General features: G+C 44.1%; 1 protein-coding gene, 3 long non-coding RNA genes and 1 other non-coding gene across 7 annotated transcripts; 3 read left to right on the forward strand and 2 right to left on the reverse strand.

Annotated features, from left to right (window-relative positions):
* Positions 1 to 4,893: 4,893 nt before the first annotated feature.
* On the reverse strand, positions 4,894 to 24,266 carry LOC147354956 (uncharacterized). Of its 3 annotated transcripts, XR_015144111.1 has the most exons (4): positions 24,064 to 24,156; positions 15,555 to 15,694; positions 15,253 to 15,353; positions 4,894 to 8,309 (listed from the first exon to the last, which is right to left on the reverse strand). It is a non-coding gene; the product is annotated as an uncharacterized LOC147354956 (long non-coding RNA). The 3 variants fall into 3 exon arrangements; XR_015144112.1 differs by lacking the exon at positions 15,253 to 15,353; XR_015144110.1 differs by lacking the exons at positions 4,894 to 8,309; positions 15,253 to 15,353; positions 15,555 to 15,694 and adding an exon at positions 19,466 to 19,745 and having other exon boundaries at positions 24,064 to 24,266.
* On the forward strand, positions 5,204 to 12,816 carry LOC147354957 (uncharacterized). Its single transcript, XR_015144113.1, has 3 exons — positions 5,204 to 5,339; positions 12,049 to 12,207; positions 12,688 to 12,816. It is a non-coding gene; the product is annotated as an uncharacterized LOC147354957 (long non-coding RNA).
* Positions 23,161 to 75,485, forward strand: TMEM154 (transmembrane protein 154). The gene is made up of 7 exons (XM_086346300.1): positions 23,161 to 23,306; positions 48,111 to 48,368; positions 48,457 to 48,495; positions 57,145 to 57,172; positions 58,348 to 58,433; positions 60,399 to 60,459; positions 72,930 to 75,485. The coding sequence occupies exons 1-7, from the start codon at positions 23,219 to 23,221 to the stop codon at positions 72,943 to 72,945; spliced, it is 576 nt and encodes a 191-aa protein (XP_086202426.1). The 5' UTR covers positions 23,161 to 23,218; the 3' UTR covers positions 72,946 to 75,485.
* Positions 75,486 to 115,315: 39,830 nt separating this feature from the next.
* Positions 115,316 to 116,308, reverse strand: LOC147354959 (uncharacterized). Its single transcript, XR_015144114.1, has 2 exons — positions 115,988 to 116,308; positions 115,316 to 115,411 (listed from the first exon to the last, which is right to left on the reverse strand). It is a non-coding gene; the product is annotated as an uncharacterized LOC147354959 (long non-coding RNA).
* A 16,040-nt stretch (positions 116,309 to 132,348) lies between these two features.
* On the forward strand, positions 132,349 to 132,420 carry TRNAY-GUA (transfer RNA tyrosine (anticodon GUA)). Its single transcript has one exon. It is a non-coding gene; the product is annotated as a tRNA-Tyr (tRNA).
* The last annotated feature ends 11,759 nt before the right edge of the window (positions 132,421 to 144,179 follow it).

The following is a 144,179-nucleotide window of genomic DNA, read 5'->3' on the forward strand; positions in this document are numbered from 1 at the left end:
AAAATAATTTTTAGAGAAGAATAGAATAGATGCTGGAAATGTCTGCTTCCTGCATCACTTCCAGCCTTTGGGCTGTGCTGCTCTGAGGCACTGTTCGGGCAGGAGGGTGGCCCCCTGCGCTGTGAGCAGACGCCTGTGCTGCTGTGCTCTGATCACCCAGGGGCCTGTTGTAAAGGCAGTCAGAAGCTGATGATTTCCATGGAGATGATGTTTCAAGTTAAATACCACTTCTATGGATCTAAGGCCTTTATGAAATTTTTTCTACTGCTAGTCTAGTTGGCTGGACAGCGTGAGTGTGGTTCCCAGACAGCGGCATCAGCTGTGCCTGGGAACTTGTTAGAAATGCAAATTCTGACTCACTGAATCAGAAACTGTGGCAGTGGGCCCAGTGACCTGTGTTTTAACAAGCCCTCCTGGGGATTCTGATGTGTGCTCAAAGCTGAGAACCGCTAGTGCAGCAGGAGGCCCGGAAACCAAGAACCTCTAGGTCTAGAATATACTCTACCTCCCAATTCACTTTGGGACCGGGGCAAGTCGCTTCCTTTCCTTAAACCTTCATTTTCCTCATCTGGAAAATGGGAAAATAACATCTCTTTGTGACCTCAAATGATTCTTTCATAGACTGAATGAACTTAGGCAGGTGAAAGATATACAAAAATGTATCATATACTGGGTTGGCCAAAAAGTTCATTCAGGTTTTGCCAGAAAACCCCAAACAAATTTTTTGGCCAACCCAGTACAAATGGAAGGTATTCTGATTAGGCAGGGTGATGTATAAAGCACCCCTATTTGATGACACACGGTCTTATTTTTATTGACCTTTCAAAGAAGAGTCTGTGACCTCCACGGGAAATCTCACTGGATGCTTTTACGACCCTCACAGCTTTTTCTCCTGTGTAACCTAAATCCCATGTGTGAGCTCCTTCAGCGTCTCAGAGATGTGCTGAGGACGTTATCAAGAAAGAAAAGTCATCGAGCAAAGTAAAAAGCCCCTACACGGGAGAGGTACCCTTATTTGTTTTCGTGTCTTGGTCCTTGGTGAAGCTGGAGAACGGCAGGTCACCCCGTGGGACAAACCCTTCATCTCCATGAAGGCTGCTATTAAGTTGCTCCTCGCTTCGCCTCTTTCCAGGCTGAAGAGGTCTGCTTTTTAGCCTCTGTTCAAAGGCTTCATCGTGCTCCCTTGGGTCATCTCTGCTTCTCTTCTCTAAGCCTTTGCCCTCTGCTACATATAGCAACAGCCTCTCAGGAAAGTGCTGTCCAGTCCCCTGAGTTCTGGAGCCTGGGATGTACACAGAACCCTGGTCCCCATTGGGGGGGATGCGGGGAGCATGGCCTCATGCCTCTAGTCACCTCCCTCCACGGACAGAGCACCACCCCAGTGCCTCCGAGGCAGCCTGCAGCTCCGGCAAGGCTCAGATGCGCTCCACTCTAACTTACCTAGTCATTCCTGTTTTCATTTTCATATTTCCTTGGTGTACCACCTTTTATTTGCACCCGATGGTCTTTTCTATTCTCCCAGTATCTTTAATTTCTCTAATAGAAAAATCAAGTTAATATTTATATATGCATAGAAATTTAGAATATATATGCACAGAAAGAAGGGGAGGAGAAATGCTAGAATCTTAATAAGTAGTTAACTCTAGGGAATGAGATTACACATGATTTCATTTGCTTTCTTTTGTTCCTCTGGATATTTAAATTTTTCTATGATTGACACATTAATTGCTTAATATTTTGAAAAACAAAAAGACAAAATTGGAAAATTAACTCCTGCATGGGTACAGAGCAAAAAGAAGACAGAATATGCTTGTGTTAAGGAAGGCTCTCTGCCCCACAGGAGTTTCCATTCCAGAAGGGTACAAAGCCATAGCATGGCCTATGGATCTGGCTTGTCCTAGACTGCCCTAGTTTTCACACTGAGACAAGCAAGCCAGGACAGCTGGTCACCTACCTCCAGCCCTCTTCTCTGCTGAACCACTGTGGCTGCCTGCCGGTGCCCACGAGGCATTTCTCTTACATGTCTCGCTTTGCCAGCACCGCGAGGTTCCGCAAAGCTGGCCTCAGAGACAAGAAGCCTCAGGATCATCAGCCGTGTGTTTGGTTCCAGGGAGACTTAGCAGTAGGGGTAGGTGTAAAGGGTTCCCTACTGAGGCTGGGGAGTGTGAGCAAAACCTTCGGGCCATGATGGAAGATGAAGGTTCAGTGGGGGCGTCCGCGTGGCTGTGGAGGCTGCTGACAGTGTCTCTGTGAGGCTTCTACAGAGGGTGAGGGCAGAGCAGGCCACTGGCCACAACTTCTTCCCCTGGACATGAATCACATGGGGACTTTTGTTAGCTGTGTTCCTCCCTTTGCTTTAAAGATGTTATATTTATCTTATCTAAAAATCTGAGTTTACAAAGGTTTCATTCTAAATCAATGGTTCTCAATCCTGGCTGCATAGGAAGATTACCTGAGAAACTTCTAGAATACTCAGATCTCACCCTAGACTGGTTAAATCAGAATCTCTAAAAAGGGAACTTAGGGAATTTATACATATATGTATAATATAAATATAATATAAATATATATACTATATAAAATAAGCATAATATCTAAAGGATTTTTTATATATTACCTTGAGTATAAGTGAATTTATATAGACTTTATATACACAATAATATATAATCATATGTAATTAATATCTCATTATTATATTATAATACTATATAAAATTCCTTTAGATATTATATATCATTATAATACATATATTGTGTCATTATAATATTATGAAATCATGTCATCATCATATTATAGTGACATAATATCAAAGGAATTTATATATAATTACATATACTATGTAATTATATATAATTAATATACCATATTATATCAATTATAATAGAACCTTATATAAAGCATTATATATAATTTCTTAGAAACTCATGTATATGTATGATTATACAACATATAAATGAAATTTATGTAACATTATAAACAATATAATACTAAATTATATATGATAGATAATATTTAATTATATATATGAATTCTTTAATATAAACTTACCTATTACCTGTCGTGACATTATACATAAATTCCTTTGTACATGCATTACATACATATTATATAGTATATATAGTTTTACTATGTATATAATAAATTCCTTACTTTTCCTTAGGCTCCTCCCTTCTTGGCTTCCCCTCTGCACTCACCATCACTACCACAAAGCACTATCAGTACGTATGTATACACGTAATCTTCTCAGGGGAGTCCAGCCGTGACCAAGAGTCACTGATTCAGACGTTTAGGATGTGTGATAAGGGGATCCTGCAGGTCAAGTTCGATGACTGAAGGACACGTGGGGGAAATGAGTCAGCAGATCCCAGGGCAGAGTGGGTAAGGCAGACAGGCAGGAAGGGGTGCAGGGAGATGAAATCTGTCTTGAAATTCAGGGAAATGACTCAGGAAAGGACCAGAGGCTGAGATTCTGGTCTAATGTTCAGGACTCCAGAAATCTTTCTCCAGGTGAACAGGAAGTGTCTTACCTCATAGGCACTGCTGATGAATGAGAGGTCAGTGGTGTGGGCCGTGGACCCTGGAGTCAGAGCTTAGGCTAAAGGATCAGGTGAGAGGGGATGAAAATGAAGGGGAAGGATAACTGGCTACCACACCTGCCCAGGACTGAGATAAAAGGGCGCCACGCTCTTGGAGGAAGAGTGAAGCGCCAGCTCAGCCTGCTCAGGGCACTCTTCCGGGGAGCGCTTGGATGAATTGCTAACCACTGTGGTTTGCTTTTATTTGCCACGCCCAGCCTCCGTCCAAAGCAGCTGCCCTGATCTGATGCTGCCTTGCTGGACGGTGCTGTGTTCCCCGCAGGTGTTTAGGAAACACAGAGGACAGCGAGGACTTCAGCTTTGGCCTGTGCTTTCCGCACTGGGCAGCCTGGGATTCAGATGGAGTTATCTGAGGGTCAGATGAGTGTTAGGGCAGGACGTGTAGACCTGCTAAAGAAATGAGCTGCACACGTGCTGGTTTTCTCTTTTCCTAAACGTTCTTAGCCAGGCTGTTGGGATACGAGCTGCAAAGGTGAGGCCATCGGTGCCATGGAGAGAAGGATGCCTCTCTGACCCTCAGCTATCAGCTCAGAGACTCTAAGCCAGTGGGTCAAAGCAATGGCATCAAGAGCATCACCTAAGGATTTCTTAAAAATATAGATGCCAGGGCCCCACCTCTAGGGATCCCGACTTAGTTGGTTTGAGTTGGGATCCAAAGTATAACTTTATTTAAATATTCTCCAAGTGATCCTAAAGCATAGTCAGGGTGAAAGCCACTGATTTTAGCTTTGGCTGGGCAACTAAATAGGTGATAATCAGGAAGGGATGTAAAAGGGGGGTTTCTAAAGAGGCTCAGAGGGCCGTTACCCTGGGACTGGTCCCGGTGCTGGTTTTTATCTTGCTCTTTTTGCCTGTTGATCTTTTCAGTTTTATAATTTTTTGGCTGTGTTGGGTCTTTGTTGTGTGGCATGTGGGCTTTCTCCAGTTATGGTGCTCGGGCTTAGCTGCATGGCATCTCGCTTCCCTGGTGGCTCAGTGGTAAAGAATCTGCCTGCCAATGCAAGAGACACGGGTTTGATCCCTGGGTTGGGAAGGTCCCCTGGAGAAGGAAATGGCAACCCACTCCAGTATTCTTGCCTGGAGAATCCCATGGAGGGAGGAGCCTGGCTGGGGTCACAAAAGAGTTGGACTTAGTGACTTAGGACAACTTAGTGACTAAACAGCAGTAGTGCTTCGTGAGCGCCTCTGAAGTCTCTTTTCAGCTTTATTGAGGTATAACTGACAAGTAAAATTGTAAGACACTTAAAGCATACAGAGTGATGATTTGATATACGTATACACTGTGAAAGGGTTCTCATCTAGTTAATTAACCATCTGTCATCTTCTATATTTATCTTGTGTGTGTGTGAGAGAGAGACAGGGAACATTTCATTTGGCAAATTTCAATTATATAATACAGCGTAATCAGGTGTGACTCCTGATTAGGTGAAACCAATAAAGGTAATTGCATTTCCCTTGCAAGCGACTGATATAAAAATGGCAATACCTGTGAAAGGAAGTCAGCTGGGTGGTCTCTGGGAAAGGTTCCCAGAACTCAGAACATTCTCTGTACCAGTCTTCAGACTGTCGTGTGAGGTTTGATCCTGGGAGGAGATCTATGAGGGAACAAGTCTCAGGATCAACATCAACACCTTGAAGGTGGCAGAGCCCAGAGATGGGAGGAACTCGGTCCCGAGACTTGTTGAGACTGACTGAACCAACCAGCCCTGGACCTGCCTTATCTCCAGATTCTGAGTGTGAGATGTGAGATTCTCTTTATTCAAGCCGTTTGAGCTAGGTCTTCTGCTTGTTGAAGTCAAAAGCGTCCTAAACGATACATGTTATTTTAGCCATCTTAAAATTACTGTATTTTATTTGTCTGCAGATATTTGTGTGTATATCTCATACATTCCTTGAGACAGAATCATGCTTTTTTCGTATTTTTTCAAACAGTTTCAGGTTCACAGCAAAATTAAGAAGGTACAAAGATTTCCTATACACTCCTGCCCTGACACGTGTATAGTCCCCACCCCTCTACGCCCCACCTCCATTAAAAGATCTCCCATCAGAGTGGTACATCTGTTACAGGTGGAACAGTGTACCAACTGTACAACAACAAATAGGGAATCTACATGGACACATTATCATCCCTCAAAGACCATAGTTTACATCAGGGTTCACTCTTGGTGCTGAACATTTTATGGGTGTGTGTGTGTTATTTGTTCAGTCATATCTGACTCCAACCCCATGGACTGTGGCCTGCCAGGCTCCTCTGTCCACGGAATTCTCCAAGCAAAAATACTGAATAGGATTGCCTTTCCTTTCTCTGTGTTCCCTGATGGCTCAGAGGATAAAGCATCTTCCTGCCACGTGGGAGACTTGGGTTCGATCCCTGGGTTGGGAAGATCCCCTGGAGAAGGAAATGGCAACCCACTGCAGTATTCTTGCCGGGAAAATCCCATGGACGGAGGAGCCTGGCGGGCTACAGTCCATGGGATCGCAAAGAGTCTGACGTGACTGAGTGAGTTCACTTCACTTCACTTCCTTTCTGCAGGGACATTTCATGGGTTTAGACAAATGTAAATGACATAAGTCCACCATGATATTTAATAGTATCCTACAAAGTAGTTTCACTGATTTAAAAATTTTCTGTGCTCTATGTATTCATCCCTCCCCCACTCAAACCTTGGCAACTACCAATCTTTTTACTGTCTCTATAGTTTTTTTTTTCCCAGAATGGCATAGAGTGGGAATCAAAGAGTATGTATAGCCTTTTCAGATTGGCTTCCTTTATTTAGTGATAAGCATTTAAGGTTCCTCCATGTCTCTTCATGGCTGAAGAGCTCATTTCCTTTTAGCACTCAATAATATTCCATTGTCTGGATATATCAGAGTTTATTTATCCATTCACCAGCTGAAGGACATCCTGATTGCTTCCAAGTTTGGGCAATTATGAATGAAGCTGCTAGAAACATCCATGTGCAGGTTGCTCTGTGCACTTAAATTGTTTAACTCTTCCAGGTAAATACCAAGAAGCATGATTGCTGAATCACGTGGTAAGAAGGGTTTGTTTCATTTTGCAAGAAACTGTCTTCCAGAGTAGCTGTACCATTCTGCTTTCCCACCAGCAATCCAGGAGCCTTCCTGTTGCTCCACATCCTTGCCAGCACATGGTGCTGTCACTGTTCTAGATTTTGGTCATTCTAATAGGTGTGTAGTGGAGTCTCATTGCTACTTTCATCAGCATTTCTCTAATGACATATGTAGAGCCTCATTCCATGCACTTATTTGCCATCTGTGTATCTTCTTTGGTGAAGTGTCAAGGTCTTTGGCCCCTTTTTTAATTGAGCTGTTTGTTTTCTTATTGTTGAGTTTCATGAGTTCTTTGTATATTTTGGATGACAGTCCTTTAGCAGATCCTTTATCTTTTGTAAGTATTTTCTTTCAGTCTGGGTCTCGTCTGCTAATTCTCTTGAGATTGTCTTCAGAGTCATGGCATTTTATGTGGGATTTTTCCAAAGTCTTGAATGCGATGTGTTTGAGAAAACAAATGAATTATTTATTTCCATAAACATTAAGACTTACTTTGTGTCAAGCTTATGCTAATCACTGTGAACACTAGAATGAAAACAAGCTTGGAGCATTTTTGATTGTTCAAAACAAAAACAAGGCATTTCATCCTCTTAAAGAGAAAGTTGGTGTCTTATAAGGATGCGAGCAGATGGACCACTCACAGCTCAGTTTGTCTTCTCCTTGCCTCCAGCTTATCTGACTCACGTGGTCTCCTGTTTGTGCCTCTCTTTCTCTGCTTGTGAATTCTCCTTTCACTACCCACTCACCAAGAGATCACACGTCATTTAGTCCAGATTTCAGAAGGAAGAATTTTGATTAGCTTATGATCACCTTTACAGGGTCAAAGCCTTCAAGCCCACTACCTTCTGGGTCACGGGACAGCATTAGATCGCGTGTCCATTCGAGTGACAATGACTGTCTCTAAACAATAAAATATTCTGATGTGTTTTCCTTGAAACTATAAGAGGAATTTAGGAGTGAAAGGCCCTGTGACCTGGATCTCTAAAAGGATGACTTAGAAATAACTCCAGGGACTTCTCTGATGGGCCAGCTGTGAAGACTTCACCTTCTTACGCAGGGGTATGGGTTCCACCCCTAGTCGGGAAGGTAAGATCCCACATGCCTCATGGCCAAAACACCAAAATATAAAAAACAGAAACAATACTGTAACAAGGTCAATAAAGACTTTAAAAAAGAAAGAAGGAAAATAAAGTTAGGCTCTCTGTCAGCAGTCTGATACCTTCCAGCAGCCCCTGTGTCTCTGCGTCCTGCAGCGCTGTGACTGAGTGAGGCCCACGACTGCCCACCACAGGTTTACTGCTGCTGCTAAGTCGCTTCAGTCGTGTCCGACTCTGTGCGACCCCATAGATGGCAGCCCACCAGGCTCCGCCATCCCTGGGATTCTCCAGGCAAGAACACTGGAGTGGGTTGCCATTTCCTTCTCCAATGCATGAAAGTGAAAAGTGAAAGGGAAGTCGCTCAGTCGTGTCTGACTCTTAGCGATCCCATGGACTGCAGCCCACCAGGCTCCTCCGTCCATGGGATTTTCCAGGCAAGAGTACTGGAGTGGGGTGCCATTGTCTTCTCCAAACACAGGTTTACAGCATGAAGTAAAATGGAATCAAAGTCTCTCTTTTAGAAAAATCAGCAACGATTCTTAACCTGTTTTGGGGAAAAGAAATAGAAACTGAATTATCAAAGCTGGAAGAAAAATGTGTTCCATAGGAACAAATCATCCACAGTGTTATCGTTTCTGAAGGACTAAAAATACTTGGAAATGTTAAATTAACTAGTTAAGATAAAAGCAATGTATGCGGCAATGTTGTCGTTTTTTTACAGTCAGATACTCCTGGACATGCAGTTATATTTCCAGAGAGGTGATCACATTGGCATGAACTTAACCAGGAAGAAGCAGAGTTAACCTGATGGATTCAGTGTACATAATCACTTAAATGGAAGATTTTAATTTTTAAACAGGAAAACACAAGTGTGATTTCAGAATTATTAGGAGAAAATTCTTGGAAGAAAAAGATAACTTACCCTTATTAATTTGAAAACGACTCTAGAAAGAAATAGGGAGCGACACTTTCTGCCTCTTACTTATCTGCATTTTCTATTGTTTCTACAGTCAGAATGTATCACCTGAGGAAAACTCAAGTGTGGTATTTTATATATGAATTGTAAGCAATTAAAAGGAAAAGACAGCAATTTATCTGGTGTAGCAGCCAGCATGGCGCCGTCAGTAAACAGAGGCTTTCCTTTCTAATGCCTTTGATGGTGACGATCTCCATTCCAGAGTTAGCACATGGAGATGACACAGACACCCTGGAAACACACTGGAGCCTATTTTGGTGCATTTGAATTTAGAATTGAAGTACTAAACCCATGTAGGTAGTGTCAGATGACGGTTGGTCATGTGAGCATTTTTGCGGTGACTTCACTATGTACTTAAATAGAAGATGGACAGCTGTGCAAGACACTATTTTCATCTGCCTCCAGTCTCGGGTAAGCGGTTTCATCTAGACTGTATCTAAGCACTCAGTCCCCAGTGAAAACCCACCAAAGTCAAATGTAGCCACTTAAAAAGCAACCCACTTTGTAATAGGAGCAGGGGGAATAAATGTGCTTTAAAAGACAGTGTTCTCTGAGGAGTGGGTTGACTGAATACCAGTCAGGCCATGTCACCGCTGCTCTTAACAATGTCCAGAGCTCCTCATCACTGACAGAATGCAGTTCTCTTCCCCACTCCATCTCCAGCCCTCGTCCCAACTTTTTCTCTAACCTTATCACCTCCCAACATCTCTTGATACACCCCACTTTCTGACCATCTGAGACTGCCCTTTCCTGAGCAAGCCTAGCATTTTCTGATCTCTGTATGTTAAAGTATTCGTCCTGTGAGTGTGACCAAGGACTGAGAGGGTAACAGGCAGGAAGGCCAGAGGTCTCCAAACGGAGGAAATAGGCTGCAAGTGTCAGACATTTTCATCTCTCTTAAGCGGCAGGAGGAAACAAACTAGCGATATATTTTTCCTTCTCTATACAAATTTAAAAGGAGGTTTCTCTTAAAACACTGTGTTGCCATAATGACACCTGGTTTCACCTGAAGTTAACTATTCTCAAACCTTGAGATAACCTATGCATTTTTTCTTATGGGAATGTTTGTCTTAAGCTATGTTAATGTACTATGCATTTACCCCAAACTCTGTCTTCAAGTTGGTTCTGCTTAATGGCTCAGAACCCACTTGACAAACCAGTATGCTATACTCAGATATTGTTCCCCTAATCTATGTAATATCTGTGTATAACATACTGGTTAGTCAAGTAGGCTCTGCCATTGTTCCCCTAATCTATGGAATGGAGAAGGAAATGGTAACCCACTCCAGAACTCTTGCCTAGAAAATTCCACGGATGGAGGAGCCTGGTGGGCTACAGTGTATGGAGTCATGAAGAGTCGGACACGACTGAGTGACTTCACGACTTCACGAATCTATATAAATGAAACTATTTGTATGGTAATCTGCCCTTCTACAAGATTCAAGTTAATCATGTTATGGCCCGGGATGAATCGTCTGGTGCCAAGACTATCCAAAAATGCATCTTATGGGTGAGGGGCCTGGTGCCATTCTGAGTTTTAAGACATTCCTTTTTTTCATTAACAGACTGTTAGTGACTCTATAACATCCAGCTGAAGACAAGCAGGGGGGTGCTCTTTCTGCCCCCTTCTGATGCCAATGTCAGAAGCTTTCTCTATCTCCTTTACACTTTAATAAAACTTTATTACACAAAAGCTCTGAGTGATCAAGCCTCATCTCTGGCCCCGGATTGAATTCTTCTCCTCCGGAGGCCAAGAATCCCAGCGTCTTTTCATTCAGCAACAACCTTTCAGGACCATGGTAAGGAGAAGACTCTGCAGTTATGTACTGACACTTGAATGATTTTCCATCAGTTTCCTCCAATCATTACTGCCAGGAATGGGGACCCTCCAGCCATGCCCTTCAATAGCAGCCCTGTTCCCTGAGGACAGCATGTGTTCACTGGACCATTTGGTTCCAGGAGGACTTGGGAGTGTCCCCCAGGTTCCACGAGAGTCAGATGAGCATGGAGGTAGAGCCCAGAGTCTGGATTCCAAGCCAAGGGACCTTGGGTTGGTCCCAGACTTCAGGTCCTGGACTTCTGCTTCTTTAGCTGACTCTGAGGAATCAGGATGCCTGCTCTGCTTCCCTCAGAGTTTGGGATGAAGAGTACATGGATGTGAAAACAGGCATTCACGTCTCGGTAAATCTCAGCTCTCACATTAGTTTAGCACAGGGGTTTTCAGCCTCAGGGCTGCTGACATCTCAGATGGCTGGACGATTCTTTGCGGGTGGGGCGCTGGCCTGCATGGATATGTGCTTACTAGATGCCAGCAGCACCACCCAAAGTGTACGCTGCCAAATGTCCCTGGGGAGAAAGTGCCCTGGGGAGAGCACTGGGTGTAGGATGAGCTTTCAGAGCTGGGTTCTGGTCACACTTCCATCTTTCTCCCCACGCTGCTCCCTCAGCCCCGTCTGCAGGCTTTTGTGGTCATCAAATGAACAGACCTTTAAAAAATTCCACATCCAATGCCTTCCCCCACTCTCAGTCAGCCTGTTATAAAGATGTTTTTGCAGTTATCCATGTGCAGACTTCGTAGCTTCTCTGGATTCTGTCCACAGAATCTCCCAGAAGAGAACATCATTTCCTGGGTGCTAAATTCAAAAACACTTCCTCTTTTCTAGTTCATCCTTCCGTCATTATTTACTAAACAATCCTACTTTTGACACACAATCTCCCTTAAAAATACACATTTTTTTTCCAACCTACCTGCAGACCTATTGTGGGTCTCTTTTTTTCCCCTCACACATCGTTTTTATTCTGTTTTTTAATATTAAGAAGGTAACACGTGTATTACATTTTTTCCCAATAGTACCGAGATGTATTAAAGGAGCTCTGTCCCCTTGGCTTCCCCTCCTCCTCCTTGCCCCTCCCGTCCAGCTTTCACCATCTCTCTCTAGTAAGGTGAAAAGTTGAAAGTGTTAGGCACTCAACTGTGTCCAACTCTGCGACTCTGTAAACTGTAGCCCACTAGGCTCTTCTGTTCATGGGATTCTCCAGGTAAGAATACTGGAGTGGGTTGTCATTCCCTTCTTCAGGGGATCTTCCTGACCCAGGAATTGAACCTGGGTCTCCCACATTGCAGGCAGACTCTTTGCCGTCTGAGCCATCAGGGAAGCCCCTTCTCTCTCCAGAGATAACTGTTAATTCCTGGTGGATCTTATCTTCTAGTGGCCTATCCAGAAGCATATTTTTTTTCTTCACTGTTTTTTCAACATGCTAATGTTTGTATATGAAGATGATAAGATTTCTCTTATTCTGTCCCTAGCCAGACTAATTCTCCATCGCCGAAGATGGTCAAAGAGGAGGCTTTACTAGTGCTCTGCAGGTGTTGAAAACAGATTTCCTTCCTGCAAAAGCCCCACGGGAGAAGCCACCGAGCTCTGGAAACACCGGTGGCCCAACATGGCCAGGAGAACCCCTGCAGGTATTCACACCCTAACCGACATGTTAAGACCTCCATTCTGTTCTGTTCCATTCTTTTTTTTTTTTTCCCAAAGAAGCAACACGTTTTGCAAAGGACCCTGATGAGAGAGTACGGACAGGTTTATGCAATAGCAAAAAATAGCTACACCAGAGGAGGAGAATTAGGCACGGTGTGACTGGAGCTCATTCCAGGGACTGTGCTGCTTTGAAAAGGCTCACGGATTAAATTCTTGGCTGGGAGACAGTAAGAATTATTTTGTTTCTGGTTCAGCAGCTTGTAACCATTTACAAACACAGGTGTCAGTGTGCAAAGGAAAGATTTTTTAAAATACCATTTGAATAAGGGCCATTTTTAGATTCTTTCTCTGATTCCTTTGTTTGTTCAGCACGTATCATCGGTTTTGGGCTGTCTTGGGGGGCAGAGTTTTGAGGAGGAGGAAGGCATCAAGTTGACTGAGTCATGGATACTGCTCTCTTTCAGGGAAGAAAGAGATTGTCTACATTATAAAATGCAAATATAATGTGAAAAAGGTCACGAGGGCGGCTAAGATGCTGCAGACGCTACCAATATACTTGTTTTCCAATGAAGACTGCCGTAAACAGTGTTTCTAGCACACCTAGATGTCCACAGACCAAGAAATCCAGAAAGGCCACGGGCGACAGCACAGCACAACTCAGCCGTGGACATCTGCCGGCTGCGGATGGAGCACGGGTCCCGCAGGTGGGGGTAGGAAGAGGAGACGGCGAGTTGAGTGTGGACAGCCCTGTCTTCACAGGCCTTATCCTTACTGTCTACAGGATGATGTGGCAGTCACATTTCTCCGCGCTTTCACGGTGCTGCCAGAAGCAGCTCTGATTTTCTTGTCTGACTTTTTCTGCTCAGGTCTGCCACTTGTGAATGAAGGATCTTAAGAGCTGTATTATTAGTCAGCTACTGCTGCACTGAAGCTCTGTGAAAGACAGCCCTGAATCTCTCTGCAGTTTACAATCCTAAACATTATGTCCTTGTTTGTGGTTCTCTCAGTCAGCTGAGATTTGGCTGATCCGGGCTGGGCCGGACAGGGTCCCAGGTTGCCGGTCTTGTTGCGGTCTGCTTCACATCACGGGGGTTATGATGTCAGATCACAGAAATGCAAGGTTCCAGGAACAAACATGAGCCGGCGAGCCGTACTGTGTGATGGTGCTCAGAGAATTCAGCCCACACTGTCTCTTCCACTCATGTTCTTTTTGGTCAGAGCAAGTCATACATGGCCTGGCTCAAGATCGGTAAGGCAGGGAGGTAAACAGTGCCTACGTGAGTGGGAGAGACTGCCAAGTCACAGGGCAAGGAGGAAATTCATGTCATTCAGAGACAGCGTCCAGAACTGGGAACAGTTATCTAATCAGCTATAAGGAGTTGCCATTTTCCTCAAAGAGCAAAACCTCACAGTGAGACCTAGAAGGAAGTAGCCTCTTTCCATGGACTGGAGTTGATGCCAGCCTGTGGTGCTGAAACCCGTGTCACTGCCCCTGTGTGGTTGGAGCTGAAATGGCCTTCACTGTAGAGACTTGATGAGTATGGTCCCTGGCTTCAGATAAATTTTGGGCCTGCTGCTTCACAGTCGGTGAAGGAAACGTGCCATCTTTCTTTGCGGAATTCTTGCCTGTTTATTTCCTTCCTCCTGCCCCAGACCCACAGTTGTCACGCTGCTCCAACCCGCTCGCTGATAGCTACTCCTGCTCGGCTGCCGGGCCGCTCTGGAGGCCCTCTGCCCTCCCCTCTCATCTGGCCCAGGGCTGTGATGCTGCCAATACTGGCTACAACTCTGGAGCTCAGTGATGGATGACAGGCTTGAGGGTGGGCTGGGGGGTTTGTTGCAGGGCCTGTCTTTAGACGTGGAGGCCTTTTTCTCCACTAAGAACCTTTATATGTGCCCACCCCCAAAAGAATCTCACAGACCCATAGGACACGAGTGTCGGGGTGATAGTGACTGTCTAGTCAGCCCACTGTTTCACAGATAAAGCCAATGAGACCAGAGAAGCGAGTTCCTGACAGAATGAAGACGGGGGCCTTGGACTTCGGCTTCTCAGTTTGGTGTACCCCTGGCGTCTCACCATGCCCATCCTTCCTCCATTTCATGCACACTGTGGCAGGATACTAGATGAAATTCCAAGAATAAGTGGTTGGGGAGCTCTGCACTCCATTTATACACCTCTCTAAAGACCCCACGACTAGCAAATTAGGCTACTATTTGGGCTAGGAAAAGGAGGACTCAGTTAAAATGCAAAGATAAAGGGTTAATTCTTCAATTTTGATCTTCTAAAGGCCTGAGGCAGAGAAGGCAATGGCACCCCACTCCAGTACTCTTGTGGAAAATCCGATGGATGGAGGAGCCTGGTGGGCTGCACTCCATGGTGTTACTAAGAGTTGGACACGACTGAGTGACTTCACTTTCACTTTTCACTTTCATGCATTGGAGAAGGAAATGGCAACCCACTCCAGTGTTCTTGCCTGGAGAATCCCAGGGACGGGGGAGCCTGGTGGGCTGCCGTCTATGGGGTCACAGAGTTGGACACGACTGAAGCGACTTAGCAGCAGCAGCAGCAAAGGTCTGAGGAAGGAGATAGTCCTCCCTACCAGCTCTGGCATTCCCAAGGCAATATCAGAGAAAACTGGAGGATGGATGGAGGGACCCGGAAACAACTGAACAGTGAAAGTTTCCATCGCTTAGTCATGTCCGACTCTTCGCAACCGCATGGATTGTAGCCTGCCAGGATCCTCTGTCCATGGAATTCTCCAAGCAAGAATAACGGAGTGGGTGGCCATTCTCTTCTCCAGGGGACTTTCCTGACCACAGGGACAGAATCTGGGTCTCCTGCATTATAGGCAGATTCTTTATCGTCTGAGCCACAGGGAAAACAACTGAAGCTAATCCTGAGTAACTGAGAAATCACTGAACCGCTGACAGGTTGCATTTATGACTGTATTCAGTTTACCACGACCAGAACGGAAAGTCAAAACTGATGCTCTAATAGAAAAATAGAGCAAACTACCATCTTTCCATACCTGAGTTTGTGTCTATAGTCTGTTGGCAGGATAGTGGCATGAATGGCTGGTACTACAGGTGGAAGGAGGGGTGAACTGCCAGCTAATATCTGGAAAAAGGTCTGGAAGGGTTTAAACATGGAACAATTTTGTTTTGCTTATATGCACTTAAAATTGTTTCACAATAAATGTATAATGTTTTTACTATAATTTAAAAATGTACTATTTCAATTTAAAAATAATTACCTCCCAGCCTCCCCTATTCTCTCCCACTGGATTCAAATACCCTCAATTTTTGCTTATTTTTGGCATGACCCACATACCCTGGAACTGGAGTTGTTCCTCCTGGTATCTTTCTTTATTCTGTTATAACTTGCCATCTTCCCCAAGCCTTTGTGCTTTTGCATTTTATAGTTTCGTGGGTGTTGGGACTTAGTTGGCCAGGACATCATCAACTGCAAATCTGGAAAGTCAAATTAAACAGGAAAACAAAAGAACCCACATTAAAGTCACTCATCTGTGTTTATCATGCTAAAGTGCAGTCTAATACAGATACTCTGTATTTGTTAATAATCTATGTCCTTCAAAAATACTTAAAGGGACTTAGAAAAAAAAGCTATCAGTATATGATCTGATCAAAGCTGAAACAACAGTGGGAGGAAGTTTGATTTCCTTTAACAGGCATGGAAGGCTGCAGATGAGTGAGATCAGGGCGGTCAGGTGGGGAGACCAACCAACCAGATCTTCTTAGTAGGTTCTGATGGGTATTGTGGGATGGAGGGGAGGCTGTTTGACCAGTGTGGGGGCGGGGGAGGCTTCTGAGAAGGCAGTCTGGTGGAGATGCTTCCTAGACTAAGTCCTGGAGGATGAATCAGGGTTAGCCAGGGAAAGGAATGTTCCTGGAAGTGGTGAGGAAACCTAGGCTAATGGAAGTTCCACCCCCAAGCTTTACTTCTAGTTCCAGGCTTTTGGGCCAACAAAGTGAAACCAGAAAATAAGTCATGCTATTTATTTCTTACCGTGTGAGAAAGGATACATAACTTTCAAGGAACAAAAATGAAACGCTATAATAGTGATTCTTTAGTTTTATCATGAATGAAAATGCCCCCAAACATCATTAAAATCGCAGAGTTCTGGACCTCAGCTCAGATTCAGTCATGCTGTTATGGGGTCCAAGACTACATATTTTAACAAATTCCCCAAATGATTCTGGGGTATGTACCCTTTACCCCCAGTCCACCTAAAAAATACTGCTGTAAAAGGAATTTTTTTATTCGCCTACTCATTCATTCATTTTTTCATTCAAAAACAAAACTATGAAGTACTGTCCTAAATGCAGGGGATAGACTACAGAACGAGGCAGAGAAGCTCCCTGCCCTAGGGGGATGTTGGCCACTGGGATGGGACTCCTGCCTCTTTGGGCCGGTCAGCCTCTTCTTCCTCGGGTGCTCCCCACAGGGCCATCCGGACTAGAGACCACAGGTCACTGCAGCTCCTAACTGCAATCCTTCTCAGTTTCCGTTGTGGTGACCAGACATCTGCTTAGGCCCTGGAGACTCTGTTGTGAAGGAGGTCCAGGCTGAGGCTGAGGATGGAAGCTGCTAGAATCCCCCCATCCTGCAACAGCTCCTCCGAGCAACCAGCTGAAGGGTAAGTGACCAGGGGCAGCAGCCAGGATGCAGGGGCAGAGCCACCAAGGGTTCTGAAAACAGATCAGTAGGAACCTGGCTGGGAGAACTCCCAGCTTCAATGGCACTGTGCTACAGACTGAATACTCGTGTCCCCCTCAAATTCAGATTTGAAGCCCTAACCTCCGATATCTATATTTTTGTCTCGGGGGGAAAGGTGATTAGGGTTAGTTAGGGCCATGAGGGTGGAGCCTTCCTAAAAGATCAGGGTCCTGTAAGAAGAGATGCCAGAGGGCTTGCTCTGTCTCAGTGCCATGTGAGAACACAGCTACAAACCAGAAAGAGGGTCTTCACCAGGACCCCACAGGCTGGCACCCCGATCCCAGCATTCCAGCCTCTGAACTCTCAGAAAATAGGTGTCTGTCGGTGGTATTTTGCAGGGCAGCTGGTGCTGACTATGACACAGAGGAAATGCAGTCAGCTGCTGTCCTGGCTGGAATTCCCGGCATGACCTGGGGTTCCACCCCAGCTCCAGCCCTAGTGCCTGCCCATTCATCTCTCTGGGTGCTTCTTTAGAACCTCCGACCTTAACCTGCACCACCCACTCAGTGGGCTTCAGAGTGATCTACAGGCCCCACCTGACGTGACTATTATTACATTGTGTGAGGGCCCGCTTCCTTTTTAAGCAGAGTGCACACCCTTAACTACCACCAGCTAGCACTGAGAGAAAGAGGGGCGCCCCAGAAAGTATGTGTAAGCATGTCAGTGTGTTTGTGTGTGTGTGAGCATGCATGTACACTTATGAGTATGTGAGTGTGTCTGTGGGTGGGTGTTGAGAGTATACAGACCATGGCTAGGGTATATACATATACATATATATATATATTTTACATGAAAACAGAACTCAGACCCTACCTGTAGCAGCAATCCAAGAAGCCGAGCACTAATCCCTGTAACACTGGGTCTAATTTTTCCTCTGCTTCTGATTTAGGAGAAGCCAGATATGCATCTCTATTGGAGAAGGAAATGGCAACCCACTCCAGTGTTCTTGCCTGGAGAATCCCAGGGACGGGGGATCCTGGTGGGCTGCCGTCTAAGGGGTTGCACAGAGTCGGACACGACTGAAGCAACTTACCAGCAGATATGCATCTCTAAGCAATGGCTGGAACCCATCAGTAGAACTGGCTTCTGGTACCCCATGCCAATGGCTCCCATCAGGGTACTGGAGCCTTTACGTTTTCCACTGTAGAGCTTTCCCCACTCCTCTACTAGACTTTGAGTCTCTGCCTACTGCAGGAGATGGTGGCTGACTCCCTGGCTGTCGCAAGCTCTCCATAAATGGCCTGTGCTTGTTTTCTGGTTGCTGCTGCTGCTGCTAAGTTGCTTCAGTCGTGTCCGACTCTGTGCGACCCCATAGACGGCCTCCCACCAGGCTCCCCTGTCCCTGGGATTCCCCAGGCAAGAACACTGGCGTGGGTTGCCATTTCCTTCTCCAATGCATGAAAGTGGAAAGTGAAAGTGGAGTCGCTCAGTCGTGTCCGACTCTTTGCAACCCCATGGACTGCAGCCTACCAGCCTCCTCCGTCCACAGGATTTTCCAGGTAAGAGCACCAGCGTGGGTTGTCGTTGCCTTCTCCGTGTTTTCTGGTTGGCCTTCCTGTATTTTCCACAGTGCGTGAGTGTGTTAAGCATGTGTATGAGGTGTGTCTGTGTGTTGGAGATGGTGAAGCTGGGGGATGGAGGGGAAAGTTGGGGTGGGGAGCCCTGCAGTCCCTGCAAGATAATCCCTTCTGGGATGTTCTTGAAAGGGGATGATCCCTTTCTGACTGGAGGGGTGGGGCAAGAGGGAGGGGAGGAGGAATTGGATGACAGTCACCTCAGAGAGTTGATTGTGAAAGCCAGACTCTTGCACAAAGTCATAAAGAGTGGCTCCAACCAGTAATGGTCTTCTCTTCCCGCCCTCCTGAGCATAAGGAAGAACAGGGCATCTTCCAGGTACACTACCTCCTTTCTCTCCTCCCTCCCCTTCCCTGAAGGCTGCCGGGAGGCACACTGACCCCACCCCTGCCTGCAGGCCTTGCTCTGAGGCTCCCCGCTGCCTCACACCTACCTGCGACTGGGACCCTGACTTCCTGCCAGGAGGTGTCAGGATTTAATCTGAGGCCAGGTGGCCACTGCCAAAATGAATGGTTGGTAAAAGTAGAACAAACGGAGGTAAATAGCCCTTTACCTCACACGCATCACCCTGGGATTTAACTGCAGTGAAGAGATCACTGAGGTGCTGCAATTTTCTGATCAATGATGGTAATTTTCTCTCCCTTAAGATCAGCTTAATCACTCTGAGGGTCTTAGAGAGCACAGGGGTCAAAAGAAAATTACAGAGTGGTGCAGGGCTTCTCTGCAGCTTATTTTGCACATCGTTCCGAGTGATGCAGTGCTGTCTGCTCAGAAGCAACACGGGGGACCCTCAGAGAAACTGTGAGACACTCATAGGCGGTGTACACGCTGCAGAACACGAGTCTGTGCTCTAGCTGCAGACAGACACCTGCCTCTGCAGACCTTCCTGCCAGACGAATCTTAAAATCAAAGAAACCAAGGCTTACACCTTGCCAACCACATGCCTCAAGCCTGAGATCCAAGATGGTTTTAATAGAGTGTAAATGGCAAAATGAACAGAACCTTCAGGCCCTGGGCCTTTTCTCTGGCACATACGCGGTGCAGCGGGAGAAACGCCTGCTCGCACAGGAATGATTGCCCTCAGACTCGGTGCTAGAGGAGCTCAGAGCCAGCAGTCAAGGTTTTGATTAATAGGTCCTTGCCTGTTGTTTCCAAGTTGATCATCCAGTTTTGAATTCTTTTCTTCTGCTGTTTGTTCTAAATTGTTACCTAAAGCACAAAAGCATACTTTATCAAGACTTGACTTAACTTCTGGTTTAAAATATTAAAATGCATACTGTCAATCCATTAACACTCTGATTATTACATGAACCATCAACCTGTTTCTGTGGATAAGAACTGAGATAAACAGTGACCGTGGATAGGGAAGCGCAGCAATGCACTAAACGAAAAATGGCCAAGTCCGGGGCTGAGGAAGCCAGTCATTTGTGCGCTCACACCGACCCGGCCACTGCAGGTGGTACGGACCGGAAGTTGATGCCTCACGGTAAGCTGCAGGCAAAGGTTTAGAGATGGGATGGGCGTCTGCAGCCTCGCTCTGTCTGCCTGTCTCTCTTGTACCACAGCAAACGTGATGATGAAATTCCATTCTTTTTCTGTTGTTCTATGAACTTATTTCTCAAAAACAGTCTTACGATATTTGTGGAATAAAATACCCAATATTTATGTGGAATTCCATTCTGCAGTGCTTAGACCCTAGACCTAAACCAAAGAAAGGCCTTCAATAGAACACAAAACACCTAGCCTACTCTAATGGCTCTCGACACTGGTATAAACTGTCGTGTCTTTCCTGCAGTTTTTCATGCGGGTAGGCTTCCCACACCCCCTTCCAATCCAACTCAGTCTACTTTGTTTTGTTAGGTAGTTAGAATAGGAAAAAGGAGTCCAAAATGGCAGTGGCTAAAAGACAAAGAAGGGGAAAAGCCCGTGAAAAGGGAACAAAGGAAAAACCCACCTCACACCTGGAGAGTGAGACCCTCAGGTGAAAAACTACGTCCCTTCTGGCTAGCCCTGCTTTGCACAGGGCAGGCTCAGGGCGTGGGAGGCAACGCATATAAAAAGAGGGAGCCAAGGTGGGTTGAGGCCTCTCCTCTGGGGTCAGCTGACCCTCACGCCTCAACATTCAGAAAACGAAGATCATGGCATCCAGTCCCATCACTTCATGGGTAATAGATGGGGAAACAGTGGAAACAGTATCAGACTTTATTTTTCTGGGCTCCAAAATCACTGCAGGTGGTGACTGCAGCCATGAGATTAAAAGACGCTTACTCCTTGGAAGGAAAGTTATGACCAACCTAAATAGCATATTCAAAAGCAGAGACGTTACTTTGCCAACAAAGGTTCGTCTAGTCAAGGCTATGGTTTTTCCTGTGGTCATGTATGGATGTGAGAGTTGGACTGTGAAGAAGGCTGAGCGCCGAAGAATTGATGCTTTTGAACTGTGGTGTTGGAGAAGACTCTTGAGAGTCCCTTGGACTGCAAGGAGATCCAACCAGTCCATTCTGAAGGAGATCAGCCCTGGGATTTCTTTGGAAGGAATGATGCTAAAGCTGAAACTCCAGTACTTTGGCCACCTGATGCGAAGAGTTGACTCATTGGAAAAGACTCTGATGCTGGGAGGGATTGGGGGCAGGAGGAGAAGGGGACGACAGAGGATGAGATGGCTGGATGGCATCACTGACTCGATGGACGTGAGTCTCAGTGAACTCCGGGACAGGGAGGCCTGGCGTGCTGCGATTCATGGGGTCGCAAAGAGTCGGACATGACTGAGCGACTGATCTGATCTGATCTGACCCTCACGCCTCAAGGGTGTACTATCCTTTGCTTGCCGAATAAAACTCAGCTGTAACACTAGTCCACCATTTCCAATCTTTACTGTGGCAAAGGAACCAAGGAAATTACACACTCTCCCAACCGTTTGTTGTTAACAACCTCTGAGAAAATTGTCATTCAAGTATGAAGAAAGGTAAAATACAGATTTTTCCCCTCCTGAGAGCATATTCTACTTTGGAAATGGGCCTTTTAAAAGACTGTTTCTCTTTGACTATCTATCTAGCAATCAAGCTGTTTGGTATTTTCCCAAAGGAGTTGAAAATTGATGTCCATGCAAACAGCTGCACATGGATGTTTCTGGCAGCCTTATGCCTAACTGCCAAAACTTGGAAGCAACCTCGATGTCCTTCAGTAGTGTGTGTGTGTGTGCCAAGTCACTTCAGTCGTGCCTGACTGTGCGACCCTGTGGACTATAGCCCGCCAGCCTCCTCTGTCCATGGGGTTCTCCAGGCAAGAATACTGGAGTGGGCTGCCATGCCCTCCTCCAGGTCCTTCTAGTAGATGAATGGATAAATAAAGTGCAGTACCTGCAGCCAATGGGATATTATTCCGCACTAAAAGGAAATGAGTTATCAGGTCATGAAGAGACAAGGAGGAAGCTTAAATGCGTGTTACTAAATGAAAGAAGCCAGTCTGCAAAGGCTATCTACTTTGTGAGTCCAACTATCTGTCATTTTGGAAAAGGCAAAACTATGCCAACAATAAAAAGATCAGTAGTTTTCAGGGGTTGGGAGGGATGAAGTCGAGCACAGAGGATTTTTAGGGCAGAGAAACTACCCAATATGATACTATAATGAGAATACATGTCATTATTATATATCTGTCCAAACCAATAGAATATATGGCACCAAAAGTGAACCCTAAAGTGAACAATGGGGCTTGGTGTGGTTGTGATGTGTCGATGTAAATTTATCAAGTGAAACAAATGTACCACTCTGCAGGGATATTGAGAGTGGAGGAGGCGCTGCAGGTGTGGGGACTCGGGGTTTAGGGATAATCTCTGCCCTTTCCTCTTAACTTTGCTGTGGGCTTAAAACTGCTCTAAGAAATAGTCTTCATAAACAAAAAGCGAAATATGAAAAGATGATTTCTCTCTGGAGCAGCAGAGCACGCCCTTCAGGCATATAGTATACCTTTTCCTTCTAATGAGCTGTGGGGGTGGGGCATGCAGGACCCAGGACCCAGGGAGAAGGGTGTGGGTGACCCAAGAGAAGGGTTGGCCTGTTCCTGGCTGGGCACAGTTCCTGATGGCACAGGTGTCCCTGCTGAATGGGGTCCAATGTGGTAGCCACCAGCCACAAAGAATTACTTAAATTTACATGAATGAAAACAAAAACTGACAATTCAGGGCTCGCCAGCCCTATTTCGAGTGCTTAGCAACCTACGTAGCTAATGGCTCCTGTACTGGATCACACAGATTCAGAACATTTCCATCATCTCAGAAGGTTCTACTGGAGAGCGCAGCTCTAGACTCTAGGCAGAACGGGACACTGACTCGGGGATGGAGTAAAATCACAAACCCAGAAGGCGAGTGGTCCACGCCCCCCAGCCCCAGATCCTGAGTGACATCTGAGAGCAGGACACTGCTCCTACTGGGGCGATATCAAAAGGCGGGGGCCCACGCGGGCCGGGGTGGGGAAAGGCCTTGCGAGGCGTGTTAACTGAATCAGTGCTTGAAGAGCAACTTCTCTTTTGCAACTCTTGCTGGTCTGACAGGCTCCTGCAGAATTACATCACTTCCTAAAAAACAGGCAAACACCTCTCCTTCAAGTTAGCACCGACCCAAACAAGCAGGAAACAGGAAATGTTCACGTTTCAGTGGGACTGAAACTGCGCGCAGCAGCATCACGATGCCGGGGCGCGCGCCCCCCGAGGCTCCGCGCGCCGCCCTTCTCCTCGCCGTGGTCCTCGCGGCCCTTGCCACCCGCCCGGCGCAGGGTAAGCACCCCTCGGCTTTCCACTCCCGGCGAGGAGGACGAGGAAGGCTTGTCTGGTACCCGAGGCTACAGAACTCTGCCGGGGAGCGTAACACTTAGAAAAACCTAAGCCTTACTGTGAAAAAAGTGGAGGAAAGTCTAGCTGTCTTTTTGTGGGGGGAGGAGGGAGGAGGGACTTGGCTTCGTTCTCTGCCGGCTGATCCAGCTGCAGTTCGCTCCTGGAATTTAAGCTCCCCGCAGTCTTTGTTTTCCAAGATGTAATTTACCGGTCCCAGTCATTTACCGGCTTTAATGGGCATATAAAGAAAATGACCAACTCTTTGGCAGTTCCTGGAAAAGACCGTTTCAATCAGCTGAAACAGAGAAATCATGAATTAACTTTTAGTAATGTGGGCTGAGAAATCTGCTGGTTCCAAAAAGTCCTGGAAAAACTGGGCTATGGAAATTTAGGACTGGAAAGTAGACTAAAGAAACACCATAAGTTAAAAAAAAAAAAAGTAAGCAGGAAATTGTCTGAGGAATCCCCAGGCATCCATTCCAACTTGTAAGGGCTTTCATCAGCTTTCCTTTGATCTTGTTACCTTGGGAGAGATTTTCTTTGTGTTGATTGTGACTAATGAAGCTTTGGTTTTAAAAAGTTATGTGATTGTAGTGAATCAAAGGTATCAGAAAAGACAAAGTATTAAATCTCATAGTGTTGAGCTAAGAGAAGCATTTGACAGTTGCTACAACCAGCACAGTCACTCCCTGCTTCTTACCCTTGTGTGGATTCGCTCTTGGGTAAACGAACTGGTTGCAGGTGCTTCCCGTCAGTGGACACCTCCTGCTGCTAGCTCGGAACAGCACTGGACCCACAAGGAAGGTTCTCAAGCTGAGGTTCTTTAAATAGGATGTGGGGAGGGGCAGCAGACACTACCTCACAGACAGATAACCTCCTGAAGATTAGAAGTCAGCACACAACCACCCCACCCTACCAATCTCCCTTTCCCTGGGTGTTCCCAGCGTGGTCTCTAGGGTTCCAGGTGGAGACTGGAAAGGCCAAGCATTCCAACTGGAGAGATATTTGGTTGAAATTGAGGGTCATGTTCAAAATGAGTTTGGTGGACACTGTGCTTTTTAATGCATAAAGTTTTGGAGCAGGTGTGCTGCGCGCTTAGTCTCTCAGTGCTGTCCGAGTCTTTGTGACCCCATGGACTTAGCCCACCAGGCTCCTCTGTCCATGAGGATTCTCCAGGCAGGAATACTGTAGTGGGTTGCCATGCCCTCCTCTGGGGGAATCTTCCCAACCCAGGGATCAAACCCAGGTCTCTCTCATCACAGGCAGATTCTTTACTGTCTGAGCCACTCCCTTCCCCATTTGGAGCAGGAAGGGAGCTTAAAGATGATGCTCAAACTGTACTGAGTGTTTAGCTGTGCTGGAGGTGCAGCTGTACTGGGGGTACAGATGAAGAAACTGAGAGGAGAAAGGTAAGACCCACCGCCAGTCAGCTTTTCTGACTTGGACTCCAGGGTCTTTCCTCTGCAGCCAGGGAATCCACCATGCCCTCTGCTAAAACCTCTGGACCACATTCCTTTCCCTGACAGGCATCCCTCAGCACCCATGGGAGCAGGGCCCAGCTATCCTTCTTCCCCACTTTTAACTCTCACTGCTACCACACTTGCCTCAAACAGGCTCCTGAGAGTGATATTTAACCTTAGCTGAGTACTTTTCTTGAGCGCCTGAAAATGATGGAATCAAAGTGTCTGCAGTCCAGGAGCTGCCAAAGGACTAGTGAAGAGACTCAGTGCAAGGTCTCCCTCTGGGCTCTGTATGTGATCGTGGCCCTTCTCTTCACAGAGGTGGCTCCTCACTCGTGGCCCCTGGCCTCTCCCTGCAATCTCCTTTCCACAGCATCTCCTTGAGTCTCTCCTGCTCCCCCGCCGCAGCCCCAGTCACATGAAATGGAGCGTGTGTTCCAGGCCTCTGTGGCTTTGGCTACAAGTGATGACAGGTTCCTTTTTTTTTTTTTTTTCTTACAAGTGGATGCCTATGTACTCTTAAAAGGCTCAGACGGAATGTAACCTCCTTGCTGGTGTCTGTCTCACTGCCCCTTCTGTGGCACCCTGCCTGTTGTGCCCCCATAGACCTGCTGCTGCTGCTGCTAACCACTTAGAATCATACCCAGGCCTCCCTCCAGGCTGTGAACACCTCCAGGGAAAAGAAAATTCCCTTTTGTTCATCTTTGATTTCCTCCAATCTTGTAAGGGGTCAGCATAAATTAGGAACCCGGTGGTTGTTGAGAAATACTGAAATCATCCTAGAGTGGGTGTGAGACTGATCACTAAAACTGATGAGCTCCTGAAGTCAGGTAATGTTAGGATGTCAGGAGAAGGACGAGGTGAAAAGTTGCATTTGAGGGGAGCACGGGGCTTGTCTGGGTCAGCCTACCCTCACTGGGCCCTGTCTCCATTCTCAGTGCCTGAAAATGCAAAAATGCCCACTTGCAAGCAGCTGGATAAACCAGAGCTTATTACTTTGAGATTAGCCGAGGGAAAGGCTGTTCTTAATTAAGGACTGAATGAATATACATTGTAAAATTAAGTAAGATATATATCCTTTTGAGGGGCTTCCCTGTGGCTCAGCAGTAAAGACTGCCTGCCAGTACAGGAGACGTGGGTTCAATTCCTGGGTTGGGAGGATCCCCTGGAGAAGGAAATGGCAGCCCCCTCCAGTATTCTTGCCTGGAGAATTCCATGGACAGAGGAGCCTGGTGGCTACAGTCTATGGGGTTGCAAAGAATCAGGCACAACTTAGTGACTAAACAGCAACAACATATCCTTTTGGGCTAACGGTGTCTGAGTGTCACATGCGTGCATGCTAAGTCGCTTCAGTTTTGTCCAGGTGATCTTCCCGACCCAAGGATCAAACGGGCTTCTCTTGTGCTTCCTGCATTGCAGACAGGTTCTTTACTGCTAGTACCGCCTGGGAAGCCAAGTGTCATAGTTACATCTAAGTATTTCCTTGAATTCTTCAAAAACTATCACGGAGGTGTTTGGTAGAAGAATGCAGTCTACCAAACAGGCTGATTCCTCTTTGCAAGCATAATCCAGGTTTATCTCACATCAAAGGTGCGACATTATCTAATATCTGCCGTTACCTGAGACCAGCACCATTGCTGCTGAGTCAGCATCTTTGAATCTTTTGCTTTATATAGCTATAGAGCCTGGTACAGAATGGATTACTGTCTCAAGAGAAGTCATCCACTTAGAAGTCACCAGGGGAGAAATGAGAAAATAGCTTTTCTGGGATTTTGACCAAACAGATGAGAACAGTTACAGAATAGCTCTGGGCCTAGGGATCTTGGCCAGTGTCAGATGCTAAGAAAGCTCAGAACGAAGGCAGCGTTCTGCCTGCGGGAGGAAGGGCCACCTTGTTCCTAATCCTGTGTCCTGCCAGTGTCAGCGTAACACTGTCAGAAAGTTCAGAGCAACTTCCCAGATACCAAAAGCATGGGATTTATACGCTGCTAAAAGCAGAGTGGTCTGTGGAAAAAAAGAACTGAGAGGCATGAGGCAGGAAGAAGGCAGCTATAAATGTTTTGATGGCCAAAGTTAAACACTGGGTTTGATGGAGAGGACTGGGAGGTTTTCTGGGCTGTTTCAGAAGAGTAAAGATCATGTAATGATTGGATGAACCTTGAGAAGGGGAGAAAGAATAGAAGAAAGTTCTAGTTGCATAAATGAAACTAAACTTTCTGAAACTGCTCTTGTTTCAGTGACTGTGGGGCTGCCATGTGCTATATCCTGGGACAGTCCCCGTACTAATAATGATGATGGCCAACAGAGATAGCGCTCAGTATATGCCTGTTCTGAACACTGTACATATACCAGCTCATTTGATTCCTTTAATGAATGTTATATAGTGGGTACTATTATTGCTGTTTTTCAGAGGAGAAAACTGAGGCACAGAGGGGTTAAATGACTTGCCCGAGGTCACACAGCTAAGTAGTGTATCTGAATAAGATTTAGCCTCATGAGTCCATGCTCTAACAAGATGCCATGTTGCCTCTGGTTTTGAGGCTCTGCCAGGCTGTGTGTGTAACTTTCAGGTTTGGAGAAATCTGTCTCTGGTGCCTTCCTGCCTGTAGGTGCGTCACATCAGCTGTTGGCTGGGCTCTAAGACTGTCACACTTGTGGCTGTGTGTGTTTGGTTGGACTGGAGGCGGGCTTACAGGAAAAGGGACAGAGGAGTTGGGTTGAACTTTGGCCTGTGGAGGGGAAGGGAGGGGCCGAAAGATACGGGGTCAGCAACAGAGAATCAGAAGTGAGTACAGTTAAGACCAGACGCAGGAAAAACAGAATGTTGAAGTCACCGGGTAAGAGGCTGCAGGGTGTGGGAAGCAGGGAGAGGAAGCACAGCCTTCATCAGGCGTCAGGCCGAGTCACTGTGGGAGAAACCTGCTGAGATCTGACTCCCAGGATCAACCAGCCCTCGGGGGCAAAGAGAGGAAAAGCAGGCCGAGAGAGATTGATTAAGGCTTAAAGTCCTGTGTCTGAAGGCAGACCCAGGAGACCAGAGGAGGGCAAGACCTTGGCTGGGATGGGCCCAGTTCTGTAAAGCAACAACGCAGCCTGTGATCTGCCTGCCTGTGTGTGCTTTGCACCACCCTCAGCTGCTGGCAAGGGTGTGGAGAAGCAGGAGCCCTGCGCCGCCCGTGGGAGGGCAGATTAATGCAGTCATCTCGTGTGGCCTGCTGCTGAAGCTTTTCATTCCAAGAAAATTTGAGAATATAGAATATTCATAAATATATGTGTATATCTATAGTCTTGGTTTTATTTTTTCTTTATGTTCTTTATTCCTTCTTTTATGTCTTTTAAACATATTATTAACTATTTGACCATTTCTGTCTGAAGTTTATGTAGATCAAATCTTGTATCTGTCGACTCCCATCATGATGGAAATCTGGGGGGCCCTGAGGGCAAAACCCAGCACGCAGAGTTGGGCCCACCCTATTTAACAGAACTTCAACTTTTCTGATACATCATCAAGCTACTGTAAATACTTTCCCAGCACAACCGCAGTCCTGTCACCACAAAATACGGTTTGGAAAAACTCGGACAGGGATGTGCACGGGGCTTGAAGAGAGTGGGAGCTTGGACCTGAGGCTTAAACCCCAGCCCTGGGGTGTGGAGGGAGCAGCCCCCAGGGGTCGGCCTCCAAGAGCTGTGTGAGGTGCCAAAAGCTCGTTAAAGGGGCAAGCCAGTAACCAGAAGCAGGTGACCAAAGTGAGCAAAGAGACTGCCAAGGAGCACGAAGCAGACAGAACCAAATTCACAGCCGGGTCATGGGCCAGGGGTCCACAGTGTCAGGATGATGGTGAGGTCAGCCTAGGGGAAGCACTCCTGACTTTGACCTTTGCCAGAATCATTGCAGCTGCTTTTCTTTTTTTCTTTATTTTTTACAACCATGACCTGGTGTTTAAGCTTTAACTTTTGACCCAGTGGGTGGACTGGAACCCCTAAAAGCACTATAGAACCTCTGATATCCCTCTGGGGTTCTGGAAAGTCCTCGTAGGTAGGTAGGTATGGCTGTGAATTTAAATTTCCCCTACAAGCTGTTCTTTTGCTTTATCCATGTTTTCTGGGCCCTGGGGATTGCCTTGCTTTTTTGTGATTTCTTTATACATTCAAGAAATTTCTTATATAGTCAGTCCCCTACGTACAAACCTTCAAGTTGCAAACTTTCAAAGACGCAAACTTGTGTTCTGTCATCATCAGGCATGAGTGAAATTGCAGCTTGCTCTCCATCTCCTGCTGCTGACAATCCTTCAGCTCTACCATCTTCCACCTCCTCTCCCTCCTCATATCTGCCGTTCACTTGATACCAGCTCCTATATGCCAGCTATTGTACTGTAATGTGAGATTAAAACCGTTTTCTTTATTCTGTGTTTGGTTTTTATGTATTATTTGTGTGAGAAAATATTATAAACCTATTACAGTAAGTGCTATATAGCTGTTTGTGTTAGCTGGGTACCTCAGCTAACTTTGTTGGACTTATGAACAAATAGGACTTATCAATGTGCTATTATCAACGAACAAGAACGCTCTTGTTCATATGTAGGGGACTTACTGTATTTCATTTGTATCTCTAGGTGTTGCATATTGGGAGAATTTTTCAGGTTACTTACTATATGAGATTACTGGAAATGGAAACTTTTCTATACAACCATTTTAGAGAACTATTTGGAAACATTTAGCCAACTGAAGATGTTCATACCCTTACAGCTTCAACAGTCCTCTCCTACGCATATACCCCAGACCACTCACAAGTGTAGAGCAAAGAAGTTGGCTAAGATGCGGAGTGTAGCCTTGTTGGTAAAAATGGAAAAACAGAAACAATCTCAATATCTATTAACAAAAGAAAAATATGAAGAACTTTATATAGAATGAGATTATCATAGAGTAGGTAAATTTAATAAACTGTAGCCAAATGTATAAAGATAAATCAGTCTCAAATGTACTGTTGACCAAAAAAAAGAAAAGTTGCAGATTATTATGCACAGAATAATTATATTTCTTTAAAGTTTTAAAAACACTCCAAATTCTGCTTCTATGGCTTAGGGACACAGGCATATTTGAAAAGTATGGGATTGATACAGGCTGACTTGAGGAGAGTAGTTAACTTGAATGAGATCAGGGGAAGGAGGGCTCCAACGATCTACAATGTTGTGTTCCTTTCAGAAAAAGCATGGTGGTCCGGGGTCAGCAAACCAGGCCTCATGGCCCCAGTTCAGCTGTCTTCCTGTTTTTTTCCAACCCTCGAGCTAAGGCTGGTTTTTAATGGTTATATAAAAACAGATCATAGCCTCTATTTGGCCTCTTGGCCCACAAGGTCTAAAACCTTCACTCTCTGGCCCACTAAGAAAAAGTTTGCCAACCCCTGTTCTCGTCATTATGGGGAAATAGAAGAGAATCGGGGTGGGTCCCCTGTTATTTGTTATACTTGTTTCTGTTCTCTTCGGTAGGTGAATGTTCATCATGAAAAGTGAGTTCTTTTCCATTTCTCCTGGGTCCCTGCTGGCTGTCTGCCCTCTTTTCTTTCCATGGCTTCCAGTCTCTTTGAAAGACAGCCAGCACGTCTTCATTTTCTCCCTCTTCATTCATCTTTCAGCCCCCTGTGATCCGGCTGCCACGGCAAGCACAACACTCAGCCGCTCTGCCCGAGTCAGCAGTGCCTCCTGAGAGCTGAACCCAAACGGCCCGTTTCCGTCTTTATCTTCGGTTTCTCTCTGTAGCCCTTAACGTAATTAATCAGTTATTGAAACCCTCCTCTTCCTTGGCTCTTCTGAGGTCATTTTCTTCTTGGTCTCCTGTGAGTCTGGTTGTTCCTTTCAGGTTTGGGGTTGAGATCTTTCTCTTCCACCTGTTCCTTTCATCTTTTTCTTTTCTCTTCTTACTCTTTCCATCATTTCAGGGCCATGTCTTCCATTTTCTTAGCTTCCATCTCAGTCCTTGGCTGATGACTTGCCCCGTATCACTTCCAGTCAGGTCTGAAGGCCCAGCCCCAGTCCTGCATCTTGATCATCTATCCTCCTTGGAGATGTCCCAGGGGCCTTGGGCTCAGCCTGGCCAAAACAGAACTCTTTCTCTACTCCCTGCTGGTTTAAGCCCTTCTTAGCTCTCACCTAGGGTACGTCATCAACTTCTTAACTAGTCTTCTTGGCTTTGTCTCCTCTCCAACTGCATTTCATATAACCTCCAGAATGATGGTTCTCTAACAAAAATGTGATGATTTTTCTCTTGTACTTACCCCTTCAGTGGTTTTGCATTTCCTTTGGATAGATTCCAGTCTCCCTGGCATCATCACAAGGCCCTTTATAAGCTTGTGCTGAGCTCCTTTCCTGGACCCTTCCCACTGCACATTCCGTGATACATGTACTTGAATGTGCCAAGCTCTGTTGCGCCACGGAGTCTTTCCACGGGGGCATTTCCAGCTGCAATGCCTTTGCAGCCATCATTGCTTGACGAATCCTGAGATTCAATTCAGTGATCACTTCCTCTGTGAAGATCTCCTGAATCCCCCACCCCTAATGCAATGAGTGTCTTCCCCTCCCGAGTCCTCATGACGTTCTGTACCCAAACCTGTTGCAGCTTTTATGAAACTGTCATGTGACTATTAATTTGGATGCCGTTGTCCCTGCTTACCCACCGCTTCCCCGGGAAATGGTCTCATTCACCTTTATGTCCCAGAATAGGGCCTGGTGCCTAGCAGGGACATGAATGGCGTGAAATTTATTCAGTCGCCCGAGACATACTTGTGTTTCTGACAAAGTTATAATCATTTCAGTAATACAATGTGGTGAAAACTGGATGCATGTGATTTTTTTGTTAATCCAGTTTTATTTTATTCTAAAATGTTAACTCTCTCAAATCATTTGGTCCGGGAATAGTTCAGTTCTGGCTCCTCACACCAAACAGGCCACAGCCATTCCTCCTCCTCCTGCGGAGAAAGCTTCATGGCTGCATCCGTGAGTAGTTCCGAAACGCCTTCTGTCCACCTCCCTCTCAGAATATGGAGGGAAGTTCAGGAGAGAAGCATTGAGTGGCATGACAATTTGCAGAAAATCCAAGTAGTTTTAGAAGTACTTTTGAAAAAAAAATGGAGAATATAAGTTTCATAGACATGAAATTTCAAGCCAGTAAGAACTGATTTGAAAACTTGAAAAAAAAAATTTGTAACATAAAAAGGATGGAGGAGTCTGCCTCAGGTGCTGAGGACATCACAGAAGGACTTCCTGAGAAGTTAACGAGGTGGTTGGAAAGGAGAGCTATCCACCAGAGTAGGCTCTGATGGGTGGTAGTATTTTTTTTCCCCATAAAACAAAACCAATTAATCTAGTTTGTTTTAGAAATCTGAATTTTTTTATATTTCTTTATTTTATATGAATTAAAACCATCTTTATTATTTCCTATTTCCCCATTCCATTGTGGTTTTCAGAAACAGGAGCCCAGTAATTAATAGGGTTTGCTGATTCCCCCCCTCCCCCCAACATCACTGTTTATTAATTTAAAATCTATTTTTCTAAAAATTATGCTTATTTGTCTATGATTAAGATGGCTAGCCTAGTGGTAAAAAAATTCACCTGCACTGCAGGAGATCTGGATTCAGTCCCTGGGTTGGGAAGATCCCTGGTGAAGGGCATGGCACCCCACTGCAGTACTCTTGCCTGGAGAATCCCATGGACAGATGAGCCTGGCAGGCTACAGTCCAGGTGGTCGCACAGAGTTGGACACGACTGAAGCGACTTCACTTTCACTTTTCACTTTCATGCATTGGAGAAGGAACTGGCAACCCACTCCAGTGATCTTGCCTGGAGAATCCCAGGGGCGGGGGAGCCTGGTGGGCTGCTGTTTATGGGGTCGCACAGAGTCGGACACGACTGAAGTGACTTAGCAGCAGCAGTAGCAGCAGAAGCGACTTAACAAGCATGCAAGATGGCCAGAAGGCTTCCCAGGTGGCGCTCGTGGTAAAGAACCCACCTGCCAATGCAGGAGACAAAAGAGACTCTGGTTTGATCCCTGGGTTGGGAAGATCCCCAGGAGGAGGGCACAGCAACCCACTCCAGTATTCTTGCCTGGAGAATCCCATTGACAGAGGAGCCTGGCGGGCTACAGTCCATGGGGTCACATAGAAATGAACATGACTGAGGCGACTTAGCTTGCATGCATGCAAGATGGCCAGATTTAGCAAATAATATAAAACACTCAGATAGATATAAATTTTAAATAAACAAAAAAAAATTAGTATAACTATACCGCATGTAATTTATTGTAAGTATACATATGAATATTACATATTTTTTAAAAATTATTTGTTGTTTACCTGATATTCAAATTTAACAGGTGTCCCATATTTTATCTAGTAACTCTATTTATGATTAGATGATCTTTTGCCAAGCAAAGACCACTCCTATTTTGGTGCATCACTAAACCCAGAGACATATTGACTATGTAGCCAGTTAACAAATATTAGAAGAATATTTAAACTGAGTCCTAGATCAGTCATTCAAATAACAAGGAATTATCACTAAAAAAATGTTAAACAAAAAAATCTTGGTGATGAAGTAGAAGAAATCAGGACTACAAGGGTGGATCAACTTTAAAGCATATTTTGATGTAATTAGTCTCATTAAAAACAAATTGAGAAAAAAGTCATGGGGTATATTAATAAATGCAGAAAGGATGTGGACAGAAGAGAGTGAGGCTAGCACATCAGAAGGTCAACCAGCAGTGTTAAAACTCTGAGGGGGCTTCTCTGGTGGCTCTGTATAAAGAACCCATTTGCCACTGCGGGAGACACGGGTTCGATCCCTGGTCTGGGAAGATCCCTCATCCACAGAGCAACTAAGCCCGTGTGCTCCAGAGCCCAGGGGTCACAGCTTCTGAAGCCTGCCTGCCCTGGAGCCCGTGCTCCGAAACCAAAGAAGCCACCGCAGTGAAAAGCTGTGGCACCACCAGAAACAGTAGCCCCTGCTCTCTGCAACCAGAGAAAAGCCCACGCGACAACAAAGACCCAGCACAGCCGAAAATAAATCAATAAGATTCTAAGAAAAGACAGGTAGAATTGTAATAAAAATAGTACTTATGACCAACCTGAATACTTTTCCATCACTTAAGAATCTTTTTAAAATTTTTAAAAATACTTTTCACACTGCTATATATAAAATAGGTTATAAGGACCTACTGTAGAGCACAGGGAACTCTGCTCTGTATAACCTATATGGGGAAAAAAATCTGTAATGCTCTGTAATAACCTTTATGGGAAAGAAATCTGAAAAAGAGTGGGTATATGTCCATGGATAACTGACCCACTCTGCCGTACACCTAAAACTAACACAGCATTGTAAATCAACCATGCTATGCTATGCTAAGTCACTTCAGTCGTGTCCGACTCTGTGTGACCCCATAGACGGCAGCCCACCAGGTTCCCCGGCCCCTGGGATTCTCCAGGCAAGAACACTGGAGTGGGTATTCTGCCACTAACCTTCGCTGATTTTGCACTGAGTCTGTTCAACCAACTGTTTATTCTTCTTCAAGCATAATGTCAGAAAAAACATCCTGAGTGAATATTTTCACTTATTAAAAGTTGTCCAGTATGTAGTGAACAGAGCTTACAGAGGAATTAAGAGTCCCTCCACCCCTAGTCCTGCTCCCCAGAGAGGGTTCAGTCACTCGGACTTTATGGGGGGAACCCTAAGACACACCTGATTCCAAAGCCAAAGCCAACCAACAGAAAGAAAACCCCAAAAGCTAGAAATGTGAAATCTCATTATTAGAGGTTCTTGTCTTTTCACTCAGTTCCTCTCAATTCCCAGTGTTTTTTTTTTTTAAATTCAGATGTGTTTCTGAGAAAACTGCTGTAGATCCCTTTTCTGTCTCTAACTAAGAACACACTGTGTGTGTTCCTGGAAGGGGGTTGATTGAAGAAGAAGATACCCAACTCTTGATAAAAAGGCGTGATGCCTGTCTAGCACTTTGCCTCCGACTCATCTGGCCTTTCTCCTAAACAACTATTCAATAAACGGCAGCCACCTGGTAGACAGGGCTCCCTGTGCTGCAGAGAGATGGGGCGGGGGGCGATGGTGGAGGAGACAGCCAATAAACGAACAAGTACCGGGGAGAAATCACATCAGATAATGAACAGTTCACAGTACTATTTCAAAACCAAGTGAACTGGAGAAGGGACTTGCCCTTGAGAACGTGCCCCATGCTCCCACTGGCATGGTGTCCCAGGGCAGCCTCTGGTCCACGCCAGAGCCCTGACATCAAGGATGTGGTCCGTCTGCTTGGCATCAGTAACCCCTGCATCAGCATAGCCATCCTCCCCCGCAGCCTGGCTGGGGCCTGGGGTGTCTGGTAATGTTGTTTGTTCCTGTTTTATTCCCATTTTGCCCCTGACCACATCACAGTCAGATGTCACAGATGCTGAACAACTGATTAAAAAAAAAATAGACTGTTTGACAAGTACATACAGGTATTTTTATTGTTAAGGTATAGTTGATTTCAGTTCAGTTCAGTTCAGTTGCTCAGTCATGTCCGACTCTCCGTGACCCCATGAATCGCAGCACGCCAGGCCTCCCTGTCTATCACCAACTCCCGGAGTTCACTCAAACTCACGTGCATCGAGGCAGTGATGCCATCCAGCCATCTCATCCTCTGTCGTCCCCTTCTCCTCCTGCCCCCAATCCCTCCCAGCATCAGAGTCTTTTCCAATGAGTCAACTGTTCGCATGAGGTGGCCAAAGTATTGGAGTTTCAGCTTTAGCATCAGTCCTTCCAAAGTAATCCCAGGGCTGATCTCCTTCAGAATGGACTGGTTGGATCTCCTTGCAGTCCAAGGGACTCTCAAGAGTCTTCTCCAACACCACAGTTCAAAAGCATCAATTCTTCAGCACTCAGCTTTCTTCACAGTCCAACTCTCACATCCATACATGACCACCGGAAAAACCATAGCCTTGACTAGACGAACCTTTGTTGGCAAAGTAATATCTCTGCTTTTGGATATGTTATCTAGGTTGGTCATAACTTTCCTTCCAGGGAGTAAGCGTCTTAATTTCATGGCTGCAGTCACCATCTGCAGTGATTTTGGAGCCCCCAAAAATAAAGTTTGACACTGTTTCCACTGCTCCCCCATCTATTTCCCATGAAGTGATGGGACTGGATGCCATGATCTTAGTTTTCTGAATGTTGAGCTTTAAGCCAACTTTTTCACTCTCCTCTTTCACTTTTATCAAGAGGCTTTTTATTTCCTCTTCACTTTCTGCCATAAGGGTGGTGTCATCTGCATATCTGAGGTTATTGATATTTTTCCTGGCAATCTTGATTCCAGCTTGTGCTTCTTCTAGCCCAGCGTTTCTCATGATGTACTGTGCATATAAGTTAAATAAGCAGAGGGACAATATACAGCCTTGATGTACTTCTTTTCCTATTTGGAACCAGTCTGTTGTTCCATGTCCAGTTCTAACTGTTGCTTCCTGACCTGCATATAGGTTTCTCAAGAGGCAGGTCAGGTGGTCTGGTATTCCCATCTCTTTCAGAATTTTCCACAGTTTATTGTGATGCACACAGTCAAAGGCTTTGGCATAGTCAGTAAAGCAGAAATAGATGTTTTTCTGGAGTCGATTTACATTATTGTATTAGTTTTAGGTGTACAGCATAGTGGTTCAGTATTTTTATAGATTATACTCCAAGTTATTACAAGATAATGGGCTTCCCTGATAGCTCAGTTGGTAAAGAATCTGCCTGCAATGCAGGAGACCCCAATTGGATTCCTGGATTAGGAAGATCCACTGGAGAAGGGATGGGCTACCCACTCCAGTATTCTTGGCCTTCCCTGTGGCTCAGCTGGTAAAGAATCTGCCTGCTGCTGGAGACTTGGGTTTGATCTCTAGGTTGGGAAGATCCCCTGGAGAAGAGAAAGGCTACCCACTCCAGTATTCTGGCCTGGAGAATTTCATGGACTGTATAGTCTATAGGGTCGCAAAGAGTTGGACACGACTGAGCCACTTTCCCTTTCTTCACTTTCAGTGGCTGTGATTCCCTGTGTTGTACAATATGTCTGTACTGCTGATCTATTTTATACAGTAGTCTGCCTCTCTTAGCCCCGTATCTCTAATCTGTCCCTCCCCACTTCGGTCTCCTCACTGTAACCACTAGTTTGTTTTCTGTATCTGTAAATCTATTTCTGTTCAGATTCCACGTATGAGCGATATCATACAGCACTCTCGTCTGACTTATCTCACTACGCATCATATTCTCTCGGCCCATCCATGCTGCCGCAGAAGGCGGAATTTCATGCTTTCACGGCTGAGTGGCACCCCACTGTCTACATGTCCCGCATCTTCACCTGTTCGTCTGTTGATGGACACTTGGGTTGCTTCCGTATCTTGGCTGTTGTAAGTAGTGCTGCTGTGACGATTGGGATACATGCATCTTTTTAAATTAGTATTTTCTGAATATATACCCGGAGTATATATTGGATATATATATATATATATAGTATATGCTGGATCACATGGGAGTTCTATTTTTAGTTTTTTGAGAATATTTCATATTGTTCTCCACAGTGGCTGCATCAACGTACGTTCCCACCAACAGTGTAGGAGGGTTCCCTTTTCTCCACACCCTCGTCAACATTTGTTATTTGTAGATTTTTTGATGATGGCCATACTGACAGGTGTGAGGTAGTATCTCACTGTGGTTTTGATTAGCATTTCCTTATAATTAGTGATACTGAGCATCTTTTCTTGTGCCTGTTGGTCATTGTACGTCTTCTTTGGAAACATATCTTCAGGTCCACTGCCCATTTTCTGATTGGGTTATTTGTTTTTTTGATATTGAGTTGTGTGAGCTGTTTATATATTTTGGATATTAATCTCTTGTCAGTCATATCATTTGCAAATATTTTTGCACATTCTGTAGATTGTCTTTGTTTTGTAGGTGGTTTCCTTTGCTGTGCAAAAACTTTTCAGTAATTAGGTCCTATTTGTTTATTTCTTTTGCCTTGAGAGACAGATCTAAAAATATATTGTGGTGTATTCTGAAATCTGGGAGGGTTTGCTTCCAGCTTTGTTCTTTTTCTTCAGGATTTCTTTCATGATTCTGGGTCTTTTATGGTTCCATATGAATTGTAGGATTAGTTGTTCTAGTTCTGTGAAAAATGTCATGGGTATTTTGATAGGAATTGCATTAAACCTGTAGATTATTTTGGGTAGTGTGGCCATTTTAATAGTATTAATTCTTCCAATCCAAGAGTATGGGATATCTTTCCATTTTTTTGTATCGTCTTCAATTTCTTTCATCAGTGTTTTATAGTTTTCAGTGTATAGGTCTTTCACCTCTTTGGTTAAGTTTATTCCAAGGTATTTAATTCTTTCTGATACAATTTTAAACAGGATTTTAGAAAACTTTCTGTTTCTGATAGTTCATTATTAGTGTATAGAAATACAACAGTTTTCTATATATTCATCTTGTATCCTGAAACTTTGCTGAATTAATTCATTAGTTCTAATAGTTTGGAGCTGGAGGCTTTAGGGTTTTTATATAAAGTATCATGTGATCTGCAAGTAGTGACAGTTTTATTCTTTCCTTCCAATTTCAATGCCAGAGTACACCTTATTAATTTTGCTCCCAAAGACGTCTTTCTCTGTAGGGTTCTCCAGTCATCTTTGAAGCGAATAGACTGTCTTCATGAATAACAGCAAATTAAAGTTAATTGAATTATGATTTAACTCAGTAATTTTCAGCCCAGCATAAATACTTAATGGACTCACCTAGGGAGCTTTAATAACATACCATTGCCCAGGCCACGACCTCGGATGTCCTCGGGAACCGGTTTTGAGTGGACCTTAAACAGCACCAGGCGCTGTCAGTGTGCAGAGCGCCGTGAGCTGCCATGGGTGTGACTGATACCTAAACGCAACCCCATGAGGTTGTCTGCGCCACTCAAACCATGGTTCTCAAGGTATGGCCCCTAGACCAGTAGCATGAGCGTTTTATTAGAGGTGAAAGTTCCTGGTCCCATCCCAGACCTGCTGAATCAGAAGCTCTGGGGACAATGTCTAGCCGTGAGTGTTGGGGGGTGGGGGCACCCTCCTGGTGATTCTGGTACACGCTGATGTAGGTGGACTGCTGTGTGGGTAGTCCAGCGGTTACTTTTGCTTGAGGTGAGGTTTTAAGCTCCGGCATGATCTCTCGTTAATGCCTCGAAGTCACATAATAAGGCATGATTGTCACAGCTCTCTCTAGTATATCCAGGCCAGAGGCTCTCAGAGGGTCAAGGCTTCAGCGATGCTTTTTAAACAATCATGTTCTTATGACACAGTGGGCAGCTGCTGGGAGCTGGGAATCCACTCCCTATCCCGATTCTCCTCCGGTTCACCAAGAAGGAACATAGAGAAAGAGGTTGTAGGCTGGGGAAGGTCAGGAGTGGACAGGGTTTGGAGCCATGGTCCTCAAGCTTGGCTGCACATTGGAGTCTGTAAAGGATTCTGAGACCTGGGTTCAGACCGAATACCACAGGTATTCGGATGTACTGACTAGGGCTGGGCTGAAAGGTCCCCAGGTGACTAATACTCAGCTGAAGCTGAGAAGCTGGAGGGTGTCTCAGTTTGGTTTGATTCTGCCTTCCTACGAATCTGGCTCTTTTCCATAGACAGAGGTACAGGGTTAATGGAAAGTGGGTAGGCTTCTTTGGCTTGGTTTTCTTGAGCATCCTGAAATCCTAAATCAAGTTTCTCCACCGAGCAGGACAGCATTTGACTACCTGATACCTGCTCTGTGGGTGTGTGTGTGAGTGTGTGGGTGTGTGTGGGTGTGTGTTTCATTTCACTACCTGAATTATAAGATGGTTTCAACCATCTGCGTGTTGGAATCAATGTAAGTGAAAGAATGGGGCATCTGACTGAGGTCCAGTATGCTTCTGACATTCTGAGTTTAATAATATTCTCTCGCCAGTGTTATATTTTACGTTGTAATACGAGTGTGCCAACCTTTCAGTGGCTATATAACACTTTCGTTTAAACTTTAAACATGAGAGCTTGATTGTGCATTTGTTCCACTTTCAAAAGGAGAAGTTAGTGAGTTTGCTTCACCAGGAAGCAGAGTCACTTCCACTTGGGGACAAGGTGTGGGGCGGCAACAAGGGGGCGAGGTGCCTGCTTGGTTGCCGAGCTGCCAGGCTCACCTCGGGCATTTCCTCCCTTTGCCCAGGTATGAGGATCCCCCCCAGAGTCCTCACCGGATGTCTGAGACACACATCCCAGCTGTGTTTGTATGGATATTATAGTCTTTTGTGACTCTCTGCACTGTCCAGTTATCTGGTAATTTTAAGATTAAAAGTAAAATGAATATTGCAGCTTAATTTCATTGCTTGAATGACCATTCCCGTCACCTCCTGTTAATGCTCCATTTTGTGAGGAGAGAGAGAGATGGTGAAAAGATCGCTCTGGGGAGGCTTTGCATGGGAGGCCCCTGGAAGAGGAGAGTCCTAGCAGACCCGCGCTGAGTCCCACCCCCTCCCCCGCCCCCAGCGCTGGCCAGGTTCAAGGTCACATCCGCAGCCCTGCCCACAGCCCTTCTGGTTTCAACAGCAAGTCCGGTTCTTTCTTCCGCTTTCTTCTCTTCTGCACTTTGCCGGCGGCTGCCACTATCCCTTCTCAGGCTTGAACCTCTTTTTTTTCTGCAGCTTCTTCAGTTTTACACTCTGCCCCCACCCCCAGGCCACACCCCTCTTTTCTGAAATACGTCCTCTTGTAGATAGAAAGACAATAATAAAATAGAGAAGTTATACCGGACAGATGAGTCTCCTGGGGAACAGAGAACAGATCAGTCTAGAATGGGAAAACAGACTGGGCGGAGGATGAATAGCCACCTTCCAAGGCCAGTGAGAAGGAGGCCCCTGTGGGACACACAGCATCTCGCAGCTGGGATGCCTCTACCCTTCGTGTGATCACTGTGGGGTGGGCTGGGCTGGTGGCCCCCTTTGGGGCCTTTTAGGAAAGGTACAACTGGAGGAGAAAGAGGCTCTTTCCAGGCCCCACAATGCAAGAAGACATCCATCCAGTCGGCGCTCAGCACAGGAACCGGCCCTGTGCATTATGCAGGCGACGCGCTGCAGACTCACTTCCAGAAAGAGTGTGGGTTCGTCCATAGTGGAGGTGGACCTCTGAGTTTCTAAAATGTTGTACTTTTACCAAGAAGCATGGGATGGGAGGATGGCTTCCACAGGAACTCACCACTGACGGTTATGGGCCTGACCTAGTGTTTCCTAGAAAAGGCAAGGCGCAGGGGGCTGTCTGGGCCACACGGTGATCCACTGGTTTAGGAGCTGCTCTCAGCCCGCAGGTCACAGGGGGAACCGCTGTCATGCTTGGGAGAAATTCCCAACCTGCCCTCCTTGGCTCCACTCCCGCCCTGCTCTTGTGACCTCGGGATCCTCTCTGGTCTCCACCTCTGTCCCCCGTGTGACTTACTCCTGGCTAAGGACTTGATCGGAGAAGGCAATGGCACCCCACTCCAGTACTCTTGCCTGGAAAATCCCATGGATGGAGGAGCCTGGTAGGCTGCAGTCCATGGGGTCGCTAAGAGTTGGGCACGACTGAGCGACTTCGCTTTCACTTTTCACTTTCATGCATTGGAGAAGGCAATGGCAACCCACTCCAGTGTTCTTGCCTGGAGAATCCCAGGGACAGAGGAGCCTAGTGGGCTGCCGTCTATGGGGTCACACAGAGTCGGACACGACTGAAGTGACTTAGCAGCAGCAGGGACTTGATATGTGGCCCGCCCCAGGTTTTCAGCTCCGCCTTTGAGGACATTTGATGCTCTTGGCACAAACTCTTGGGCTGATCCCCGAAGTTTTCAACTTTCCCATCAGAGATGCCCTGGGTACCAGCCCTTCCCCAGTGTAGTTTCTGCCAGTCCTCATTGTGTGGGCACTGGGCTGGTGTTGTTGTGGAGTAGATGTTAGGGCAGACCCCCAAGAGTAGTTTGGCGCTGCACGCTCGCCCTCTCCCCACTCTGGAGATGGTGCTGCACACGAGCAAACTGGCAGGTGTGCTGGTGTGACTGTGGCCATGGGAAACACAAACTTCCAAACAAAGAAAGGACCTGAGTCCCCGTCAACAGGAATAGATGGCGATACAGCTAATAATGGGAGGAAAAGGCAACTCTCTAGATACAGACATGGAATAATCCTCAAAATCTAATTTTAAGTGAAAACAAAAAAACAACCAAGGGGCAGCACACTATATAACGTTTGCTACCATTTGTGTTAAAAAAGGAAACAGGAAATGATACTTATACTAGTATATCAGAGAGTTTTCTGGAAGGCAGCAGGAAAGAGTGGTTACCTCTGGGGAAAACTGAGGAAAGGGTGTCGTGAAGCGTCCTCTCTCAACTTAGCGCTGTGTTTGCAGCGCCTGTCAAAAAGTCAAACTGAAGACAAGATAAATGCTTCCGAATCAACACAGAGATGTGGAACTAGAGGGGAACTTGGGGAGATAGAGACGAGCCTAGAACATTTAGCCAATCCTTAGTTGTACAGATTAGAACATTTAGCCATTAAGGGGATTTACCAAATCCCCATAATTGCTGAGTGAGTAGAGCCCCACGGTCATGGGCAACCGTGCTCAAGGGTGGGCAGCCTCACAGCCCTGTGGGTCACCTGCACCCCTGCGTTCACAGACGCGCTGTCTACAGTGACCGAGACGTGGAGACAGCCTCGACGCTCATCGCTGATGAGTGCATAAAGAAGACATGGAACATCACTCAGGCATGAAAAAGAAGATGCCATTTTCAGCAGCATAGGTGAACCTATAATGAAGATTATTTATTGCCTTAAGTGAAATAAATCAGAGAGAGGAAGACAAATATTTTATAATATCACTTACACATGGACTCTAAAATATGACACACATGGACCTACGTACAAAGAGAAACAGACACAGACTTATGTGCCAAGGGTTATGGTTGCACAGGCTTATGGTTGCCAAGGGTTATGGTTGCACAGGCTTATGGTTGCCAAGGGTTATGGTTGCACAGGCTTATGGTTGCCAAGGGGGAGAAGGGGAGGGGAGGGAAGGAAGGATTGGGAGTTTGGGATTAACAGATGCAAACCCTTATACATAGAATGGATAAACAGTAAAGTCCTACTACATTGAATATCCAATTATAAGCCATAATGGAAAAGAATATTCAGTTAAATTCAGTTCAGTCGCTCAGTCATGTCCGACTCTTTGCAACCCCATGGACCACAGCACGCCAGGCCTCCCTGCCCATCACCAACTCCCGGAGTTTACTCAAACTCATGTCCATTGAGTCAGTGATGCCATCCAACCATCTCATCCTTTGTTGTCCCCTTCTCCTCCCGCCTTCAATCTTGCCCAGCATCAGGGTCTTTTCAAATGAGTCAGTTCTTCACATCAGGTAGCCAAAGTATTGGAATTTCAGCTTCAACATCAGTCCTTCCAATGAATACTCAGGACTGATTTCCTTTACGATGGACTGGGTTGGATCTCCTTGCAGTCCAAGGGACTCTCAAGAGTCTTCTCCAACACCACAGTTCAAAAGCATCAGTTCTTCAGTGCTCAGCTTTCTTCACAGTCCAACTCTCACATTCATACATGACTACTGGAAAAACCATAGGCTTGACTAGATGGACCTTTGTTGGCAAAGTAATGTCTCTGCTTTTTAATATGCTATCTAGGTTGGTCATAGCTTGTCTTCCAAGGAGCAAGTGTCTTAATTTCATGGCTGCAGTCACCATCTGCAGTGATTTTGGAGTCCCACCCCCCCACCGAAAAAAAAAGGTCTGTCACTGTTTTCATTGTTTCCCCATCTATTTCCCATGAAGTGATGGGACTGGATGCCATGATCTTAGTTTTGTGAATGTTGAACTTTAAGCCAACTTTTTCACTCTCCTATTTCACTTTCATCAAGAGGCTTTTTAGTTCTTTTTTGCTTTCTGCCATAAGCGTGATATCATCTGTGTATCTGAGGTTACTGATATTTCTCCCGGCAATCTTGATTCCAGCTTGTGCTTCATGCAGCCCAGCATTTCTCATGATGTACTCTGCATATAAGTTAAATAAGCACAGTGACAGTATATAGCCTTGATTTACTCTTTTCTCGATTTGGAACCACTCTGTTGTTCCATGTCCAGTTCTAACTGTTGCTTCTTGACCTGCATACAGGTTTCTCAGGAGGCAAGTCAGATGGTCTGGTATTCCCATCTCTTTCAGGATTTTCCACAGTTTGTCATGATCCACACAGTCAAAGGCTTTGGCATAGTCAATAAAGCAGAAGTAGATGTTTTTCTGGAACTGTCTTGCTTTATTGATGATCTAATGGCAATTTGATCTCTGGCTTCTCTGCCTAAATCCAGCTTGAACACAGTTCATATACTGATGAAGCCTGGCTTGGAAAATTTTGAGCATTACTTTGCTAGCATTTGAGATGACTCCAATTGGGTGGTAGTTAAAGTATTCTTTGGCATTGCCTTTCTTTGGGATTGGAATGAAAACCGACCTTTTCCAGTCCTATGGTCACTGCTGAATTTTCCAAATTTGCTGGATTCTGAGTGCAGCACTTTCACAGCATCATCTTTTAGGATTTGAAATAGCTCAACTGGAATTCTATTACCTCCACTAGCTTTGTTTGAGGTGATGCTTCCTAAGGCCTACTTGACTTCACATTCAAGGCTGTCTGGCTCTAGGTGAGTGATCACACCATTGTGGTTATCTGGGTCGTGAAGATATTTTTTTGTACAGTTCTTCTGTGTATTCTTGCCACCTCTTCTTAATATCTTCTGTTTCTGTTAGGTCCATACCATTTCTGTCCTTTATTGAGCCCGTCTTTGCATGAAATGTTCCCTTGGTATCTCTAATTTTCTTGAAGAGATCTCTAGTCTTTCCCATTCTATTGTTTTCCTGTTTCTTCGCTTTGATCACTGAGGAAGGCTTCTTATCTCTTCTTGCTATTCTTTGTACTTCAATAACAGTTTTTTAAAAAATCCTGTGTATCAGTAGAACTGCCAGTGTAAATATCAGGGTTATGCCATAGGGCGAGACATTTGAGACTGTTTCTTTGTATTGTGAACAATGAACTTGGGAAGATTGTTAGATGGTGCGTATTTATCCTGGTACCAGAATACTCTATCAACATCTAATAAATGACTGTTATTTATTATTTGAAGCTATCACAGTATTGTTTGGGGAGGGAAGGGTATGAGGAAGGTTGTCACAGGCGTGTGTGAAGATGAAGACTTGCAGGGTAAAGAAAAAGCATACACAGAGAACCCTTGACTCATTTATTTAAACAATCACTAAAGAATCAGAGAGAGTAAATGATGGTTAAATGGAGAACATGTTAGAGTGTGTGTGAGGGGTGCTGGGGAGAAAATTTCACCCCAGAACGTCACTAAGAGCCACTTGTCACCAGCTGTGTCACTTGTGCTAAGGAAGAAATGTGCACAAGCCAGGACCATCTGTGAGCATCTCCATTTCTCTTTCATGCCTGATTGTCCAACAGCCTCATGATTCTTGCTAGCTTATTTCTTTTCCAGTTCTGTCCTCTTCTGGGGCAGGTGTGACTGAGAGTGCTGTGTGTTCTACTGGGAACTAGTCCACCTTCCGTGGAGAGGCTGGAAGGATCCTGTCCTCTGGGCAGTTCTGCTCACAGCCGCCTGGCCCTGGGAGCGCAGTGAGAGCCCTCCCTCCCTCTTTGTGCCAGAAATCTGCCTTCGTGTGGGCTGAGGGGCAAGAACGTGAGGCTCCCTCTCTTGGTCACCACTTCATCATTTGTAATCATCCCATTCCTGCCTGATGGGAAGGAAAGTACCATGTGAGGTTCCAAGCTCAAGTTCTTCTATCGGCCCTCCGGGGTTTAAATCTTCACTCCTCCACGATAACTTTGTGGGTATGGGCTAGTTGTGTAACCTCCCTGCCGCAGCTGCTATCTGAAAAAGTGATGGGAACAAAATGAGATAATCTGGCACAAGGCAGAGCATAAGACTTGGCTCTCAGTAAATTACTTGTAAAAGTTAGCATGAAATAGTAGCAGTAGCAATAGCAATGGCAGAAGTAAATAAACAAAAGAAATAAGAAGGAGGTCTGGGTATTGGAGGAAGGTCCTCATCACCAACCACATGTGTGTATGTGCCACTGTCCCTGTGGCCCACCATTCCCCTCGCGGCATACCATCTTTGCTGGCCTAGGTTACCAATGAAGAATGATGTTTGATTCGATAGTTCTGCGAGCAGAGTGATATGTCAAATCTTTTAACAAATACATTATTGACTTACCTTATTTCAAAGACATAAATGTAGAATGAGGTCACTTAACCGTGAGGACAGAAGTCAATAAATGGTAGATATTTTTTGAGTCCTGCTTTTGGTGTATACACATGAGGAATACCAGTTACTTAGCAGTTTGTAATTGATTCTGATTGTTTGGGGTGGCATTGACTGATATGATTACCAAGTGGATCCCCTGGTCGTGGGGAAATTTAAGTGTTTATATAACTGAAAAATTAGACTGTGATCAAACAAATATTTTTATATTTGACATGTGGAGAGCTAAGGCCTAAGCTGGCCATGCTGTGGCCCGTCAGTCATTCTCTGGGAGGTGGCCTAACCTGCAGTACTGAGCGTAGCTTCAGGCAGTGGACATCTTCATTTGAAGAGTATCTTTCACCTTAGGAAGAACTTTCATATAAATTATCTCATTGTTGTAGCCTCAGCTAATATGCTCTTTTTCACAATTGGTTCCCACCTGAATGATAGGCAACGCTGTAGTACCACGATGGGAGGAAAACCTGACTGTGGTCACGACAGAGCCAGGCGAGGAAGGATTTTTTCAAATAATCCCCTAGCTACTATTCCTTTCCTGTCCTGTGATGAACCAAAGGATGGTTTTCCAGCACAATCCAAAGTCCCAACAGAATAAACCTATTAATAGGGCAGGTTCTAAAGAGTCATATTATTCAGTAAATTTAAATGTTGGTGCAGTTTCCTTAGTTTTTAAGGGAACATCCCCTTGAGAATTTCACTTTACAAGAAAAATACACATGGTATTTTTAAAAACATTTATTTGTTGATTTTTGTCCGTGTTGGGTCTTTGCTCCCGCAAGGGCTTTCTCTAGCTGCGGAGAGCAGGGACTACACTCTCTAGTTGCGGTGCACAGGTTTCTCATGGGCGGCTTCTCTCGTTGGGGAGCACAGGCTCTAGGGCACAAGGGCATCAGTAGCCGTGGAAGTGGGCTCAACAGTTGCATCACCAGGGCTCTAGAGTACAGGCTCAGGAGTTGCGGCTTAGTTGCTCCTTGACATGTGAGAGACTTCCTGGATCAGGGATCAAACCCATGTCTCCTGCATTGGCGGGTGGATTCTCTACCCCTGAGCCACCAATGAAACCCCCACGCATTGTATTTTTATCTAGATCATTTCAGGATTTCTGTGAGATCACTTCAGAGGCAGACTCAGTTCTCTGCAGAACTGAGTCCTGACATTGACATTTGATCAGTCACCCCGATTTGAAAAAATTCATTTCTGTTGGTAGGAAACCTTTTATTAAAAAAAAATATTAGGACACAGTCCATTCCCTTTACCTCAAAGTGTTATGTGGTGAGTGCTTAACTCTCAGAAAGTTGGAATTTAGATTTATTCACAAATATTATTAGGATACCCTATAGGATATCCAGGAGAAGGCAGTGGCACCCCACTCCAGTACTCTTGCCTGGAAAATCCCATGGATGGAGGAGCCTGGTATGCTACAGTCCATGGGGTCGCTAAGAGTCGGACACGACTGAACGACTTCACTTTCACTTTTCACTTTCATGCATTGGAGAAGGAAATGGCAACCCACTCCAGTGTTCTTGCCTGGAGAATCCCAGGGACGGGGGAGCCTGGTGGGCTGCCGTCTCTGGGGTCGCACAGAGTTGGACACGACTGAAGCGACTTAGCAGCAGCATAGCATATCCTGGAATATTGTGCTAGATACTGCAAAGCTTCTCAATGCCCTTTGCTGAAGTGCATCTGAACCGCCCGCCTTTGTGGGAGGTTTATCTCTGGGTTCTGGTTCCATGTTGAATGTACTCCCAGCTTGAGCTCCATTTATGTTCGATCAATACTCTGTGTCATGCTGAACTGGAAGACCAAATCCAGTGGATCAAGTTTCTTGCTGGATGCATGGAGGGTAAGTTTCAGATCATTGAAAACATACCGTACTAGCTTGGTCTCCATGACAGTCTCAATTTTGTTTGTGTTCCCACAGGAGAGGAGGACACAGAACTGTCGGGAGACGCGCTCCCAGGCACAGGAGTCCTGGATGAAGAGTCAGAGGCTCTAAGCACACTTGCTTCAGTGACCACAGAACCTTACATCACCAATATAAATGCTACCCTGATTGAGGAAGACACAGAGCACTTAGAGTTTATACTAATGGTGTTGATCCCAGTGCTTTTACTGTCTCTCCTACTTCTATCAGCGATACTCCTTGTAATATACCATAAAAGAAAAAGGAATAAACAAGGTAAATATTTTGCCCGTTCTCATTTCTAGACAACTGCTCCATGTGTTCATGAATAATTGATAAAACAATACTTTCTGCTTCCACACAGAGCCCTCTAGCCAAGGATCTCAGAGTGTTTTACAGACACGTGAGTATTATTCTAACACCTGCCTGGAGATGGGATGGGGTGGGAAAAGAAACTGAGATGTTTTTAAGTGAAGCAACTACATAAAATAATGAGTGATGACTTGTTTCAGTGACATTTTCCAGAGTTTAGAAATGTCATATACCTTTCTATTTAAAAACAGAAAGAGAGAATGCCTTCAGCCTAAACTGAAAATTGAAATACACAGCTTCCATCTCTGTATCTAACCTGGATGAGGGCCTTGTGTAATTTGGGCCAGTGTTGGTCAGTGTACCCAGTTGTGGATGTGACTGGTGATAGAGGCAAAGTCTGATGCTATAAGGAGCAATATTGCATAGGAACCTGGAATGTTAGGTCCATGAATCAAGGTAAATTGGAAGTGGTCAGACAGGAGATGGTTAGAGTGAACGTTGACATTTTAGGAATCAGCGAACTAAAATGGACTGGAATGGGTGAATTTAACTCAGATGACCATTATATTTACTACTGTGGGCAAGAATCCCTTAGAAGAAATGGAGTAGCCATCATAGTCAACGAAAGAGTCTGAAATACAGCACTTGGGTGCAATCTCAAAAACGACAGAATGATCTCTGTTCATTTCCAAGGCAAACCATTGAATATCATGGTAATCCAAGTCTATGTCCTGACCAGAGGAGCCTGGTAGGCTACAGTCCATGGGATCACAAAGAGTTGGACACGACTCAGCGACTTCACCTTCATGCCCCGACCAGTAATGCTGAAGAAGCTGAAGTGGAACGGTTCTATGAAGACCTAAAAGACCTTCTAGAACTAACACCCAAAAAAGATGTCCTTTTCATTATAGGGGACTCGAATGCAAAAGTAGGAAGTCAAGAAACACTTGGAGTAACAGGCAAATTTGCCCTTGGAGTACAGAATGAAGCAGGGCAAAGGCTAATAGAATTTTGCCAAGAGAACGCACTGGTCAGAGCAAACACCCTCTTCCAACAACACAAGAGAAGACTCTACACATGGACATTACCAGATGGTCAATACTGAAATCAGATTGGTTATATCCTTTGCAGTCAAAGATGGAGAAGCTCTATACAGTCAGCAAAACAAGACTGGGAGCTGACTGTGGCTCAGATCATGAACTCCTTACTGCAAAATTCAGACTTAAATTGAAGAAAGTAGTGAAAACCACTAGCCCATTCAGATATGACCTAAATCAAATCCCTTACGATTATACAGTGGAAGTGAGAAATAGACTGAAGGGATTAGATCTGATATAATGCCTGAAGAACTATGGACAGAGATTCATGACATTGTACAGAAGACAGGGATCAAGATCATCCCCAAGAAAAAGCAATGCAAAAAAGCAAAATGGCTGTCTCAGGAGGTCTTAACAAATAGCTGAGAAAAGAAGAGAAGCAAAAAGCAAAGGAGAAATGGAAAGATATACCCATTTGAATGCAGAGTTCCAAAGAATAGCAAGGAGAGATAAGAAAGCCTTCCTCAGTGATCAGTGCAAAGAAATAGAGGAAAACAATAGAATGGGAAAGACTAGAGATCTCTTCAAGAAAATTAGAGATACCAAGGGAACATTTCATGCAAAGAAGGGCTCAATACAGGACAGAAATGGTATGGACCTAACAGAAACAGAAGATATTAAGAAGAGGTGGCAAGAATACATAGAACTGTACAAAAAAGATCTTCACAACCAAGATAATCACGAAGGTGTGATCACTCACCTAGAGCCAGACATCCTGGAATGTGAAGTCAAGTGGGCCTTAAGAAGCATCACTACGAACAAAGCTAGCAGAGGTGATGGAATTCCAGTTGAGCTATTTCAAATCCTAAAAGATGATGCTGTGAAAGTGCTGCACTCAATATGCCAGCAAATTTGGAAAACTCAGCAGTGGCCACAGGACTGGAAAATGTCAGTTTTCATTCCAATCCCAAAGAAAGGCAATGCTAAAGAATGTTCAGCATGAAAAAAAAAAAAAAAGAATGTTCAAACTACTGCACAATTGCACTCATCTCACACGCTAGTAAAGTAATGCTCAAAATTCTCCAAGCCAGGCTTCAACAGTACATGAACTGTGAACTTCCACATGTTCAAGCTGGATTTAGAAAAGGCAGAGGAATCAGAGGTCAAATAGCCAAAATCCGTTGGATCATCAAAAAACCAAGAGAGTTCCAGAAAAACATCTACTTCTGCTTTATTGACTAGGCCAAAGCTTTTGACTGTGTGGATCATGACAAACTGTGGAAAATCCTGAAAGAGATGGGAATACCAGACCACCTGACCTGCCTCTTGAGAAATCTATATGCATGTCAGGAAGCAACAGTTAGAACTGGACATGGAACAACAGACTGGTTCCAAATAGGGAAAGGAGTACGTCAAGGCTGTATATTGTCACCCTGCTTATTTAACTTCTGTGCAGAGTACATCATGAGAAACGCTGGGCTGCATGAAGCATAAGCTGGAGTCAAGATTGCCGGGAGAAATATCAATAACCTCAGATATGCAGATGACACCACGCTTATGGCAGAAAGTGAGGAGGAACTAAAAAGCCTCTTGATGAAAGTGAAAGAGAGTGAAAAAGTTAGCTTAAAGCTCAACATTCAGAAAACTAAGATCATGTCATCCAGTCCCATCACTTCATGGCAAATAGATGGGGAAACAGTGGAAATAATGACAGACTTTATTTTTTTGGGCTCCAGAATCACTGCAAATGGTGACTGCAGCCATGAAATTAAAAGACACTTGCTCCTTGGAAGACAAGCTATGACCAACCTAGATAGCATATTAAAAAGCAGAGGTATTACTTTGCCAACAAAGGTCCATCTAGTCAAAGCTATGGTTTTTCCAGTAGTCATGTATGGATGTGACAGTTGGACTATAAAGAAAGCTGAGTGCCGAAAAATTGATGCTTTTGAACTGTGGTGTTGGAGAAGACTCTCGAGAGTCCCTTGGACTGCAAGGAGATCTAACCAGTCCATCCTAAAGGAAATCAGTCCTGAGTATTCATTGGAAGCTGAAACTCTAATACTTTGGCCACCTGATGTGAAGAACTGACTCATTTGAAAAGACCAGATTGAAGGCAGGAGGAGATTGAGCAAGATTGAAGGCAGGAGGAGAAGGGGACGACAGAGGATGAGATGGTTGGATGGCATCACTGACTCAATGGACATGAGTTTGAGTAAACTCCAGGAGTTCGTGATGGGCAGGGAGGCCTGGCCTGCTGCAGTCCATGGGGTTGCAAAGAGTCGGACACCACTGAGCGACTGAACTGAACTGAACTGGTCAGTATAACACTTTCTGACCTTTGGAGGAGACGGTCAGGCTGGTGAAGCCTGACTGGGGGCCTGGTAGCCAGGCTGGCATCCTGGAGTCATCACCATGAGAAGAGGATTCTTCCTTCCGTATTTTGTCACAGGTACTGTTTTCTCTACCATGCCACACACCCATTTGATCTTGAAAAGGCCATGGTTCTTAGTCCTATGAAAGCTATGCTAACTTTTAAAATGAAATTCCTAATCGGCTAAAGATATAAATAGTAAACCAATAGTAAATAGTAAACCGTCAGTAGTAAACCAATCTGATAGATCATTCCCTGGGTCAGTGATACACTCTGAGAAGATTCACTTCCAATGCCAGGATTTTCAAATACAAGTTTTAGGATGGTTCTGAGTCCAAAGCCAACTTGGGTTCTTTTGGCTAATGCTGCTAAAAATGACTCCAATTAGATTTTCAAGTTGAAGCCTTTAGGCATTCCAAAAATCACTCAAGGTTGATAAGATGTATATTTATACGTGCATACAAAACTCACTTTTTGTCTTTCACATCCACTAACAGGCGACCCCTGTCTTTGAGGGCATGCCTTAGGCCTGCAGGTCCCCACCCCATCCTTGTACCAGGAGAAGCTTTAAGCTCTTGCAGAGCTGTAAATGGTTGTTTTCCATTATGCCAACAGGTAGGGCAAACGTGAACTGGGAAGGAAGCACTGACGTACATTACCTTTCATGGCAAGGATGATGTAATAGATTCCAAGAAAGTAGGAAATACACGTTTCTCCACTGCTTGCAATTTCAGGGTGACCTAATAACAGCGATCACGTGGGAGCTCTTTTGTAAGCCAGAGAAAAAGAAAAAGCAAACAGAGATGCCTGGATCTTTTTTTTTTTCAAATTAAGGAAAGTAGGACTTCCCAGGTGGTCCAGTGGCTAAGACTCCATGCTCCCAATGCACGGGGCCCTGGTTCGATCCCCGGTCAGGGAATTAGAGCCCCATGCTGTAACTAAGACCCAGCACAGCCAAATAAAAACAAAAACAAAAAATAAAGTAGGGAAAGTAGAATTTCCTGCCCAAACCGTAGGCTACAGCTGGTCTTACCTAACAGAGTCCTGGGGTTGGGGGAGTTTGGGGTTGACTAGTCAAATGGTCATGCTCTAAGGCACTAAATCCAGAAAGGGATTTTTCACTGAACTTCATCTCGAGTCGCTCAAGATTCAAAAGCCATTCACAAGTAAGCACTGACCCTGGACAGGGTCCGGGTGTTTGTGCTGCTCCCTTCCCTAAGGCCTCGGTACCTGGTTGATGCTTTGACTACTGTCTGGAATTTCCTTCTTGGCTGCTTGGCAGACTGCCGCCCCAGTCTACAATGCGCAGTTCTAAGGTTTTTATGAAGAGCTGGGTACTCAGACCCCAGGCAAAATTAATCACCCCCTCTTGACTGTGTTCACACTTACTTTGCACAGTCGTGGACACTGTCATCGGCTGGTGACTTGCCTTTTTCTGGGCCTCTCTTTCTTATTAGGTGATGTTCTCTTTAAGGTCCGAAAGAACCAGGAACTCGTCTTACTCGTCTTGTGGAGTAGTGTGGCAGGAAGGTGATAGGCACAGATTCTGGAATACTCTGCTTAATTGGCTTTCCTATTTCCTCGTTTTGTAACCTCTGGTTCAGTTTACTCATCTGTTAAATGGGCAAAACTCAGTACCACCTCGTAGAGTTGTTGGGAGAATTAAGTGGATTCATTTATGTAAAGCAGTTAGGAAAAAACGGGACCGGCATATTGTAAGTGGAAGCTAATTATTTTTACCCCTTTATCTCGCAGAGTGCCTTGCCCAACACATTACTAGCCGCTCAATACATGTGTATTGCAGAGATGAGTTGATGAAAGAATGTGAGAACTTTTTTTAGAGAACACATTCTCAGAGGTAAAAGTAAACTTGCGCATTATTCTTAACACAAATTGGCACATTGTTTTTAATTTAAATGTGCCTCACCTTAAGAAAACACAGATGGAAAACTTAGAATTTCAAAGCAGTTGCTTATCACCAAAGTTCTAGGTCAAGAGAGCTGTACTTGAATATCTTCTTTTACTCACCATTCCTTTAATATAGATACAGATGGTTAACGATGAACCTCTCTTCAGACAGCTAAAACATTCACAAACATTGCCCACCAAAATCCACCCATTCATATTTAACATTATAATACAAGGCAGTAAAAGGAGACTATTTAAATGAACAGAATTTGATTTAAATATATTTTTTATTTATCTTTCCAGGAAAAATAAAACTGTCATACTGGGTCAGACCAGCATGTTGCTTGGAAAGTTCTCAAAGGAACATTTTGTGGCAGGTCAGAGAGGATGTCGTGTGCTTAAGCATAGACTACAGCGTGATGTATTCTTCTGCACCAAGAAATGTCTTGAAATTTGACAGCTGGGGAGCATTTGGCCAACATTTTTGGAAAGAATACTTCACCTGCAGGGGAATTACCCTTTTTTCTTTGGCCCCGCCTGTTCCGTGTCCAGGAAAAGGGAAGGCTGTGGAGTGACTCGGTGTACAATGGCCCTTCTCCCCAGGCTCGCAGGCATTAGATCTGCAGTTGTTATTATTTAATATTTATTAGGTGTCTTGATGGGCTGCCTCTCTGGGAAAGAGCTGCAGGGGAAACAGCTGGCAGTAAAGCATCGCTTTAAACAGGCTGTGGCTCCAGGACACCTGGCTCGGCTCACTCTCCAGAAAGACACTCGCGTTGAGCACGGAAGCCAGATAAGCAAGATGGTCTCCTGCTGCGCTCCGGCCCCGGCCCCCGCCCTGCGCTGCTCCCGTCGGCTGCGCAGGGAGGGCAGCCGGGAGGGGGACCCGGGGGCCAAGGGGGCGTCCTGTGGGAGGAGGAGGTGTCCTGACGGAGGAGGGCAGGAAATGGCAGGGCTGTAGGAGGCAAAATGGAATCAAGTGCAGGTGGGGGGCTGTGTGAGAGCCTCGGGGGCGCACAGGGAGTAGGTGGCTGTTAATAAAGAGACGAAGCCAGGTGGAGTGGAGCGGGCTGGGCCTGATTGCCGGGGACGGGTAATTGGTCTCCCTCCCGGTTTAATGCTCTGCTCGGGGGCGCCCTCCCAGATGTTTTCGCGTTGCCATGGCGGCCGGGGCAGGGGTAATGGCCGTGGAGCAGGGGAGATGAAGCCACAGGAGGCTTTTTGCTCTGTTTGAATACTGATTACAGGAGCTTCGCATTCGGTGCATCTGGAGCACTTTTGTAATGGGTTTTTAAACTTTTCCATCATCTGCACGCAGGTCTAGCTCCAGCTCACAGAGAAGCCTGCAGGCACCCAGATTAGAAAGATAAATCCACCCCCTCGAGAGTCGGGCTGTGGAGCTGTTTGTTCTGAAAGAAATTAGTAAGGGGCTATTAAGCAGGGAAACAGGGGGAGCAGGGAGGCGGTAGAGACAAAACAGGGGCATTTTTGTGGGTCACCTGTGAAGGAGGTTCGGTATAGGAGCTTTATTTATAGTAAAATCCTTTAAGGAAAGAGCCTGTAAATGTTAGATGAAAAATGCATGTATATAAAAATAAGGTGAACATCCCTCCCTTTCCCAGTCTAAGTGTCCAGAGGAGTCGGGTGTCTGCAGGAAGCTTCAGATACTTGCCCAAGAGTGGGAGGACACACGCTACAGCCCCTCCAAGGGAAGCAGTGATGGCGTGAAACTGGCAACCGTGCCCAGCTTCCTGGGGTTAGTGGTGCCATTAAAGCTTGCCAGCCCACAGGAAATTACAGCGGCTCCTGGCTGCCAGGAGCTCGGTTCCAGGTGTCTGCTGGCTGTGCTGCCTCGCTGGGGGCCTCCTCTCTGCCCACCAGACAAAGGAGGCCTCTGATGGCTGAGAATCAAGACCATTTGACTATTCAGTGGATCTCTGTAAAGCAGTGTGCTTCTCAGTGGTTTTTCACATCATAAGAGGTGCAGTGGGGCTGTGCTGTCCACTCATTGGCCATCACTGCCTCGTTTCTCTGGGTGCATCTGTTCCCCTGCCAAGCAAAAGAGAGGCTGAACTGGGGCACTGGGCTCTAGTTCTTGCCACATGTTCATCTGGAATCTGATCCACAAACAAGCCATTTTGCAGACTGTCACCTGACGCATCTCAACTGAAGCAACCAACAGCAAGCTTGTCAGAAGTTTCACTATTATGAGATGCTAAATCCAAAACATTGGGCACGGATTTAAACCCAGAGTTGGACGATCCAGATGAAGACCTGTTCATTTATTCAGTTCACATGGGGTGTTTGTCGGGTACAGTGCAAGCTGAATGAGGGGAGATGTTGCAGTGAACAAGGCAGACATGATCCTGCCCTTTGGGAGCTATGTATGGTCTAGTGGGAGAGACAGACAATGAAGAGTTAACCAGAAAACCTGACTGAAGGCAAATTGTGGCGGACACTATGAAGGGGCAAAGAGAAGCTGAGCTGGCAAAGATGCGCCCTGTTTCAGACAGAGGAGATGGAGGAGGCCTCTCTGAGGAAAGCTGATGTAATGGGGCAAAGGACTCTTGTGCCTACCATACAGAAAGCCAGGCTCTGACAGTGGGAGTCTGCAGCAAAGGAAGGGTTTATTACAGGTTGCCATGAAAGTGGGCAGGAGAGAAGCCTCAGATCCACTCCAATTTGGTGGTTGAGTTTGGGGTGTTTTTAAAGGAGAAGAACAAAGAGGCTGCCATTAATCATCAACTGTGACATTTCTTAATCATGATTTTGGGAGTCAGGATGTCTCTGGTTTATGATTCTCTGGCCAGGTGGGCCATGGCCGGGGGTCCGTGAGCTTCTCTTGTCCTGGAGAGACAACCTGAGTTTGTGCTTTAAAGATGACATATTCACAGCCATTTTAGTCATCGGACGCTGGTTGATTAATGTTCAGTTAGCCCAGGATTGAGGTCAGAGGGAACAAGAAAGGAAGAGAAATTAATCAACTGGCAGGGGTCCTTCTGTCTTGGGGGGTTGGTTTCACGGAGACCAGAAGGCTGTGAGGGGTACAGCCGTACAAAGAGCAGGGGTGAGAGGAGGGTACCGAGGGGAGCCTGGGATGGATGTCCCGCATCCTACTCCGTGACAGGGGGACCGGGTCACAGAGTTCAGTTTGCTGTGTCACAAGGAGATGAGAGAGCAGTTGTTTAAATGCTCTCAGAGGATCACTAGACCTAAAAGAAAGATTTCACATAGACGGGACCTCATTTCAAAATGGCAATCTGCCCTTGATTGACGTAGAAGTTAACTATAGCCCCTTTCAAAACGTAATCTCTTGGAAGTCATTTCCGCGCTTTGTAGAGGAGATTTCAGCTGATGTGGAAATAAAAAGTTGTTACACATACTGAACACTAACATGACTTTTATATTTACTATCTTTTAGATGAACTGGGAAGTGAAAACGTGAAAGTGTAAGTCCCCCCCACCCCCCAGCCCGTGTCCAGTTCAGCTTTGGGGTGGACCACGATGTTGGCGGGGGGCGGGTGGTGGTGAGCAGATCAAAGGGCCAGATTTTCAAGAGTTCTGGTTTTGACAGCCCTGGTGGGGCCCTCCTGCTTCCCTAACCCCAAGAGAATGTGCTGGAGTCCCACACCTCACCACAGGACAGGGGATCTGATGGGGGAGAAGGTCCTCTGTTCAGAAAAGAACCTTTTTCTGACTGCTATCAATTCCAAATGCATCGGTGATTGAGTATTCTGACTCTGGGTGTATTTCAAGTTCATATATTCATTTATTCTAATTAAAAAATTTATCACCAGGGACGAGATTTTAGTTGGTATTAAAGGAGGGGAACCCTAGTAGAAGCCCAGAGTTTATATGTTGAGAAGAAGATCCTGGTGGGGAGTGGGGCAGGAAGAGGAATGGAGGTGGCAGGAGGGGATGGGGAGAGAGGATTCTGCCTGGAGGAGAGGCCTGGGGCGCTGTCACCGTCTCTCTGTCTCCCCCCACACTCCCCTGTGCTTGTTTGGACCCTAGGCCGGCCTCCTCTGCAGGGGCAGCCAGTGGATCAGAGCAGGTGGGCCGCTCCCCCAATCCTACCTACATTAACTGGGGCCTCTTCCTTCCCCGGGCAGAGCTGAACCCCAGCCAGGGAGGGCCCTGGATTTCTGAGCACAAGGGCTCCATTTCTTCTAGGCAGGAAAGCCTGGAAAGGGAAGGGCGAGGTGGTGAAAGTGGCCCGTCCATCAGCCTCCTGACCTGGAGTGCTGATCAAAAACCCCCAAAGATGGGGAAGTGAAATTGAGCAAGGCTAAAATAAAATGCTGAATGTGGCAACTCCCTGGAGGAGCCTCAGACTCATCTCAGTACCTTCAGGGGAGCCAGCTCTCCTGGGCTTCCTCTCAGCCCATCATCAGTAATGGCCGAAGGTTTATTTTCGTTTTTGCTTTTTTTCCTGTTAGAGTTTGGTCCTCTTGAATAGAGCAAACGCCTAGATTACCCTGGAGCTTAAGATGTTGAATCAAGTTCACCTTCCTCACAGTCAACAGCCTAGGCTGTCCTCAAACAAAATTTAGCACGTCACAAAACATGTTGGTTTTGTCTTTTGTTTTGTCTTTCCAACAAGCTCGTGACTCTCTCTCTCTAGCCCTATTTTTGAGGAAGACACACCCTCTGTGATGGAAATAGAAATGGAAGAGCTTGATAAGTGGATGAACAGCATGAACCGAAACGGTATGTGGTGTGGAATAACCGAAGCTGGCAAGACGAGGCTGCCCCTCTTCATAACTATGCCGTTGGATCCTGGGTGGGACCCTGTGAGCCCACCTACCTTACTTCCAGCACATGCAAGGAGTGAGCTGGGGCCTGACCATCCCTAAATACATAGTTTAATTATTGCATCAGTTATTGCCACTTAGTGTATTTTTTGCACATGTTTTTCAAGTGGACTTTTTCAAGAAGAAAATGGACTGTGTTTTTTTTCAAGTGAGGAAATCTCTTGAGACCAAACTCTCTGGAAAAAGTTAGCATCCGGCATTACCGGAAGTATTATAGAATTTAGAGACCTGTGATTTTAATGTGTGTATAGATGTAAAACTTTATCAGATATAGTTTACATAGATCTGAGCTATAGGCACTAGCCATTAACTTAAAATTTTAAAAACTAAAAGTTTAAAACTTCATACCTTAGTCACTTCAGCCACCTGTGTCCAATGGCTATTATATTAGACTGTGCAAATCTAGAACGCTCCCTTTATTGTAGAAAGTGCTATTGGACTTTGCTAGCAGAGATAGTAATATGAATATCCCATTATAACTTAATTTCCAGTTGATATCTGACAGTAATTGTAGTATATGTTCCTTGCTGGTGGTGGTTTAGTGCTAAATCATGTCTGACTCTTGCAACTCCATGGACTGTAGCCCACCAGGCTCCTCTGTCCGTGGGGTTTCCCAGGCAAGAATACTGGAGTCGGTAGCTATTTCCTTTGCCAGGAGATCTTCCAGACCCAGGGGTCGAACCCTGGTCTCCTGCATTGCAGCAGATTCTTTCCCACTGAGCCACCAGGGAAGCCCATACTTTTTATTAAATCAATATTTGGACTTAAAAATGATGACAGCTGTTTTTTTTTTCCTATTTTTAATTTCTCTAAAAAATCAATGCATTATCTTACTGCTCATGTTAAATTAATACAATCCACTATTTATATTATCATACCACTTGCTTTTGTTTTTTTTTTTTAAACATTTATCTAAAAAAACAAAAAACAAAAAACCCGGGGATCTGTCAGATTCAACAATGAACAATGGAGTTCTCAAAAACCAGATACTCGTTATCGGAATTTTTGTACCAGAGGCTCATCAAGGTGAATATTCCAAAAGATGAAAACTACTTAACTAACATGGACAATTTTGGGGAAGAATGGCTTGATAAAGCATTTGAGGATAGGGGTGAGTCACTGAGATAATCCTTAGAGTAGTTTCCTTTTGTGGCTTTTAGTTTATAAAAGTAATGTACATACACAGCAGAATTTGGAAAATGAAAAAAAAAAAGGTAGAATGAAGAAAAAATTTCTACCACCCAGAGATAATCTCAATATTTTGGTGTATTTCCTTTTTTGTGGCTGATATTGTAATTCAAGTCATGGTCCTGTTACAATCACTAAAACCATTTCCATTTGACAACTAAAGAAGAGAGTTGTTTGGACACATCGGTGATAGATCCAGCAGATTTCCCTCCCTTGAAAACAGCAGACATGTAACGGGAGAAAATTCTGATGGCTTTAAGAAAGTCGGTTGTTCCCCACTTTACCTGCTTCTTGCTCCTGACTGAAGTCATTCTGCAGGCACAGCAGAACTTCGGTGAAGCTGTTTTATTCCAGCGTCTACCCTGAACTGTGCAGATTCTAGTCTTTGGAGCCCCTGGGGGGTTGTTCAGCAGCTGAACAGCCAAGCAGTGATGAATTGTGCCCTTTTCCGCTGAGGCCAGAGACATGCTGAAGTCTTGCATCTGCACCATTAGTGTTTTTTCCATTTCAAGAGCCTTGCCATGATTAATCTTTTAACCTCTGAAATTCCCTGGTGAGGCTATTTCTGCACAAGTAATGGGTCAGAGAGATATGATGTTCAACGGCACAAGTCTTGTGGATAAAAAGTAGAATTTCAGTGACTAATAATGAGCCCGGTTTTCTTCTGTCCTAGCCGACTATGAATGTTTACCTACTTTAGAGGAAGAAAAGGAACCAAACCTCAACAACCCAAGGTACTTCTTATTTCTACCACATATGTGAGTGGGGGAGGGGGGTTGGAGGCCACAGCTGAGGACTTTCACTCCCCTTCTCTGTGCCTATAAATTTTATGTGACCATTTTCATGGCCGTACATTGGTGTCTTGTGGAGAAATGGAAGTGTGGGTTATGGAAAACAGAAAAGTACAAAGTAAATATCTTAGTGATTCTTTATCTTTAGAAATAAATTAGTATGTATGTTTTCTTGCCCTTCTAAAGAGACACTGTTGAGTAGGCTTCTGCTTTAGTCCTAAAAGTTCCTGGTTATAACAAACTGCAGGTTTGTTTATCTTGGATGAATAGATGTTTGGTCAGGAAAACAGATGGAGGTGACAATCTCAGCAGGGTAACTGAACAAGAGTGGGTAAAAACGAACATATAACAAACGAAGGAAAAGAAATCCCCTTTAGGTTGGATTGTTCTTAGTGTTAGTGGCTCAGTAGTGTCCAACTCTTTGTGACCCCGAGGACTGTAGTCCCCCGGGCTCCTCTCTCCTCGGGATTCTCCAGGTAAGAATACTGGCTGCTGCTGCTAAGTCGCTTCAGTCGTGTCCGACTCTGTGCGACGCCATAGACGGCAGCCCGCCAGGCTCCTCCGTCCCTGGGATTCTCCAAGCAAGAACCCTGGAGTGGGTTGATAGTTCCTTCTCCAATGCGTGAAAGTGAAAAGTGAAAGTGAAGTCACTCAGTCGTGTCCGACTCTTAGTGACCACGTGGACTGCAGCCTACCAGGCTCCTCTGTCCATGGGATTTTCCAGGCAAGAGTACTGGAGTGGGGTGCCATCGCCTTCTCCAGTGGGTTGCTATTCCCTCCTTCAAGGGATCTTCCCGGCTGAGGGATCAAACCCATGTCTCCCACATTGCAGGTGGATTCTTTACCATCTGAGCCACCAGGGGAGAGAAATTAAATGAGAATTTTAAAACTCTAATATTGTGGCCACCTGATGCGAAGAACTGACTCACTGGTAAAGACCCTGATGTTCGGAAAGATTGAAGGCAGGAGGAGAAGGGGACGACAGAGGATGAGATGGTTGGATGGCATCACCAACTCAATGGACGTGAGTTTAAGTAAACTCCGTGTGTTGGTGATGGACAGGGAAGCCTGGCGTGCTGCAGTCCATGGCGTCACAGAGTCGGACAAGACTGAGCAACTGAACTGAACTGAACTGAACAAAAACCCATATTCTGTTCTACCACTAGGTGGCTCTGCTTGATAGAAAATTTTAGTGCACCAGGGCAGGCGTGTTCTTCAGCCTGCCACAATTTTGTTTAAATTGTATTTTCTTTTGTGAGGATAGAAATGATCATGTTTGGGTGTTTTTGATCAGAGAATTGTCAGTCAGGACTTGGGCCGTGCTGGTAGGAAATAGGATTGATGATTCAGCAAGTCAGGGACTTGCTCTGTAGAGCACGGCTGTGGTTTGGTGGGGCGGGGGTGCTGAATTGTTGATGGGGTGACTCTAAGATGACCAGTGAGCAGGGAACTTGACTGAGCGCGTAACTGAGATGTCAGACTTCCATAAGAATAAATTTTCAAAGCAGCATAAATACCCACCCCGTCTCCCTCCAGGTTAACCAGAGAGCCTACACTAGTCACCTGAATTGGGTCCAGAGTGTAGTCACTTTTCATAAGCAGTTCCTGAAGCCAGCATGTTGCGGGGAAAGACTGGTTACTAGACAGTGATTGAGGCAGTCAGATGTTTGACTTGTTCTGCTTCTTCCGCTAAACCTTGCCTGGGAAGTCAGGCCACCACAGTCTTAGTGGGTCAAACCTCCGCCCTAATGCAGAATCTACATCTTGATGTAGATGTCAGTCATTGTTACCTCTGTAGGTGCTTGCATATTAAAACTCATCACTGGTTCAGGAAAGAGTTTATCCTATTTAAATGAGTTATCAGACATTAACAAGCAGATGAAAGAAAATACACTAGTGAGATTATCACAAAGCACATTACCAAGAAATATTTTCCTTGCATTTTTACCTAAAATGAACATCTGTGTGTGTCCAGTATAGGGCCCAGATCACCATTAAACCCCTGTAAGTATCTTATTATTGAATCTCTGATGGGCACCCTCTAAAGATGTGAAATGTCATTGGTTTTTATATACCTGCCTCTTGTTCTTTGAAATTATTGGCAACAGAGGAGAGACTTAATGTTAGAAATTGTATGATGGTAAAAGCTTTTTAGAAGTAACACTTCTTTGAAATATTGAGAGGCTGGTCTCCTAAATAAGTTCTACCACATTTCACCTGTAAGGCAAAAAGCCTTAACCTATTTGGAGAGCTGGTTTATACTCAATTATTGTTTTTAAAGGGAATGTCTACATTCCTCTGCTGGTCCAGTGCTTTCTGTTTTAATTCACAAGACAGCTGTCAGGCCATCACTTCATTCTTTCTTGATGAAGCCAGGACCAGAGTTATAGACCGAAAGTGGCAAGTCCCCAGTCTTTGGTGTTGGAGACACTGTCTGATTACTCCAAAGGGTATCTTGATATTGCAAAGCAAATTTAGTTTTTATTCACTAAAACTCATAAGAGTTTAGTGCAAAGCACTTAGAACAAACCTTGGTACAAAATTAGCTCTGAGTTAATATTAGTTATTCTTAATTATTATTAAAAAGTTAGAATTGATGTACATAAACACGTTGCCTTTTGGGTTAATGAGCTTGTGTCCCAAGGTCGAGGCTCATCTACTAAGCATTATTTTTGCCCCTGGTTCCCCTGGGGACTTCTTTTTGGAGCTTGCCAATCCTGAGAAATCATGAATTTATTTAATCCCCTAGGAAAGATCTGGAGACTAAGTTCCCCATCCACTATCAGCATAGGTTTCATTCATATCGATGATTTCAGAATAGCCATCTTAGAAGTTTGGAGGGTCTGAAAGGGTACATATTTTGGATTATCTCATAGTTTGTATAATCTTTCTTTTCCATCATGATTTTATTTACATCTCTCTTTTTTTTAAGTTGTCTTCATTACATTGATAATTGATGAAACATTTATTTGGAATTTCTAATCCAGGACAGAAAGAAGGTCCTTTTTTTCTCTGACATGTTGTGAATCATTAGAGATATAGGTGGCAAGTGCATTGATCTTTGGGCTTAGATCAGACGGGTGGTTTTAAGACCTGCTTTGGATGCTCATTTGTTCTTTGTACTGAGACAAGTAACCTGAATTTTGTAAGGTTCCATCTTCTCATCTTGAAAAATGGATATAATGCCACCTATCTTCCTAGTTTCACAGGATCTTACGAGAGAAAAAAACATTTTGGAAGTTTCAAAGCACCATGCAAATGAAATGATTTCTTTTACGCTCTGGCAATAGTTCTCTCCATCCTTTCCAGTCAGCTTTTTTTTTTTTTTATTCGTCTATTTTGAGCAAATTTAGGTTCACAGCAAAATCCAGCAGAAGTACAGAGAAATCCCATACACCCTGGTCCCCACATACACAGCCCTCCCCACTGTTGACACCCCCACCAGAGTGGGACCTTTCTTACAGTTAGCCTCTTTTGAGACACCATTACCTCCAAAGTTCCCCAGTGGTTTCTTCCTTTACCATCTAAGCAATACCCAGGTGATTCTACTGCTTCAGAAAATGCAGTTCAGTTCAGTTCAGTTGCTCAGTCGTGTCCACCTCTTTGCGACCCCATGGACTGCAGCACGCCAGGCCTCCCTGTCCATCACCAACTCCCAGAGTTTACCCAAACTCATGTCCATTGAGTCAGTGATGCCATCCAACCATCTCATCCTCTGTCGTCCCCTTCTCCTCCTGCCCTCAATCTTGCCCAATATCAGGGTCTTTTCAAATGAGTCAGTTCTTCGCATTAGGTGGCCAAAGTATTGGAGTTTCAACTTCAGCATCAGTCCTTCCAATGAACACCCAGGACTGGTCTCCTTTAGGATGGACTGGTTGGATTTCCTTGCAGTCCAAGGGACTCTCAAGAGTCTTCTCCAACATCACAGTTCTAAAGCATCAATTTTTCAGCATTCAGCTTTCTTTATAGTCCAATTCTCACATCCATACGTGACTACTGGAAAAACCATAGCCTTGACTAGACGGACCTTTGTTGGCAAAGTAATGTCTCTGCTTTTGAATATGCGATCTAGGTTGGTCATAACTTTCCGTCCAAGGAGTAAGCATCTTTTAACTTCATGGCTGCAATCACCATCTGCAGTGATTTTGGAGCCTAAAAAAATAAAGTCTGACACTGTTTGCACTCTTTCCCCATCTATTTGCCATGAAGTGATAGGACTGGATGCCATGATCTTCGTCTTCTGAATGTTGAGCTTTAAGCCAACTTTTTCACTCTCATCTTTCACGTTCTTCAAGAGGCTCTTTAGTCCTTCTTCACTTCCTGCCATAAGGGTGGTGTTATCTGCATATCTGAGGTTATTGGTATTTCTCCCGGCAATCTTGATTCCAGCTTGTGCTTCTTCCAGCCCAGCGTTTCTCATGATGTACTCTGCAGTAAGTCCCCCACATAAGAACAAGTTCCATGCCAAGAGTGCGTTCATAAGTCCAGTTTTTGTTCATAAGTCCAACAAGTTAGCCTAGATACCCAACTAACACAATCACCTACATACCACTGCTTTTGTGTTTGCTTCCGGACATTCTAGGCCTGACATAAAGATCCTGTACACTGTACTCTACATGGTCCTGTACAAGAAGTGCACAGAAGCACAGCCTCCTATAGAGGTTGCACGTACATGACAGTATGCACTAGATATGTGAACTGACTTATGTGATTAGACATTTGAACATGTGCTCGCATCTTTGAAAGTTTGCATCTTGAAGCTTTGTATGTAGGGGATTTGCTGTATATAGAAGTCACTGGAGATTGAAGTGAAGGGAAAGCACACTTTTCCATCCTGCTTAGATTAGCAGGAGGATGAGCAACTAAGACTTCGGGAGTCCATGTACTTGATGCTAGGGAGGCACCCTGACACGGAGCCTCTGTTATCCATAAAGTCCACTGTGCTCCTGGGAAAAAGGAGTTGATCTGGTCACCGTCCTACACTTAATGCAGTACCTTGTGCATTAAAGACTTTAACCCTTCAGCCTTCCCTTGTTTGGGTCCATAATCTCAGGCCTTTCAGAGCTTTTCCCATTACTTTGCCTTGTCCTCCCTGAGTGGACATTTTTTTAAGCTGTGGAATCTAAAATTTCGCACAGGATTTTGGTAAGGGCCGCTGCTGCTGCTGCTGAGTCGCTTCAGTCGTGTCCGACTCTGTGCGACCCCATAGAGAGATGTACAAAGTATAATGGGAATTTTGCAGTATGGTTTTCATGTTTTCAAAAAAATCAGTGGGTAAAAACAGCAAAGGAATTGCGGGGGAAGGAGGATTCTAGCTCCTTATTTTCCACCTTAGCATGTTCTCCTGGAGTTCATACTTGTTATGTGCCAGGCCATGTACAAGGAACTGGGAACAGCGTCAGTGGAACAGTGTCCAAGGGGTGGGCAGGGCAGAGCAGAGGTCTATGCTGGAGTTGAAGAGAATTTCATCACTGACATTGCTCAGCCTTGCCAGTGCACGGTGAAAACACAAACAGATCCACTGAGTTGGTTTTATTGTTTAAACTCTCTGTAAAGAGTTCACTCCCTTATTGTCTACCCCCATCCTTACCATACCTTTTTTTTTTTTTAAACTTTACAATATTGTATTGGTTTTGCCAAATATCGAAATGAATCCGCCACAGGTATACATGTGTTCCCCATCCTGAACCCTCCTCCCTCCTCCCTCCCCTACCAAACCCTTTTGAATACCTCTGGATGGTGGCAAAAGCAAGATAGAATTCCTTTCATCCTGGTGCTTTTAGTCTGGGCAGCCTCTTCCTTCTTTATGAGGCCTTTGTAACCAGACAATTTCCTGAAAGCTCGGTGTTTCTGTCTCTGTAATCTTAAGTGAATAATCACAGAGAAGGAATTGCAAATATTAGCCAAGTGCCTGTCTTCTTTCCCTTTATGCCTGTTGGCCACAGTGATGATTTTACGTTGAGTAACAGCATTGGGAAAGATTAGGGGGAAATTAGATTTGGTTTCATCCAAGCAGATTTATAATTTTGAAATTACAATAATAACAAAATAATGAGAAATTTATTCTGGATGCCAGATGCCTAGGTACTACTTCCTAGGAAATTAACTAAGTCAGAAGGGGTAAGTAACAATATTGTGGTTTTGAAATAATTCTGTTATTCATTTTATGATTCATGTCAGCTCAATAATGTTGCAAAAATGTATCACTTCAGTATTTCTCAGGAAAATCCAGGTTAGCTTAATAGAGAACTTTTTTAATTTTCCCTGTTTCTTCCCTTCTCTTTGTTTTCCTTTCTTCTTTCTTTCTTTCTTTCTTTTTTTTTTTTGAGAAAGTACAATCATGGATGTAGTTTTTCACAATATATTTATTGAGTACCTAATATTTGCCTGGCACAGTCCACATCATGCCAAGACAACCAGCTAAAAATGAAATAATCCATTTGAATAAACCTGGAACTTAGATTAAGTAATTTGTCCAAGTTTACCCAGGAAGTTTATGATGAAGCTCTAACTAGAGAAGAATTTCTTTGAAAATTGCATTTTCATTTTCTTTGATTAGTTAAAAGAGATGTTCCAAAAATGAAAAGACAAATTAGAGGTTTTTTTTTTAAAGAACCTTTAGCAGCAAGAAAGCCAGCCACCACGAGACTGATCTATGAAAGTCTTTGGTGGCCAATGAATCCGTCATGCAGTGCAGTCATTGACAAGACTGAACCATGAATTGCAAGAAAGCAGCAGTTTTGTGTGAACTCTTTTGGGCTCTCCACTGCAGTAAATCTCTGTGGCCACTTCCAATTACTTTATGGGTTTCTTTTCTCTTTTTCTCTCTAGTCCCAAAAGTCATTTAAAAGTCAACAAGTATTAAACGTTAAGTATATTAAGTGCCAACTGATTTCCCTCAAATCCAAGCTAAGTACCATGAGGGGTTCAAAGCAGCAGTTTATAATCCTGCAGTATGCTAACCTCAAATGACACGGCTAACCTGCACGGGTGTGTGTGTATGTGCATCTTATAAGTGTGTGTGGTGGGTGAGAGGAGATGTACTAAATTCAATCAACCACAGCCTTGCTTGAACAGTAGCCCAGATTGTGTCTACACTGTGGGCATGATCTATGTGTCTTGGACCAGTTCTAGGTCTGGCTCTGATGTCAGCCAGATGCGTGTCTCTATAATTCCACCCGGGCCAAGCCTCTTATGGGAAGGAGTAGGGACGTGCTACTGATGAAAAGGAAGAGAGCATGAGCTAACTGTTACATGATTTCGTGCTAAATTGAACTCTGCTGCTGCTGCTGCTAAGTTGCTTCAGTCGTGTCCGAAAATTGAACTCTGGACTCCCTCAACCAAATGAGAGAGCATCATAACTCGAGAAAGGTTTAGCATAGGTTTATTGCATCTTGGGAGATAGAACATTGGCTGCTGTCAGAAAGAGGGACTGTTACAAGATAAACTGGTCAGAAGGGCAGAGATGGCTTAACGGATCCTGACTGCAATGAAGGGACAGTTAGGAAACGAGGTGTCAGAACTGTGCTTCCTCATTTGACTGGTGGCGTTCCATTAAATGCTTTCTTAAAAATCACCAGATGATGCTTTTTAATCAATTCAATTGGTTTGTAAGAGTTTGGAGGCCTGTTACCATACAGCTTTTGGGAAAGCTGTCCCACATTCTTAAAATACCTATCTAACACTCCGAGAAAAATCACTCACTCATGCTGCTGTCACAGATAAGTGACTAAAACCATACGAATTACCATCAAGGCAAGCAATAGAGGTTTGAAGCAGGATCACTGGTTTTGTCTGTTGCAATTCCGTGGCAGTCTGCCAAGATATTTTTAACAGGGAACTCTAGGATTTGCCAGAACTGAAAACGCCTGGGCTGATTCGATCATTTCACAGAGATGATAAATAGCCACAAAAACAGCAGGGAACACATTTAAAGGAATGAGCAGGAGAGAGAATAATGCCTCCAGGCTCGGGGGTGGGTGGGGGCCAGGTCCAGGTTGCTGACGCGCTAACAGGCTGGATGGCTCTCACACCACCTGCAGCAGTCCCGTGTGAGAGTTGTGACCCTAGGAATGACCTGATGCCCCGCAGCTGAAGCAACTTGTATCCCCGCTGGGACTGTCTCTGGTGTGGCGCGTCTGGAACGCTGTCACAGTGACCAGATCCATAAGCACGTAAGCTCCACATGTAAATATCATGCATGGAGTCTCGTGCTCTCTGATGCTTTAAATGAATGGGTTCTAGTTGGTAGACAGTCTCACATGCTAAGTCTACATGATCCTTGTAGAGTGTTCTAAGCAAACGACATTGAAGTACATTCTCTTCAGAAATTGCAAGTTTGGGGGCTTCCCTGGTGGCTCAGTGGTAAAGAACCTTCTTGTCAATGCAGGAGACACAGGTCCGAATCCTGGTCTGAGAAGACCCCACATGCTGCAAAGTAACTAAATCAGTGTGCCACAACTCCTGAGCCTGTACTCAGGAGCTTGTGAGCCGTAACGACTGACCCTGAGTGCCACAACTGCTGAAACCCTTTGCCCTGTAGCCCATGCTCTGCAACGAGAGGAGCCATTGCAGTGAGAAGCCCATGCACTGCAGCTGGAGAGTAGCCCCTGCTTGCCACAGTTAGAGAAAAACCCCGACAGCAATGAAGGCCAGCAAAACCCAAATAAGTAAATAAGATAAAATTATGTTTTCAAAAAAGAAATTGAGTTTGTTTTGGAAGATAGTTTCTTAAAGCCTTTGGATATGTGAAACAATGTTCAAGGTCAGGTTTAATGGATGAACATTCACTAGTGTAGAATCTTCACCATCAGAACATAGGTTCCTGTGTCTGGAGGTCAGGCCCTTGGTATTGAGCTTTACCTACATTTCCTCATTGATTTTTTCCCAATACCCTGCTAAGGTACATGGTATTATTAGGTATGTTTTACACACGAGATGAGATCACAAAATTTGAGCTGAGGAATGTTGGCTTGCCCAAGGTCACACAGCCAAGGAAGTGTCTGAGCCCTGATTCAAGCTCTGGTCACCTGACCCTGTGCTCCAAAAGCCCCGTGAGCATTGGCTCAACCAGGAAAGAGGCCCACAAAGAGGAATCCCCTGCAAATTTAATCAAAAGATGTATGGGGTACTAGAAAAAGAAAGTGTTCAGATTTTTATGGAGAAACATAAAAGATTTAAACAAATAGAGACATACTGTGTCTGAATGAAAGACTCAACATTAAAAAAATTTACATTTAGATTCAACTTAGTGTCTTAAAGAGCCCAATGGGCATTTCATCTGGAAGGATACTTGGGCACAAATAGCCAGGGTAATTCTAAAAGAAGAAAAAAGAACAATCCTGTATAGGTGGGTGGATTTGCAGGGAAAATGTCCAATAGTTAAAACTGTGTACACTCAGAGCTAAATAAGAAGTTTTAGTGGAATAGAGTATTCTAAACAGCCTCAAGTATATGTAAACATTTAATATGCTCTAAAAGTAGTGAATCATAGCAAGTGGAGTATTCAATAACTAGTCTTAAGACAACTGACTAACATTTGGAGGGAAATTTTAGAACTCACACTTTAGATTAAAATAGACTTCAGATAAGTTTAGATGTGAAAAAGAAAGGAAAACTTCAGAAAAATTATAGATAAATATTATTATAATTGTAAAGTGAGGACTGGCTGAAAAGTCAGAAACTGTACCAGAAAGGAATAGACTTAACTACATTAAAAAAAACATGAATATGTCAAAATTGCAAAAACAGAATTTAACATACTTAAACTTTCCCGGCTCTTTGAATGACATTACTTTAAGATAAACAGATATGCTCAATGCTCTTTGTTTCTGTAGCCAGTCTTTTTAAAAATCATAAAGATTACTTTTTGAAAAATTTTTAAAAAGCACAATAAATAAAAGTAGGAGGAAAAAGACAAACTAGGAAAAAGCATGTGCAGTATGTGTGATGAAGAAAAATGACTGCTATTGCTAATACATAAATCAATAAGAAGGCAATTGTCCCATATGAGCAAAGAATGGTAATAAGCAATTTGGCAGAAGAAGAAGTTAAAATTACCAACAGAGCCTTGAAAAAATCTTTAGTCTTCCTAGTAACAGAAAAAAGTAACACAGGAGGACATTAAGGTAAATATTATATTATTTTCACCTAATAAGTTTACAGAACTGAAAATAATAATATTAGAGAGAATGTTGGGGAAAGGATATTTCCCTAAAGGAAAGTGTCAGGAGAAGGTAAATTTTTAGGGAAGGGGGTTGACAGTGAACTGGTTAAGCTTTAAAACTGCATACATTTTAACCTAGAAATTCCTCTTAGATGTTTATACAAGGCTAACAACTGGAAGCATGCAAAGATGTAGCAATTTTTATAATAAATGAAAACTGAAAATTGGAAATAGCTTAAATGTTTAACAATAAGAATATGCCTAATTTTTTTTTAATCTAGTGTGCTCTGTAGTCACGAAAAGATATTGTATATTTATTAGCCAGGAAAGAGGTCTATAGATGAATGAGAGTGAAAAAAAGCAGATTATATTTCAATATGCATAATATGATTCCATTTTTGTATAAAAGTATGTATATCATTTGGAGAAGGCAATGGCACCCCACTCCAGTACTTTTGCCTAGAAAATCCCATGGACGGAGGAGCCTGGTAGGCTGCAGTCCATGGGGTTGTGAAGAGTCGGACACGACTGAGCGGATTCACTTTCACTTTTCACTTTCATGCATTGGAGAAGGAAATGGCAACCCACTCCAGTGTTCTTGCCTGGAGAATCCCAGGGACAGGGAAGCCTGGTGGGCTGCCATCTATGGGGCCGCACAGAGTCGGACACAACTGAAGCGACTTAGCAGCAGCATGTATATCATTATCACAGAAAGAATTTTGAAAAGTAAACACCAAAATGTTAACTGTAATGAGATTGTTAGTACTTTTATATTGTTTATTTGTATTGTCTATTTTCAACAATGAATATGGATTGGTTTTATAGTAATAGTTATAACAATATAATTAATTTCAAAAATCACTTTTCTTGTAACTGCTGGACACAGATCAGTCTTGTGGACAAAGAGGGATTGTGCCCCTTGCTGTACAGCCTTGTGTTTTGGTCTGCTTAGAGTAGCTGAAATGTCAAGATAAGGCGCAAAAGAAAAACATGCAATCCAGAGACTTATGCTCTGTAGAGATGAACTCCTGGATCTTAGAAATATTATCTTGCTACCACCCAATTTCCAAGAAATGAGGTCTCCTTGCCTAGTTTAAGAGGTGTGCAGGGTGACTTGTGAAATGGGTGTCACGTCTGCTCTTCAGATAAAGAATGTCTTCATTTTCAATCGGGTTTCCATGAAATAAGTCTTTCTACAGAAGTTGTCCTTTTCTCCACGTCCACCTTCCCCCTTCTTTCCCATCGATCAGCCCTCCTGGTCACAAGCTTCTTCCCTGCCTTCACTACACAGACGCAGACACAAGTAGACATGTCTTCCCTTCCCTTTCTTGGTTAGGTCTGTGTATCCATCTGTCTGTCTGTCTGTCATCTAACAAGTTGCCCCTTGTTAGATGGGGCCCTTCCACTGACCTTTTGGAAGCACCTGGTGAGCACTGAACAGGTGAGCATTGAGGTGGGAGCCTGGGGAGCCCGATCGTTCGCAGCCTCCCACACCTCTGAACAAAGGCGCCACCGGCTCCTGACGGTCACTGTGCAGACACAGGTCACTTCAAGTAGAGACATGCTAGGATTTGGTTGAAGGGACACAAAAGTTAGAAAAAGAAGGGGTGAGGAGGTCGAATGGTCTGCTTTCCAGGAGACTTGGGTGGAAGCATGGTCTCACTGGGAAAGAGCCGCAGAGCCAGACATGTGGCCAAGGTAGCCACATTAGAATCACAGGCAGAAATGCGCCTGCCGGTACGGCCATGTGCAGATACCACGTCCATCGCTTACGCCTGCTCACACCCAAGACGCCTGGTGATTGAATTCTAAATGGCACGGAGAAGGCCCCTCCAGATCCTCTGTGGATGTGAGCAAAACGGGCTTTTGAAACCATGCCAGGACCACAAGCTCTGAGAGAAAATAACACATGGAAATTTTTTTTCTAAAGGAAGAAAAAGGCAGTTTGGCATCTATTCATAGAAATGGGATTAGATTTAATTAAAGGGGGAACCCCAGCTCCATCTGGTTCTCTCTGTGTCAGCCCTGGGGAGGGATATTACTGCAAGAGCTAGGGATTATGTCTTGGCTTTTCTAGATTTCCTCCTCAGGGTTCAAATATAAAATCCAAACCGACCTTTGTTTGGGAAATTGTAATCTGGACACCATTGGCTCCCTGACTGTCTATACTCTCTTGAGTCACCTCCATAGCTGAGTGACCAGCTCTCAGGAACTTCTTGGAAATATACTGTTGTTCTCTTTTTCACAGTGACAATGAATCCTGAAACTGAATGGTGCTAATGCTTTCCAAGAGAAGCAGCCCCAGAGGAAGCCCGCTGGGCCTGCCAACAGAGGATGAAGAGGATCCGAATTTAATTAACTTCAAATCAATGTAAACACAAGAACCTTTTGCTGTTGCTTCCAACGCCCACTCTTCCGTCGCCCAATGCATCACCTTTACTTGGAAGAATGCTTGATTGAGAAGTGCTGGGCAAAGGCCTGGATGCCATCCATCGCTGAGGGTGGGGGAGCCACGAGGTGCAGTCAGCGCTCATCACGGGGTGTTCCCTCTGCTCAGCCGACCTCTAGGGACTGGACTACCACTCTGGCTATGCTGAGTCCCTGTTACCTTTCTGCTTTATTCCTTGAGTACAAAATTGGAAACTCTTATCTCTGGTTTCCTTCTGGGTCACTTTATGACCTAAATAGCTGGATAATTTCTTTTGATTAGTCAAGTCTTCTGATAGGTCAGTCACGTTCAGCAGGAACTTTGCTCAAGGTGAGTTATGTCATGGAAAAGACAGCAAACAAAGCAAGTGTTTCAATGTGTACGCCATCCCAGGGGGGTGGTAAGCTTGTTCCTGCCTGCCGTGAGACGCAGCGTGAGATACACAGTCAAAGGGATGCTGTTTGGTGACGTGTGGACTGTAAGTTGGCCAGGTGACAGAGAAATGGGAATTTTCCATGAAAGAGCGACTGTTTTCCTTCTCAGCTAAAATCAGCTACTTGTTTCCACTTCCCCATGGCTCTTCCTTGTCCTCGCCACACCTCCCTGGCGTGTGGTGTGTGGGTAGATGGGAGCAGCTGGGCCTCTTCCGTCACCTTCTGTGTCCCGGAGATCTTTAAGGTCATCTGGAACAAACAGAACGGCATTAGGCTCTCTCTGTGTGGGTGGCGGGGACCTCTCCTCGCACTCAGGACCTCTCCTGCGCCCAGGACAGGTCTGGTGTGCTCAACGCCACTCCCCAGGAGGCCAACACCCGTCCATCAGAGATGACATTCTACGTGATACTTGTTGATATCCTCCTGCTAGAAGTGACGGCGCAAAATCAGAGGGGCCTATTTATCACTCCCACTCACGTAAAATCAATCTCCATTTAATCCTTAATTTTCCACTTCTGACCTTTAAAGCAATCGAGCAAATTAGGACTCCTCAGCTCTTCCACAGCACCCAATATTTTATTCCAGGAAAGAAACAAAGAATGAAAACGGTCTTTTACTCCCCACCCATAAACTGAGGCGGGGGTGGCGTGGGGTGGTTGAGGGTCACCAAACATTTGCTGCTGAATTTGGGGTCTTGTGTTTGAAAGGCCGCCGTAATGCATGACACATTCAGAATCCCTTACCTTCTGAACTGTGCCCACAATTTTAAAGGCAGAATTCCAGGCTACGGAGATCTTTCTGCTCCACTGAAAAATAGAACTATCTGGCTGTGTTTAACCACTGCTCTTACGCCATCCTGGGACTGTGCAGAGCTTTGGCAAAAAAACAGTCTTCATGGTACAGAACCACAACAGATATGTCTGTTGTATTCTTTTTAGCACATCCGAATACGGCATTTTTGTTTTGCATATTTTCTAAAGTCTTTTTCTGATGTGAACCATTTTTCAAAGTCTTTAGTGAATTTGTTACAATATTGCTTCTGTTTTATGCTTTCGGCTGGGGGGCATGGTTGGCCAAGAGGCATGTGAAATCTTAGTTCCCAACCAGGGATCAAACCCGCAACCCCTGCGTTGGAAGGCAAAGTCTTAACCACTGGACTGCCAGGGAAGCCCCCTGTTTTGCATATTCGTATTCAACTTGTGGTCCACAGTGACTCTCGGATATTTATGCCAGAATTGCCATTTTACCAAATCGTCATTTCAGCCTGTTTCATTTCTTTGTTTCTAATCAACATGTTGACTCTCTGAAGAGTCTCTTCTCTAGCTAGCTGTGTAAGATTTTTGCTGAACGCTTAGGTAGGCAAACATCACCCAACCCTATCAAATAATGGATGTTGGCAGTTCAGAGAAGGACAGGGGTTCTTGGAATCTCACTTGATGAAGCAGTATTTCATAATATGGTAAAAATATTCTTATTCAATATGTGAAATTACTTCAAATTCCAGAAGAAGCCAGCTTCAGCAATATATCATTGAATTTATATCTGAAAAATGTACTAACCCCTCTAATTGCACAATGTGCAAAGCACTTTAAAAAATATAGTTTATTCTGGCAAGATATGTTAGTATGGGTCAGAACAGCCAAGGGTCGCTTCTAGTGCTCTGTATATTTTATTTACTATCCAATCAAAAGGCATAGGTTATGGTCCTTCTGAGAACTGTTTTTTAACCCAAACTAAATTTTTATGTTTTAGATTATTGTTAGTAAAAATCTTAATAATTTGCCCTAATTAGGTAGCCAATTAGAGCATAATGTGGCTTTAGAATATTTTCAAGATGTTTACATGTTATTGCAGTTTTGAACATGTTAAGCAAGTTAGGTTAACAACATTGCCTAGTTGAACTCCTCAGGAAACTTGTGGTAATAAACGTATGAAAACCTCAGTCTAAACTCGGTGGCGTGACTCCTTTCTCTGGGAAGGTCATTGTTATCCACACACTGAGCACACAGCTCACGTCAGTCTTGATGTCCAAGAGGTGATGGGCCCCTCTCATCACCCTCCCAGCTCTGACAATGTAGAGGGGCACTTTAAAAAATACATCTGTCTCATTGTTTGTTTTCATTGTTTAAACTCTCAGTTTTCACCATCTCTGGAAGAAAGCCCTTATGTTGAGTAAACATAAAGTGCACACATTAGTTTCAACTCTATCAGAATTGTACAAATTCTGAATATAGTAGAGTGAGAAGATGTAGCTTCACACTGGGAAGATGGCTAAAATCCTCACTGTGAGGAAAACACTGACCTTTCTACTGAAGTACATTTACACATGCTGCTTTTTCACACTCAGGATGAAATCTGGGTTTTCCATTTAGATCTACAATAAGCAATCCAGAGTAGCTTCATAGACTATATTTCTTCTATCTTCAGTCAGTTCAGTCACTCAGTCGTGTCCGACTCTTTGCGACCCCATGAATCGCAGCACACCAGGCCTCCCTGTCCGTCACCAACTCCCAGAGTTCACTCAAACTCACATCCATCGAGTCGGTGATGCCATCTAGCCATCTCATCCTCCGTCGTCCCCTTTTCCTCCACCCCCAATCCCTCCCAGCATCAGAGTCTTTTCCAATCAGTCAACTCTTTGCATGAGGTGGCCAAAGTACTGGAGTTTCAGCTTTAGCATCATTCCTTCCAAAGAACACCCAGGGCTGATCTCCTTTAGAATGGACTGGTTGGATCTCCTTGCAGTCCAAGGGACTCTCGAGAGTCTTCTCCAACACCACAGTTCAAAAGCATCAATTCTTCGGTGCTCAGCTTTCTTCTATCTTATGATAACCAGAAGATCATGGTATATTAATGTGGCATGGAAGTAATCAAATTGGTTGTTAATAATTACATAACCCTACCAACCAATTGCCTGAATGATTTATTTTTTGAATAGCTCTTTGACACTGTCTTGACACTGTCTTGTCTGACACCTTAATTTTCCTTTCCTCTTAGTCCTTTTGGGGGTGGTTATTTTTAAATATCTGGTGGGAGGTTTCTGGTTTGTTTTGGTTTTTGTCCTTTTCTAAATAATATATCATGTTCATGAGATAGCAATACATACAAGTATATAAAATAAACCTTTTTAATCAACTCAATAGTAAGCCCTTTTTGAAATTATATTTTAAGAAGTTAAATTCTTAAAGTGTTAACAGTCACATGAAGGCTTTAACTCATTGTTCTACAAGATTAGAAATACATGTTGAACTATTTATGACAAGCAAAGGCGGATGGGGCCCCTTGCCCAATTGGACTCCAGGTGGAGAAGGCTCAGTTAATCATCCTCCTTCGTTCCCATCACATCATTATCACTGGCCTTTGTTGTCTGCATGCTAAGTTGCTTCAGTCGTGTCCAACTCTTTGCAACCTCATGGACTGTGGCCCACCAGGCTCCTCTGTCCATGGGATTCTCCAGGCAAAAATACTGGAGTGGATTGCCCTTTCCTACTCCAGAGGATCTTCCTGACCCAGGGATCAAACCCATGTCTCCTGTGTTTCCTGCATCGCAGGCAGATCCTTTACCTGCTGAGCCACGTGGGAAGCCAAGTTATAGGTAAATAATTGGACTTTTTCAACAAAAAGCCTATTTACATTTTTTACTTCTTTGGTCTGCATGGACTCAGTTAATAGTCTCTAGATACTGCAAACAGTAAGTGCTGTCTTTTCCAGTGTAAAGACCAGTAGAGATTGATCTCTGTATTCCTCTGACTTAGGTGAAATCCCTGAAATTACAAATAACTAAGGAACGTGGGAAAATTGCTTGTTTAATAAGTGTCAGTTTTCAGGAAGAGCAGGAATGGTAGTGATTCAACAAGTTAAAAAACAATCTGATAGACTAGCAATAATTACGGAGAAGGCAATGGCAACCCACTCCAGTACTCTTGCCTGGAAAATCCCATGGACAGAGGAGCCTGGTAGGCTGCAGTCCATGGTGTGGATAAGGGTCGGACGTGACTGAATCAACTTAGCTCTCACTTTTCACTTTCATGCATTGGGGAAGGAAATGGCAACCCACTCCAGTGTTCTTGCCTGGAGAATCCCAGGGACGGGGGAGTCTGGTGGGCTGCAGTCTATAGGGTCGAACAGAGTCAGATATGACTGATGAGACTTAGCAGCAGCAGCAGGAATAATTAATATATGTGTATCCTGCTTTTAAAATTAAAAATGAGATTAATGTAAAAAAAATTCTGTTGGATGCTCTCACAAGCCGTGTAAAGTATTTTTTCAAGAGGTCAATAAGATCATCATATACCATATTTATCAGTTGGCATTTGTCCCAGCAATATGTAAGTTCTACCTTGTAAGCCTCATATAAGAAATGGACCCATTACTACTGAACAGAACTGATTTGCAAAGCTATCAAGGTGTTACAACTGATTGAGGGTTTCAGGCTTTTTATCCCACTTTGCATGCTGAGAATGATATTTTATAATATTTTTTCATTATGGCTTTACAAACATCAGGTATACATAGTTAAATATGTATGTATAGGTTATTCTACCCTCAGCTGCATAGTTTTTGATAAAAATAAGTACATACGTGTGTATAATCCAAATTGCTCATTTAGCAGTGATATACTGAGAAGTATTTCTAAATTTAATTGAAAAGCACAACAAGATAGAAGGAAAGACTATTTTCTATTTTAATTTCTATATAATTAATGTATACCAATATTTAGAATAAACATTTATTTACAATGAGATATTTACTAAAATGTTGATGACTAAGTGTAAAGAGGTGAATTATGCCTCTTTCTAAAGGAAAATCCTTTTAACTTCTATGACTATTAAAAAGGATTCTTACTTTCATAATCATATTCTTTTCCTCCGTATACCTCTTAAAATAAAGGAAGCCATATCAATTCAAAAAGTTCTTATAGTCTTGAACCCATTTTACCTGAAATTGTCTAGACTAAAAATTAACTGGATTCTCTGAGTATCTAAAAGGTATTATCACACACTTTTGTCTTTTTCTTTCTGACAAAATATTTTTAAATTGAAAGTTTATCTATGGGAATGTAATTTTTAATAGAGTATTTTTAGTAAAAATGGAGAAATTCTAGAGATAAAACCGTCTGTTTTTCCTGATTGCTCACTTTTCTTCATCCCTTTAATTCTAATTGTGACAGAGCGGGGCTGACTGGCAGGTTCATAATATGTAGATAACATGAAGACTTCCTTGAATGAGGGTGCATTCTTGCAGGTCACAAAAACTAGTCAGTACGTTGACAAATGCTGAGCAAAGGTTGCTCCTCATGGTCTCACCCAAAGTAAGACATGGTCAGTTATGACATTGCTGCTAAGTCTCTTCAGTCGTGTCCGACTCTGTGCGACCCCAGAGACGGCAGCCCACCAGGCTCCCCTGTCCCTGGGATTCACCAGGCAAGAACACTGGAGTGGGTTGCCATTTCCTTCTCCAATGCATGAAAGTGAAAAGTGAAAGTGAAGTCTCTCAGTCGTGTCTGACTCGTAGCGACCCCATGGACTGCAGCCAACCAGGCTCCTCCGTCCATGGGATTTTCCAGGCAAGAGTACTGGAGTGGGGTGCCATTGCCTCAGCCTCTAAAGTTGGCTGGCATGTGAATTTCCAACCTGCTTTAACCAAAATGACTGAGCAGCTGAAGTGGTGGGACAGATCAGCCTGGAAATGACTTGGCCCCAAAGAGCACACAGTTTCACAGAGTTAGGGAAAGGATGTTAAGAGAGAACATACCAGCTTGACTCTTATGTATGAAGGAAAAAAAAAGATCTTGTCAAAAATAATTTTATTCATCTGTAGAATTAGAGGCTGGACTTAATTCCTCTCTGATACACAGGTGCCTCAGCTCTGGGATTCTCTTCTTGGCCCTCTGGGCAGGGGGTTTCATGGAGAAAAGAAATATAAGTTTTATTAACAAAAGAGTAAATACTTTATTTAAGGTGATGATACAAGCGCAAAATATGAATTGTTTCTTCTCCAGCCAGCACTGAATGTCGGTGAAGCCAGCTTAGCTGTTTGTTTTGAAACTCTGTGGATCTGTTCAGAAATGTCCCCATCTTGTTCCAAGTGGTGACTGGTAACTTTTCACCAGGTACAAGTGTACCTGACTCTGCTCCATCCCAGATGGCCCTCCATCCTTCCTGTGTGCTTATACTGCCCAGCTTCCACCTCAGCGATCTGGGATAGGTATCCCTGAGGAAGCAATCACACAGACTTATGTCAAGATTTGTGTTCTGAGCAGGGCTGAAATGAGCAAGGAGAACTCAGTGGGCTGAGGAAGGCGGCGGGGGGAAATGTGAGGGAGTTCTTCGGGAGTTCTCTGGTTAAAGAGGAGAAACCAAGAATAGTGGTGAGGATCAAAAGGGCAAGAGAGAAAACCAAAACAACCCAGACAACAGAAGGGCAGGAGAGTAGTCACAGTCTGGGACACAGATAGGCCGCCGCCGGAAGTGGGCCGGAAGGGGTGGGGTGAGGCGAAGGGTCCGGGTGAGCCCACGGTGACCCCGCAGCTGCCTCTGCTGACCCCGGAAGTGCGGAGCAGTGGCCGGCCTGGCCTCACGCGGGGAGCACTCCCTTCGTCAGAGCTGCCCATCCTGCCTGCTGAGCTGGGAACTCCGGTTCCAGGGAGACAGCATCCACAGCGGACCCTGGAAGAGGGCTCGTGTTCTCGCCGCGCGGGGCGCGTCCCCTGACTTCTGTCAGAGCTGACGGGCCAGCTGGGGGAGGCGGCAGGTCACCTGCGTCTCTGCCCAGATCAAGAGTGGTGACCTGAGGAGGGGACAGGGTAGGGCCCAGAAATAAATGAAGATGCTTCTCCTGGAAAGAAAGAAAGATACTTTTCCTAGTTTCCTTAAATGCTGGTGTGTTTGTTTAAGTGAGACTCTTGGTTCCAGTAAGAAGTCCCACTCAGAGCAAGAAGCAGAGGGACTCCAGATCCAAACTGGGGAAAGGCAGGAAGACAGGCCGGTGTTGCTGCGATGAGGCACACCAGCAGGGGGCTCCAGCACATCCAGGCTTCTAGTTTCCTGACTTTGCTTCATTCTGAGGCCAACTTTCTCCACAGCTAGTGGCTCCAGGGCTCATCCTTCCATTTTTACCATCAGAGTAGAAGGGAGTCTCTTTCCTTGCATCTGATTAAGAAAAGTCCTCTAGAAGGAATTAGACTGGACCGCTGGAGTTTTATGTCTAACCCTGTGAAAATGGGAGTTGGAACTGACTGGGATGGACAATTTTTCTCTTACGGGGCCTGGAGTGTGTGCATGTGTGCATGTACCGGTTGGTTGGTTGAATGAGTGGATGAGTAGGGGGGTGGTTGACTAGTGACTTGGTTGGTTGGGGAAAAGAGGATGTGGGGGGAGGCAGTTTCCAAGGGGAATCCGAGTTCTGTGACCAGACCGGGGCATTCCAGCCCAGCCAAGGACGCGGTTATTCACCACTGTTGTGTTCCTCTTTCCTGATCCACTTACCCATGCAGAGTGAGAGCTCCAGAACCATCCAGGTTCTCAGGATGGGATTTACTGATGCTTTTCACGTTCTTTGGGCATTTTAAAATATTTTCTAAATGTTTTGCAGCAAATATCCATTGCCTTTATAATATAAGGTTTTGTTTTTTAAAGAACAGAATGGGTAAGTTTTCAGTAATCAAGGCAGAAATATTAAGAACCAAAATATAGAAAAATCCTAATCTCAGGTTGATGTTCTTGCAGTATGTCTTTTGAAACTTAGTTGTAAAGCTGACAATATATTTAGGTGTACGTGACCAGGACTATTTCTTTTCTAGGTAGGAGAAAGGATACTGAAAAACATACAAACATAAAAAGTAAGAGGCCCTCAAAGCTTTGCTCCATAAGCAGAATATATAGATTTTTCTACATGTAATGCAGGCAGTTTATTTTACCCCTTTCTCTTCAGAGACAATGAGAGAAGCAGGAAATCTGGAAATCTGTTGTGGATGAAGTCACTGTTTATGACAGGATCAGAGAGGGTTAAAGATGTTGTCAGGACCCTGATAAACTAAATGAGAATAAGACAGAACAGGAAATATCTTCGCTCCCCATAATGCATAATATCTAATTACTCAGGTTCTTTTCATTTTCTTGCCCTAAGGATCATTTAACATTAAGGAAGATTTTTGCATAAAGAGCAAAACTATTTTGCATTTAAAATTCTCTTTCTCATGTCCTTTTGTCACTGTCCAATTTTCCACAGTGAATACACGCAGCTTTGACAGAGGAAAAAGCTACTGAAAATAAAGTCCAGTTAAAATCTGCTTTCTAAGAAAGAAGTGAGAAGAGGGCTGGGGTGCACCTCGGTGGGATGTTCATGGGGTGACTCCCTAGAGACAGCCAGCAGGAGCGAGTTCTCCTTAAAAGGGCAGGCATACTTACCAGCTCCTGTTGGAGAGTTTAGAAGGGTCAGTGAGAGGGGAAGCCAGTCAGAAATTTTGGACAGAGGAAATATTGGAAGTCTTCCCTGAAGATGCCACTGGGATTCATTTATTCAGCAAACATGTATTGAGTGTCTATTATGAGAGGGTAGGTAGAGCGGCAAGATGAGGCCCAGAGCCGCTGGAGCCAACTGCCTGGGTTGGAACGCTGGCCGTGTGCCTCTGGGCAGGCCACTTAGCGTCCCTGCGCTCTGTCGCTTCATGAGACTTTGAGAAGACCGCACTAGTTGATCCATATGAGTGCTCTGAATGGTGAATGCCTGCTGTTGAGTGTTAAGAATTGTATATTGCTGGCTGGTACACTTATGGTCTCTGTCCTTAAGGAGGAGGCTGAAACAACACAAACCAGAAGTCTATGAAGCAAGATGAGAGACCTGCTAGGTTCATTTTGTCAGGTCACAGAATTGCTGGGAGGCTCCCCAGCTGAATAGCTTGTACGAAATTGTGCTGCCCAGGGCTCCTGCCCCAGGCACCCTTTTGTAGGTCACTGGGTCACAGAAGGCAGGTCTCATGAAGGGCGTTTCATTCTAAGTCAGCATGACAGGGTGATGATGAAGACTTTTACTGAGCATTTCCTCTGTAACAGGTACTTTTCTAAGCGTACATGGGAGTTAACTCCCTCACCTGCTCAGGCAGGTATGTTATTACCCCCATTTTACAGACGGCACAGAAAGAGGAGATAACTTGCTCGTGGTCACACAGGTGGTATATGGTAGAGCTGGGATTTGAACCCAGGTCATCCATCTCCAAAATTAGCCTGTATGTCACCATGGTCACCCTGTAGATGTACCGTTTTTATTGACTTCATAGGAATTTTGCAAGTGTGACGCTGGCTGCTATTTGCCCACTTCCTTGAGTTTCATTCATCTGTTCCTTCAGCTGACGTTCACTGAGCTCCTTGCTCTAAGTGGGGCACAGTGTGACCTATTAGGTGCAGAACAGAAGTCAGAATCCTCCCATCAAGCTGTTTCAGGAGATAAGGCTTGTGCCCAAAGGCGGAAAGTGACGTGTTTCTGGTGAGGAGCAGCGGATGAGGGCTCAGGGACACAGGAGCAAAGATGGTTTGGGGATGGCAGAGCAGGAAACACCTCAACTCACTCAGAGCAGAATCTTGAAGGACAGAAGGTTTTGACAGATGGTCATTCAAGAACACGTCATTGCAGTCAATGAGAATTTCTTGGTTTGACAAATGTATCATGGTCATGCATCATTTCCTCATGTGGAAGCTCTTTATAGTATCTTTGCAACTTTTCTGAAAGTTGAAGTTTTTTCCAAACTAAAAAGAAAGTTATTTAAAAAGTAATAGCAGTAGATTATGAAAGTGTATAATAAGTTTTTGGATACATTAAATGTCCATTGAATACCGTTTACACATGAGACAGTGAATTTCCATATGATACATTCCATATGATACATTTCCATATGATACGTTTGCAGAGCAGTGCCAAGATTACATCTGTACTGTAACATTTTAATCAACATATAGCAAACTATGACTTTGAATGTATGACTACTAACTTGCCAAATTAACACCACACAATTTTACCTATCAGGCAGTAATATCTATACTAACTTCATAATTATTTAAATGTCCTAGTAAAATCTTCATGTTGACTTATCAGATTATTTTTCATTTTTGTTTAAAAGCACATTTTGCATCTTCAGTGTATTATATCCCATACATTATCATATAGGCAATCTTAGGAGTATGTAACAACTTAGATATAATGGGTGTTTAATAAATACTTAAATTTAATAAATAGGCTGAGTCAGTTTTAAAAAGTTCAGAAAGAGAAGCAGGTACTAGGGAGCATGTGTTGCAGCAGAAGGAATTAAGAGAAGATCTAGGAAGGACACCACCAGCATGGCCAGGTCAGTGTCCTCCCTTTCTTTGCCTTTAAAACCCTGTGGATGGCTTCCTGTGAGAATGAGGCTCTAAGTCCTCGTCGTGCCTGCTTCCTGCCTTGCCTCTTGGGTCCCTTGAGGTTTCTAGTGCCTCAGCCAACAGCCTTCTTTCCACTCATGGACTAGAGGCTGCTCTTTCTTCCCCGGGGCCCCATCCCCTTCCCTGCTCATTGTCACATTAGGTCCCATGCATCCTTCAGGTTTCAGCTCAGTTGAAACCTTCCCTGGCCCCAGCTCTGTGTTGTCAGCACACTTCTTTTTTGGTAGCACTTGCTTGTTGGTGTGATTAGTCAACTAACGCTTGCTTTGATGATAAGCGCCATGAGAACAGATAAATGCTTGCCCTTGATTGTACACATCATAAGAACAGATAAATATCTGTTTGACTTACTCTCGTACCCCAGCACTGAGCATCTCTTGAGATAATATGCCCTCAAAACATGAGATCAGTGAATGGAGAAACTACCAGATTTGATAATTGATTAAGAGGAATGCAGGCTTTTGAACACTAAAGACAGAAAAAGTGGAGCTGCCATCTGCTATGAAAGGGAGCACAGGATAAAAGGCTTCCAGGAGTCACTTATGAACCCAGAATTGTACATATTGATTTGGAGGGCCTGAAGGTCATGAATTTGTTCAGCAGGACATAGCAAATTTAACACTTAAGGGAAATAATACAGCTAAGGAAAGACAGAAAAGGATGAAGAGTTTGTAGGTATATTAGTGAGAATTAGTTTAGAACAGCAAGTAACTCCAAAAGAATAGCAAAAAAATCCAAAAGACAGAGACTTAAACTTGTAAGGACTTCTTTTTGTCTCCCCTAAAAGAGTCTGTAGGCAGGAAGTCCCAGGCTGTTCTGGTGGCTGCATGGTCCCTGGGCCTGCCTTCTCCCTCTCTTCTCTGTGCCACCGTTCTTAGTGTGTGGATTCGATCCTCAAAGTTGCCTTTGGCCCCAGATGTCTGCTGGAGCTCCAGTCATCAAAGCTGTCTTTCTGGCAGCAGGAAGGAAGGAGGAGGAGGTGAAACAGACACCCCTGAAAGCCCAATCCACTTCCGTCTCACTGGCCAAAGCTTAGACAAGAGGTGACTCTTGCTTTAAGTTTAGCTGGGGATGTAGCCTTTGAGATGTGTGCATTGCTACCTTGAAGAAAGTCAGTGATTCTTTTACTAAGAATAATAATGGTTCTCAGGTGAGTGAGGGCTGATTGTACCACAGCCCGGAGGAGACAGTCGAGAGAAATGTGGTTTCATAAATACTCCCCCTGCTGAAAGGCACAAGTCTCCAGTAACAGAGGTATGGGATGTTAGCACAACAGGGAAACTCGGGAATCACCTGATCAGTACTCGCATATTGCTGTTGCAGAGACTTGACCCCAAGAGATGAGGAGACTTAGCCAACATCACACAGCAAGTGGAAGGCAGGGCTGGGCAGAACCAGAGTTCCTGGAGGAAGTCAGGGAACATTAGACAGGGAGTTTGTGGCAGCTCCATCTGAACCCACCCGAATAAGGGCTCACTTTACACAATTTCACAGTCACTCAAGGGAGACCTGGTGGATCTGCATCTCAGCTGTGTGACCTTCTCTGAGCCTCAGACCCTCTGCTGTGTGAAGGCAGAATGGCACACGCAGGCACCCCATAATTGGTAGTCATTACTATTGTTATCATTAGAAAGCAATAAATCTTTTTGGAATCATGGAATGAATTGGTGAACAAATAAAACATGAATGAATGAAATGAGAACAGCCAGCCAGCCCTCTGAGATGATTTCACTGTAAAGCTGGATGGGTAGCTCCTCACGAATGAGTGAAATTAGTTGGATGGTTCGCTGTCCATCTGAGACATCTCAAGTGTAAAGCTGGGTAGGGAGCGTCTTGTGTGCCCCAGCTCCCCACTCCATCCTTCCGGTTCTCCATGTCTGTCCCCCGCCGTCTGTGCGCCTTTGGGTCCACTGCAGCCTGCCTGCCAAACCCGGCCACGCCCCTTGTGACACTGATCCCCTTCCAAACACACCAGTCCTATAAAAGCTGCCTCCACACCTTGATTTAATTTTCCTGTTTTCGCCTTCACATTATCTCCTCTCCCACTATTTCATCTTCACCTCAACCTCCTCTCCCACTCATCAGGCAATATATTTTGAGTGTTTCCATGGGGCTGAGCTCAGGATTGTGGGCCAGTATAAAGAAGACACCAGTCACAGACTCTGGCCTTGAATTATTTCCAGTATGATGACAAATGCCTCTCAGACGTCGTGACTTGGAGGTAAGATGCAGACACCTGTACTGTAGCTGTGTCTTCCTCACCATCCCCCTTCATTGCTGACATTTCTCAACTCTGTCTTGATCTGTTTGCCGCTTAACACCGTTTAGTGTTATCATTAGTAATTCTTATCAAACTTAAAATGCTGGGAAATAGTTATATTTGTGGTCTTGTCTTTTCTATGTTAAGAAAAAAACAAACAAACACTTCATCAATTCAATATCAACACTCCAGGTAAAATAGCATTAAATTACCAGGTGAAACATGCAACACCCAGAAACACTGTTAAGTGAGATCCTCATTAACATTAATTTGTTTTCATTGAGCATATACCGGATTGGAGTTTTATTTGGAAACACAGAATTTATATCTGTTATAAAATATGGCAATAAGTCTCCTGTGGCTGTAGCCAGGACTGTGTGCCAGCTGGAGCGGAAGCAGAACTCTGGTGTTAGCTTGTCTGGGGAGGCTTCGCATCCAGAGAGCCCGAAGCCCTCTCTGTGGTGAGAACAGCCCGAGTTTCCTCTCCTACCACTTCTGCATCTACCACTAACTAGCTGGATGACTCTGGGACAGCCGCTTCACTTCCCTGGCCTCAGTGTCCCCATCTGCAATCTCAAGACCCTAGATTCAACCATTTCCAAGTCAGCATTTCTCTCACTAAACAGTGCGCAAAAAGCATCTGAGCAGCTGCTTAAAAATTCCAAGTCCAGAGTCTTCATCCCTGAGGGGGTTTGGGCCCAGGAATCAGGGGTTTTAATAAGCATCCCAGATTATTTTCCAGGGGTTAGTCTGAGGGCCATGCTGCGGAATCCACTGTAACCTCTTACTGAGATCCAGCACTTCAGTGTGCTGGGTCTTCCTCAAAAGCATATTTCAAATAAATTCTCAAAGAAGGAAGAGAAGACGGAGGAAGAAAAATGAAAGGGAATAAGAGAGGCCCCCATCATCCCTGAGAAGGAGCTCTGCAGTGCAGGCGGCGTGGTCCCGGGCTGAATGCTCCCCTCCCCGCCACGCACTGGGGGGGCTTCATCAGAGGGGGCCTCTTACATTACCTACTGTTCCCACACTGCTCCGACAATGGGGTCTGCTTTGACATACTGGACATTTTTAGCAGCCCCTCACAGTGCCAAGCGATTCCCCCAAGACTTGAGGAGATAATAGCACAAGTGAGGCATGACCAACTGAGTCCAGGGAGAGGAGGTGTCTTCAGTGTTTCACCAGGAGGAAAACACAGGCATGAGTCCCTTGGCACCCAGGAGCAACCACCTTCAAAGACCAGCTCCCTTCATCAAGGATCTGAGAGGCAGCAGCTGCTGCTGCTGCTGCTAAGTCGCTTCAGTCATATCTGACTCTGTGCGACCCCATAGACAGCAGCCCACCAGGCTCCCCCGTCCCTGGGATTCTCCAGGCAAGAACTCTGGAGTGGGTTGCCATTGCCTTCTCCAATGCATGAAAGTGAAAAGTGAAAGTGAATGTGAAGTTGTGTCTGACTCTTCACAACCCCATGGACTGCAGCCTACCAGGCTCCTCCATCCATGGGATTTTCCAGGCAAGAGTACTGGAGTGGGTTTCCAATGCCTTCTCCGGAGAGGCAGTGGGGAGAGACCTAATTTCCCTTAACGAGGTCTTCTCATTGCTGATCTAGGGTGATAGGTACCACCAGGCACTTTGGGGCATTTAAATCAGGAACTGCTTAGAACAAGCTTGGAAATAACAACAGTGGCTAGAACTCACTTTATGCCAGGGAAAATTCTAAGTAATCTACCTGCACTAACTCATGTAAGCCTTTCAGCAACCCCCTGCAAGAGGAATTATGACTGTGGTCATTTTCCAGAGATGGAGGGTCATGGCTACGAAATGGAAGACCCGGGATTCCAGGTAGGGCAGTCCGGCCTTGCAGCTGAAGTTCTCCACTTGGCTCTGCCCCTGTTCTGAGGAGTCTCAGCTCTCCCTCGCTGTAGCTCGTGACCCCAAGAGCTCCCTTTCTCAGCTTGCTCATCCTCATCTCTTTTCCCCATCTCATTTCTGTTCTGCAGGAGGACTTCGCAGAGGGAGGACCAATCAAAGAGGAGTCCGTGCTCGGGAGGATAACAGAGGGCAGCCTCGTACCCTCCTTGGCAGCAAACATTCAGAAATCTGGGGCAAGCAGAGTCTGGTGCCTAGAGAAAATACAGGAGCAACACAGCCTCGAGGATCAGACTCTTCGGGGTCCTGATATTAACACATAATTGCAAGAAAAGCTGGTGCAAGCCCCTCTCCAACCCTCTCCACTCGGCTCAGTCACCTTCAGAGTGAAGGTCTAGTTCATTTTCTTTTGAGGGTTGTACTTTTTTTTCCCCCTAAGTAGGCTCTTCTTAGTCTTTGGGTGATTAGATGAAAAAGATAAAACGCCTCCTGCATGTAAAGTTTCCTCCCACAGGAGGTGAGTGGCTGGGAGAGAGCCTCTGTAATGATGAGTCACTGGCTGGATTTGAAACATCTACAAAGATGCACAGGGTGAAGACTCAGGAAATAACCAGCTGACTGGCACTTCTGAACCCAGTTTCTACCACGGATTAGCTTTCCTAATTTTTTTTCCTCGTCGTTTTTCACTGCTGTGGCGCAAAGCAGCCCGCTCACCAGCCTCATTAAAATGCAGATCTATACTTCCTCCTCTACCTGGAGTCCTGGGAGCCAGACTCCGCACAGAGGGGAGAAATGAGAGCAGGGCTAAAGAGGAACATATAAAAAATAAATGAGCCATTCATAAAAGTGAGTATTATTACCAAAAGGAGCCGTCTGCCAACATCTCTGTGTGTATATTAACTCTGGATGCTGAGCTCTGTAACAACACGGAATTAAGCCAATGCATCATCTTTTTAGCAGTTGCTCACTTGATCTACTATTAACTTTAAACAAACCAATTGTGAAATGAACGCTTGGCTCTGCCATAATGATGATGAGGCTTCACCCGGTACTATTTTTTATAATGTAAGCTTGAAAATTGTGAAAATAAATTCAGCTGTGCTTAGTACACGCTCACAGTTCTGCAAAGAAGCCAGACATTCGGATCAGGTTGGGGGTGGGGGTGGCCTTGTTTCACTCAAACAGCTTTATGAAGTCATTTGCACACATTCTAAAAACTGACTTTATTTTTCTTTAACTTAGCATATCTTTCCCTGAAAATCCGATATGCCAATATGTTGGGCTTTTTGCTGTCTCCATGAGCAACTGCAGATGGCTTTTTTTTCTTCACACTGAAAGATGTGCATGTTCGATGCCTGTCTTTTCTTCTAAGGCCTGTGAATCTACTGAGGTAAAAGTAGCAAAGAATCCCACCAAGAGCCTTCTTGTCATCAGCAAGGTCCCCAAGACAGTCTGAGCACCTGTTTCTTTTAATTTTTTTAAAAAATGTTTTTTACTACCATATCGTTGCTTTGGGGCTTCCCAGATGGCGCAATGGTAAAGAATCTGCCTGCAATGCAGGAGACACAAGAGACTGGGGTTTCATCCCTGGGTCTGAAAGACACTCTAGGGAAGGCAATGGCAACCCACTCCAGCATTCTTGCCTGGAGAATCCCATGGACAGAGAAGCCTGGCGGGCTACAGTCCATGCTGTTGCAGAGAGTCGGAGACGACTGAGCAACAGGATGTATGAACGTGGTTGCTTTACAATGCTGCGGTAGTTTCTGCTACACAGCAGAATGATTCAGCTATACGTACACATGCATCCCCTCTTTTCTGGATTTCCTTCCCATTCAGGTCACCACAGAGCACTGAGTGGCGTTCCCTGTCTGAGCACCTACTTCTTACGCAGCTGAATGAGTCTTATTGCTCTTTGCTTCTCACAGTTGGAGCTGGGCTCAGGCCCCTCTGGCGAGCTGTGACTCTGAAGGAATAACAACAACTGACCCCCACCCGTGGCTGGTGGAATCAGGGTGGTGACTGTGCAGGCACCCCTTGTACATCTCTGCGGGCTACAAGCTCACGTCTGTCACCTGCAGTTCTGAGAACAGTCCGCTACAGACGCTGGCCGGAAGGGTCATTATGGTCACTGATGTCCTCACCATCTGGAATGGTCATAGTTGTCAGGATCTGAGCTGACTCACCGTGCTGAGGAGTCGGTTCGCTCATGGCACCTCCAACCAGGAGGGGCGAAGTTGCTTAGTGCTGCCACAGGAAGCAAATGCCCGCCAGATGAAAAGGAGGGGCCGCTGATCTGCTCTTGCCTGTTTGAAAATAAAGTGGCTTGGTATCTCCTGCTCAGCTGCATCTAATAACAGGCCATACTTCCTGCCAGGAGCTGGGCTGTGTCCACGGGCAGAGGACCTGTCCTTCCTCTCTGTGGTGCCCTGAGGAGCTGCAATTCCCTGGTGGAGACTGAAGCAGTCTGGTGTGGAGAGGCTGCACAAACAGATGAGGATACGATTTCTTATGCAACACCCGCCCTGCCGCATTTGCCCTTAGCTTGTTCTGTGCAAATCCTGCCCTCACCAGAGACACCTAGTGGCTGGCACACTCGGGCCCTGCGGAAAGCCCCATCAGCAGCTAGATGCTCTGAGGGGGTCACTCATCCTGAACTTCAGCTCTTACCTCCTGGCCACCCTTGATTTGGGACTTCCAACCTCCAGAGTTGTGAGCGAACACACTCAGTCTGTGGGCATTTGTATGGCAGCCCTAGGAAACTAAGCCCATGGGGGACCCTCAGATCTTACATGTCATGAGAAGCAGCCGGCAGACCAGAGCCCAGTGGACTCTCCTTATGACTGAGGCTTTCGTCAGCTCCTCCTTGAGATGCGGCACCAAATATCCTTAGAGTCTGTGCTATAAAATATGAAGTTTTCATCTCGGGGGGGTTGATTTCTTTGAATCAACTCCTTCTGTCACCATCAAGGATCCTGAGTCTAGGCTGAAATCTCACCTCTGTCCTCTCCAGGTTGGGGGGAGCAGGCATGCCATGACAATTTCTCCTGGAGGAGACAGTGCAGGGCGTCTTTTTACATCATTTCCTGTTCATTGCCACGTGGTGGCCACACCATCCTCTTCTCTGCTCGTCTTTCCAGCCTCCTTTTCTCCTCGGTCTTGCCTTCTGCAGGCGCTTGCTCATTTCACCCGCGATCCTGAGGACCCTGTTGTTAGGAAATCCACCAGCATCCTTAAAAGAAAAGTGAACACTGAAGTAGCATTTACACGTTATCCAATAAGCTCATTTAATCCTTACAACTAACCTGTTGCATGCCCCTTTCATAGACAATGAAATTGAGGCCCAGAGCAGCTAACCTGCCCAAGGTCACGACCATTGAATGACAGAGGAAGACATAAATCCACAAAGTCTGACTCAAGAGTCCTATGCGTAACTCTGGGATAAACTACTTCCAAGGTGGGCAGCAGAGGAAAAAGTGCCACTGGAGCTGGTGCCCGTATGCCACCTTCTCCTTCCCACACTCGCCAGCCCTTTGGGACCGTCCCACTTGAGACCAGAGCACGCCCTCATCATGTACAACTCCCCCTTGACCCAGAAGACACGCGAAGCTATCTGTAATTTCTTACAGCCACGGCCATGAGTGAGCTAAAATTAAGCCTAAATGGAAGCTGCAGAGAGTGATTCAGGATCTGCTGGCTCCCAGAACAAGCCTTGCCACCCGGCGCCCAGGTGGCCCCTGCAGTGGAAGCCACCTCACTCCTTCCCCCAGAGGGGCGGGGCTGCAGAATACACCTAAATGTCTGAATATGTCTCAATATGTCTCATGAGAAGAAGGGGCTGCCCTTCCTGTCTGTCCACGCTGTCCTCCCACTTCTGGCTCCTTCCTGAGGACCAGCCTCCTTCCCTGGCAATGACCAATTCCCCTCCCCACCCATGCCAAGAAAAGTCCTCTCTTTATCCCCCAGGATAGAGTCTTACCCCATGTTCTCAACAAGACCCCTGTCCTGACACAACACAGTAAACCCAGCATCAAACATCCTCTGTACAATGGAGGGGGCAGGTTCTGGCCGTTGGGACTATCACCTCCTGACCCTGGAACCTGTCAACACAGACACACTTTTACTCTACTAGCCATTTACTCCCTGCTATAATCAAAATGACATTCCTTTAAAGAAAGAAGATGAAAGGAGCTAAGTTTACTTGAGTGAGTATAAGGAACATTGGGCTTCCTGGGTGGTGCTACTGGTAAAGAACCTGCCCGTCAATGCAGGAGTTGCAAGAGACCCAGGTTCGATCCCTGGGTTGGGAAGATCCCCTGGAGGAGGAAATGGCAACCCACTCCAGGATTTTAGCCTGGAAAATCCCATGGACAGAGGAGCCTGGCGGGCTATGGTCTATAGGGCTGCAAAGAGTTGGCCACGACTGAAGCAACTTCATGGGAAATAGATGGAGAAACAGTGGAAACAGTGTCAGACTTTATTATTTGGGCTCCAAAATCACTGCAGATGGTGACTGCAGCCATGAAATTAAAAGTTATGACCAACCTAGATAGCATATTCAAAAGCAGAGACATTACTTTGCCAACAAAGGTCCGTCTAGTCAAGGCTATGGTTTTCCCTGTGGTCATGTATGGATGTGAGAGTTGGACTGTGAAGAAAGCTGAGCGCTGAAGAATTGATGCTTTTGAATTGTGGTGTTGGAAAAGACTCTTGAGAGTCCCTTGGACTGCAAGGAGATCCAACCAGTCCATTCTGAAGGAGATCAGCCCTGGGATTACTTTGGAAGGACTGATGCTAAAGCTGAAACTCCAATACTTTGGCCACCTCATGCGAAGAGTTGACTCATTGGAAAAGACTCTGATGCTGGGAGGGATTGGGGGCAGGAGAAGAAGGGGACGACAGAGGATGAGATGGCTGGATGGCATCACTGACTTGATGGACGTGAGTGTCAGTGAAGTTCGGGAGTTGGTGATGGACAGGGAGGCCTGGCGTGCTGCGATTCATGGGGTAGCAAAGAGTCGGACATGACTGAGCAACTGAACTGAACTGAACTGAAGCAACTTAGCTCATAAGGAATGTTTATTTCTTGCTTCAGGTGTTCCTGGCCACAGGGGACTCACGGTGGTGTCCAGTCAGCCCCAAACCCTTAGGAAATGAAACTGCCAGTGACGCTGCAGTGAAAGTCGTCGCCTGGCTTCTGGGAAGCTGTCCCAACCCTAATTGCTGTATTTCATTTGTTCCCTACTGCCAAAAACGAGATCTGATTTCTGTCTGTGCCAATGACTCCAGTTGTTAACTCGATGCCAGGGTGTGGCACATTTGAAAATTACTGCAAATTCAGTGACGGCTCGGTGCTGTGCACACTGCAGAAGTGAAAGTATGGTTTTTGCTTTGGGAAAATCTGCAGAACACTTTCTTAAACCACTGCCTGCTGTGAAAGGGAAGGTTTTGTTCCTCCCCTAGTAGAAACCAATTTCTGATTTTGACATAAACAGAAGCTGTATGTTATGTGCTGAAAATGAAGTTATCTATTTTTTAAATCACTTCTGGTTCAAAAAAGCAACTTGCTATCATGATCATGATCGTAGTTTAAGATCAAGTTCTTCAAAAGACAAATAAGATTTTTTCCAAATGTTATCACACTGAAATATTAAACATTAGAATCTCAATTTATCAACAGTTCATACTCAGGGTATTAGGAAAGCAACCGACTCAGTTATAGGGCAGCCTCTAGCAGAATCTAGAAAGATGCTTAGGAAATGAGGGTTGTTGGTTTTTAAGTTAAGGAAGGAAACTTAGTGATTCAAGTCTTATCTTAAAGATGAAGGGGACGGACTTCCCTGGCGGTCCAGTGGTTAGGACTGTGTTCCCACTGCAAGGGGCAGAAGTTCAATTCCTGGTTGGGAACTAAGATCCTGAATGCTGCCAGATGTGGCCACTAAATAAATAAAAATAAAAATTGATGCGAAAAACCTCCACAAAACACCATGATGAACAACAGCAAAAAAAGAAGAAGAAAAAAAAAAATCCAACAACGAAGAAGGTGGGAGAACGTCTCTGCTGGTCCGTTGGTTAAGACCCTGCACTTCCAAAGCGAGGGATGTGGGTTTGATCCCCGGCTGAGGAACTAAGATCACATATGCTTCATGTCATGACCAAAAAATTAAAATTAAAAAAAAAAAGATGAAGGGGAAAAAAGGTTTGCAGGTAAATTTGGGGAAAGTCGTCAGTCCCCAGAAGGGGTGCTTTCCAGCCCTGTGGAGTGTTCGCATCCGGCGGCCTGTGCTGTGCTCAGGACTGCGGGCTACTGATATTTTTGGTGTCTGACCTGAACCAAATGCCACAGGGCTGCCCCGGTGTTTTTCACACCTCCCTTGCACCTCGCTCCTGTCCAGCTCACTTCAGGATGGAAGTATTTCATCTTTTAAAACCTCGGGGTTGACTGGCTGTACTCACCTCGTTAGCCACACCCCTGCTGTCTCACCAGCCCCAGGGAAAGCTAGTGCTCACAACATCCGTTCTTCTTTGCTTGCTTTCTCTCTTGTTTTCCTTCTATCTTATACCTAATTATATCCCTCTGAACCTCTGGCTGGTTTCATTTTAGCCCATCTACTAAGATAAGAACCAGAAAGTCTTACCATCAAGTTTCTGAACTTAAAAAGGCTCTTAAGTTTGCCAAAAGCTTCACCACATCATCCTTATAGATTTCCTCTGTCCCTTCTCTAGATCATGCTTTTTAAAAGGGATCAATTTGGGCAGAAAAAGAATTGATCCTGTATTCATTTAGGCAAAAGAAATCAGGCATTTAACTTTGAGACCAAATTTCTTTAATAAAATAGAGCTGAAATTTACTTTCATACATCGATAAACAATACAAAACAAACAAAAAGTGATTATCTGGGTAGGATCAAGGGGAAGGCCCTCCTGTAGAGAGATCCTTGTACATTGTTTATATCAACATAAAGTTCAATCAGCACTCTAGTTCTGAAACACTATTATAAATAGTTTTATTGTAAATATAATAACTACCCATTATAAAAAAAATGAATTTGGATATCAAAAACAAACAAGAACAACACAAAAACATTCAGGAGACCTGAATTTGAAGCTTAACCCTGCTGTTACACAGCAGTGTGAATTCAGAGTTGTCATTTGAACTCTCCTGCACCACATTCCACTCCAGTCCTCTTGCCTGGAGAATCCCATGGACGGAGGAGCCTGGTGGGCCGCAGTCCATGGGGTCGTTAAGAGTTGGACACGACTGAGCGACTTCACTTTCACTTTTCACTTTCATGCACTGGAGAAGGAAATGGCAACCCACTCCATTGTTCTTGCCTGGAGAATCCCAGGAACGGGGAGCCTGGTGAGCTGCCGTCTATGGGGTCGCACAGAGTCGGACACAACTGAAGCGACTTAGCAGCAGCAGCAGCAGCATCACATTTCCTCATTAGTGATATGGAACTCACAAACTAAATCGTTTTTAATTTGCTGAGATCTTGGATGCTCTCTAGGGCAGCAAAATACATTTTCTCTCCTTTTTGTAGATGAAGAAATTGAAAACAAGGGAAATTAAATGAATTGCCTGAAACTATCACCCCAAAGGACTGAGAATAAAAATGAGATGATAAGCAAAGAATATATCATAACGTCTAATACTCTGAATTTATAGTTTTCTTTGGCACAGTATTGGGGAGGATAAGGCCTATTTTTCTTAGCTGCCTTTCACTCCCCACTTCTCTCTGAACACCACTTAAATTTGCAGCCATTGTCTGCCTGGAGGGACAAGGCAAGCTGGTAATGCTATTGTATTAATAGCTGTCTCATGTGGCTTTTAATGTTACATTTCAGGACAGCTGGATTGGTATACCTCAGAAAATATAGTACAAGAACTATTGCAAATTCAGCAACTTTTGGAAGTATGATGGTTTCCTGCTGGTAGCTTCTCAATCTTAGCCTTTTATGACTGCTGTAGTATCTCGAACATAACAAGGTTAGGGTGCAAAAAGACTGTGCCTGGAGATAAATGGACAAGATGCTGCCAGCTTGGAAGATAATTTCTTGGTATGAAAATCATTCCCTGTTCTCCCTTCCTAAAAAGCTGATCATTTGGAAGGCAACCCAATACAAAGCAAAGTTAATTTAGAAAAGTGCATGTGAATGAAATGTGATTTATTTTCAAATATCTTCATTTCAGTATACTTTAGTTATTTTAGGTAAAAAATGTCGGTCCAAATTCCTAAAGTGGACCTAGAACTGCACTGGTTCAGGGCTGCAAACAAGAGATCCAGTTGCCAGAGGTGTGTGTTGGACTTTGGACCAACAGCATTAGAATCACTGGGATACTTCTTTAAAATTAAGGTTTTCTACTTCTGTTTCATTGACTATGCCAAAGCCTTTGACTATGTGGATTACAACAAACTGTGGAAAATTCTCAAAGATGGGAATACCAGGCCACCTTACCTGCCTCCTGAGAAATCTGTATGCAGGTCAAGAAGCAACAATTAGAACCGGATATGGAACAATGGACTGATTCAGAATTGGAAAAGGAGTACAACAAGGCTGTATATTGTCATCCTGCTTATTTAACTTCTGTAGAGAGTACATCATGCAAAGTGCCAGTCTGGATGAATCACAAGCTGGAATCAAGATTGCCATGAGAAATATCAACAACCTTGGATATGCAGATGATGTCACTTTAATGGCAGAAAGTGAAGAGGAACTAAAGAGACTCTTGATGAAGGTGAAAGAGGAAAGTGGGAAAAGCTGGCTTAAAACTCAACATTCACAAAATAAAGATCATGGCATTCAGTCCCATCACTTCATGGCAAATAGATGGGGGAAAAGTGGAAACAGTGACAGATTTTATTTTCCTGGGCCCCAAATCACTGCAGATGGTGACTGCAGCCACAAAATTAAAAGACACTTGCTCCTTGGAAGAGAAGCTATGACAAACCTAGACAGCATATTAAAAAAACAGAGACATCACTTTGCTGACAAGGGTCCATCTGGTCAAAGTGATAGTTTGTTCAGTAGTCATGTATGGATATGAGAGTTGGACCATAAAGAAGGCTGAGCACTGAAGAATTGATGCTTTCAAACTGTGGTTCTGGAGAAGTCTTTTGAGAGTCCCTTGGACTGCAAAGAGATGAAACCAGTCAATCCTAAAGGAAATCAGTCCTGAATATTCATTGGAAGGACAGATGCTGGAGCTGCTGCTGCTGCTGCTAAGTCGCTTCGGTTGTGTCCAACTCTGTGAGACCCCATAGATGGCAGCACACCAGGCTCCGCCATCCCTGGGATTCTCCAGGCAAGAACACTGGAGTGGGTTGCCATTTCCTTCTCCAATGTATGAAAGTGAAAAGTGAAAGTGAAGTCGCTCAGTCGTGTCCGACTCTAGGGACCCCATGGACTGCAGCCTACCGGGCTCCTCCATCCATGGGATTTTCTAGGCAAGAGTACTGGAGTGGGGTGCCATTGCCTTCTCCGATCCTGGAGCTCAAGAAGCGATACTTTGGCCACCTGATGCGAAGAGCCGACTCATTAGAAAAGACTCTGATGCTGAGAAAGGTTGAGGGCAAGAGAAGAAGGGGATGACAGAGGATGAGATGGTTGGATGGCATCACTGACTCAATGGACATGATTTTGAGGAGGTTCCAGGAGATAGTGAAAGACAGGGAAGCCTGGTGTGCTGCAGTTTATGGGGTCACAGAGTTGGGCACGACTTTGTGACTGAACAACAAGAACTAGGTTTTTTTTGAATCAACCAAAGTGGAGTGGAGCGTGGTCATCTGTGCAGTTTTAAATGTCCAGGGACTTGTCAGTAGCTAGTAGCCATAGGCCCAGGTATTCTTTGAGAGGTGTTCAGTTGTTTCAGAACTAAAGTGGAGACAGTTTGTAGTAAAAGTTTCAGTTCAGTTCAGTCGCTTAGTCGTGTCTGACTCTTTGCGACCCCATGGACTGCAGCATGCCAGGCCTCCCTGTCCATCACCAACCCTCGGAGTCCACCCAAACCCATGTCCATCGAGTCAATGATGCCATCCAACCATCTCATCCTCTGTTGTCCCCTTCTCCTCCTGCCCCCAATCCCTCCCAGCATCAGGGTCTTTTCCAATGATTCAGCTCTTCGCATCAGGTGGCCAAAGTATTGGAGTTTCAGCCTCAACATCAGTCCTTCCAATGGAAACCCAGGACTGATCTCCTTTCGGATGGACTGGTTTCATCTCCTTGCAGTCCAAGGGACTCTCAAGAGTCTTCTCCAACACCACAGTTCAAAAGCATCAATTCTTTGGCACTCAGCTTTCTTTATAGTCCCACTCACATCCATAAAGGACCACTGGAAAAACCATAGCCTTGACTAAATGGACCTTTGTTGGCAAAGTAATATCTCTGCTTTTTAATATGCTGTCTAGGTTGTTCATAACTTTCCTTCCAAGGAGTAAGCGTCTTTTAATTTCATTGCTGCAATCGCCATCTGCAGTGATTTTGGAGCCCAGAAAAATAAAGTCTATCTCTTGGAACCCACTCAAACTCATGTCCATTGAGTCGGTGATGCCATCCAACCATCTCATCCTCTATCATCCCCTTCTTCTCTTGCCCTCAACCTTTCTCAGCATCAGAGTCTTTTCTAATGAGTCGGCTCTTTGCATCAGGTGGCCAAAGTATTGGTTCTTTAGCTCCAGTGTGGTTCTTTAGCCACTGTTTCCACTGTTTCCCCATCCATTTGCCATGAAGTGATGGGACTGGATGCCATGATCTTCTTTTTCTGAATGTGGAGCTTTAAGCCAACTTTTTCACTCTCTTTCACATTCATCAAGAGGCTCTTTAGTTCTTCACTTTCTGCCATAAGGGTGGTGTCATCTGCATATCTGAGGTTATTGATATTTCTCCTGGCAATCTTGATTTCAGCTTGTGCTTCTTCCAGCCCAGCGTTTCTCATGATGTACTCTGCATCATGCTTAAGTTAAAAAAGTTAAATAAGCAGGGTGACAGTATACAGCCTTGATGTACATCTTTTCCTATTTGGAACGAGTCTATTGTTCCATGTCCAGTTCTAACTGTTGCTTCCTGACCTGCATACAGATTTCTCAAGAGGCAGGTCAGGTGGTCTGGTATGCCCATCTCTTTCAGAATTTTCCACATTTCAGTTCAGTTCCACATTTAGTGCAAGTCAAATCTGGCAGGGAATAGATGTCACACTCAAGCTGAGTAATTTGAAGAAAAATTAATAAAGAGAAGAATTACCAAAACATGAGTAGGGTGTAGGGAAGCCCACCAGACGTGATGCAGAACCCAAGTCTAGCAACAGCAGGGATCCTAAAGGGTGAAGAATAGAGAGTGTTCCTGGAACAGGGGGTAGCTCTGTGGACAGGACCGCCAGACAGGATCTGTAGCCTTCAGAAAGGATGCACGCCGTGCACAGCCATGCCCACAGCAGCATGATTCACTGCAGCCAAAAGGCAGAAACAACTCACATGCCCAACAACAGATGAGCGGGTCAATAAAACGCGGGATAGCCAGACAGTGGAATACTATTCAACTTTAAAAAAGGAATGAAATTCCAGTACATGCTGTGGCAGGCATGAACCTTGAAGACATTTTGCTGCGTGAGAGTGTGAGATAAGCCAGACACAAAAGGACAAACACTGGATGATTCCCCTTCTAAGACTTACCTAAAGGAAGCAAATTCATTGATATGAAAAGTAGAATAAAGGTTACCAGGGGGAGGGTATGATGAAGAGTTATTGCTTAATGAGTATGGAATTTGTGTTTGATGAACAAGTTCTTGAAATATATAATAGTGACGGTATAGTGTGAACGCACTTAATATCACTGAATTTTACAACTACAAATGGTTAGAAAGGAAAATGGTATGTGTTTTTTTTTTATTATTATTATCAGAGTTTAAAGACTGCAGATAAAATTTTTAAAAAGGATGCAGCCAACCCATAGCAATTCTTCAAGAAGCAGACAAGGGGATAAAGATGCAAATACTTTCTTCTTTCACCCTCCAGTCATGGCCAGACTCATTTTGAATCCTACTAGAACGCATACAGCAAGAGATCTTGTTGATGGGATGAGAAGTCTGCAGCCTTAAAGGAAGCTAGTTGGGTCCTGTCACTCGGTCAGCTCTCCCCTAGAGGAAGCAGCAACCCCCCTGTGCTGTGCGCACTAAGTCACTTCAGTTGTGTCTGACTCTGTGACCCTAAGGACTGTAGAGTCTGTCAATGGGGATCCTCCAGGTAAGAATACTGGAGTGGGTTGCCATGCCTTCCCCCAGGGGATTTTCCCATCCCAGGGGTCGAACCCACATCTCATGTCTCCTGCATCGACAGGCAGGTTCTTTTCCACTAGAGCCACTTGGGAAGCCCCTAAGCCTAACCCTAACCTAACCCTCGTAGTAGTCATTTGGTTGCTAGGTCGTGTCTGACTCTTGCAACCCCACGGACTGTAGCCTGTCAGGCTCCTCTGTCCATGGGATTTTCCAGGCAAGAATCCTGGAGTGGGTTGCATTTCCTTCTCCAGGGGATCTTCCTGACCCAGGAATTGAACCCGGGTCTCCTGCACTGCAGGATTCTTTACCAATTGAGCTATGAGGGAAGCCCAACCTAACCCTAACCCAATGTCAAAAAAGTGTTGAATGAGAAAAACTGATGACAGGTGTTTTTTCCCTGATCCATAAACCACTGCACACAACCAGTTATCACAATGGTGTGTCTTCCAATTTACCCAGAAAACATTTGTTTAAATGCCATGATGTTCATTTCTATCCTTTGATCTAGAAATTCCACTTCTAGGAATCTACCTGAAAGAAATAATCAGAAAGTAGACTAAAAATTACATAGGCGATTCACTGAAAAATCTTTCATCATCACACAAAAAAAGGAGCTTATAGCTTATATTGAGCTTATAGCTTAGCCGGTAAAGAATCTGCCTGTGATGCAGAGACCCCAGTTCGAATCCTGGATTAGGAAGACCCCCTGGAGAAGGGAAAGGCTCCCCACTCCAGTACTCTGGCCTGGAGAATTCCATGGGCTGATATCCATGGGGTCACAAAGAGTCAGACACGTCTGAGCCACTTTCACACACAAGCATTCAGCACGCACAGTATTCTATTAGATGAGACAGCAGGCAGGCTACCAACTGAGTACAGGCTGTGACGCTAGCTCTGTAAGAGGCTGCAGAGTACACTAAAATATTTGAATGGCTATCTTCAAATGGATTAAAAATGATTCTTTTCTTTTTCAAGGTTTCCTATTTTTCAACATTTCTGTATTGAACATGATTTACTTTGATAATCAAGAAAAACCAACATTTTTTTTTAATGCTCATGTCTGCCTCACATGATAAATATTCCCAATACAGAGACCTACAGAATCTCCTCTGCCATCTTGTAAAAAGGCATTGATTATCTGCTAGCTGCCCATTAATTTGAAGGGAGGCAGCCAGGCGGAGGGCAGCCACGTCGTGTGTGGCTGAGGGTGCAGCCCCCTTGGAAGGCATACTGCTAAACAATGGAAGTCTATCTCCTGCAAGAAATTGTTTCTGCTGGCTGTGCAAACGTCAGGCTGCAGCCTGCCCCTGGAGAGGCAGTGCATTACTATGTATTTGTACAATCAGCAGAGCCAATGCATGAATGCTCACGGTGGTGGATTTTACAAGCTACTCACGATGGGCCTCTGCATCTATGGTTAAAGAAAACCATACCTCAAAGTAAATTTAGCCTATTGTGAGTCCTTCTTATTTTAGGCGTTGCCATTTTGAAAGCGTATCGTTTCCCCCAGGAGAAAATGCTCTTTGTGTGAAATGACTTCATAGACATGAAATTACAATATATTACCCTCCATTTGGTACAGCCCAGCCTACCTTTTATACTTTGTTGAACCACTTCTCATCCTTGCACCACTGATACTCTGGGGACAGCAGCTTTGGGAGGCCCACACCATGGACAGTTGGCAGGCCCCAAGGCTTCAGAGGTCCTCCCAGGAGAGAGGCCCTCCCACGGGGCAGAGGCCCTGCTGAGCCCGCCCAGGGCTTGGCCTCCACACTCAAGACTGCCGCTGGTGACCCGGCCATGTCAGTATCTGGTGATGGAGAGACCTCTCCACCTGTCTGCTGCTGGCTTGGGACCAAGTCACCGCACACAGCCAGCAGCAGGTGGTAAGAGTTTTTAACCCCCACCGACAGTGCTGCCTTCAAACTGAAACTTAGTGAAGTCCCCCAACTTTTCATCTGCCTTCCCTCAAGTATCATTTGCTGTCAACTTTACCCTTCAAATCATCCTTTGGAATTGTGCCATTTTAACCAGCCAAATTAATTTTGCCATTAGTGAAATCAATAAAACATTGTAAAACATTCCTCTTGGAACTTTAAATTTGGCTTTAAACTTTTTCCAGTTTTATTGAGAAATAAATTGTCATGCATTACCATATGAAGTTTAAGGCTTACAGCATGATGGTTTGATTTACATATATTGCAAAACGATTACCACCATAGGTTTGGCTAACATCCATCTTCTCATATAGATACAATTGAAAGAAATGAGCAGAAAGGGAAACATTTCTCCTTGTGATAACTTGGGATTTATTCTCTGAACAGTTTTTCTATGTATCACATAGCAGTGTTATAGTCACCATGTTGTACATTGCAAAATTTTAAAATTACAATACAAAAATAAACCATTTGAAAAAAGTCATTCTTAGCCAATTAGGTAGGCAGAGCAAAAAAAAGAAAAAAAATATTGTGAAGTTTTTTGACACACTGCTTGGTCACATCCCCAAAGATTCTGACCTAGTAGGTCTTAAGTGGAAACTGTACATCTGTATTTTGAAAATGCTCCACTTAAGAGGCATTGCATTAAGAATGATTGGAAGAAATGAGGCAATTCTAATAGTATTTATTGTTAGTAGAATATCTTATGAAGGATGGTATTTTTTTTTCCTTTTACACTTGGTTGCATCCAGACAAAAAATGTTTACTCACTGCTGTTTTCAGCTCCAGACTACTGACTCAAGGTTTGAGCGAGGGCCAAGAAGACAACCACCTCGACATGAAGTCGAGGGATTGTCCTCCTACATGATCATGTCTTTCAAAACTGAGCAGCTCACTTTGCCCACAATTTTCCAAGTTATGGCTCAAAGCTCCCCAATCTCAAGCCAGAATGAGAGGGAATTCATATTTCTTAATGATTAATACGGCATTCTTTCCAGGGAGAATTAAGTGTGAGTGTAAATAATTTGGCCAAGGATAAAAAAGATGAAGACAGACATATCTGAAGATGCCTGAATTTGCAGAAGGTAATACTGTAATTGCATCCAACTAAAGAGTCGGACACGACTGAAGCGACTTAGCAAAAGCAGCAGCAGCAAACATAATGTATCTATTCACAGAGAGGAAAATATAACTTTCAAAATCTGTATGGAGCAAAAACTGAATTTCTTTTTTTTCTTTTAAATTCTATCCTACACGATGCGGGAAACCAGAGTTCCATCCCTGGATCAGGAAGATCCACTGGAGAAGGGAATGGCTACCCACTCCAGTATTCTTGGGTGGAGAATTCCATGGACAGCAGAGCCTGGGAGGCTACATTCCATGGCTTTGCAAAGAGTCGGACACAACTGAACACCTTTCACTCACTCATGTAAATGTATTATACTCCCGAAGTTATTGAAACAGTATCAGAGAAAGCCAGAAAGGGGTACAGGGCTGCATTTTTTATGCACATGATCAGAGTTCTGAAAAAATTGTTATACGACCAGGTCAGGTGGCAAATGTTCAGTTAACACAAAAGAAAGTGTTGCAATCAAAGAATCATTCCTCTATGAACTTAAAAATACAGAGAGGTAATTGTGTGTTACTATTACTTCATGGCCAATGATTCCATCTGTCTGGATTGAGCCCTAGGGAAAGGTCTTGATAGTGCCTGCTGTGAAGGAAGGACCAGATTTATTTTCAAGGAAAGGACACAGATTCATTTTCAAGCAGCAACGCTTTCACAAACAATGATGCTTTGTGGGCTCTCTGCAAATACAAAGTGATCCATACAGAAGAAGTTGAGGATTTATACTCCCAGAAAAGGAGATACTATCAACGTGAATGAGTCCTTCACAGTGTCTCTGGTGGTTTTGGATTTCTGTCCCCGATCTTACTAGGGACTTCGCAGGTGGCACTAGTGGTAAAGAGCCCACCTGCCAATGCAGGAGACGTGAGACACAAGCGTGTGATCCCCGGGTTGGGATGATCCCCTGGCAACCCACTCCAGTACTCTTGCGTAGAGAATCCCACGGACAGAGGAGCCTGACGGGCTACAGTCCATGGGGTCACAAAGAGTCAGATATGACTGAAGTGACTGCAGTATTAGCATCTTATTAGGGACAGGTCACCCACTCCAGTGTTCTTGCCTGGAGAATCCCAGGGACAGGGGAGCCTGGTGGGCTGCCATCTATGGGGTCGCACAGAGTTGGACACGACTGAAGTGACTTAGCAGCAGCAGCAGCAGCAGCAGGGATAGGTCAGAAGGCTAGACTTCCAAACAAAATCTGGGATGAAATAATAGTAACAGCCAGACAAGAAATTCCCTTGAAGGGACTTCCCTGGCGGTCCAGTGGTTAAGACTTCTTCGCCTTCTACTTCAAGGAGAGCAGGTCTGATCCCTGATCAGGGAGCTAAGATCACACACGCCTTGTGGCCACAAAAAGGACTGTACGAATTCAATAAAGACTTTAGAAAAATGGTCCACATCAAAAAATCTTAAGAAAAAAAAAAACACACACAAACCACTTATTCTAAAAAAAATATTTGCTGAAGATAAGACCAATTGAGATGAAGTCCAGAGCAGAGTTATCCTGCTGGCCTGCTCTGGGGTACCGCTCTGCTCTAGGGTACTGCCCTTCTCTGGGGTACTGCCCTGCAAGCCCGCCACTGCTGTCTGGGAGGTCATGTTTAAGTCTCTGAGCATCTGCCCCAGATCTTTCCAGAGAAAGGATTGCTAAGTAGGAGCAGGATGACCGCATTGCTCACACTTGAACTCTACGCGATGAGCACATCTGTCCTCATATAAAGTGCAGGAAGGCCAGCGCTAACTGACATGCGGAGGCAGCTCGCCCGGGGGGGCAGCAAGCCGGGAGCCCGGCAGGAGCGCAGGGCTGGCCCACCGTCTGCCTGAGACACGCTTCGCCGCCTGGGGCAGGGAGTGTCTCCCCTGAGATCTTGGGTAACTTGTCTATAATAGAGGCCTTGAGATCGAGGTTTTCCAGAAGCCCTGGGGTCCCAGGAAATGCCCCAGGCCACCTCAGGGGTTGGACGCAGGCCAGACTGGGCCAGTGCCTACAGGGCCTTGCCTCTCTCTCAAGCAGGGCATCCCTGGTGGTGTCCTTTATATATTGAGTTCTAAGGAAGACAGATTTTAAAGGTGTGAAAACCACAGGACCAGCAAAGCTTCCCATTCTTTGCTGACAAAAAGACAAAGAGAATTTGATTATGTTTCACAAGTCTGGACTCTGGGGACTTCCCTGGCGGTCCAGTGGCTAAGACTCTGCACTTTCAATGCAGGGGGCACAGGTTTGATCCCTGCCCAGGGAACTAAGATCCCACATGCCACAAAGGGAAAGGGAAAGGGAAGTCGCTCAGTCGTGTCTGACTCTTCGTGACTGCAGCCCATCAGGCTCCCCTGTCCCTAGGATTCTCCAGGGAAGAACACTGGAGTGGGTTGCCATTTCCTTCTCCAATGCATGAAAGTGGAAAGTGAAAGTGGAGTCGCTCAGTCGTGTCCAACTCTAGCGACCCCATGGACTGCAGCCTACCAGGCTCCTCCGTCCATGATTTTCCAGGCAAGAGTACTGGAGTGGGGTGCCATCGCCTTCCCCGCATTAGAATGTTATTATGTGGCAAATCAAACCGTACAGGGCACATGCCACAAGGCACAGCCAAAAACAGAAAAAGAAGAAGCATGGACTCTGGGGCCCCTTGCTTGGGCTCAACCCTCATCTCTTCTGTCTGGAGCTGGGTGCCTCGGTTTCCTCATCCATGACATGTGTCCTTGCCTCACAGGATTCTAGTGAGAATTAGATGAGGTAACATGTACGAAGCCCTCAGAACACTGCCCAGCACAGAACAAGTGTTTCTTATTATCCTTTGGCCCCAGTTAGCAGTGAGCTTCTGCGCCAGCATCGTTAATAAGGCCACAAAAGGAAACTCAGAAGAGCTCTCTCATTCCATGGAAAGGTGCTTGGGAGCATAATTGGATTGGCTGAAAGTGCCTTTTTAAATGATACTGTTGGTTTCTGAATCACATTTAGGAAGAAAAGCAGAACAGAAGGTGATAAATTCCTTCATGGGAGAGCTTGGCAGGAGAGGCAGATGCGACTGTAAAGTTAATTGGTGGCTGGGAGGTGGAAGCTGGGCTGAGGAGGGGTGTCAGCGTGAGCTGGTTCCTCTCCCGCTCTGCTTTACGGTGATTAATTCATTAGAGATTCTGAAAGGCTGTGCTTGGGTGGCGGCTGGCCTGTCTTTGCCCAGACAAGGATGATGTCAGCCTGTAGTTTATGGACTTCTGCAATCCTCTGGAGGATTCCGGGAGCTTATAGAGCGTCTCCAGGCTGCCGGCCAGCACTCTGAAAACTAAAAGCCCACTTGGATCTTGTGCATCCTGGCTTGCATGTCTCTAGCAGGATTTTTGTTGTTGTTCTGTGTACAAGCACGGGGGCATGAGAAGCCACCTGCAAAGTTCCTACGTAAGACTCATTCTTCTAGCCCCGCTGGCTGGCCAAGAACTCGGTCCGTTTCTCAAACTCTCCTCTCGTTCAAAAAGATATGGAATGGAATGGGCTAACACAACAGGAACAGATGGAATTTATGAAACAATTTCAGATTGTAAAATGTATCATTATTTTATGTACCATTAAGAAAGAAACAAATACCTGCTAATTAAACTCTGACACAAGCTTAAAAAAATCGGTTTGGAAATGCTCCTTTAGACATACTCAGACCCAGATTTCTTTAAAAAGTCACGTTATTCTTGTGCGTATATAAAAAGAAAAATAGCAGGTTAGCGTGTTCCTAAAACTTTTTTGCCTACAGAGTCTTCTGAATCACTTTTTAATCCTCAATCAACAATATCTGTGTTTCTTCATGTAACGTCATCCTCTGTGTGGTCGGGAGCCATGGTTATGTAGAATGCTACTGTCAAATCATAGAGGGAATTTCTGAAGACATTGTAAGTGGCCTGGGGACTCAGCATAGGTGGTGACAACCAGGCACACCTCTCAATTGAGATGCCCCATGAACAGCTGTGACAGGTTTGTGCTTGTGCCAGCAAAGACAGCTTCTTCACCACTGCCACAAGGTACACCCCGACTGAAAGAATCTTTAGATGTGAGAAAATGTGCATCTTGGGATTCATGAGGCTAGTAATAAAGGTTTACACTTGTTTCTTTAATATGATGAAGGAAACTTTATTCATTATTGAAAAACTGCACATCATCCTATTCATGAAAAGGTATATAGTCAATTTTAGGCCTTTCTCAAAGCTCCAGGCAGGGTATGCTGGAGGATCTGCAGACTCCAGAGACGAGAGCCAGTCTTGGCAGAGGACAGCGTGATGCTTTACATTCGCCTGAAGTGTCTTCCAGTTGGTCCATGAAGAAGGCCGAGCGCTGAAGAATTGATACTTTCAAATTGTGGTGCTGGAGGACTCTTGAGAGTCCCCTGGACTGCAAGGAGATCAAACCAGTCAATCCAAAAGAAAATCAACCTGATTATTCATTGGAAGGACTATTGCTGAAGCTGAAGCTCCCATACTTTGGCCACCTGATGCGAAGAGCAGACTCATTGGAAAAGACTCTGATTCTGAGAAAGACCGAAGGCAAAAGGAGAAGGGGACGACAGAGGATGAGATGGTTAGATAGCATCACTCACTCAATGGACAGGACTTTGAACAAATTCTGGGAGATGATAAAGGATAGGGAAGCCAGTCATGCTGCAGTCCATGGGATCACAAAGAGCCGGACGTGACTTAGCGACTGAACAACAACAACAAAAGTGTCTTCCCCGTCAGTAAGAGTCATTTATTTGTGTGATGGTGTTGCTATTTGCTGTGAAATATAAATAGCCTTAAAAACGTCGTTCAGTGTTCCTCCTGCCTGATTGATGATTTCTCCCTTCCAGGGTGGATCTTGCCTGAGGTTTATTTAAAGGAGCTGATCTTTATTTATTTATTTATTTTTGCCTATCTTTTTAAAAAGGAAAATCTCTGAATGTTTCAATGACATAAGACTAGATCACAAAGCACCATATATTTTATCATTCCATACAAGTAAAACGTCCAGGATAGGAAAATCTATAGAGACAGAATGTTGATTAGCAGTAGCCAGGGGCTGGAGGAAGAAGGGGGTGGGAGTGATAGTTAATGGGCACAGGGTTTCTTTTTGGAGAGATAAAACTGTTCTAAAATTAGATGGTGGGGATGATAGAACAACCCTGTAAATATACTAAAAACACTGAATTGTACACTTTAAATAGGTGAATTGTATAGTATGTGAATTATATCTCAAAGGAATTTTTATTGAAGTATAGTTGATTTCAATCAACTATTCGGGGCTTCCCTGGTGGCTCAGAGGGTAAAGTGTCTGCCTGCAGGAGACCCGGATTCAGTCCCTGGGTTAGGAAGATCCCCTGGAGAAGGAAATGACAACCCACTCCAGTACTCTTGCCTGGAGAATCCCATGGACAGAGGAGCCTGGTGGGCTACAGTCCATGGGGTCACAAAGAGTCGGACACGACTGAGCGACTTCGCTGTCACTTTCCATAGCTGATTCACAACACTGTGTTAGTTTCAAGCATATAGCGAAGTGACTCAGTTTTATATATACATGTATATGTACACACACACACACACACACTTATATACTATTTCAAATTCGTTCCCCTTATAAGTTATTGCACTATTGAGTATGGTTCATTGTGCTATACAATAAGGCTTTCAACAAAGAATTTTTTTAAAACACTAAACAGAATGAGCTCTCTATATATTAAATAACCTAAACAGAAGTTCTTTTACACATATCCCAGTGATATTGTTTAATAAAAGTTTAGAATGATTTCGTTCAAAGCAATTCAGTAGACTCAACAAAGCAAACTCTTATGGGCTGTGGCACAGAGGAGTTGATCTCTCCTTTGAGGAACCACAACCAAGGAGAGGCAGGAGAGACACATGAATCACTCTGGAGGACAGAGGAAATAGTGCTGAGAGGTTCTCAGGGGGGTTCCATGTGAGCTCAGGATTTGACTTGGCCTCAGAGGCACTGGACTTGGATAGGTAGGTATGGGGGGAGGGAACATACGTGGAGCAGAGAAATGTCTGAAGTCCTTTGCCGCTGAGAGAGACTTTCTTGTAAACAGGCCCACAAGAGGATCTCTGGGTGAGTTTAGGAGTCGAGGAGCCACAGAAAGTAAGGGTGGGTAGAGTCAAGCCAGAGAAGGTTCTGGGTCTGAGGGGGAGAATGCTGTCTGCAGGATTAGACCACGGAGCGCTGTGACCCAATCAGGAGACTTGAGCAGGTCACTCAGCTGGTTGCCAGGACAGACCATGAAGTCCAGTCCAGTGTCCTGACTTTGACCTCAGTCACCAGTCCTCGGAATGAATGGCGATACCTTCAGAGCCATCCCCAGCAGTGGCGACCAGTGGTCTGGAGAGGCTGCAACCTGGTGAACAAACACAGTCTTTGAAAAGATAAAAGATGAACGTCAGGGAGGTGGCAAAGAACCTGCCATTGGTCCTTTTCCTTATTTCTTCAACCCCTCTCTTTAGGATCATTGCTCCATTAACATCCAGTTCTGCAAGTGTGGAATAAAGCTCACCTTGACAGGAACAAGGCCCTCCTACTCCTGTTCTCTAGGGGAGGGGTCTCCAACCTCTGGGATCTAATGCCAGAGGATCTGAGGTGGAGCTGATATAATGACAGAAACAAAATGTGCAATAAGTGTAATGTGCTTGAATCATCCTGAAACCATGCCCTCACCCCCATGCATGGAAAAATTGTCTTTCATGAAACTGGTCCCTGTGCCAAAAAGTTGTGGACCGCACAGAGTCTAAGGGATGGTGCTGACATGGCCTGCCGACTCTGGAACCTCAATTGCATTAAAATTGGCATCGTGGAGGACAGTTTCTTTCTTTAACAAAGCCTCAGGTTGTTTTTTTTTTTTTTAATTCAGTTCTTTTATAAAGACCTCCCCCCACAATAAGTTGAGATTGATTGAGCTCATACTCTGGCAACTAACAATATAGAGGTAACCAAATACTCAACCCAATGGTTGACACAAATAGTTGACCCAATCAAAATGTGTAGGAACATACAAAAATATCCCGAACGGTTCTGGGGTTAACTTTAAATCCCTCCTTGGGGAGGATCACACTGAGGTCACTGTGTCTGTGACCTGGCAGCCTCTTCTCCTTTTCTTGCCCTGGATGTTTTCATTAAGTAATCCCTGACCAGGCTTCATGCCGTTCCTCATCCGTGCTTGTCATTGTCAAAATGGTTATTTCCTTGCACGAAGACGTTTCATTAATTTTCTTTTTCCACCTGCAGTTGCCCAAAGTGCTCCTTTAAGAGCAGAATCTCTGTCAGCCGTATTTCTGTCATTGGCCAGTAAGCCTACGTGTGGAGCAGAAGGCAAGTGTTTCCTCCGGCAGCACACGCACCGCAAGAGCCTGCAGGGCCACCTGTTATCCAGGAAATTCTCCTCTGCCCCTCGTTTGCGGCTCATTCTCTGCTCTGTGTTCAGCTGTCCCCCTGAGCTCTCAGAGAAGCAGAGAGGATGTTTACAACTTCTAGTTTTAGCCCTACCTTAAAACAAATCTCCTCTCCTGCTCAGATGTCCCTGAAGGGTGAGAACAGCCTGGGTTTGCTCTTGGCCTGCCCTTTGTAGGCTCCGCTCAGCTCGTGTTCTTGGTCTGGACGTCTTTGCTCCCTGGGGTGGCAGCTTTTCGTGCACCACACACAGGCACACGCGTCCTTATGCTGTGGGGATTATTTCATTTAAAGGGAAGGCTGAGAAAGACAAATATCATACGATATTGCTTACACGTGGAATCTAAAAAAATATCATACGATAATCATACGAACAAATATCATACGATATTGCTTACATGTGGAATCTAAAAAAACAGTGAAAATAGTGCATTTATTTATAAGACAGAAATAGAGTCACAGATGTAGAAAATGAACCTATGATTACGTGGAGGGGGAACGGGGAGGGGTAAATTGGGGGATAGGCTTGTCGTATACACACTACTATATATAAAATAGGTAATTAACAAGGGCCTACGGTAGAGCACAGGGAATTCTACTCAATACTCTGTAATGACCTATATGAGAAAAGAATCCAAAAAACCAGTGCGTGTATATATGTGTGTGACGGATTCACTTTGTTGTACCACAGAAACAAACACAGCTTTGTAAATCAACTATACTCCAATAAAAAAAGGAAAAGTTGAGAGGCTCTGGAAGGCCCGCTTGGTGTCTCAGCCCAGCGTTCCCCAGCCTCAGTGTTGAATCTGACCTATTTCCTTCCTTCACCAGTCTCTGTGTGCCTGCTCAGTCACTTCAGTCGTGTCCGGCTTTCTGAGACCCTGTGGACTGAAGCCCACCAGGCTCCTCTGTCTATGGGATTCTCCAGGCAAGAATACTGGAGTAGGTTGCCATGCTCTTCTCCAGGGGATCTTCCTGACCCAAACCTGCATCTTCCTGAATCAAACCCACGTCTCTTATGTCTCCGGCAATGGTAGGCAGGTTCTTGATAACTAGCGCCGCCTGGGAAGCCACTCCTGCGTATAGCAGATACATGCTAATCTACTGCTATTACCACAGATACCTAATTCATTCAAGTGGTAAATATATCCCTGTCCATTTCTACCATAATAATGGACAATCAAAATTTTGCACACTTATTTTTATTAAATAAAAGAATAGTGTAGAGTTCCATCATGTCACTTACTGAAGACTGCTTTCCTTCAAACTATTCAAATAGACTGGCTAATTCACACTATGTGATTTTTAAACTGCTTACCAATTTCTCAAAACGAAGGAATTCAAACCAGATTTTGTTTTTATTTTATTTTTTGCTTTACATCGCTTATTTCAAAAGCGCTTTACTAACACAGACTAATCTTTACAACATTCAAGGGAGTTATAAACCAGACGTTTGTAGAAAATGCATTCTTCATAAACCAGGAAAGGATCCTCAAATCTGAGAGAATCCCAGATGTTTGGATATTTTATCTCAATCCATTCCTGTCACTTCTCTTGTCAGATCAAATGATTTCTTTTTTACGACTGATAATGGAACAAGAGCAGCCTTGGCTAACACCTTTCTGGACATTATCTCTTCCCATAAGCACCAGCAGAGGAGAGTTCTGAATCCTTACGGACAGTCATGCGCTTTGTTGTTAATTTTGGTTGCCCTGGGTCTTCATTGCTTTGCGTGGTCTTGGTTGCAGTGTGTGGGATCTAGTTCCCCCATCAAGGATCAAACCTGGGGCCCTGCACTGGGAGCTTGGAGTCTTACCCACTGGACCACCAGGTGAGTCCCCTTTCATGAGCTTTGATCGACTCTTCAGTGACCATTTCCACCAACATTCTTGATCTTCAATTAAACATTCCCAACAAATATACAAATCAACAACTCTGTCGCCTTGTAGGTTAGTTTGTGCCGAGCACTGTTACTTAAAATCATCTTAGTGACTTACAGTCTCAAACAATTATACATCTAAGGACTCCAAACAGGGGAGACTTCTAAACATCTTTGGAAGTTTAAACAGTCCTCCCTACCTATTGTATAGCACAGCGAACTGTATTCAGTGCTTTGTGGTAACATAGATGGGAAGGGAATCCAAGAAAGAGCGGATGGATGTATATGTATAACCGACTCATTTTGTTATAGTTCAGTTCAGTTCAGATCAGTCGCTCAGTTGTGTCTGACTCTTTGCAACCCCATGGACTGCAGCATGTCAGGCCTCCCTGTCCACCACCATCTCCTGGAGTTCATTCAAACTCACGTCCATCGAGTTGGTGATGCCATCCAGCCATCTCATCCTCTGTCATCCCCTTTGCCTCCTGCCCCCAATCCCTCCCAGCATCAGAGTCTTTTCAAATGAGTCAGCTCTTCGCATCAGGTGGCCAAAGGACTGGAGTTTCAGCTTCAATATCATTCCTTCCAAAGAAATCCCAGGGCTGATCTCCTTTAGAATGGACTGGTTGGATCTCCTTGCAGTCCAAGGGACTCTCAAGAGTCTTCTCCAACAGCAGAAACTAATACAACATTGTAAAACAACTATACTCCAATAAAATTTTTTAAAAATAGCCTTCCTCTGTTCACATTTTATACATTGTTCTTTCAAAAAATATTAACATGCTATTAACTACTGAAAAGATAGGTGAAAGAATTAGCTGATGGTCCATAAGCGGATAAGGAGAAAACGCACAGTTAAATATGGTATAAATGGGAAGGTGCAGTGGGATACTAACGGTGTGTGTGTGTGTGTGTAGAGGGAGGCCTCTCAGAAGAGGTCGCCCTGAAGCTGAGGACTGAAGAATGAACAGAAGGTACACAAGCCCAGTAGAGACGCAGTGTCCCAAGCAGAAGGAGCCGCAAGTGCAAGGCCTTGACGCAGAAAAGGGGTTGCATATTTAGTTAGAGAAAGGACTTCAGTGAGGCTGACAGCAGGAGAACAAGTGGATAACATAGGAAAGGGGAAGAGGCCAGGTAACGTAGGCCATGAAAGAAGTCTACATTTTAGTGGAAACCTGATTCTTTATGGTTTCCAAATGGTCGTGTATCATAATTAGATCTGTGTTTTTAAGAAATTACTCTGGGGACTTCCCTGGTGGTCCAGTGGTTTAAGAACCTGCCTTGCGATGCTGCGGATGCCGTTTCAATCCCTGATCAGGGAACTGAGATCCTTCATGTCGTGGGGCAACCAAGTCCGCAACTCCTGAGCCCAAGTGCCACAGCTAAGACCCCACACAGCCGAAAACAAGTCAGCGAGTCACTCGATCTTTCGGCAGGAAGCAAGAGTGGGAACAGGGAAGTCAGGACGCTGTTCCAGTGATCCAGGAAAGAGCAGAGGATGACTTACAGCTGGAGAGAAATTGCTGAAGATGAGAAATAGTCAAGGAAGGAGAAATGGCAGCTTTCTTTGAAAGTGAGAGAAAGGAGAAGGGAGGGGGGAAGGTCTACAGCGCATTTTTGATTTAGTATCTGAAGGAGGGTGGTCCCGCTCAATGAGATGGAGGGGAATGAGGAGAGGGAGCGTTCTGGGTGGGCATTGGGTTGAGTCAAGAGTTCTATTTGGGAGATGCTGAGTTGGAGGTGTCCGTGAGGAAAGTTTTGAATTCTTAAGGGCTGACGTGCTCTAAGATTCATCCGTAATTATTTCTACCAGCATATTCAATCTTCAGTTAAACAAGGGAAATAGAAAGGAGGCAGTTTGATTAGTCAGGTGAATGTATGGGAGCTTCGAGGAGAGGATTGGGGAAGTATTTAAACCATGGAAATCGATGACCTGCCCTAGGGAGAGGATATTGAAAAAATTAGGGCTCCAAATTGAACCTTGGAAAACTCCAACCTTTAAAGAGGAGGAGAGAGAGAGAGAGATTGGGAGTTTAGGTTTGACATGTGTACACTGCTATATTTAAAACAGATAACCAACAAGGATCTACTGCATAGCACAGGGAACTCTGATCAATACTATGTAACAACCTAAATGGGAAAATAATTTGAAAAAGAATAGGTACGTGTGTCGGAAAAGGCAATGGCACCCCACTCCAGTACTCTTGCCTGGAAAATCCCATGGATGGAGGAGCCTGGCGGGCTGCCGTCTGTGGGGTCGCACAGAGTTGGACACGACTGAAGCGACTTAGCAGCAGCAGCAGATACATGTGTATGCATAGTTGAATCACTTTGTTGTACACCGGAAAGTAATGCAACATTGTTCATCAACTGCACTCCAATATAAAATAAAAATAAAATAAAAATGAAGAGAAGTCATCAAAGAAGCCTGAGGAAGGGTGGCTGGAGAAGTAGGAGGGGCCCCAGGAGGATGTGGAGTCAGGAGAGTGTTTGAGAAGGAGGAGTCAATCCCTCATGTCAAAAGGAGAAATGTTAATGATGTGGTAGAACCTGAAGCCACATGGAAAGCTGGGACAACCCAAAGGCCCAGTGCTTGTAATTGCTCTGTTTAGTCTAGCTGTGTATAAAGTTTAGTTTACGAACTAAAATTCCATGACAGCACCAGTCCAAAAGTCAAGCACAGCCTCTACGGTCCTGTAGGATCCGGCATTCCTGGAAGGAAAGAGGAATAGAAGAGTTCAGGCAGAACTTGTGACATAAAGGATTTGGCAGTGTATTAATATGTAGTAAATTTCAGTCAACAGATCAAAGAACAGGTTTTTGTTCAAGTGGGTGGATTTATTTATTGTTAAATATTTCTGCACAGTATCTCTGTATAAACACACTATGTGTGCAACTATATTTGAACTATTCACGTGGGAGGCAATGTTCAAAAATGAAGTTTTGTTCCAGTTATGGCATTTATATGGTTTTTTAAAAAATTATAATGTTTATATTGCTATTATATTATCTTCTTCTAAAAGAATAAAAAAAAAGTATTTCATGTGACAAGGAAAGAAAGGAACTCAGGTTTCTGTACTTTCTGCTCAACGGCTACGTATTTTTGAGTAGATGAGCACTCCTTAGGCCAGACAGAGGATGCCCCTAAGCTACATCCAGAGGCAGTGCAGGGGCACCAGTCACAGGTATTTTTCATTAAGTGTGTGCAATTCCTTCCCCACTGTTCCTTCAGTATTAGCAAATAACCAGTATGTCACTCTAAAATCTAGTTCTCATCTTATTCCCTACCTTCTTCTTGGTGACGAGATCAGAGTTGGCTCTCAAGGCTGAATTACTTCCCTGCCTCATTTCCCTCTGGGACACGTGGTCCCGGGGGTCTGTTTCTCCGCGGGGCAGGCCCGCCGTGGCCTCCCTGGCCGTTGTCCAAGCCCCAGCTGTACTGGCTGCCGGCGGAAGTCCAGGGGAGCTGTTGCCTTAATGTTATCAGCTAATACTTTGTTACTTCATTACTGGCACCCTCCTGCCATGAGCCAGCAGAAAGAATCTCGATTTAGTTCCTGAGGTCAAAGGTGGGGCGGAGCCAGGGAAGAGGAGGGGCAGAAGGAGCGCAGATCAATTGTCTCTGACACCTCTCAGCCCGGTGCTTGCTGAGGGTAATCGCAACATCCGTTTTTACTAAGCATTTGCTGTGAACTCTGAGTGGGTGGTCACTGTGTCCGTTGCCGACCAAGTTCTTAAAGCAAGCCACTGCGGTTATCAATTATGAGAGGTGAAACAGTATCAGGATAGGTGTCTTTCTGAAATACCAATAACCTTAAGAAAAGTAATAAAAATTACCCCTGCTTTTGTAAAATTCAGAAAACTTAACACTATGTTCCTCTGAACCCCACGGAAAACCTTTTACACATTCTACCCATTCAATTAGAGGAATTAACAAAATAAGAGGCAGAGAGCTTTCAGATTAAAATATATCTCAAGAACCTTTTCCATGCTCCAGTGTAGAAATTATTCACTGACTTCTAGACAAAATCTCCCTCCTTTACCTTTACAAAACTGTTTAAAACATCTTTTTTACCACGCTAGTCAAATTGTTATTTCTTATTCCTTATTTTTAAACCTGTTTTATTGTAGAACCAGCTACTTCTCTCAGTTATTGTGACATCCATTTATATTTGAAAGAATATAACCTAAGATCAGGCAATAATGATGCTATTTTGAAAGGTTGTTCATGTATTTGCATTGAGAAAAGACACATTTTTCAAATGGCATATTCAAAATGCGTGTAAATATCTTTAAGAAGCCACTCCATTATGACATTACACATTCCCTTTCTTTAATAACTTGATTTTTAAAGCTCATTCCTTTTCCATTACATCTTTTAATGCTCTCTTTGTACAAAAGGTTCTCAGAAGGACACAGAGAAAAAAACACTTTTAAAGAAAGATAACAAGATGTTGCATAAAAAGAGTGGCATGAAAGCAAGTGGCTTAGAATCTAGAGACCGAGATTAAGCCCTTCTGAGCCTCAATTTCCCCTTCTGTATAACGAGGTAATAACAATACCCACCTCCTAGAGTTGTCACAAAGAGTGTAATAGATGCAGCTATTATAACTAGGAAGTTGTAAGATTATGCTCCAATTGGGAGTTTAAGGATAACTCAGACTTATAGGGTTGTACATGTATTTTTTGATTCTGTGACAAATTCACACGAGGTGTTTTACTTTACAAGACATGAGACAAATTTCAAAGCCTTTGCACAGAAAGAAATCTTACCAAAGTCTTCTTAAAAGAAACATACATTTATTAATTCAGGAAATATTTATTGAAACCTACTATAAAGCAAGTATTGGGCTAGGTACTGGGGAGTGAGCTAAATAGTTTCTGCTTTCATTGAACTTGGACTCATGGAGGACATTGTGATTAATCAAATAAGCAACAATAAATAACAGAGTCTATAATAAAAGCTATGAAGAAATAATCTGATTTTTTTTAAATCATGGAGAATAGAACAGATGTTGAAGAATTACATTTTGGAAGTGTAATTTTGCCATTTCTCAAGCTCAATCTCTTTCAAAACTGACAGTTACGATGTTAGTACTTGGGCTCCCTTGTGGGTGGTGTTATTTGTTAAGATAAACTGTACCACATACATCTTACATTTTTAAAACTGGGTTAAAATATGAAATCATTAAAATGGCAAAAGATGAACCTCTGAAGCTGCAGTTTCATGTCATCACCAAGCACACATTTTCAAGGGGCAAGAAGCTCTGGACAGGAAGCCTGGCTCGGGGCTGGGCAGTGGAGGCATTAGCAAGGGTGGTCAAGGTTAGCAAAGCACTGATCAGGCCCCTCCCTCAGGACACCGCCCTGAGTCAGAGCAGCAGAGGGAGCGCGACAGGGCCAGAAGGACTGGGTCGTGACACTCAGGAGAGTTTTCATTTGTATTCAAAGGATGTATTTAGAAGGTCTCTGAGTATATTTCTAAAAGTAGGTCGTGACCCATTAGTGGGTCACAGAATAAATGTAGTGGGTACTTACCAGCATTTAAAAATGTGAAATAGAAGAAAAGTAAGACAGAAAATGTCAGTGCGCTGCTTTGTCTGTAGCAAGGGTGAGGTGGTCTGTGTTTTAGGGTGTATGCATGTACTAAGTGGGCTCTGGGGCCCAGAGACTGTTCAGTGGAAGGAATTCCCTGGGGAACATCCTGCCCCTACTCTTCTCAGGAGACACTCCTGGTTAAGTTCCAGTCCCCTCCCAAGCAAGCAGGGCAGAGACAGGGGCCACTGGGCGGAGCTCCTGCCCAGACTGCGTTGCAGGGATCAGGCCAAACTAAAGATGGCCCCTGGGTGTGGGGCTGGCCTGCAAAGGAATGATCCAGGAGAGGTGTCCCAGGAAAGCAAATGAAGTAGAGACGAAGCATAAGACAAAGCTGCCCCTCCCTGGATGGGAAGGGAAAGTATAGGTTGGATTGCTATTTGGTGGATTTGACCCACAAAACTGGCCCTCAAGCTCCTCTGTCCTTGGGATTCTCCATCAAGAACAGTGGAGTGGGTTGCCACGCTCTCCACCAGGGGATTTTCCTGACCCAGGGATTGAACCTGCTTTTCTGTCGATAAAGGACAGAAATGGTATGGACCTAACAGAAGCAGAAGATATTAAGAAGTGGTGGCAGGAATACACAGAAGAACTGTACAAAAAAGATCTTCATGACCAAGATAATCATGATGGTGTGATCACTCATCTAGAGGCAGACATCCTGGAATGTGAAGTCAAGTGGGCCTTAGAAAGCATCACTACGAACAAAGCTAGTGGAGGTGATGGAATTCCAGTTGAGCTATTTCAAATCCTGAAGGATGATGCTGTGAAAGTGCTGCACTCAATATGCCAGCAAATTTGGAAAACTCAGCAGTGGCCACAGGATTGGAAAAGGTCAGTTTTCATTCCAATCCCAAAGAAAGGCAATGCCAAAGAATGCTCAAACTACCATACAATTACACTCATCTCACACGCTAGTAAAGTAATGCTCAAAATTCTCCAAGCCAGGCTTCAGCAATACGTGAACCGTGAACTTCCAGATGTTCAAGCTGGTTTTAGAAAAGGCAGAGAAACTAGAGATCAAATTGCCAACATCCACTGGCTCATGGAAAAAGGAAGAGAGTTCCAGAAAAAATATCTATTTCTGCTTTATTGGCTATGCCAAAGCTTTGACTGTGTGGATCACAATAAACTGTGGAAAATTCTGAAAGAGGCAGACCACCTGACCTGCCTCTTAAGAAACCTATATGCAGATCAGGAAGCAACAGTTAGAACTGGACATGGAACAACAGACTGGTTCCAAATAGGACAAGGAGTACGTCAAGGTTGTCACCCTGCTTATTCAACTTCTATGCAGAGTACATTATGAGAAATGCTGGGCTGGAAGAAGCACAAGCTGGAATCAAGATTGCCAGGAGAAATATCAATAACCTTAGATATGCAGATGACACCACCCTTATGGCAGAAAGTGAAGAGGAACTCAAAAGCCTCTTGATGAAAGTAAAAGAGGAGAGTGAAAAAGTTGGCTTAAAGCTCAATATTCAGAAAACGAAGATCATGGCATCTGGTCCCATCACTTCATGGGAAATAGATGGGGAAGCAGTGGAAACAGTGTCAGACTTTACTTTTTTTGAGTTCCAAAATCACTGCAGATGGTGATTGCAGCCATGAAATTAAGAGACACTTACTCCTTGGATGGAAAGGTATGACCAACCTAGATAGCATATTCAAAAGCAGAGATATTACTTTGCCAACAAGGTCCGTCTAGTCAAGGCTAAGGTTTTTCCAGTGGTCATATATGGATTTGAGAGTTGGACTGTGAAGGAAGCTGAGCGCTGAAGAATTGATGCTTTTGAACTGTGGTGTTGAAGAAGACTCTTGAGAGTCCCTTGGACTGCAAGGAGATCCAACCAGTCCCTCCTAAAGGAGATCAGCCCTGGGTGTTCTTTGGAAGGAATGATGCTAAAGCTGAAACTCCAGTACTCTGGCCACCTCATGCGAAGAGTTGACTCATTGGAAGAAACTCTGATGCTGGGAGGGATTGGGGGCAGGAGGAGAAGGGGACGACAGAGGATGAGATGGCTGGATGGCATCACCAACTCAATGGACATGAGTTTGAGTGAACTCCGGGAGTTGGTGATGGACAGGGAGGCCTGGCGTGCTGCAATTCATGGGGTCACAAAGGTCGGACACGAGTGAGTGACTGAACTGAACTGAACTGACCTGTGTTGGCATGTAGATTCTTTACCACTGACGCACCAGGGAACCCAGCAGTCCCATGGACAGACTAACAGATGGGTTGGCTGGGCCTTAGAGAGGTCTTCTGAGGACACTGTTTCCTTTAGGACTCACCTAAAATGGGAAAGGTGCTGATAACAGAGACAATGGAGAACAGGATTAAACGGAGACTCATGTCCATATTTTCTTTGCTGGGCTCTTGGCCCTTGAGCAACTGCTCTGGGCACCTGTCAGCTGCCTGTAACTGAAGCCTTTGTGTTTGAAACAAAGTAGGCTTAGAGGGAGCTTCCTTCTCTCCTCAGACCTTTATGACTAAGACTGTTTTCCAAATACTGTAAATGTTTTCGGTTTTATTTCCTCACTTGATAAGATATTTCTTTTACTGTAGTTTTTTTTTTTTTTTTAAGTGAATTTATATGAGAACTTTCCCAGAAGGATAAAGGGGACATGTCTTATAACTTCAGCTCTTTCCCACATTGTTTTTGGATGACAGAGAGAATTCTCAAAGAAAAGGAATGGAGAGCTGGTCTTTCTTAGAGTATTCTGAAGAGAATTCCTTGAGGACAAAAGGGGAGGAAGGGTCAAGGGGTGATCTGTGGGAGTTTGGCAGACAGCGTGGTCACTTTCTGCTGAAAGTTATCAGCTGGTGGAGCGGCGGGGAGAGAAGAGGCTCACCCCTGGGATGTGGCCTGATAAGGCTCTACCACAGTCAAGAAAGATGCCAGCTTTCCCTCGGGCTGGCCGGAGCGGCGAGGCCCAGGGCTGGTTATCTGCAGAGGCTCAGAGAGGAGGGGATCTCCATCCAGGGACCAGGCAGGAGGCAGAAACCTTCAAGAGGGAGAGCACAGAGATCAGGATCACAGTTCTTTTCTTTAAGAAAATTGTGTTGTTGTTGGAGTATAGTTGATTCATAACGTTGTGTTAGTTTATTCTGTTCGGCAAAGTGAATCAGGTGTATATACCCGCTGTTAGATTCCTTTCGTATATAGGCCACTACAGAGTATGGAGCATTGCTCCCTGTGCTCACAGTAGGCCCTTCTTAGTGATCTGTTTAGTTGTGTGTATGCTGCTAAGTCACGTCAGTCGTGTCTGACTCTGTGCGACCCCATAGACGGCAGCCCACCAGGCTCCCCCGTCCCTGGGATTCTCCAAGCAAGAACACTGGAGTGGGTTGCCATTTCCTTCTCCAACAGTTGTGTGTGTAGGTCAGTCCCAATCTCCCCATTCATCACTCCCCTCCGCTTTCCCCTCTGGTAATCACAGATTTGTTTTCTACGCCTGAGGGTCACATTTCTTTGAAATAATCCACCCTGTACTTACTACTTCAGCCTAAGTCTCTGGCCCACACTTCAGGAATGTGAGTTCTTCCACAAGCTTTTCTTGATCAATTCCAAAGGCCTCTCTACTTCACATGTAGAGAAGGAGAGGGAGAGGGATGTTCTTTAAATTTCTAACATGAAGCTTTTATGGTGCAGAAAAAGTGTGTGCCTAGAAATAAGACAGACTGGGGTAGCATTTTTTAAAATTCTCAGCACAAACTAGCTCTGAGCCCTTGGGTAAGTTAGGAAACTCGAAGAGCTGCAGTTTCTTAACCTAAAAATAGGAATCTGTAGGGTTGTTGTGAGGATTACACAAGATAAAGTTTACCAAGTGCAAGGCCATTGCTAGGCACTTGATAGATGAAGTCAGTATGTATGTTTCTGTTCCAAGAAGCAGTTAAAGGACAACCACAGCAGAGTTTGCAACTCTTCTAGGACACCAGTGTTGATCATACCATAAACATTTGGGGCACAATTACAGAATTTATAATTCAAGATAGGGGCTCTTTAAAAAGGCTTTTATGAAAGTGTTGCATGGAGTTGCTTAGACAATATTGTTAAAATTCCATGTCAAAATCAAAGGAAATGTATCCAGTTTTAATTTTGGAGTGAGTCTCAAGTCTGAGAATTACCTAAGCCCTCTGCACTTCTGCTGTTTAACTTTCATGTTTTATTTAATTTTGGCTTCTTTAGTACCATTAATGTGAGCAAGGTTTGGAACAAGGACTTAACAATTATAGACATTTTAGAGTCCGAGCTAAAACATACCTTGGGGATCATCCAGTCTACTATTTTCCAGATGTTACTCATTCAAAAATAACATGTCACCATTTTATGACTATTTTTATCATTTACTTAATATTTTTCTTTCTATTCACTGACTTCAGTATCTACTTTAACCAGTAATATTCATAAACATCATGTGTTTTGAAAGTTAGTAAATAAATACATAACTTGGAGCAATTATTCACCTATCACCTAAAATCATCTGTTCTACACCCGGTGACCAATTGGGTAAACACTGATCCATGCACTATTTGCTTCATAGATGAGAAAACTGAGACCCAAGAGCCAGGGTGTTGGGGGGGGGGGATGTTGGTTTGCCCTGAGTGTCTCTGTGATTGCAACTCCAATAAAAGTCTTGATGCGATGAAGAATTTTGTAATGAAAAACCATGTAGGTATCTCATTTAGACCAACTCTCCTTTCTTACTCCCTAAGATCTATGAGAATAGGCAAAATAAGGATTGGCTTTAGTGAAAGAGAAAGCATGACTTAATGTATATAACCCTTGCAGAAATCATGGAGGTGGGTCAGTGGATAGAGAATTGGATCTGTAACTCGTTTCTCTCTGTAAACAACTTTGAAAATCATCTGAACACACGACTCATCTGAAAAGCTGAAAGACACGTCCCCTCTTTGCTTATACCTGTCGATGGAGTTTATTCTTACTGACCAGATTCAGGTCAGCAGTACTGGCCTCCTCCTGACCCTGAACGCCTTGTTCATTGAAGCCCAAGTGTTACTCCCTGTTTGCACCATTGTACCTTGTGAGGGAAGGTATTTCTATTCTCCAGAGAGTGAACAATAAGCTACTGTATGTTTGGTCTCTAGAGTTCATTTCTTCATGTTTTCATTAGTTTTATTCATAAGATTCTATTAGAGTCAATTGTTAAATTTCTGGAAACGTCCCCAACAAAGGACAAAAAGGTTCTTCTATAAAACAAGAACAGCCCATCCCCTGCCCAGACTTGAAGGACCATAAATTAGTGTAATAAATTGCAGAATATAAGCAAGTAACTTTTCTTCTTACTCTCCTAGGGGCCTGGGATTTGTGAGTCCACGTCTGAAAGTAGGTCAGTGGCATATTTTTAAAAATTCTCCTAAATACATACAAGTTGAAGTTCACTGCTTTGAAAAATTGTAGTCCCATCTAGTTTATCAGAGCCCATTATGTTCATTTTGATGGATTCATGTTATTATACATAACCTGAAATAATTGAAATGACTCTCATTTAAGCGTTAATAATACCTTGTCTGAGATATTCCTCTGTTTTAAAAGTTCTCTCTCCACTTCCAGGGTTTATGGTCAGAAGAACAGTCTTCAATTTACTCTCCAGGTTTCACCTGATGCAATTCCATTGAAGAGCCACGTTTTTCTAGTGTTTTGAAGATCCTAGAATCCCTTCCTCTCTATTTTGAATTCAAGGGAGTATTTGAATATAAATATATTTTAATTCATTATCACAAAAAGCATATAATCCAAAAAGGTACAAAATTTGAGAGTATGCCTGATTATATAATTTCTAGCCAAAAACATAAAGGCAAGTACACCACTTAGTATTTATTAAGAATTAAGTATTCATGGGGGGTTAGTCACTAACAAAGACAGAAACACATGCAATTCTATGTTAAGTGAGAAATTTGAGCATATTCATTAAGGAGCAAGCCTTAATCTTTTATGAATTATACAATTTAAATAAAGCAACATGGGGGTAAATTACAATAGAGTGAAGAAAAGAGGCAATTTTAGGGAATTATAATGTATTGAAAACACATGCCAAATACTTCCCTCTGTACTGATGAAGGGGATCAAGTCCTATTCCATCTGAGCTTCACATTGGTTTTCCATTCTACATTCTAGCAAAGTCCGAAAGAAAGCTGCGTAAGGAGGCAGGGATGGAAATGTGGCAGAAATATTTGTTTCATAGCACAATGGATGTTTATCTTATTTTAAATTAAATCTCCCCTGACAGCTGCTTAATGGCCCTCGTGCACTCCCCCTTTTCACTTCTCTTTTGTAATTTTTGCCCACAGCATTCCCCTTAAACTGCTAGAATGGTTTTTGCTGTTCTTTGAATTTTTGAAAACAAATGGCCAACATCTCTCTAACGTGCTGGCGGAGTGTTCCGAGAACAGTTATTAGCCCCTCTCTTACACATCAATGCCTAGTTCATTCCATGAACCTCAAGACGATTTCCCAACTGCTTGATTGCTTTCAGCACTTTTCCCTGCAAACTCAGAAACCAGCTGCCACTTCTTTTATGCCCTTAAACTGAGGTGGGAAGTGTGTAAAATGGTGCAGGGTCTAGTGGAAGGGCCCGCCCGCCCCACTGCACCAGGGGGACTGAGGGGCCTCCAGGGGCCCGGCCCCGACTGGACCGCAGCCCCAGCCAACCGCACCTGCAGAGCCCCTCTTGCAGGGACACCCGCCAGGCTATGTCAGCCCTTGTCACTTGCATTTAAAAACAAAACAGGGGAGACTTCTGACTTGGAATCAAGAATCGTGCTCTGACGGTGCCCTTGTGAACTGAGTAATTTTAAATAAGCAATAAGGGAACATTACAATAAAGTAAAGAAAACAGGCTGTTTGGGTCATTCATGGGAAATAGATGGGGAAACAGTGGAAACAGTGTCAGACTTTATTTTTTTGGGCTCCAAAATCACTGCAGATGGTGACTGTAGCCATGAAATTAAAAGACGCTCACTCCTTGGAAGGAAAGTTATGACCAACCTAGATAGCATATTAAAAAGCAGAGACATTACTTTGCCAACAAAGGTCCATCTAGTCAAGGCTATGGTTTTCCCTGTGGTCATGTATGGATGTGAGAGTTGGACTGTGAAGAAGGCTAAGCGCCAAAGAATTGATGCTTTTGAAGTGTGGTATTGGAGAAGATTCTTGAGAGTCCCTTGGACTGCAAGGAGATCCAACCAGTCCATTCTAAAGGAGATCAGCCCTGGGGTTTCTTTGGAAGGACTGATGCTAAAGCTGAAACTCCAGTAATCTTTGGCCACCTCATGCAAAGAGTTGACTCATTGGAAAAGACTCTGATGCTGGGAGGGATTGGGGGCAGGAGGAGAAGGGGACGACAGAGGATGAGATGGCTGGATGGCATCACTGACTCGATGGATGTGAGTCTGAGTGAACTCCAGGAGTTGGTGATGGACAGGGAGGCCTGGCGTGCTGCGATTCATGGGGTCACAAAGAGTCGGACACGACTGAGTGACTGAACTGAACTGAACTGAATGTATTGGAAGCACATGGAAAAAACTTCCCTCGATGCTGGTTATGGAATCGAATCTCTCTGGTCATGCTTCTGGTCCCCTGAGCTGGATGTGCTTTTCGTTCACTCCTCGGACCCTCACTGGACCCTTGGACCCCAAGCTCTGCCTTCTTGCCGACTCAGGATCCGTAGTTTCAGTAGCTGGTTTGCCTGCCCAGAGGTCCCAGTTTGGATTCACTCTAGGTCAGTCATATGCTTCACTCTGCTTCCTCCCGCATGCGGCCCCTTTTATGGTCTTCTAAGCTTGATCAGGAGAAGGCAATGGCACCCCACTCCAGTACTCTTGCCTGGAAAATCCCATGGGCAGAGGAGCCTGGTAGGCTGCAGTCCATGGGGTCACGAAGAGTCGGACACGACTAGGTGACTTCACTTTCACTTCACTTTCACTTCACTTTCACTCTCAGCGACCCCATGGACTGCAGCCTACCAGGCTCCTCCATCCATGGGATTTTCCAGGCAAGAGTACTGGAGTGGGGTGCCATTGCCTTCTCTGATGTTACAGTATACTAACGCATATATGTGGAATTTAGAAAGATGGTAATGATAACCCTGTGTGCGAGACAGCAAAAGAGACACAGATGTATAGAACAGTCTTTTGGACTCTGTGGGAGAGGGCGAGGGCAGGATGATATGGGAGAAGGGCATTGAAACATGTAAATTATCACATGTAAAACACATCGCCAGTCCAGGTTGGATGCATGATACAGGGTGCCCGGGGCTGGTGCACCGGGATGACCCAGAGGGATGGGATTGGGAGGGAGGTGGGAGGGGGGGTTCAGGATAGGGAACACGTGTACACCCGTGGCAGATTCATGTCAATGTACGGCAAAACCAATACAATATTGTAAAGTAAAATAAATAAATTAATTTTAAAAAAATTAAAAAAAAAGAATGTGATATTATTACATGAGAATTGCCATTTTGTATTGTGCCCTCATTTCTTCTGTTCAGTAAATACTACTGAACTCCCCCTCACCAAATAAAGAATGCAAAGAAAGTATATTGATTCTAGTGCTTACTGGGGCAGGGATGGACAGGCAGTGGCTTAAAAGCCATATCATGAAGATAAGCAAGAACTTCTTCACATGCAGTTCACAAGGGCACCAGACCAGGATTTCCCAGCACCCTGATTTACTCACCCTCCTGTCATCAGCATGGCCCAGATCACACTGACTAAAATAAGTCACGTTCACTCTGACACCCAGTAAGTCCACTTTGAAGAACAGGCTCCAATGAGAAAGAAAAATAATTTTAATTATTTAATAATTAATTATTTCATTTTATAATAATTACATCAATTAGTCACATTTTAGGGGTCAACCCAACCCATGAATTATCCCTTCTTCTCAAGGAACTCCTCCACCCCCCACCCACAGGGGCCCTGGCATCCATCTCTGTATTGGATAAACCCACCTCCTGATCAACCAGATGGATTTAATGCAAGCTAGGATATGGAACTGGGAAGCAGAATACAGGTCAGTCTTTGTAGATGGTCAGGGTGGTAAAATGAAGTGGGCCATGATATAATTCTATTCCTCTATAAAGAGAGATAATCAGGGTAGGAGAAAGAAGAATGAAGCAGATTCATCAAGAAATGTGGAGATAAACAAAGAACAGACTGACAGCTTTCTGGCTTCTTCCAGACGCCCGAACTGCATTTTTTCCCTTTGACTCCATGACACACCCCTCATCTTTATAATAACCCTTTCAACATAAAGTGGCTTGAATCACTTTTTGTTGCTTATAACCAGAGTCTTAACTGAGACACAACAATAAAAAATCAGAAGCAACCCAACCCCAAATAAGAGAATTATTAACTGAGTTACTATCTGGCATATAACTGAGTGTATTTTAAAGTGATGAGGTTTCAAATTGTCTATGGGAAAAAATGCAGGCCATGAAGCAAAATGAACATACTGTTTGCAACTCTTGAATTGTAGATTTAGTCACAAAGACTGGAAGAGTATACAAAGCTATGTAAACACTAAGTGTGTAGGATTTCTTGAACCACTGTTTATACAATATCTTTTAAATAAAATTTAGACCACTGGCAATCTGAAATAGTGATTTAATATCCTGTTTCAAATCTTTCCCAGAATATTCATTATTCTAATCTCAATACGTTCAGTCAGTCTTCACCTAAAACATGGAAGTTTTTATTGAGTCTTTTCTCCAAGGAACCTTTTATTGGGAAATGGTATTTAGAAGTAACAATTCTGGGTGTGTTTTAAACTCATCCTTGCTGTCTTTTATGTATTTATTTATTGGGTTTTTTGTTTTTTTTTTTCAATCTTGCTTTTAAATAGAGAATGGAATAAAAGTGAGTTGAGTGGAATTGGAGAAACTGGTTAGGAGGTAGTGTGGTAATCTACTTGAACTACCAATAACAAAAAATTAGGGCTCCTTGCAGAATAAGCTGTTTACAAGTCTGGGGCAAGAAATATGAAAGATTAGCCTGGAACATCTTGCCATACCAGTAACAGTGAAGCAACTAAGACTTCTGAGGACATGTCAAAAGGACTCAGGGGTCAACTCGAAGCCCACTGGCCCCACGTGGGACAGTCATATGCTGATAAAAAGAAGTGCAAGATATTGAAACAGATCAAGGTGAAACCTATGATGATACATTTTAAAAAACCAAAACTTTTGAAGAATATTAAATGACAACCTACATCAGATCAGATCAGATCAGTTGCTCAGTCGTGTCCTACTCTTTGCGACCCCATGAATTGCAGCACGCCAGGCTTCCCTGTCCATCACCAACTTCCAGAGTTCACTGAGACTCACGTCCATCGAGTCAGTGATGCCATCCAGCCATCTCACCCTCTGTCATCCCCTTTTCCTCCTGCCCCCAATCCCTCCCAGCATCAGAGTCTTTTCCAATGAGTCAACTCTTCGCATGAGGTAGCCAAAGTACTGGAGTTTCAGCTTTAGCATCAGTCCTTCCAAAGAAATCCCAGGGCTGCTCTCCTTCAGAATGGACTGGTTGGATCTCCTTGCAGTCCAAGGGACTCTCAAGAGTCTTCTCCAACACCACAGTTCAAAAGTATCAATTCTTCAGCGCTCAGCCTTCTTCACAGTCCAACTCTCACATCCATACATGACCACAGGAAAAACCATAGCCTTGACTAGATGGACCTTTGTTGGCAAAGTAATGTCTCAGCTTTTGAATATGCGATCTAGGTTGGTCATAACTTTCCTTCCAAGGAGTAAGCGTCTTTTAATTTCATGGCTGCAGTCACCATCTGTAGTGATTTTGGACCCCAGAAAAATAAAGTCTGACGCTGTTTCCACTGTTTCCCCATCTATTTCCCATGAAGTGGTGGGACCGGATGCCATGATCTTCGTTTTCTGAATGTTGAGCTTTAAGCCAACTTTTTCACTCTCCACTTTCACTTTCATCAAGAGGCTTTTGAGTTCCTCTTCACTTTCTGCCATAAGGGTGGTGTCATCTGCATATCTGAGGTTATTGATATTTCTCCTGGCAATCTTGATTCCAGCTTGTGTTTCTTCCAGTCCAGCGTTGAAACTAAAAACTAATGCCATATATGTTAACACCAAAAGAAATACTTAGGTATAAATTTAACAAAATATGTTCAAGATCTATATAAGCAAAACTACAAAACTCTGATGAATGAAATGAAAGATCTAAATTAAGAGGGAGACATTCTACTTTCATGGACAGGAAGACCCAATGTTTTCAAGAAGACTCACGATGGCAGTTTTTCTCAAACTATAGATTCAACAGAATCCCAACGAAAATCTAAACCAGATATTTTGTGAATATGAACAAACTGATTTTAAAGTTCATATCTTTTTGGTATTAATGAACCCACTCATTATTTTGAAAACTGATTTCCAGTAATGATATATAGATATGAGATTTGATCCATAAAGAAGGTTGAATGCCAAAGAATTAATGCTTCTGACTTGTAGTGCTGGGGAAGACTCTTGAGAATATCCTGGATGGCAAGGAAGCTCCAATACTTTGTCCACCTGATGTGAAGTGCTGACTCATTGGAAAAGACCCTGATGCTAGGAAAGATTGAAGGCAAAAGGAGAAGGCGGCAGCAGAGGATCGGATGGTTAGATAGCATCACCAACTTGATGGACATGCTGCTAAGCTGCTAAGTCACATCAGTCGTGTCTGACTCTGCAACCCCATAGACGGCAGCCCACCAAGCTCCCATCCCTGGGATTCTCCAGGCAAGAATACTGGAGTGGGTTGCCATTTCCTTCTCCAGACGGACATGAATTTGAGCAAACTCCAGGAGATCCTGGAGGACAGAGGAATCTGGTGGCCTATATAGCCCATGAGGTCTCAAAGAGTCAAACACGACTTAGCAACTGAATGACAATAAAATAAAGGGAAAGAGTAAAGCAAAAATAAAAGTAAGTAAGATATGCCACTTTCCACATTTAAACCTTTCAGTTGTTTCAAACTGTACTTTAAATAAAAGCCAACCTGTAAAGGCTGTGCTTGATCTGACATCGTCTAACCATATGCATCATTTAGCATCTTGCTTGTGATGTTCCAGCTGTAATAATCCTCAAACAAACCCTGTTTTTTCCTCATGCTTCATATCCCCACTTACCTTTTCAGAAGGACCTTCCCTGATAATCTTTGCAAAAAAAAACCTAATTTTTTTCTCCCTGCTGCTGCTGCTAAGTCGCTTCAGTCGTGTCCGACTCTGTGCGACCCTATAGATGGCAGCCCACCAGGCTCCCCCGTCCCTGGGATTCTCCAGGCAAAAACACTGGAGTGGGTTGCCATTTCCTTCTCCAACGCGTGAAAGTGAAAAGTGAAAGTGAAGTCGCTCAGTCATGTCAGACTCGTAGCGACCCCATGGACCAATTTTTGTTTGTTCACTTGTTTTTGCTTGTTCCTGTCAGTAAACTGTAACTTTCAAGAGGGGCAGAATGCCTTATTACTGCCCAGGACCTAATACATACAGGCACTCCATAATTATTTGTGGAAAAAGTGGATGAAGTTATCCATCAAAGTGAGACTTGGTGGCTGAAAAATTGGTGAAAATCTCAAATCATGGAGCGTGATTGTGAGGGCTCTGAGAGGGTAGAAGCATCAAGGTCTACACATATGCAAAAGCCAGGAGAGGACTGGAAATAAAGAGAAATGTGATTTTTTTGTATTTAAAAACCAGATAGGATCACCTTAGGCTTTTGCGGTATGCTAAATTTTAAAAATTGTAAATACTACTTAAAATTAAAGGTAGTAGAATTCCTGCGCTTTAGCCTCTTTATTCTCAATTAACTACTGCCATATTACAGATAATAACTAATAGGCCCTTTTTCTTATGCACTTGGCTGTAGCATTGGGACAAAAACTCCCAAGAACTTTTATTACAGCATCTGATTTTTGACATATCCTAATGTAAGCTTATGTGTACGTACAGAAAGCGCATCGTGGTTCTGTGTTGTGACTTGGCAGTATGGTGTGGGTGTGCGTGTGTGTAAAAGGACACAGGACATGGTAAGGAGATTCTTGGTCTCAGAGCAATGTGAAGCTGCTGCGAGATTTCCAACAGGGAAGTGACATGTCTGATTCCGATTTTAAAAAGTATTCTGGTCACCAAAGATACTGTACAGACATTATTTCTGCACCAGTGAGGATACAAATGCTAAGGACTGAATCCCAGCTCAAATCAGCACCATCATTCTCAACCATGTGTCAGGAAAACTCACGTAAGTGAGAAGTATAAGGGCTTTAGGTAGGGCTACATCCAGGGATCTGGAGGATGTCCTCAGACCTTTTTAAAAAATTAATTCTGTTTCTCTTTGTATGTTGCCGCCTTCCTCCCCTCTGCCCTAAGGATCCAGTCAGCGGAGGGTAGAGCTGCCAATAATCCGAGGTCATCCAAAAGGACCAGTCTCTGCCTGCCTGCACTCCGGGGCTTCCCAGGCAGTGCTAGTGGTAAAGAACCTGCTGCCGATGCAGGTTGTTGTGAGGAAAGTGGGTTCAGTCTTGGGTTGGGAAGATCCCCCGGAGGAGGAAATGGCAACCCGCTCCAGTGTTCTTGCCTGGAGAATCCCATGGACAGAGGAGCCTGGTGGGCTGCAGTCCACGGGGTTGCAAAGAGTCAAATACGACTGAAGCGACTTAGTGGGCACCTTCACTTTGGAAAAGTCCAGGAAATGACTCAAATTGGTCAGACAAGAAAAACGTATCCTTCCTCTGACTGATTACCATGCCCGGGGGGTGTCATATGGTCACTAGACCAAGCTGGGTCATATGCTCACCAGTTGGCAGAGATGAGGTTGCGTCATCACAAGGCACATTCCCACCAGGATCACACAGGATTGAGAATGATTGTCCAAAGAAAAGAAGTGCTGTTATCAGAAGGAGATTGGTAAGAAAAGGACGGGAAATAACTCTAAACTATAGCTGCATTGAGTTGAAAAATGTTCTACCATATGTATATTTCATCCATTCAAAATTTTCCCTTCAAACTATCATTTGCTAAGTTTTATGGGCTTCCCTGGTGGCTCAGAGGATAAAGCATCTGCCTGTAATGCAGGAGACCCAGGTTCGATCCCTGGGTTGGGAAGATCCCCTGGAGAAGGAAACGGCAACCCACTCCAGTATTCTTGCCTGGAGAATCCCATGGACAGAGGAGCCTGGTGGGCTACAGTCGATGGGGTTGCAAAGAGTCGGACACGAGTGAGCAACTTCACTATCTTTCTTTCTTTCTTTCTTTATGCATTCAGTCAGTTCAGTTGCTCAGTTGTGTCTGATACTTTGAGACCCCATGGACTGCAGCATGCCAGGCCTCCCTGTCCATCACCAACTCCCAGAGTTGACTCAGACTCATGTCCACTCATGTCCATGGTGATGCCATCCACGTTGTTCCCTTCTCCTCCCGTCTTCAGTCTTTCCCAGCATCAGGGTCTTTCCCAATGAGTCAATTCTTTGCATCAGGTGGCCAAAGTATTGGAGTTTCAGCTTCAGGATCAGTCCTTCCAATGAATATTCAGGACTGATTTCCTTTAGGATGGACTGGTTGGATCTCCTTGCAGTCCAAGGGACTCTCAAGAGTCTTCACCAACACCACAGTTCAAAAGCATCAATTCTTCCACGCTCAGCTTTCTTTATAGTCCAACTCTCACATCCATACATGACCACCAGAAAAACCATAACTTTGACTAGATGGACCTTTGTTGGCAAAGTAATGTCTCTGCTTTTTAATTTGCTGGCTAGGTTGGTCATAATTTTCCTTCCAAGGAGTAAGCATCTTTTAATTTCATGGCTGCAGTCACCATCTGCAGTGATTTTGGAGCCCCCGCAAAATAAAGTTTGTCACTGTTTCCATTGTTCCCCCATCTGTTTGCTATGAAATGATGGGACCAGATGCCATGATCTTAGTTTTCTGAATGTTGAGTTTTAAGCCAACATTTTCCCTCTCCTCTTTCACTTTCATCAAGAGATTCTTTAGTTCTTCTTCACTTTCTGCCATAAGGGTGGTGTCATCTGCATATCTGAGGTTACTGATATTTCTCCTGGGAATCTTGATTCCAGCTTGTGCTTCATTCAGCCCAGCGTTTCTCATGATGTACTCTGTATATAAGTTAAATAAGCAGAGTGACAATATATAGCATTACTAATGCATACAATATGTGCATATGATATACTATGCATTACTGAATGAATTTCTTCTTATTATGTAATTTAGTTGCTTCAGATCTTTTATAAACATTATTTTATGGTTGTCCTGGTGGATATGGTTTTTTTCCATGCTTTTTATTTTCTTTATCTCCAGAAAAGGGGCCCTGGATAAAAAGGCATGAGATTTTTTTCTCTTCTTGATGCTGCTGCTGCTGTTAAGTCGCTTCAGTCGTGTCCAACTCTGTGCGACCCCATGGACTGCAGCCTGCCAGGCTCCTCTGTCCCTGGGATTCTCCAGGCAAGAACACTGGAGTGGGTTGCTGTTTCCTTCTCCACATTTTGTCAAATTTATTACTTTCTGAAAGGTTGTATCCACGTGAAATGTCACTAGGAATGCATAAGCATGTTCGTGTTTCTGTCCCTTCTATATTAATAAGTATCATCACTTTTTAAGTTTGCCAATTAAAAGGGTAAGAAGGATATAAATTTGTTTCATTTGTTGCTTTTTAGAGTCACATCTGCTGGTGAACTTCTTTTTTGTCTGTTTGTTTACAAATAGTCGTAATGGCTCTTCTGTAAGTGTTCTGCCCATGCTCTTTGCTGGTTTATCTATTAAAGTCTTAGTAATTTTTATATTTATTGTGAATTATTTAAAGTTATTGGCGTCTTCCCGTAAGTTATTGATAGTTTACTGTTTGCCTTTTTAACTTTCAAAATTGTTTTTATGTTGTTAGATTTTTATTTCTTCTATTGTTTTCAAGCTTAGAAATTCACCCTTTTCCAAGGTTTGAAAAATATTTAATTCTATTTTCTTTTAATGCATCTAAAGCTTGATTTTTTTTGTCTCTTTACATATCCTAAAATTTATTTTTAATTTATGATGTGAGGTGAAGACGTGAGTTGATTTTTCTCCCAATTGCTAGCTATTCAGCCCAGTACAATTTATGGAATGATCTTTCCTTCCCAATTGATTTGTGAAATAACGCAATTCATATTTTATACATACTAGTATCCATTTACAGGTCACCGTGTTGCCATGAGAGGTTTGTCAATTCAGTCATCATACCAGCCCCAGAAAGTTTTCAGTCTTACTGCTTTATGTTTTAGTGACAGAATGGATGAAGTTCGCTCCCTGCCTCAGTTTTCTTAAGAGTATCCATGTTGTTTTCATTTGTTTATTCTTCCAGATGAAGGTTAGGAGAGCTTCCAAGTTTAAAAAAAAAAGACCCTATTGAGCAGTTGATTGGAACTGCATGAACTTTAAGACAGAAAACTTCTGGAAAAGATCTGATTACTAGAATCAGAGTTGCCTGCCATCAAGTAGACCTTGTTCTCCTCTTGTCAGTTCACTCGCTGTCTTGGAGAACAAAATTCATTTGCATGAAGAAGAAGTTTCCTGTTCTCGTGGCATTATTGTTTAAACCTTGCATTTTAGGAGAGGCTTCTGTCGTGGCTTCAGTTCAGTTCAGTTCAGTCACTCAGTCGTGTCCGACTCTTTGCGACCCCATGAATGCCAGCACGCCAGGCATCCCTGTCCATCACCAACTCCCGGAGTTCACTCAGACTCACGTCCATCGAGTCAGTGATGCCACCCAGCCATCTCATCCTCTGTCATCCCCTTCTCCTCCTGCTCCCAATCCCTCCCAGCATCAGAGTCTTTTCCAATGAGTCATTCTTTCTGGAGTTGTTTCTCCACTGATCTCCAGTAGCATATTGGGCACCTACTGACCTGGGGAGTTCCTCTTTCAGTATCCTATCATTTTGCCTTTTCATACTGTTTATGGGGTTCTCAAGGCAAGAATACTGAAGTGGTTTGCCATTCCCTTCTGCAGTGGACCACATTCTGTCAGACCTCTCCACCATGGCCCACCTGTCTTGGGTGGCCCCATGGGCATGGCTTAGTTTCATTGAGTTAGACAAGGCTGTGGTCCTAGTGTGGTTAGATTGACTAATTTTCTGTGAGTCTGGTTTCAGTGTGTTTGCCCTCTGATGCCCTCTTGCAACACCTACCGTCTTACTTGGGTTCTGTTGTGACTTAACTCGATGCTAAAACTCGACCTCTGTGCACCAGTGCCAAATTGAATCTCAGAGACAGTTTTAAGTGAAGTAGTCTGGAGAATCCCCATGGATAGAGGAACCTGGAAGGCTACAGTCCATGGGGTCACAAAGAGTCGCACAGGACTGAGTGACTAAGGACATCACAACACCGAAAATAATAGCTTTATTGCTTTGCTAGGCAAAGGGAGACACATGGCTGAGGAACTTCCCTGATGGTTTAGTAGTTATAATTCCACACTTCCAATGCAAGGGGCACCAGTTCGATCCCTGGTCGGAGAACTAAGATCCTGCATGCCAAGTGTGTGCGTGTTGAGTCACTTCAGTTGCGTCCAACTCTTTGCTACCCCCTGGACTGTGGCCTGCCTGGCTTCTCTGTCCATGGGATTCTCCAGGCAAGAATACTGGAGTGAGCTGCCATTCCCTTCTCCAGGGGATCTTCCCGACTCAGGGATCGAACCTGCATGTTTTATGTTTCATTGCAATGTCAGGCAGGTTCTTTACTGCTAGTGCCACCTGGTAAGCCCAAGAAGCATAGCCAAAAGATTGTTGTTGTTTAGTTAATAAGTTGTGTTCAAGTCTTTTGTGACCCCATGGACTGTAGCCCCCCGGGCTCCTCTGTCCATGGGATTTCCCAGGCAAGAATACTGGAGAGGGTTGCCATTTCCTTCTCCAGAGGATCTTCCTGACCCAGGGATCGAGCCTACATCTCCTGCATTGCAGGCAGATTGTTTGCCACTGAGCCACCAGGGAAGCCCAGTCAAAAGATTAAAACACTCAAAACATTGTCTCTGAGGTTTGATTCAGCACAGAGGCTGAGTTCTGAGATTCAGCATCAATCTCAGAATTCAAGGTGGGACTTAGTCAGTGGGTTTTTTAAAGCTAAAATTTCTATAATTTTGTTGTCTTTTTGAAGTTTATATATCTATATATAATATAGCTATTATATATATAATAGATATTTTATAAATCTATATATAATATAGATATTATATATATATATAATAGATATTTTATATATCCCTTAGTTTATATATCTATATAAGGGATATATATATATATATCTATAAAAGGGATATATATATATATATATATATAAAACAAACTAAGGGATAGACTACCCACTCCAGTATTCTTGGGCTTCCCTTGTGGCTCAACTGGTAAAGAATCCGCCTGCAATGTGGGAGACATGGGTTTGATCCAGGGAAGATCCCCTGGAGAAGGAAATGCTACCCATTCCACTGGCCTGGAGAATTCCATGGACTGTATAGTCCAGGGGGTCGCAAAGAGTCAGACACAACTGAGCGACTTTCACTTCAGCACTTAGAAAAAGAGACTTAGAGCTTCAGGATGGAAACCGTTTTACTCATTACATTGATTGCACTTCTCAAATTTATCTGAAAGTATGAGGGTCGTGTGCCATGTGTTTGGATAGCTAGCTGTCTGGTTTGCTTAATAATATATGAGTTTATTATAGAAAGTAAGATTTGAAATCTTTACCTACTAACCCTTAGTTTTCAGCTGCAGGTCCCACATTATAAGAATGGTGCTCCCTAGAGTTGGGCCGTGGATAACCCACATGGCCATGTGCTACAGACAGCCTTGGTGATAACCGTTTGCTGAACTTGAAAGCAAATCTATGTATTTCCAGGCTTCCAAGGTCATACCAAGTGTTGACCTCTATTGTAAAATTTTGAGGTGGCTTCCTGGGTACCTCTTGTGTTTTTCAAGGGAGGAAAGAAATGATGATGGTGTAGCAATAACTCTTGTTTTCATTAATTCATTTTATCTTCATTATAACTGTCTGTTGTGAAGGACAAGTGTAAACCCTTACATTACACATGTGGGAAATGAGGTTCATGCAGGCCATGTAATCGTTCATGTTAGGAGACAGTAGAACTGAGCCTTCAGACTGTAGAGCCCTGCCTCCACATTATCTCCTCCTTTAGAGACATTCAAGGACTGCCCCCAACCTGCAGTAATCCAACCCTTTAAGTCATTTTTCCAAATGTTTGGAATCCTGGGGGACTGTGTAGGTTATACCTCCCAATGCTGTATTCAAGTTTGGGCTCTCCTTGTGTGCTGGGATTTAGGGGAATCATACTGCTTTCCTTGTGTCATCTTGCTTTATCACTTGATGCACTGCGACTGGTGGACAGATAAAACCAGCTTAAGACATATGCCCTGGCCGGACGTGAAGAATAAAGGAAGGAACACCAGGTCAGCCAGAGGAGTGCGTGTGGAAGCAGGAATGAGCAGCACTACCTCTCTGCCTTTTTGGTGATGGGAAAGATGTCCTAATTGTATAAGCCTGTGTTTTGCTTTGTTTTGTTTTAAGCATCAAATAAGACACCTCCCTCTCTCCTTTTCATGGCTGCATCCAACAGACTATAACTCGGAAGTCCTCAGAAAGAATGCAGCCTGAGTGTGTGTGTGTGTCTGGGTGATGATATTATGTCTCCTCCGATGACTTACAAAATCACACGTGAGCTTTTCTCTGACTGCTTCAGGAGATCGTCATTTTCCATCCATTTGGACACTACATGGACTGTTTCACCTTCACTTTTATCAGGGTACTTCCTGTGTCTTTATACATTTACTTAGTCTTTGAACCTTCGTCTTTGTTCCAATCCATGTATTTAACATTCCTGGTTAATTGTTACACTCCCTAAAGTTTTTTCCTTTTTTCTTCTTTGGCAGGTAAACATTTCCTCTCCTGAAGAATCTTGTGATCAAGAGAATAAAAGAGCTCTTCTTTGTAGTTCTCAGAATAAGCAGTTTTCTTTTTTTCTTTACTGTACACTCCCTAGCAGCCCTTTAGTTGGCACTCAATAGAGATTTATTTATTCAAAATAAAATATATTCTAAGGACTATTACCTCACATGTCACATTCATTCACTCACCTCGTTTCTGGTAGTTCCTTTTATATTATGCTGGAGTGCAAGTCAGGGGCAGAATAAAGCTTCATAGACTTTTTAAAAAATTAATAGATTTCCTTATTTTATAGCAGTTTTAGATATACAGACCAATGAGCATAAAGTACAAAGAGTTCCCATATACCTCCTTCAGTTCCCCGGTTTCCCCTATTATTAACATCTTTCCTTAGTTTGATACATTTGTTGTAACTAATGAGCCAATAGTAACACATGCTTAGTCCATAGTTTTCATAAGGCTTCAATCTTTACATTGTACTGTTCTACAAGGCTTTGGCAAGTATATAATGGCATATATGCACTATTAAAGTATTATATGAAATAGTTTCACTCCCCCAAAATCCTCTGTTCTGCCTATTCATCCCTCCATCCTTCCTTCCTGCAAACCCCTGGCAATGATCTTTTATTGTCTCTGGAGTTTTCCCTTTTCTGAACATCGTGTGGTTGGACTCGCACAGCGTATACCCTTTTCAAACTGGCTTTTTTCACCTAGCAATATGCATTTAAACTTCCTCCATGTCTTTTCAAGACTATAAGACTTAAACATTTATCAACAATATGTATTAAACACCAGGCAGAGTGGTGAGGTGCAAAGTACGATGCAATGGACATAAACTTGGGCAAACTTGGGGAGATGGTGAGGGACAGGGAGGCCTGGCGTGCTGCAGTCCATGGGGTAGCAAAAAGTCAGACGTGACCGGGCAACTGAACAATACTACAGTACACAAGACAAGCAAGACTGCTGCCCTTGACCCAGGCTTCAAAACTGTCAGATGTTCAGTATGCAGCAGCAGCAACACAAAGCAACAGGGGGCTGCACCTGTTACACTAAAGGTCTTCTCTGTCTTCCCTGAGAAAATCAGCTGCTTACATCACCAGCTGGGAGGAGACCTGCAGTGCCCACAAATGATTCACCATGTTCCCTACTTACCAGCTCCCTGTCCATACTGTAACAGGCCTGAATCCCTCTGGTTCACAATTTAGATGTTGTTCTAATTCTTGACTACACGATTTGATGAAGCAGGAGAAAGGCAATTGCCCCTTCTCAGATGGTGATCTCCACCTGTTTCCTTAGCCTGGAATACATCTGGATATTTTTTCCTACCAAATGGCTAACACATATAAATTTATTTCTGCTTATAGCCAGTAATGAAGTCTACATTTGGACTTGGATAATTTATGAATCACCAATAATATTGATGCAAGTCATTTTCCACATTCATGAGCTGGCGCCTTCCCCTGAAATGGGCAAGATGCATCTTGCATGTGCTAGATTTCATTGGGTTAACAAAGTAAGGAATCTAGTCCCAGGCTCAAATCAGTTCTATTTCATTTAAAAATAAAGGTTTGTGTTTGTTTCTTATTGTTCACTCTCAAGATGGAACTAAAGAGATGACCCTCCATCACGATCTGTAGCAGTCTGCTGCTGCAACAGCATGGGGCGCTCAGTGCTCAGCGATGATCCAGGGGGTGGGCTGGGGGTGGGGCAGGAGGGAAGTGCAAGAGAGAGGGGCACACGTATGCATACCACTGACTCACCTGTTGTACAGCTGGAAGTGACACACCATTGTAAACAATAATACTCCAATAAAAATTCATAGTAGTTTAAGTTTTCAGTGAAGGTAGGGTATCATTTACCCTAAGTTATTTATCTTCTAATAAGACCAAAAATGCTAAAAAAAAAAAAAGAATATATTACCAAACAAAGCAGTATTACATATACAATTAGAAATACTACTGCTAAAGACATGAAAATATACAGCAAGCAGATCAGTGTTTGTTAGGTTTTTTTCTCTTCATGCGTTGAGGTTTTCTGAACTATAAGGTATATTTACAGAGTCATGAGAACCAAACCAGTTTTAACCAGGTTAGAAAATAGATTATATATGATGATATAATGGTATCTGAAAAAATGAATAATTAAGTCTCTGATTAATACACAAACATGATGGTTATACTGAGATACCCTACTTGCCATTGCATGGATTTTATTTTAAAGTCTTAGGCCCACAAAAGAGGACTGTCAAAATGGTTATTAAATCACAAAGAACACGAACGCCCACAAACAGACAATCTTTTTCATTTCTACTGCAAGAAAGAAATCTTTAACTAAAAGATAAGAAACCCTGGAAAGGGGCTTTATATATTAATTTTATATAAAGAATGTGCATCTGTTTATGACTTAAAAAATTCTACATCAAGGATAAGAATGGGACATGATGATTTCAATTACTCAGGATGATTATTATTAATATAGAAAGAGCATTTTAAAAATGAGGCATATTTAAGATAATAGCTTGTTTTCCCCCTTGCGGTCTATTGTAATATGCAGGATGCAGCTGAAGCTCCTTGTCTTGGAGACAGTCTGTATTTTTTTTCGCTTACAGACCTGTTAAATGTTCTTTTTCCTTCTTTAGCCTTCTATCCTTAGATGTCTTAATCACTGCTGCTGTTTCCTTTCCTTCCTTTTTTTCCTCTTTTATTGGAGCATAATTGCTTTACACTGCTATGTCAGTTTCTGCTGTACAGCACAGTGAATCAGCTACACACACACATGCTGTGCTGTGTTCAGTCGCTCAGTCATGTCCAAAGCTTTGCAACCCCATGGACTGCAGCCCACCAGGCTCCTCTGTCCATGGGGTTTCTCCAGGCAAGAATACTGGAGCAGGTTGCCATGCCCTCCTCCAGGGGATCTTCCCAACCCAGGGATGGAACTCAGGTCTCCTGCCTTGCAGGCGGGTTCTTTACCATCTGAGCCACCAGGGAAGCCCGATACGTATACATATGGCCTCACTTTTTCGGATTTCCTTCCCATTTAGGTCACCACAGAGCACTCTACAGGAACTCATTAGTTCCTGTTTTATACACAGTAGTGTATATTATTTCAGTACCAGTCTCCCTCTTCTTCCCACCCTCTGCTTTCCCCCTTGGCATCTATACATTTGTTTTCTACATCTGTGTCTCTATTTCTGTTTTGCAAATAAGATCGTCTATACCACCCTTCCTTTAATGAGGGAAGTAATATACAGAAGGAGAGAAAATTGCAGTCAGCTGATGGGTGTCTGGGATCTGCCAGACCTAACAGAGGTGCTGAGGAGATGCGCAGTGATGAGCAGAGGGGGAATCAGCCGGTGCGCCTGGAGCCGTGCTGGAGCCCAAGGTTCAGGAAAAATCAGTCATGCTGATCCTGTCTTTATTTAAAATTCTGACATCATCAAATATCATCATCCATGCTTTGCATTTTTATTTTCCAAGTGTTTACATAAAATATTACATATATAAATATTATAAAGTGAAGCTTTTCAAGGTGTATTAGATATGGTACATTCTTATAAGCTACATGTTCTAAGATGTGGTTGGAATGTTACAGATTAAAAAAAGAATGAAGAGATAACCAAATGCAAAGAGTGAAACTTGACCGGGTACTCATTTGAAAATACTTGAGTCCTGAGGTTTTTGGTATCCTTTTAAAAATGTATATTTCAGGTGAGTACCTCACTTGCTTCAGCCTGGAGTTGGTCAGCTGGGGCAGTACCAACCACTAGGCTAAGCCTAGCGAAGATGAAGATGAAGATGAAGGTTTTCAGAAGCCTTAGAGGATAAGCAGCATTTCTGCCTGCCAGAGGCAGGTGAGGGGGAGTGGGGTGGGGCACATATGAGCAGAGGCATCTCCCTCAGAGAGAAAAAGATGGACAAGGGCACCAGGAGTGCAGGCACGTGGTCTGTGACTAGCAGGCAGGCCAGCCAGTCTGGGAATGGGTTACAGAGCAGGCAGTGATGAGAAAAAAAGCTGAAAGGAGACACTTAAATCCTCCAGTGAACTGCCTCCAAATTTAAATCAGGAGGCAAAGGGGAGCTACTGACAATCTTTTTCTTTTGGCTTTTAAATTAAGTTGCATCTTAAATGTTTTCTTAAATTATTTTCAAGCACTTTCATAGAAGTCATTTAAAACTTAAAATGTATTTTTGCTGTCATTCAAGATATGTGCCTCTTCTAAAACCAGCGTGAAATGATGTGAATGAATTTAGGATGTTTGGTGGTGGTGTTGTTGTTGCCTAGTCATTAAGTCGTGCCTGACTGTTTGCAACCCCATGGACTGCACCCTGCCAGGCTCCTCTGTCTGTGGGATTTCCCAGGCAAGAATACCGGAATGGGTTTACCATTTCCACCTCCAGGGAATCTTCCCAACCCAGGGATCGAATCCGTGTCTCCTGCATTGGCAAGCAGATTCTTTACTACTGAGCCACCAGGGAAGCCAAAAATAGGTATCAGAGAGAAATTTAGAAACAAGTTGGATAAAGCCTTGGTGAGTGATCATAAATTCAATTTCTGTGTAGCCTGAGCTTTAAAGTTGCCCAGCTCAAGGTTTTCTGTCCTGGCACTTTCATTAGTACACTCTGCCCACCCCCAACTTTAGTTTGTTTGTTTTTGTTTTTTTTCACCCCCAACTTTTTAATAGCTTTGTTAAGTTGTAATTGATGTACAGTTTAAAACGTAGGCTTCATCAGTTTTGACACATACATACAACCGTGAAACCATCACCTCGATCAAACGATGCGTGTACCATCATGTTAGAAGTTTCCTCAGAAACCTGGGGAATGCACCCCTTCTTCCACTCACCCTCTGCCCCATCCCCAGGGAACTGCTGATCTGCTTTCTCTCACCACAGATTAGTTTGAATTTCTCAGAATTTTATATGTACGGAATTATACAGTATGTACTGAATATGATTCATTCCTCAAGATGTATTTTTTAAAAGTGGAGGAATGTTCTCGATTAAAAGAGACAGAAGAGCCATAACAAACAAATACAATGCGTGAAAGCTGACTGGATGTTGGTTTGAAAACAATTGAACCACTTCATAAAAAGTTAGACATGTGCCAACCAAATGACTCAGTCATTCAATTCTTAGATATTGACCCAACAGAAATGAAAATATTTGTCTAGACAAAAACTTATTCATAAATGTTCATAGTAAGAGCCAACACTGAAAACAACTCAAATATCCATCAACAGGTAAACAGATAAATTGTGGTATACCCACACAATGGAACTCAACAATGAAAAAGAACAAATTGTTGATAAAGGAAAAGGAAAAAGATCTTCAGAATAATTACACAAGAGAAAATCTACACAACCTTGGGTAAGGCAAGGACATTTTAGATATACCACCAAAGGCATGATCATGAAAGAATAATAATCTGTACTTCATCAAAATAAAAAACTTCTGCTCCACAAAAGACAACATCAACAGAATGAAAAGACAAGCCACAGACTGTAAGAAAATATTTGCAAAAGACAATCTGATATAGGACTTATCCAAAATATAAAAGGACTCACGAAAAGAAACAAGTAGGTTAAAAATGACCCAAAGACCTTGATAGACACCTCACCAAAAAAGATACACAAATAGCAGGTAAATATATGAAAAGATGCTCCACGTCATATGTTATCAGGGAGCTGCAGACCAAAACAAGATACCAAGACACACCTATTAGAAAGGCCCAAATCTGGAACAACAGCAATACCACGTGCTGGCAAGGGTGTGGAGCAACAGGAATGCTCCTTCATTGCTGGTGCGAAAGCAAAATGGTCCAGCTACTCTGGAAGACAGTTCGGGGGTGGTTTCTTTACCACGTGATACAGAAGTTGCGCTCCTTGGTATTCACCCAAAGGATCTGAAAGTTTATGTTCACACAAAAGCCCGCACACAA

This window comes from Bos grunniens, chromosome 17 (assembly GCF_055505025.1).
Source record: "Bos grunniens cultivar Pamir isolate PY7600 chromosome 17, Bosgru_T2T1.0, whole genome shotgun sequence".
In the NCBI taxonomy this organism is placed as follows: Eukaryota; Metazoa; Chordata; class Mammalia; order Artiodactyla; family Bovidae; genus Bos; species Bos grunniens.

Excerpts from the sequence above, each read along its gene's own strand:
- TMEM154 (XM_086346300.1), top strand. The coding sequence starts at position 23,219 with ATGCCGGGGCGCGCGCCCCCCGAGGCTCCGCGCGCCGCCCTTCTCCTC. Across the intron at positions 23,307-48,110 it reads TGCCACCCGCCCGGCGCAGG|GAGAGGAGGACACAGAACTG; the intron begins GTAAGCACCCCT and ends GTGTTCCCACAG. Across the intron at positions 48,369-48,456 it reads AAGAAAAAGGAATAAACAAG|AGCCCTCTAGCCAAGGATCT; the intron begins GTAAATATTTTG and ends GCTTCCACACAG.